The sequence below is a fragment of the Cyprinus carpio genome, chromosome A8 (assembly GCF_018340385.1).
Source record: "Cyprinus carpio isolate SPL01 chromosome A8, ASM1834038v1, whole genome shotgun sequence".
Lineage (NCBI taxonomy): Eukaryota > Metazoa > Chordata > Actinopteri > Cypriniformes > Cyprinidae > Cyprinus > Cyprinus carpio.
This window is the reverse complement of record NC_056579.1, coordinates 10278812-10405103: the sequence shown is the minus strand read 5'-3', so window position 1 is coordinate 10405103 and position 126292 is coordinate 10278812. Positions and strand designations below refer to the sequence as shown.

The 126292-nt window shown below is 35.7% G+C and overlaps 2 protein-coding genes across 5 annotated transcripts; one reads left to right on the top strand and one right to left on the bottom strand.

Moving 5' to 3' along the window:
* Nucleotides 1–6730: 6730 nt before the first annotated feature.
* Nucleotides 6731–8156, top strand: smim24 (small integral membrane protein 24; the record flags this gene model as incomplete). The annotated part of the gene is made up of 3 exons (XM_019108853.2): nucleotides 6731–6885; nucleotides 7059–7194; nucleotides 8069–8156. Coding segments are annotated over exons 1-3 (291 nt in total), but the record flags the coding sequence as incomplete, so codon positions are not given.
* Nucleotides 8157–21998: 13842 nt separating this feature from the next.
* nfic (nuclear factor I/C) lies at nucleotides 21999–112403 on the bottom strand. Of its 4 annotated transcripts, XM_042762069.1 has the most exons (12): nucleotides 105383–105538; nucleotides 85236–85767; nucleotides 45463–45534; nucleotides 44690–44764; nucleotides 43536–43538; nucleotides 42549–42669; nucleotides 40913–41037; nucleotides 37218–37341; nucleotides 35276–35450; nucleotides 30961–31120; nucleotides 29204–29289; nucleotides 21999–23566 (listed from the first exon to the last, which is right to left on the bottom strand). In XM_042762069.1, exons 1-12 carry the CDS (start codon nucleotides 105458–105460, stop codon nucleotides 23546–23548), a joined length of 1572 nt encoding a protein of 523 aa, XP_042618003.1. In that variant the 5' UTR covers nucleotides 105461–105538; the 3' UTR covers nucleotides 21999–23545. The 4 variants fall into 4 exon arrangements, with proteins under 4 accessions (XP_042618003.1, XP_042618001.1, XP_042618002.1 ...); XM_042762067.1 differs by lacking the exons at nucleotides 21999–23566; nucleotides 29204–29289; nucleotides 30961–31120; ... (4 more) ...; nucleotides 43536–43538; nucleotides 105383–105538 and adding exons at nucleotides 109246–109509; nucleotides 109639–109863 and having other exon boundaries at nucleotides 44634–44764; XM_042762068.1 differs by lacking the exons at nucleotides 21999–23566; nucleotides 29204–29289; nucleotides 30961–31120; ... (4 more) ...; nucleotides 43536–43538; nucleotides 105383–105538 and adding an exon at nucleotides 111898–112403 and having other exon boundaries at nucleotides 44634–44764.
* Between the last annotated feature and the right edge of the window lie 13889 nt (nucleotides 112404–126292).

Genomic DNA, 126292 nt, shown 5'->3' with positions numbered 1-126292 from the left:
GCTGGACCAAACTGCAGAAAAAGACTAAAAGTAACAAAGCACAGAAACGCTGTAGACGGCAGTCAGGGAAAAACTTGCAAACATGCTACACCCCTTCATGATTGGTATTATCACAATTAATACCTCCATCACCATTGCATACTGGATCTTCATTCTGACAGAAGCCTTTCACAAGAAGACAGATGATGAAGCCAAAAAAGACAACCCTGTTTAGCCAACCATGTATATAGTTACGTGTAGGGAAGGTTACAGTAGGATCTTATGTTATGCCTTATATTTTTATTTAGTTATTTAATAATATAGAAAACTTGTGGGTGGGGTGGGGGGAGATCTTTCCATTTGAATAATCTGACCTGCGCAAATATTCCAACTCTCCAGGACCTGGTTTACTTTCAGGTAACATGAAATTTTTATTATTTATTAATTTATTTTTATTATTATTATTATTATTATTATTATTATTATTTTTAATGACATTAAATCACAGTTTTGTAAAACATGTTATTGCTTCATGCTACACTTCAAAAGTTAAAGCTGGTAAGTCTCTTATGCTTATCAAGGCTGCATTTATTTATTTAAAATACAGTAAAAATAGTAATATTATGAAATATTATTAAATTTTAAAATAACTTTTCTGTGTTAAAATATTTTAAAATGCAATTTTTTTTCCTTTGATGACAAAGCTGAATCTTTAGCAGCAATTACTCCAGTCTTTAGTGTTCTTTCAGAAATCATTCTAATATCCTGATTTGGTGCCTAAGTAACATTTCTTATTATTATCAATATTATGTTATTTTCAGGATTCTAGTTAAGAAGAAAAACATTTGTAACAATAAAATGTTTTTTACTGAAAAATTTCATGGTCGCTTTTGATCAATTTAATGCATCCCTGTATTAAAAAAAAAACACTGACCCCAAACTTTTGAACGGTAGTAAATATTAGTGAATTTTTTTTACTTCAGATTATTATTATTTTAGATTATTTTAATTTTAGATTAAGTATTCCATTAAGAAAATATTTTTTTTTTTTCTCAGAATTATTGTAAATAAACCACAGGTTCCATTGTGTCTGCTATTAGGGAATTTTGTCACAAAGGTCAACACGTGTTTATTTTCCTAGACATGTTCAATAGCTTGTGTGTAGTCTAAACTGTAGTAATCAACCTACCCTGACCTGCTGGAATAAAAAGTCTTGACAAGTATCCCCTTATAACTTTCATAATGCAACGGGCACAGAGAAAGGATTATAGATCCGCAGGAGATTAATAATATAGATCCGATTTGACTCATATGATCAAATCTGTCTGAATCACTGACTCAACCACATAAAAGCTCTTCCTCTGTCAGTCATTCAGTCAGACCCTGAGAGAGTTTGTGCAGCATCAGCCTCTGGAAGAACAACAGCACAGCTGAAATTAAGACATGCATCCCATATTGATCGGCATAGTGACAGCCAACACAAGTTTAACTATTGTCTACTGGAACTTTCTTCTGTCTCAGGTTTTCTGCAAGAAGATCAGAGATGGAGAACCACCTGAGGAAATTCCCATCTGAGTAAGTATTAACGTTATGAGAGTCGTTGGATGATTACTCTTGCAAGATTATTTGCTGAATCCTGCAAACAGTTTCAGCAACAAGTCTCATTACTCTACTATTTATGTCTTAAATTTTATTTTATTAGTTACTTTGACACTAAGGAATTTTATGACTAAAATGATCGAAGGTTGTAAGTTAAGGAATTTGAGTTGAGGGGAAAGAGAAACAAAAGTCTTAATGAAGAGAACAAACACTTTCCATTTTTACAAATCTCCAAAACTGCCATTAAAATACACTACCATTCAAAACTTTGTTGTCAGTAAGTGTTTTATTTAACAAGGACACATAAAATTGAAAGTGACAGTAAAGACATGTATATATTTCTATCTATTCCATATAATTGTTATTTGAAACCTTCAATTAATCAAAGAATCCAGAATATATTTTTTTTTTTTTTTTTTTTTTTTTTTAAATAAGCACAACCATATTGAACACTGATAATGCAAAATGTTTCTTGAGCACCAAATCAGCATTTTATAATGATTTCTAAAGGATCATGTGACACTGAAGACTGGATTAATGGCTATATTAAAACTACATTTTAGAATATATAAATAGTAAATATATAAATTGTAATAATATTTCACAATATTACTGTTTTTACTGTATTCCTGATCAGGCTTTTTTGTGTATCATTCGTTCATACTCACCCTAATTTCATAAAATATTAAAAAAAAAAACAACAAACCCCTGCTTTAGCTAAGATGTTTTTTTATCAGTCCATTCTCATAAACTGGAAATAAAACCAACTGGAATAATTATGGCACAGTATACATTTTCTGTTTTAGTAGGCCTATACCCTATATTTGGTGTATGATGTCATTCAAAACCCTTTAAAAACACACCCACTCCCTCTTGAAAGTGAACAGGAGCATCTCAGACAGGATTAGGTGGATTACAGTATACTGTAGCTAACCCTTAATTAAAAGCTTTCACCTTCGTGAAAAACAGCTGCCATTACCAGCAATGGAATATCAGAGTCAGCAAAATGTCAGCCAAAGGATTAAGCCTGGGATTAAGAGAATCATATCAGGCTACTTCAGAGCACATTCACTGGCCTTTACCTGGCCTTTAGCACAGAATAATGAACTCTGGTCATATTAATTAATATATCTACATTTGAAAACATTACATTTCCTTTTACACACAGGTTGAGACCTTGGTCGTGACCCTGATGATGAAGAGAAAGAAGAAGAAACACCAAAACCCATCTTTGGGAAGGAAGTAGGGATGAGGGAGAGAAAATAAGAACGAAGGAGGAACAGACTGCCATTTGACCCAGAAGTGGACGGATAGAAATTCTGCCAGGATTTAAGTCTTCTGTATTTGACAAATCATGAGGTTAAAAAGGTGTCACTGAATAGATTAATGAACAACCCTCTCTCTCTCATCCATTAGTCCATCTCCCAAAAAAAAAAAAAAAAAAAAAAAAAAAAATTCTCTTTGTCAGTGCTGCTCGTATCCACATGTTCTAAGTTACCAAAAAATACAAAGCTTATGTATTTGAAGTCTGTAGGCAGATGATTTATTTGTAATTTCGTGTTTTTTCCCCCCACAAAATAGCTACACGGGTTTTGTGAAAATCTATGTCTTACTCTTCTACATGTGTCTCATTTCCTCAATAATAAATGAATACAACATAGAGCACTGCACTGTTTACATGGCAATTGTTATCTTGTACTCTCTGATCCGGATTAGCATGATTAGCATGCTGGCTCCTGCAGGATGTTCAGCACAGACAGAGGGTGCTGTGTGCTCAACATAGAGGACATACTTCTGTTCTCCAAAGTCAGTGAAAGCACAAACCTTATTTAAGTTACATGCAATTTGTTCAACCTGTAGTGATCCACATGGCCTTGTGTTTGGGCTTGCAGATGTGTCCAGTTGTTACATAAAGAAGATGCTGCTACATGATCTAACCATTACAAATACTTTGGTTGTAATGAATTCAGGGCATTCAGGGATTTAAAATTTAGTCTGTTTTGATTTCACAGAAAACTAGATGTTTTAGAAATTTAGGCCTGAACTGAATACCATGACAAAGTTAAAAATGAGTTTTTGTTGACGTCATTGGTTACGTTGCACTTTAAAATACGCCAACAGGAGTTGAGAGGCAGACACCTAATAGAAAAAGGCTAAATACAGGCTCAAGGCCTCTCCTTACAACACTAAACAAATGAGCTTGATTGTCTTCTGCAGTCAAAGCATCCGGTCTGAGGGAAGTCCTGTCACAGCTACTAATGAAGAAACAGTCATTCAGGGAAACCATCATTCTGTGACACACTTTCTTGTGATTCTGTGAATATGTAACAAAAAGGAAGATAACTGAAGAGCATTCAGCACCAGAAAGAGAGAGAGAGGAGGAGGGCGAGATAGAAAGCTAGAAGATGACGGGTGCCAACAAATAAAAAAAAAATCAATAAGTATTAAGTAAAAAAAAAATGACCTAATTTCCTAACATAAACATAGCTAACTTATACTGACTTTCAGATATCATGTCTCTAAACCTACCTCTAATCATTAGTTCATGTCTAATCTTAACCAACCTAAAATAATAAATAAAGACAAACATTCTATATATAGGCAAGGCAAGACAAGTTTTTTTTTTATAGCACATTTCGTACACAATGTTAATTCAAAGTGCTTTACATAAAAGAAAGTAAAATAATCATGAAGAAAAATAATAAAAAAAAAACAAGCAATTTTAAAACTTTGAAAATGATTTTTCATAAAATACAGTGAATATGTAAGATACAGTGCAATCAGTTCGGACATTGCACAGTGCTCATTCAATAAATGCACAGCTAAACAGATGAGTTTTGAGTCTAGATTTAAATGTGACTAATGTTTTAGCACATCTGATCTCTTCTGGAAGCTGATTCCAACTGCGGGCGGCATAGTAACTAAAGGCGGACTCCCCTTGTTTTGTGTGAACCCTTGGTATTTCTAACTGACTCGATCCTACTGTTCTGAGTGGTTTGTTAGGTTTATATTCAGTGAACATATCTGCAATATATTTAATAGACTATATACTGCCATTCAAAAGCAATTCAAGTCATAGTAATAAAAGTTACATTAAAGTCATCATGTGATCATGTGAGACTGAAGACTGGAGTAATGGCTGCTGAAAATTGAGCTGTACCATCACAGGAATAAATAGCATTTTAAAATATACTTAAATAAAATAATATATTTGACATTACTGTTTTACTGTATTTTTATCAAATAAAGGCAGGCCTGGTGAACATTGAAATTTCTTTTAACAACATTCAAAAAGAAATACAAAAAATATGTTGTATAAACAAATACATAATTTTCAATAAATGTTTACTTTTTGTTTTCATACTGATCAAAAGGGTGACAAGCTGTTGTGAAGTTGTTAGACTTAAAGATGCAGTGGAGTAGACAACAATACTTTTGGATTTAGACAAAAACAATAGAAGTCTTGATGAGGAATTTTTTAAGGACTACAAACCCACAGAAAATGATCCACTCAGTCTACCTAAGGATGTCATTTATCTGCTGCTAGCTGTAAACGTGACAGAAGTCACCCTTCTCACCATCATAAGACACCTCATCCAAGATCTCATCCATGATCTGGCAGGTATGTAACAAGATACCTTACAAATGTCCATGGTCTCTTTCACCTTGTACAAATCAAGTACAAATCCTCTGTGTATTATCTGGCTAGTTTTCTACTGTATGAGCTACATGATAGTGTGTTTAAAAATCTATTTTACTGGAAAACACTTGACTGCTTTGCCAAATATATAAACCTGCCAAAGATGGTTTGCTGGTTTATTTTTATTTATTTATCTTTTTGGCTGTCAGCTTTAGAGACCAACTAAGCCAGTTGAATACCAGTTTGCCAAGACTGAGACCAACTTAAGATGTTTGTGAAGCTCAAACAGTAGAGCATGGCAATAGCAACACCAAGGTCATGGGTTAGATTCCTTGGGAAGGCATTACCTTGAATGTAATGGAAGTTGCTTTGAATAAAAGCATGCATAAATTTGTATAGCTGAGCTATTTTGGAGACTTCATAATCATAATAGCTGACAACATCTAAAAAATGCAAAAACCTTTGAAGAAATCTATCAGCAAAACATCAAGCATTGTTACATTCATTAAAAAAAAGACACCAGTGCTCTGTTGTACTGTTAAGAACATTAGCATGAATGAGACTGTACAATCTTGCCTGTATTGTGTCCTGCAGATTTCCTGTTTGGAGAGCAGCCTGTGGAAGAGCCAGAAAATCTCTGGGAAAGGCGGGATAAGTTTAGGGCAGACTGGATTCCTGAGGCAATGCCTGAGCTGGAGGCCATGGTGAGAGATGAGGATATACAAGAACTCATGGAGGGCACTCAAGACTTGCCAGCCATCTGGGTTATATCGGACAAGTTTCAGCCTCGTGCTCCATCCTCCATTCAAACAGATGTTAGCGGCAGCTAGCATGAAATAAATGCAATTTTTTTCTCCTCTGAATGCTAACACTAATGCACTTAAATCTTTTTAAAACTAACACCTGGTTTGGCACTTTTCTTTCCTGTATTGAAATACTTCCTTTTGAAACAGGACGTTGGGATGTATCAAATGGAAGATGAATTGAAGACAATTTGCTTGTCAGCTGCATGTGATCATAGGGGGCAGGAAATGATCATTCCAGAGAGCATTTGATTGGACAAAAAATTAGCAAACTGAGTCATTGTTATTTTTCCTCTGTTTTGCACATAAGAGAAAAAATTTGTTTATCTGCTCAATATGAATTCTGTCAACATTTATGAGAGCAGTAGCATACATAGCACACATATAAACACACATTGTCTAAATGTTACAACAAAACTCTAATTTTGAATAAATAAAGTGTTTTATATATTTTTTTTATGATTTTTTGGACATACTGTTGCACTATAGTTCTTTAGTGAAATATCAATAGTCAATAGAGATTATTGTGTCTATGAGCCCTTACGGCAGTTTAGACTGGCATGACCTTCGGTTCTGTGCCAGCCTGGAAAGAAAATCTTTTGTCTTTACAGCATAACGGCACATGACATCTTCAGTGGGAGATTGTCTAAGAATAAACATGCACACCTACTCTCTGAGTGACACGCTGTGATCTCTGATCTCTCTAATGGATTTTGTACTTTGGACACCAAGAATCCTTCACATATTCACAGACAACTGAGAAGAACGCAGCAGTGCGTGCGGACTGTAACCTCATCATGTTTCATCTACAGAATATTGTTGCTTTCATAATACTCTTTGCCTCCATTTGTCAGGCTCAAGCTGGTGAGTGATTTGTCATTTTTGCTTTCCTTTCTCCCCCAGTATCCCCATTTTTGTACATTTCAATGTACTAGTTTTTCTAGTTTACTAAATTTGATGTCCTTGAATTGATTTGATATATAAAAGTTTTATACAGAAAAAAAAAAAAACCCTTTATGTGATACAATGTTACTCAGGTGGTCAACGGGCTTCATCAGATACAGCTAAAGTCACATTACAGCCGTGGCTGGTGGGACTGACAGCCGTTGTTGTTTTTCTCTTCATTGTCTTCGTCCTCCTCATCACGCAAAGACTCTTTTTCAAGAAAGACAAGTGAGTACTCACCTGAAATGTTTCTGGACAATATGTGCTGTGCATTACGTCATGATAATAAAATCTACATAGATCATAAAATACCTGATTCTTCTTTATTACATAACGTTTGACAGTACAATGAATTTTATTTTATTTAATGCTTGAAATGCTTGATACACATTTTAGAGGTTCGAAATAGCAGTAATACTTCTAGTTAAAGAGTGTTTGATTAGTCATGATGGTGATGATGAGTTTATGGTTCTTGAAACAATTACTGACATTTTATGACTTTACACTTCGAGATACTGTCAAGGCCACGTTCAGACACCTGACATACAAGACCTGACAAGACACACCTAAAGACATAATGAACAAATACATATCACATGTTTAAACATTAACATAACACTTTGACAATATATTTGTATATATACACTACTGTTCAAATGTTTGGGTCAGTAAGATTTCTAAGAAAATAACACAAATGCTTCTAATAATATTATTGTGTAATGTTACAAAAGATTTCTATTTCAAATAAATGCTTTTGAACGTTCTATTCATCAAATAATCTTGAAAATAGTAAATCTATTTAAAATTACAATAGAATGTTTACAACAAATACTAAATTACCTAATTCATCATTGAATAAAATAAGACACCCCCATCAAAACACACACACCTCGTAAACAACAAACTTTTGAACAGTAGTGTTTACAAAAAACATTTTCCAAACAATAAAATTTCGCCAATTTTAAAGTGCTTTCTACTTTGAACACATGATTAATTAAAAAGTGATTAAACTTAAACATATCGATTTACCACCCCATCCCATTTCTGAATTAGTACTAGTTTTATTCATATCAAACTGTCCATCTGTCTAATCCCCTTGCAGAGATGAACTAGAAGAAAAGGATGAAGTGGCTGCATTTTATGACAACAAAGCGGCTGATTTGGAGGCAAATGAGGACAAAAAACACAACATTCTAAAAATATAAAAACATAATAACACACCCCCACAACACACAAAACCCTCTCTCTCTAAATAAATCAACAAACTACCAAGCAATCATTCTCTATTATAAAACTATATATTAACTAATATAACATATCAACATATCAATTTAACTCAAAAATTTTGGTCTAAGTTTTTTTCTTAATAATCACAATTCCTCACACCAACAACCTACACCAGTAGCTTTAACCTAAACATAAAATAAAACAAAATTTAAAATAAAAAAAAAATTAAAATCTAAAAACAATTTCACTATAATGTATTTTTATTATCATTACTAAATATAAAATTTACTCACAATATAAATTTTACTACTTTGCTACTTTGTAACTGTAACTTGCCTAAGGTTTAAATATTCATTAGGGTAGTAAGAACATTGGAATAGAAGAGCACACACTCTGAGTCACATTGTGCACATAATGCACTGATTAACTGGCTTTTGATTCATATGACATGTCTGGGTTCAGTATGTATATATGCTAAATGGACATGGGTATGAGATCCATTACTCATTTTGACTGGCAGTTTGGACATGTTAAATGCTTCCAGTCAAATGATGTAACACAGTTTTGCCTTTGAAACCATTTGCTCGCCTCGAGGGATTATATGATGAAAATATCATTTGCAGAAAAAAAATGGCCAGGTGTTCAATTGTGTTAATGACCATTATATATTATAGGCTACTTGTGTTAAACTGTAGTTTAAAGTATACAGCATTTAAAGTTAAAGTGGACTTTGGTCTGGCATTGGCTAAATGAACAATCTGTGATTAGTAAAACTGTTGAGCTATTATGATGTAATAAAATAATAAAATCCCTAACCCATGCTTTTTATATTGATATGGTGCCTCTATTTGGTAATGTTAACTTAAGAACTACTGGTTTTTCATTACATTTTAATTAACATTTAACTGTGTGTAGGCCATTGTTGTCCTGGCTGTACTGCTCGAGGCTTCCCATACATGGGAAACAGTTTAGCTGAAACAGTGCTGACGAGTGACAGTAACTAAGCCTACAGTCAGCAGCAATAAGTGAAGCATGAAACCAGATAGAGAGAGAGTGAGAGAGAGTCTCCTTATTCTCATTCACCACTGCTGCCTTGAACTTTATATTTCGTTGTTTTTATTCTGGTTCCTGAGCGACGTCGTCTTTGCTTCATGCATCACTTGGGAGCTGGTGACAGAATAATTATTCGTTCTCTTCTAACGTTCATTACTGTGAAGTTAATCAAACGACAAAACCTCAGTTAAAAACATAATTAAACAAAAAAATAAAAAATAATGAAAAAAAAACCATCAAATAATCAGATCACCTCAGAAATTATCAAAATCTCAAACTTTTTCTTGAATTTTCGAATCAATAAATCTAATTTGATAAAGGCTACCGTTCAAAAGTTTAGGGGCGGTAAGATTTTTAAGACACTTATGCTCACCAAGGCTGCATTTATTTGATTCAAAATAAAGTAAAACAGCAAAAATATGTAATATTATTAGAATTTAAAATATTTTTTCTATTTTATTATGTTTTAATGTAATTTATACCTGTGATGGCAAGGATGAATTTTCAGCAGCTATTACTCCAGTCTTTAGTGTCACATGAACTGTGATCATTTTTCAGGATTATTTGATGAATATAGCTTTTTTTTTTTTTTTTTTTGCAACATTGTAAAAGTCTTTATTGACACTTTGCTATATAAAAGTCTTAATTTCTTTGAAAAAAGGAAAAATATCTTATTATTCACGGCAGTGAACTTGAAATACCATTTAAACATTTTTTTTATTATTAAAATATGCATTTAAAAAATACTATACTACATTAACTTCAACTAAAGCTAAAGTTGAGAAGCTAAAGTTAAGCTAAATGTTTAAACAAGCATGGTGCACGCAATTTGTTCGATTCCCAGAGAATGCTTTAACTGATGAAATGTACTTCATAGTGTAAATGCAATGTAAGCTTCATTGGATAAAATAATTTACCTAATGCATAAATGTAAAATGTAATATAAAATAAAAAACTCACAACATAAACTTGTACCTGTGAGAAGCATGGGTCACGTTCATAGTGCATAGGCACAAAAGTTTCTGTATAGTGGAGTGACCTGATTGTGATCTTATTGCAGAGAGAGGAGTCCTCGGGGAGTTGCAGTCCTTTGTTAAGACATCTGGAGCCCATTACTGTTGCATGCTTTCACAAGGCCTTCACATCACGTACTGTAAATCGAAATATTCAATTCATAAGCACAGCTAGAGAAAAACCGAGGAAAGAGAAATCACTTTGAACTTGCAAGTCTAAAAAGATATAATCAAAACAATCACAATTAAAACTCGAAGTGCAGAACAAAGAATAGACCACCCTCAGCCTGTACACACACACACACACACACACACACACACATATATAAATATAAAACCATTTCATGTTCTTATGATCTTCAGAGAAGGAGTGGTACACTGCCAAACTCTACTATAATATAAAAACTGACCATAATAATAAGCCACATACCATTTAACCCACTTTTTTTTTATGTTTTTTTTTTATTTTGAAATAAAAACATAGTATGAGAGAAAATAAGAGAGAAATGATTTGTTTTACAGCAAGCAGACATTTATTACTGTTTTACTGTTTGAGCTGACTGAATATTAAGTTCGAGTTATTTGAAATCATGCAAACTTTACTGTTTGAGCCCTAAAGACTTTTTTTTTTTTTTTCATAAAACTCAGTTATAAAACTGATAAAATCAGTATGGATAAGAACATTAAAATGAAGAGATTTATTTATTTTAATAGTATTTAAAAGTAACATTCTATAATTGAAAAAGACTTATTGAGTATCTATACCGAACCAATACTAACTAACACAAATACAGAAGCAACAGAACAACACAAAAGAATAAACACAGTTGATCACCATATTAAAAGAAAACATTTTGGAAAATCGTTTAGCCAATTTTATTTTTTTTTTTAAAATATGTTTTTTCTGTAATTATAATCCATATACATACCTTCTTTTCAAGTGGGCTTATAAAGAAGAGCGGCCACAAGCCTTACTTTTCCTAACAAGTCCACCTAGCTAAAAACCCACTGAACCTGATATAAAACAGCTTTAACTGAACTCATAGTGCTCAAAAGACATCCTTTCATGAACTTCACCCATTTACATCCTTTTCATTGTGGGCACTCACAAGCTTGTTTAAATTACAAAAAATATTAAGTAGAAAGAACCTGAGACAGACTGAAAAAGACACACACAGAAAAAAGATAATAAAAAAAAGGTTAAAAAAAAAAAGAGAAAAGGGAGAATTACAGAGAGGTTTAGACTTCCTTAAGGTAAGATATACATACAGTTACAGTAACTGTGATAAGATTAAACATCCAGATAAATCAATTTACAAGATTCACCTTTCTATTAACTTCATATATTTTTCCTCAAATTATCATTTTAGATGACATGATTACATGGCAAATCTGAATTGCTCTTGGATTGCCTACCTATTAACATGTTTACAATAATAGCATGTTTACAGAACAGGACAATTGTTTATCTACTATATACCATGTTTACATCTGTGACCTCGACTTACCATATGTTTAGAGGCTTTGTGTTGGTACGTATGGCAGTGCTGGTGTCCTCATCATTCAGCCAACATCAGTTCAGCCTGTAATTAAAATGCTCCTTCAGAGACTCGTGAATCGAGCTGGGTTTCCTCTTGCCTGCGAGCAGCAGTTCAGGCAGCTCCTGAGGCGAAGCTGTTTTCTTTGGAGTGGAGAACTGTAGTTTCAGACCGAGCTGGGGAAGTCTGGTCCAGGTTTTGAGGAGCTGGGGCTGTTAGCGGCTCACTCTATGACTAAAGGTCATAAAAAATAGTCACACCGGGCACCACATCAAGCTCTTTTGCTCTCTGCCTCTTGCTGACTTGTTAAACCCCAAAATAAGCTTAAATTTACATGTGTTTATATCTGTGTTGGAATAAAAATGTTGAACCATGAGGCTAATTAATTTTTGATGTGATTTCAAGTTTTCCTTTCTCTTTTGGAGTGTAAAGTTGCAAAGACTAAAGTCTCAAATCTTCATAAAATTAAAGTCTTTATAAACGTTAAGAGTCAACCATGCTTACCTAAAACCGTTCATTCCAACAAGCCCCCACATCTCTACGTCACGTTGTCGGAAGATTTGCATAACGCCCAAATGTTCAAGCAAAGAAAGAAGGCGTAACTTTTATTGTCGCTGTTGCCTCCACCGCCATGTTGTGGAGAAGCTGTGTGTCGGTGTGAGAGCGAAACTACTCTGTTTTCATATTTAAAGAATTTGCCACTGATGATTTAAATGAGTTTTGAGCAGTGTGGAGTAGCGCTTGTTGTTTGTCGTTTCTTCGATCACAAATGCAGACATGGTTTTGTGTTTATGCAGTGCAATACGCAATGCGTAAAAAGACAGTATAAGTCATTATAATCCGTAATTATGTCCCCACTGGATGCAACAAATTCCTCATTTGTAATGGGTCATATTGGTTTTGTCTCGTCGCACCGGTGTGGGACACAGCATCACAGTTTGGTAAGGGGCGTAACATTTCTGTCACACACTTGAGGAACCAATCAAAATGCACTGGATAGCTGGCCAATCAGAGCACACCTCGCTTTTCAGAATGATGAGCTTTGTAAAAATCTTCACATTTCAGAAAGGTGGGGCATAGAGGAGAAACAATAATGGACATTATGTAGAAAATAATGTGTTTTTTGAACCTTAAACCACATAAATAATTACACCAGATAAAATATTATTATTTTTAGCAACGTCATATGACCCCTTCAAGTAAAGTTGAAAAGAAGTAGCCTAGAAGTAGTAGAAGTAGTACCTACTCAGAGAATATATGATAACAGATGCATTCATTCACTCAGTTGAATTGTTTGAAAAAGCTGATTCAATAAGAACTTTTGCTTTGCTTTCGTAAATTTTCTTTGGCGAGCAAAAATAGACTAACCTTCTAAAATGTAAGTAACTCAGTATTGAGCTATTGTTTAATCAACTGTAATATAAAAGCCCATATGCCCACTGTATATATCACTTTATATAGCCATCTCTCTGTATATACACATACAAGGTGTATACAGTAATAAAATAAGGTGTTTTTCATAATTAAAACTATGATGTAATTTGTGCTAATTACATATTTTCATCCCTTGAATCAATTTTAGAACAAAATCATACAGGTTTGTCATTACTTTGCTGTCCAAAAGCTAATGTTTCATGGAAACAGTGAAACTGAACAGGTACCTCTGGTTAGTGTCTGTTATGGAATTTGACTCCCATTTTGCAGTGAGCTCATGAGGGGCTCCTGGCGAGGTTCACGCGAAGCTTTCAGCAAGTGTTATTGCGCTCGTTCACCCCTTTCGTATGTTTAAAGAAAAAGGACCTTGTGCTGGCTTGTGCTATTTTGAACCATTAAAATAAAATGAAATAAAACTTGACTTCCTTTCCAGAACTGAAATTATACTTTTCCAAAAGCGGCTCCAGCAATCTTGTATCTGGGGTAATGGATTGAGGGATGATTAGAGTCAGGTGTGTTACGCTCCTCAGCCAAGTTGAACCGAAAACAAACCTAAACCACAAGTTTTCAGTTTGATCTTTCATTCTAGTTCTTCCATTTCTCCTGTTCTATGCAGCTCATGCTCACAGAATTAAAACTGTCATTTAAAATGTTTGGCGATCCAAAGTTTGTTCTGCATAGAAATGAGTCATTCCCTTCCTTCATAACCACTATTGAGTGCCGATTACAATGACAAAATCTATTATCTAAGATTTAGCATGAAAAATACAGCTAATGTAAGCAGAGTACACTGATGTGTGTTCACTAAGTTTGTTTCTTCAGTCATGTTTGACTCAAAGTCAACCTTACATTTGCTTTAAAACACTTCCTTATAAAAAAATACCAAAACAAAAAATATTCATTGCCACAAAACACTTCAACAAAATAACAATAACAAAAAATAAAAATACTCCACAACACTATCATAATAATAATAAAATAAATACTATATCATGACACGTCCAGCAACATTCCTTTCTCTGGATCTGTAATAGTTATGGTGAAAGAGCTTGGGCTGAGCTAAAATTAACTCGTCCTCAGGCACGAGGCCTGTCTTCGCCTGAAAAGTGATTATACATCCAACACACAAAAAACAATATTACACCTCCAAAATACACCCATGACTGATAATCAAGGTCATTCTACAGAAACATTCAAGACTGTCAAGTAAATTTAGCATCTAATTGGTTGGAAAAGAAAAACACAAAGTCACCTCATTTCTGAGTTGTAGCATAGCTTTGTTTATTTTTTTCTTTTCTTTTCATTTTATTCATTTTTTTTGCATAGGGAAACATACTTCCAGTACTGCATTCATGAGCGATTTTTTTTTGCGAACAGCGATGGCTGAATACAATGTTATAATGAAATATTGTTAAAGCTGTAATTTCCCCCTCACACCAGTTCAAAAACACATGGAAAATTTAGTTTGTTGTGCATGAGAAAAACTAATTTTTTCCCCATCCGTTTCAAAACTGACATACCGACTTTTGCTTATAGATTACAATTTAGCAAGGTTCTTAAGAGAAACAGAGACAAATAATGAAAATCCGATGCTTTCCAAAAGAACATGGATGCACGTCATCATGCCAGCTGTGAATATGTCTAAACTAAAAGTCCACATGCCCTTCCTGGTGTGAAGTGTTTTTATCTGTGCAGCAAGCAAGCATTTAATGAGTAACTACTATTGTAATATTTGTAAAGAATAATGTGATTAAAAAAAGAGGAAGGAAAAACCAACAAAAACCTTGAAATTTAACACTGCATTAGAATGCTCTCTGAAAAACATTTCAACCTTCGTCCTTTCAACTCAAAGCATCCAAACATAGAGAAAACAGCATGCTTAAAAACAAACAAAACAACAAAGATAGAAATATTCATAGAAATGAAACCTTATTTCAGAATAAAAACAAACAGAATAAAACAAAACAATTGTTCTAATGGGAGAGAGGGCACCCTGAAACATTGATGCGTGACTGTTTTGGGGGTCTCAAACATTCGGGAGCAGGCGGTATGTCAGGGTGTTTTTGGCAATTCATTTGTGTGAAAGACTTATCAAAATATTGCATAAATTGCAAAGCCCATGAATGGCTTTTCTCCCCTTTGAACAGAAACACTTTCTTCACCCCGTTTGAGCCATTTTAACCTTAGGGACAGATTTAGAAAAGCCCTTAGCACATGCTAGCATTCTTAGCATTGCCAGACTGTACTAACCTCAATGTCAATATGTTGCGGCACGCCGAGGTTGTGTTATTGAGAGGCTTTGGCAAATCTGGCCCCTTGGTTGGATAATAACATACAAAAAGCATTTGATATACAAAAGTTATATCTAATACAGACTGACACTGCAGAGATGACGTCAGCGGGACGGTGGAAACCCACGTAACAGCTCACAGTTTACAGAGAACACATGGGTGAGGAAAAGAAACCAAAGCAAAGCAGTAAAATGACAGGCACTGCATGTTAAAATTGTATTTTAACCCAGTTTGGTATATCTATGTATATAACTTCAATTTGAATTGCTGGTTTGCTAAGAGTGAAAAATAATGAGCCTGTACCCCAGAACCATCCACTCTACAGTACAGTAAAATTTCATCAAAGTTCAGATTAAAACCATCCATCACCCCCACAGCTCTATCAGCAACATGATATCTGAAACAATGTTTGTAGAGCATTGAAGTTTGAATTACGTACTTTAAATGGGTATTATGTCAGTATAACCAATGACCTCACCTATGCACAAATGCACTCTGAGGAGCATATCGTTTCAGACTTGGGCAATTTTTTTAATAATGCATCAACAACATCACATAATAACTACCCAAAAAAAAGATCTCTCTAATAAATATTAATTAATGTTTAAAAAAGAAGTATCTTATGCTCGCCCAAATTTCATTTAGCTTATTGAAAATACAGTAAAAACTGTAATATTATCAAATAATATTACAATTCAAAACGGCAAAGCTGAATTTTCAGAATTTTTTAATCAGCTACTTTTTTTGTTTTGTTTTTACATTTTTCAGGATTCTTTGATGATGAAGAAACTTTATTTATTTGAAACAGAAATCTTTTGTGACATTATGAATGTCATTATAACTGTCACTTTTGATCAATTTAATGCATCACTAAACAGATACTGGGTTGATTCAACCCAACTTTGGGTGAAATATGGACTAACCCAGCTTATAAATTAATGATAGATAAACTATATTCTATTACAGATTAATTTTCTTTGTTTCTATATTTTGAAAGACCACATAGAAAACATCTCATATTGGAATCTCTACGTCCATGAACAACTACATGTTAATTCTGACCAGAAGTAAACACAGTATTCAGCTAACATTTTTACTATATTTGAGTATTATAATGGTAGGTTTAGCACAGCTTAGACGGCTCTGCACACATTGAAACAGTCCTTAATATTAGAAAGAACTTTCTGCACAAAGATTTCAGTAAAGCCTGGATTAGCTGCATAGATACTGTTCAGATTTGTACAATTTCCAGATCTTTAGTGTATTACTACAAGTTAGAATTCAAACCGAGCAGCTAGATTGAGCTGTTATTACGGGTTTCAGACCGCTGCAGAACTGCACGACATCTATTTCAGATTCATCAGTTTCTGCCAGTATCAAATATGTTCCATGTCAATTCATCAGCTGATGAAAACTACAACATACATCCTGCCAAGTGTCACAACATTGAAAATGGAAGGAAGGAAAGATTAGAAACTGCATTCCAGTGTCTCAGCCCTGAAGAGGTTGTCCAGCCCTTACTGAGAGGAGCACATGTTCACATTTCTATCTACCTCGCAAAGTTCATGGTATCGCAAGGTTTACATTACACAAACGGCAAAAGGAAACGGTACAATGTGAAACAGTCATGCATGTCTAATTCTCTCACGTATGCCTGAGTAGGGTCTCCTCGCATCCTGTTTATGTCAGTGGGTGAACAGGGAAATTGGACTTGGGAAATTTACATTCTATTCAGCATAATTACATGTGTCAATGACTAATTAAAGTGCATGGAACTCAGAACTAAACAATCTTTTCAGAGATGCACATTCCGCCAATTCTGGTAAATACAGGCATGAGTAGGCTGATCTTACAAAACCAGGGGAAGATCACGCACCGTAAACCCACATCTAACAGCTCCAGGCTGAATCCAGGAAGGCACTCAGAAGAGTGAGGTCTAAAGTCCTGCTAGTTAAGTTAATCTGTACACATACCCTCCATAAAACTATCATCGGGCTGAGGTAAGCCATGCCACTGATTGTCCAGAGGTGGTTAAAGAAACTGCACTGCAAAAAAAATCATTCTTTAATATTTACTTTTATATTTTTCACAAGTAAAAAGACATAAACATCCCTAATTCATTTGAAATATATATACTGTACACAACTGTTCAAAAGCTTGGGGTTGGGAAGATTTTTTAAAATGTTTTTTTAAAGAAGTCTTATGCTCACCAAGGTAAATTATTTGATCAAAATACAGTAATATTGTGAAATATTATTACCATTTAAAAGAACTGTTTTCTATTTGAATATATTTTAAAATGTAGTATATTCCTGTGATGGCAAATCTGTCAGTGTAGCATGATTCAGAAATTATTCTAATATGCTGATTTGCAGATCAAGAAACAATTCTTATTATTATCGGTGATACTTTTGAAACTGTGATACCTTCTCATTCTTCTCATTACAGAAAGTTCAAAAGAAAAGCAAAAAATAAAATAAAACATTATAAATGTCTTTACTGGCATTTTTGATCTACATCAACTTTCAAACAGTAATATATATAGGTAAATACATTTTGTTTCAAGGATGTTTAAATTTTTACTGGAAAAAGATAAAGTACTGATTTAGAAAATGATTGTTGCAGTGTGACTGTATACGTGTTTCTACTCTGCGGTTTGCAGTGTACAGGAACCTGGCATGATTTCAACACCTAAAAAGGGTACATTTCTCACATAAATGACAACAGGTAAATAAATGGACTCCATTCAAGCAGCTTCATCTCTCTATATTTCTTTCATTCTCATCATTAGTCTCTATTCATCATGATCATCAAGGCTGAAAAATATCCTCAGAGAAGCAAACCTTAAAAAGAAGTATTATTATTAGACAAAGTTTAAATACCAGATTATCTAGTGCAATCTTCCAAGTAGAAGTACAGGAAAAAATGTGTTTAAACAACTTGAAGCTAGAATGACAAAAGAGAAAAAATGAGTGGAGGTTTCAAATAAGTATTGGAGATTACAAAAAAAGAAAGGGTAATGGAATCTACATAAACCTCTAAAGCTCAGTGAAGCTGTTGGCTCTATTTAAAATGACAACAAGTGATGCTGAATTTACTGGAGTCCATATTTTGCGATCAAAATAGCACTTGATAACTGTGTGAAAGGTGTGTGTTAATGGTGCTGACATTTTCTTCTCAACAGCAGATCCTTTAGAAGGAGCTTTCAATTTTTTTTGTGGCTTGACCACAAGCTTATGACTACTAAATCCAAACATACAAAAAAAAAAAAAAAAAAAAAAAATTATCATACAAAAAGACATTTTATATACATGTGTCTTTTTCCTCATTCTACTGGATATATGGTAAGCATTTATACACAAGATAACTGTGTTCAAAATGTAACATTTCAACAACACGCATAAAAATGATAATAATCACCGCTCTGTAAAAAATATTAGTCAAGGTTTTCGAAATCAAACAGTAAGATAATGTTTTTTTTTACATGCATTAGCTCAAATGCATTATTCATATCATAGCAAGTTCAATCATCACATGTGGCCACTTTAAAAAGCACACATCGGGGCAACATTCTGCTCTTAAAGTGTTTCAAATTCTCAGACGCGTGTAGCCAATTTAATCATATACAAAAACAAACTAAGACGGCATGCTCACAGAGCTCACCACGGAGCCGCTGCGCTGGCGAAACTACGATCAGACCCCTGTTCTACTGAGCCCACCGTCGCACCCCGACTAGAGAGGGTTGACAGCTTTAGAAAGATGAAAATGGAGCAGTGCAAATCTTCACAGGACAGGCAGCAGGTCATGCGAGTCTGTACCGGGGAGATTCGTCATAGTTTGCCATTCCTGCTTCAAAACAATCCAACTGGGCCCCACTCCCCGAGGCAGACCCCCGTCCCGTCGCCTGTCCTGTTAAACACAAGGAAAATTGCTTGCTGAATGACGCTAGCACTTCTGCAAAGAGTTTGGATCATGGTACGGATGGAATGCCGTTCTGCTATAGCACTCCGATTCTGCCAGGGTGGACAACAGCAGGCTCAAAAATCATCCACGACCAAGATCTTACCACGGGCATCATGTAAACAAAATCTCTTGTTCTTTCTCAATCAACTTAAACTTTTAAATAGCTACCAGCAAATCGTATTAGCTACCAGCATTGCAATATCCATTGCAGAAACAATACTGTACACTGCATCACAAACTACAACATGGCCTCTCCTGACCCAGCTCCAGAAATACACAAAATCTTCTCCTCTGCAATATACTCCCCTGACACTACACGCTACGAATTATAAATTATCTCCTACCATCTAATTTGATAAAAAGAAGAAGAGGAAGAAGAAGCATTCATTTTCTAAGAAGACACAAAGTCAGCATTTCAACGGTTTCTTGCTGTTCTTGTGTCTCTACATTGAATTGGACAAATACATTTCAGCTACTCTCTATGAACGGATTCTACAGTTAATATACGGACATATACAAGGGACTCGATTAGTAAAACAACTTATTACAGTAATTAACTAATTAAAGCAATCATTTATGGTCAGACATCACAACATATTCTATTGCAGCCAGTGTTATGAGCCCTCACAAAGGGGAAAAACAAACAAACAACAAATAACAAATAAAATTTACATATAATTACAAAGAAACAGCAAATAACACATTGAATTTACATAGAAAGACTGAAATAGAATTTTCTTGTACAACATACTCCAATAATCTGTTTTATTTACAACTAAAAATATTTTTTTACAGAGTACATTTAAATTTTTAGGTGAACCATCCCTTTAACAAATGCCTAGGTTTTCCGAAATAATAAAATGTAAATTTGACCCTTTGATAAAAAGCAAAATGTAAAGACGATATAAAGTCTTGCTGATTGCAAAATAATTTGCTAAGTGCTCAGTTGTGGAATTTAAACTTGGCCAAAACTAGTTCATGTGTTTGTAGAGGATGGCCATCTAATTTTCATTACGTCCATCTCTGGCCGCTCCTCTTCACATCCATAATGGGTACAAACTCATCTAAATACATGATAACATACAATCTAAACAATTTAAGAGAAGCCTAACATGATAACGGAATCAAAACGTCAGCTCAGAGCTGATATGAAGAAGCTGGTACTGCATCTTTCACAGACTGTTACCTTCTCATTTCATGGAACAGAGGAGGGAAATAAAATGCAGGGAAGATTTCATGCCAACTACAGTGCTTTTAAAAGAGGAAGAGGGTCAAAAAAGCCTCTCTCACCCATCCAAAACTACAGCTATCAGGTAACCTACAGGCAATCAAACATGCAGCATTATTTTCCTTTGTGACACTGGTTACATCAAAAAAAGAAAAAGAACAAATTAATCGACTCCTTTAAAACTACGCATTATCATTCTTAACTAAAGGCAAGGCACATAATATGTTTTATAAAATATCGTGCAAAGTAGAAGAAGGATTGTTGGATAAAAGTCAAACCAATGTAGTACAAAGGTAAAATCCATCTGTGTCATTGGCTCTTTGCTCAAAGGGGGGTATTAAGGAGAAGTCGGGAGCATTTTGCTTCAGAGCTAATACTAAGATTATCTGCCATGCGCCCATGTCAGCGATACGGTGGTCGTTTGAGCTTAATTCTCATGATTTTTCTTTTGAAAGCACCATGCACAGTTATATATAATTCATATATAGAGATTTCCATATCAGCACCATTAAAACAAGTCATGTCGTATGTATTCTGGGCCTTACTATGGTCAACTCAATAGAATGTCTATGCAAAGCCATTATAACAGGTTAGCTAAAGCAACCAGAGTTTGTGGATATTATATCATTTTGGTGTGTGTGTGTGTGTGTTTGTGAAGGTACCTAGTAAAGCTCTGATATGTGTTGATTTTGTCATGTTCTGGCAGATTATAAGGGTGTGTATGCGTGTTTTTTGTTCAGCTGTCTGCGTTTCCTGTGGCTAAGCGTTAGCCCATGCAGCTGATGAGGGGCTTGCGAGGCCATTTAAAATATCTCTATGTAAAAAAAAACCAACAAACCAAAACCAAAAAAAAACAACAACACAAAAATACAAAAAGCAAAAGTCTCCAAAACAAAAAAAGAAATAAAAAAAAAAAAATGCAATGTGTCTCAGGCACCACTCATTCCTTATTTATTTTTGTTAGCTATCTATATAAATCAATCACTTAATTTAATTAATAAAAACAAACAAACCCAACACAGAATAAAAAACAACCCATTACTCAACCAACCAAACAATAGACATTCTGATCATAGTCGTAAACCACCAAATCAACTCTCACATCAGAAACACAACCGCTGACTTCCTTTTTTGTATTGGGCATTACAGCCCGTCTCACGTCAGACATCCAAATCATTAACATTCCTAAGGATTAAAATGTATAATCTGCTTCAAAATAAAAACAGTCATAGTTTCTTGCATTATAAACGTGGGAACAAAAAGAAAGCCTGTTTTTTTCTTCTTCTTAAACTATGGGAATCGTATAAAAGTAATCACATAAACATGGACACATTTACATAGAAAATGTTGGATTGTTCTGATCAGCTTCTTAGCTACTAGGAAACCAACCCTCATCTACCGTGAGATCAGAACATGACAAAAATAATCGACTAATCGCAGCATTCCATATGATTAGGCCGAACAGAAATTTGCAAAAGAGGAAAAATAAAAATTTAAAGTAGTGCAATGCCTGTAATTTCCAATGAATTTAAACAAATTACACATAGAGAAAAAAAAATCTATCCTCTACACCCAATACTGTCTAAGTAATGACAGAACTATATTTCAACTCCCTTTGTCGCTATGTGGAAAAATCCACGAATCTACATGAATCAAAACCCCCTAATCTGTGAACTCACAGAGATGAATAAGGGACTACCAATGTTTATGACACGCACAAACACACGGATGCACACGCACACACACTTACAGCGGGGTCCAGGAAATGAGGGGCTTTCATATTGCGTAGAGAGAAAGGTGCTGATTCACCCTTGCTATTCCCTGGCTCATCCTATGAAGGCTGTTTCACAGCTCACACACACCTCGTGTAGCCTTTAAAAGTACATGCCATTGCCTCAAGATAGGTGTGTTTCCATGTAAGTGTGTGCGCATGTGTGTATAGACGCTGACTGTGATGTATAATGTCACTGAGGTACCACTAATATTCCTCCGATGTACAAAAAACATGACAAGCTTCCACCAAAAAGTGGACTCCGTTACAAACGACGGAGAATGCAATTTAGAAAACATCACCCTCTGAACGAAACCAAGGACGCAGATACATGATTGTCAATAAAACTGGATGAAAAGTAGCCTTTTTGTTTCTTTTCTTTTTCCAAAATGTCATGTGAACGGAAGCACCGACCTTTTCGTTTCCTTTTCCACGCCGTGTTGCCTTTGCGCACTTAAAAAAGAATAAAAACAGACCGTGCTCACCTCCGAATCTGTGGCGAAATGCTAGCGGAAAAACCCTTTCGTTGGGGTTTCTCTTCCCTGTTCATTAAGAAAATAAAGGATACTTATTTTGCATATAGGAGGAAGCAGCACCTGTAGCAGAAGGAGGGGATTGAGGAAAGGCATTCCAGGAGGCAGGGAATCAGAGTGGGCCTTTTCAACACGTCCGCCAATATATTTCATAGTTCGGGCTGCCCTCCCAGAAAAACAAAAAACATCCTCCTCTTTTGTCTCCTTTTCTTCTGTTCCATCTATGGCCATTCTTTCACGCTCTTATCCGTTTCCATTGTCTTTAAAAAAAAAGTGTATTGAAGCATCTTATACTGTACGTTGTTATGCATATATAAATATGTGTGCACATACATCTATACACACATATTGTGTATATATATATGTGTGTGTGTGTGTGTGTGTGTGTATATATACAAATACTGCATATATATCTGATTTTCCCTCTTGCATCTCGTTCACAACTTTTTTTCTTGTAAATTCCACAAAAAATTGATTTTTCAGATCCATGTCTGTGCCTCGTCGGGTTCGTCTCCGTGTGTGTGATGATCAGTTCCCCAGATACCAGGACTGCAAGATAGAGAAAGAGAGAGAATCAAAATCACCAAGACATCTGTACAAACACAAGTAACACAATAGGAGGAGTTCTGTCATTTTGCCATTTTTCTCAAACCACATAAACATTTCCACCACAATGTCATTTCCATCACATCTCAGACTGTGTACTGTTACAGCATTTTGTGGTTGAAATTACATTTCTGAAATAAAAAGGCCAACTACTTTTGACTTGCTGTGACTTATTTCATAGCCAACATTAATTTCACTTTTCATGAATCCTAATGCATAATTTGACAACTTTATAATTTGATTATTTTTATAATTCTGTTCACAAGTGATATTTACATAACCATTTACATGTTTTGGGTCTGTAATATTGACTTATTTATTTATTTTTAAATAAATTAATACTTTTCTTCATCAAGGGTGCATTAAATTGATCAAAATGACAGTAAAGACTTATACTTTACATATACAAAAATTTCCAGGTTTTGCACAAAAATGTAAAGAAATGCAACTGTATTCAACATTGATAAGAAATATTTCTATCAATGTATTAGAACGATTTCTGAAGGATCATGTGACACTGTAGACTGGAGTAATGGCTCCACAGCTTGGCATCACAGGAGTAAATTGCATTTTAAAATATAAAGTTTTTTCAAATTGTAATAATATGTCACTAAGTTACTGTTACTGTATTTTTGATCAAACAAATGCAACATTTAAGTGTCAGTAGCTGAAGAAACATCCATAAACCCTGCTAGTGTGTGAGTTGTGTGTATGTGTTTAGGTTTTGAATGTGGTGGTGACAGTAAGTGGTATCTGTCCTGTCCATGAGGATCTAAATAATGCAAAAACTCCCCAAAGCAGAATCTAATGAGCTGGACATTACAACTACAATCAGTGGCTTTCTGATAATGGGAGGCAAACACATAGTCACGGGCCAGAATTGAGGAACCTATTAATACTAATACAGAGTAAAATGCTATGAGTGCCAGACAGTGAGAGAGAGCTCAGCAGGATCCCACCCAAAACCTTTTAAAAGCATAACAGGATTTTGGCTTTCATTCACAGACCACTGAAGTCTTTTTAAAATTTGACAAGGTTTAAAAACAGAAAAAAGGATTTCATGCCATAAGCCCCTGGCTCAATATTTTCCACTAAGGTTTTAAGTAATTTCACAGCAGTCCAACAGACGTCTTTAACTACACCCAAATGTATTGATTTAATAATGCTAAAAAAAGTTAAATTTGGTCCCATTCCCTGCTGAAGAGTTTGTGTATATCAGACTGATGGCTTGATTCCTGATCAACACCAAACCACAAAATAACAACTCCCCAAACCATATACCACAACAAACACCTGAGAATCATTATAACACATGAAAAACAATCAATAAAAAACTTATAACACCTCTTATCAACAAATAAGCAAGAAGGGAGGTTTCAAAATCTACAGACCACATACAGGACCAGGTATCTAAAATTACATGCCACAATACAAGCTATTTAGCTTACCATACAGTATATAAACATCTTTACTTACAGAAATCAGTCTATTTTGACTTCTGTTTGCTAGCTAGCTGAGAATGGTGTGATACTGATATGGAAACTTGAGCTAAGGTTAACCTAACACAACCCATGAAACTTCAGTATACTTTAGAAACTACTGCAGAAAGAGAAATACGTTTATAATGATACCAAACACCTCTGAAAAACAAAAAAGCTCCTCTCTCAGTATTAATTACTACAGTGTATTGGGATGCAATTTTCCCAAAATCATATTTGGTGTTGATTACTGAATCAAAATCCGAGCCCATGAGAGTGGGCAGTGTGGGGATCGTACTTGTTTTCATGCCTTGTGAATTTGACAGCACAATTACAGCCACTCCTTTGTCAGAATGCTTTCCACCCGAAACCGAAAAGCTAAAAGTTATCCTTGAATACTCGAGAGGAAAAAATGAATTTATAAATATATTCTGGAGAAACACACACTCACAGACAAATATATACTCCAGAGCTCTGGATATCATCTTGGCTTTGAGTTCAAGTGACAACTTGCCATTTTACTATATTGAAATTGTCTCTTGATGAGATAAATCTGCAATCCTCTTTCTCTAGAGAGTCAAGTTGAGATGTAATATATTATGGAAACTCAATACTTTCTTTGGTAGGAAAATGTGCTGCAACATATGCCCCTCTTCTTGGTTGTGATAGATATATTCTCTAACCTCACCTCAAACTGATGGCTTGATTAGAATTTACACTTAAATATGATCAAAACAGCTCAAGAAAATGCCACGCGTAGCGTTGTCTCCTGTTGTTTCTCTGATTTATGTGGTGAAGGCCAACAGAAACTGGCCAGAAATTGGGGAGGTATTATCAAATTCATCTATACAAATGTTGATACAAGCAAACCAATGCAAAACCACTAGTGAAGCTGACTCAATTTAAAGCAGATATTTGACATTATCTATGAAATGACATACTATTTGCTTTCTTTATGAAAGTTTTCAGTGGTCATTTATCTTGGTGAGCTGAGTCTGATTGGTGGAACAATAAACAAATGGCTTAAATGTAAAATATGTAAAAGCTTGACTTGATAAACTATGAGCACACCATATTGCCACTTCTGTTATATTTATTTTTAATAATAAAAAAATCTGTTTTTATTATTAAAATCAGTTTATAAAAGATTTATACACTATAGCCAAACTCCAGATGTGAAAATTATACAGTGTGAACGTGAAAAATATAATAATTAATTAACATATTTATCAGCCTATATTTGAGATTCATAATGGCACACAAACGTTATTTGTAATAATCTAAACTGTAAAAACAGCAAGTCCAAGGCCAGGTATTAAAATAATATTCCCAGGATAAAATCTGGAGAGTAACCATTCCATCTTTGTCTCATCACACAGGTTTCAGTCCACCGTTCCAGACTGTTCTCTTTTGCATGATATTTCCATTTTTCTTTGCACTAGGGCACATCCAAAGCTCAAACTTTCTCACTCACTCATTCTTTCCTGAGGACACAGAGACCAGTAGAGCCCAGGCTAACAGTGGTTAGGCGTTCACTCCAAACAAAATATTTAGTTCCCTATAAAAGTTGTGGGCTTTGTCTTTGTGACAGGTGGTTTAGGTTATGAAAATATAAAGCTGAGATGAGGGCGGGTTCACAGTCCAAGAGGGGGACATATTAGACCACAAGGGCCTAACAAATGACAGTCTCTCCCTTTAATTACAATGCTTCAGGAGAGCTTGGAGGTGAGGCTGAAATACAAGCTCCTCTAAAACCAAAGATCATTAGCACCGTACCCTTTTCATCAGAGAAAAGAAAACAACAGAAGTCCATTAAACTCTGAGTTTAATACAAAGACAGAAAGAGAGTGAAGAAAGAAAGAAAGAAAGAAAGAAAGAAAGAAAGATAGATAGATAGATAGATAGAAAGAAAGAAAGAAAAAACAGGTATATTAAAAATAAATTAAACAATACTGTTTAATTATAATTATTATAATAATTATTTACTTTATTTTTAAGGGTCAAATCAGGTATGACAAAAACTACACATTTTTACTTTTCACCTGTGTTATTTTAGTATTATTTAGATACTATTATGTTTGTTATTAATATTTTCAGTTACTTTACATTTAATTACGTTTAATTTATTTTTAAAACTTTAAAAACTTTAGTTTAGTATTTACTCATTTCCATTTAGTTGCCAAGGCAACATTTAAAATGTTTAAGTTTTTGATCATTTATTTATATTTTATTTCAGATTAAAATGATTTTTTTTAGTTTTAGTTGACAATAACCCTGCTTTTCACAGTGCAAACAAAATAAAAATAAAAAAGAAAGGATAAAACTATTATTTTTAATTAGCAAGTTGTAAACTTGTAAACAAAAAAAAAAAAAATATTTAATAAAAAACAAACAAGTTTTTTCTTAACAGTCGGGTTCTTTTTAAAGTGAAAGAAAGAAAAAGACAAGAGTGTTTTTCTGTCAAACTAGGTCTGGACAGTCAGTGATTCCCAGGCCAGTCCAGTGTTAGTCTCTGTTGCACGAGACAGGTTGGTCAATTTGATAGGTCGCAGCGGTCTCTTCCTTTTGCACTCCCTCAAGCACAGGTTCATCTGACAATTACATCATGTCTGGTTTCCCCAAGCAACCAGACAGCCCTGGACGTGACCAACACGGAGCAAATAAAAGAAGAGAGCCAGAAAAGTTCCAACACTCCCTAATTCGACTACTCTTTTAAAGGGACACAGACACACATTTACATGAGAGCCAGAAAAGTTTGGACTTTTCCCTAGTGCACAACTCACATGCAAAACAACAGTAAAGGAAGAACCTTAACTGCTATGTTTGGTTGTCGGGTTCAAGGTTTTCAAGAAATGGTCTCTAATACATACTAACACACAGTAGTACTCGTCGATCCCTCTTATCTGTCTCTCTCTCGCGTCACACAGCTCAGTCAAGTGCATTTACAGATTTTTATGGAGCTGAAAGCACTGCAATGCAGCAGCGCACTCGGACTCCCGAGCCATGCAGTTCAATCACCTCCACAGTTCAGATTTTACCTGAGCACTGCCGCATTCCCCAGCCAAATCTCACGTAACTGCAGCTATTACTTAAGAAAGGCCTTTCAAGTCTTTATTTATGGGACTATAGGATTAATGAAGCATCACAGAGAATGTAAGATGCTATTTTGTGCCTTTTAATCAGGTCAAGATTTTGCTGAGCATGCAAAGGTTTTGCACGTGATTCATAAATATGAAAGTTGAACACACAGGATTATATGGTGGACTGCAAAAAAAAAGAAAAAAAAGCATTTGTTTAATAATATTTTGTATATTTTTATATTTAAAATATTTTTCTAAAAATATTAAAATATAATTTTATATATCATATAAAATAATAATCAACAAAATATAATTTATTAAGATTCACAATTGTGTAAGATAATCACAAGTAAATAATCATTTTAAGCACAATTTTAATTTTGTTAATATTTTTTCTGAAGAATTTTTTTTTTGAGCACAAAGTGCAGAAATTTTTTTTTGAACGAAATGACCCAGCATGAAATTAAAAAATTTCTGAAAACAAGTCAAAATATTACATTAACTTTATATATATTTCTTAATATTACATTATTTTACTTTAATTTATCTTAAAAAAATGTTATATAGTTACTCAGACATTCTATGAATCACCCACATATTGGTTAAAGTGTTGTATCTACATTGGCTCTATATTTAATATGAAAGACTACGTTTCTTTTGGCAGCTGAGCGTCCAGCAGTAGATCCTGTATCTGCTCATTTCTGATCTATAATTGAACACAGAAGGCTTGGGTCTCTCATAGCGTCCAGACTAGTGCTGCAGTAGTGTTTCCTCAGGCACTGGGGTTCAATGGAAATTTTCAAATACTGCTTGATATTAAGATTGAATTTTTAACATTTTCATGGTGGTTAGGTTTCTGAAAGTTATCAAGAAAACTTTTCAGTAGTTAAAATGCAGTTATTCAGTTTAGTCTATAATAAGCATTAAAATTTAATTTGAGGTGTGTATGTGTGTGTTTGAGGGGGGATGATCTGCGAGTTTGTGTGTGAATAAAACGTATATGGAGGTTTGTGTAATGATACCTGTGCCTGATACAGACTGCCAGTGTCTCGAGAACCAATTCCTACGAAGGAGCGGTTGGCAGGTGGCGTCCCGGGAGCAGAGTAAGCTGAAAGAAAGAGAGAAATTGGAATGAAATGGGACCATAAAGTTGTGAGAGCATCAAAAAGATGAGAAATTCTCAACATTATGCAAATCTCTGTAATGTCAGTTTCAAAATCTGGTTCCCGATGGATTTAGCGTTTAAAACACAGTTTAATATTACTATATTCAGTACAGATCTAAAATGCAGTTTGATCGTGTATGGCGTACATCTGTTTCGCACAGACATTGAACTGAGGCTGAAACTGGGTCACAGTTTCTGTTTGTTACCGTCAGACTGTGTAAATAAATATTCTGTGTGGCGGAGGCTCATTCTGTTGTCTGCTTATGTAAATCCAGTCTGTTGTTAGTGAATGTGCGCCTTCATCTCTTAAAAGCTGTATTATCAGCAATTACAGAAGCTGATGTGCTTTCTTATGTTTCTTTGGAAATTCTCCTTGTCTTGTTGGTAAATAAGGAACACACAACATAATCTACACATCCACCTTTATCAAATTGGCCTTTTGATAAGCTGACGTGATTAAAGGACGTGATTCTAGCTGAATAATCATGCTGCGCATTGAGCATGGACTGTGTGAGATGGTGTATTGAGGCGATTGATCATCAGGGATTCTGCAGCACAGAGGATGGTGAACATATTGAGCTGTTCTCTGCATTAATAATTAAATTAGCATGATTAATGGACAGAGCAGCAAGCACTGGCCCATTAAAGCTGATCGAATTGTCATCCAAATGTATCTGTGTTATTTATATGGTTTAGTGATAGAATGACACTTGCTTTGTTTCTCTCTCACACTGAAATCAGCATTTTTTTTATAGCAGATAGTTCACTTTGAAGCTGTTTTAAAATATATATGAATGTGCTGAGTTGCAATGTTGCTTGGCAACTGTAAAAAGTCCATAGTTATGTTAATTAACTAAAAAAAAAAACATATGAAACATTGTTTATTCTGATTGTTAATATAAATAAATTAATGAATTAATTTAAAATAAATAAGTAAATATGTAAATAAATGCATTACCATTTTTGAAAGAAGTTACTTATGCTTACCAAAGCTGCATTTACTTAAAATTAAAATTGTAATAATTGTATATATATATATATATATATATATATATATATATATATATATATATATATATTATATATATATATATATATTCATTTATATATATATATATATATATATATATATATATATTTTATTTATATATAATATATATATATATATATATATATATATATATATATATATATATATATATATATATATATATATATATATATTTATATATATATTTATATTATATATATATATATATATATATATATATATATACACACACACACACACACACACACATGATAAACCACTAATTCTGAGCAACCCATTTTCATCTTTCTAACAAGATCCATACCAAAAATAATCACCCAAAAAGACATGAGCCAGACCACTAACTCTGAGCCAGCCATCTTTATTTGTTGATTAGTTTATTAGGTTTCTTGTTCATTTTGCTAATTGAATCACTCTAAAAATGTATACTTTACTAAATCCTGGCCTTTAACTCTATCCATTTATGTGTGTGTGTGCTGCTGATTGATTTTATAGCTAAAGCTATGGTCAGATGTGGGACAAAGAGGGCAAAGGAACGGACGGGTTGCAAGAGTCCCACTTACTGGGGGAGGTGGGTGAGCTGGCAGCTGCGTCTGCAGAGGTGGTGCTGGATTTGGACTCTGGGGGCAGCGTCAGACGGGGCAGGCCGGGGGGTGGCGGGGGGGCCAGCATCTGAGAGGAGATGTAGTGACTGGATACCTTCACCTGACCACTGCCATTCAGCTGCAGAGGAAGAGAGGGCAATAGTCAGCCACTGTGGGGAGGGATACCTCACTGCCTCTACACAGCTAACATCATAATACATGCATCTACTGTCTCTGTGTTTGGCTTACTCTCTCTTTATCTAGTTTTTTTCCTTCAGTGCTAAAACTCTTTAAGATCTCTGCATATTTAGGACTATCAGCTAAATATCATGGTTGACATCATGGAAGATTTAAACAATTCTTTAATATGTTAATAATTTTTGGTGAACTAATGCAGTATTCCATCAAGTTTAAAAACTGGAATTTCCAACTTCCTACTTGGAAAAGTGTAAAAGAACGCCACATAAAGATTTCAAACTTTTCAAAACTGACACTGATAAAGATGCATGACACTGAGGGCACAGTTAATTGTAAACATTCATTTATATTACATTTACGTTATAAATGGCAGACGCTTATATCCTAAGCAACTTACATTGCATTCAACATATACAAGATATTCATCAGTTCATGCATTCCCTGGAAATTAAACCAATGACCTTGGCATTGCCAGCGCCATACTCTATTGTTTGAAAGAATGATTTCAAAATTACATTCTAAATTACAGATAATAAAACCTGTTAAGTCAATATTTATAGAGACAGTTAAAAATAGAACATAACTATCTCTGTTGATATTTGCACACCTGCACAACAAATGCATTGCCATTTTGCATAATTTTTCAAGCATAAGACAAAATCTAATAGGACAACTTGTACAAAATATAGTGGGAATATCCCACGTCTGACACTGAATGGAACACAGTATTAGGAAATACATCTTATTTATTTTTTTAAAACCTCTACAGTGCTTAGCCTCTCTGCTGCCCCCACCTGCTCTGGGTACAATAAAATTCCCTGGAAAATGTTGGAGTTAAATTTCAAGAGATGCCCGGTTCTGTGATCTTAATACAGAGATAATTTTACATCATCATATAACACTTACTTAAAGCTCAATTAAAGGGTGATTCACCACTGACAAGTTGGGCTTTTAATAAAACATGGCTTTATATGGCTTTAAGTTGCTAAATGACAAAAAAAAAAAAAAGATAAAAGGGCTGTGAAATTCCTATTGGCAAAAAGGGTAGGAAACTTCAACACCCATAATGCATTGGGCTCAATCCAACTGTCCGTGAGCAGAGATGGGTGTGTGTGTAACATGGAGAAAGAATACACATTGTTCATTTACACTGCCGACTTTGTAACAATACAAAGTTTGTTGAAAATTGGCAAACATATACTTTAATAATAATAATAATGTAGTCTTTAGCAAATTTCAAAATGAATACCCATTTTTCATACTAAAAATGATATTACTGTGATGTCTTAATTCGCCTGTAACATTTAAGAGCTGCTGTGGATTGTCGAAGGATCAGATTTTTTCCAAACAAGCTGTATTTGTCTGAAGTACTTAATTTCTTTAGCTAATAAATTTTTGAAAGCGGAAAATATCACTTGGTATCTGATGAAAATTTAAAGTCCAGTCACATATCTCCCCCTCCCCCTGCCATCAGCAGTTATGTGGGAGAAACAGAGTAACGTTGTGCACACTGTTCTAGCGAACGGACCATTATGCATCGTTCTATCGTTCTACCCTGGCCACAAATCCATAAAACCCTCCATCATGTTCTCTTTGTCTCTCAGAGGGTTTGGCTCTCGTTTGCATTCTCGCGGGGTAAAAATGCACACTCACTGCCCTGCACAACAATAGCTGGTGAGTGAGTCAGCGGCACTGTGGGTCGGTGCGGCTGTTCTTTGTGACTGCATGGCTACGGTCAGACTGCAGTAGGGGGAATTTCAATGAGTCTGCAGAATCGCCAGGGCACGGCTGCCACAGGGCAAGATTCATAAATGTGTGTCTCTCTCTCTCTCTTCCCCCATTTTTGTGCCAACATCAGCAACACCCCTAGACACAGAGACCTCCTCCTTCTTGGCTGTATTTCCTGTTCTCTCACTCTCTCTGCCTGACGTGGAAATGGCACATGACTCTCCTACAGGCACCCCTGAGGATAAAGTGAGAAGCCGTTCACACTTTCAGTAAATCACTGTCAGGATGAAGCCATCCAGCCAGTGCTAATTCTTGGTCCACAGTCAGAACAAGCAGAATCATACCAGAGCTGATCACCCTGTTGAGTCAGTGATGTTACTCAGAAGACATCCCGGGTCATTATGGAACATTAAGTAATAATGAGAAGAAATAACACTCAAATAAAGTGTTTTAGTAACTGTAAAAAAATTCCATGCACTTCAACTTAAAAGCTTTGCTTATATAATCAAATTTGCTATACATGTTATTTCAACTTAAATAATATTAAACTGACTTAAAATATTCTGAATCTTGGGTAACTTGTGTAAAAATTGAGAGAAATTGGTTAAATTATTTTTTATTAATTTTTGAATTTGAGTTTAAGTAATGGAATAACATATGTTGTCATAACTTATTGATTGTATCATTTTTACAGTGTTTAGGGATGCTCTGATATATATATAAAAAATCTATAAATTTTACCTGATAAGTTGATCTTTATTTTCATGTACCAATAACCAATAATTGACCAAAAACCAATAAATGGCCAATTCTATACTGTTTGTCTAAAATTTTTTAAATTAAACACTAAATACTAAAATAAAACATTTTAAATGCCACAAGAGAATTTAGGCATATTTATATTTTTACATTTGGCAAGGTAAACATTTTATCAGTTCATTTTATGTAAACTGACACCATTCAAGGTAAATATTTCATCAGTTAATTTTATGCAAAGTGACATTGCATTCAGGTTATAAATTTTATCAGTTCATTAGTGTTTTTTTAAGATTAAGTTTAAGTTGAAATAAGCATTCGCAGTTAAACATCACTAAAAATTAAAATTAATAAGCACTTCTTAATAATTGCAGCACAAAAAACACCAACCACCTAGCAACCACGCCCCTGATAAGTTAAAAGGTGTGTTCAACTTGAAGCAGCACTGCACAGACCGATTGGTGTACGACATCAGAGTCCCACAGGAGTGATTCGAAAGCGTAAGGAGCGTCTGCTCTCTATATCGGTCATGGTACTTTGATGTCATACAATGATCGGTCTGCACAGACCTGCTTCAAGTTGAATACACCTATATACTCAGCCAAATAGGGTTTCATCTGTTGTCTGTGAGCAGTTGTGAAGGAAAAGGGGCTGATGGATGCTTGTGCTTAGACTGCAGATTGCTTTAACGGAAAGGGTGAAATCTCTTTTTGGTTCAGATTACATGGGCTATGATCCATCTAGGGCACATGATGGCATGTTTATCTGTCTCTTTTTCATTCTGTCTGTCTCTCTCTCACTTCCACACACACAAATACATAATGCAGATGCAAGAAGCAAGCAGCCAATCTCCTAATTCATCCCTTCTGGTATAATTTAAAGGGGTCATAACATGGATTTATTATTATTTAATTGTCTCCCCGAAGTCCACTAATGTTTTTTTTTTTTTCTGCCAAAAACAATCAAAATTCTGCTGTTTTACATTTACTTGGCCCGAATAATTAAATTACACTCTTTTTGCTCTGATTTTAAAGGGATAGTTCACTCAAAATGAAAATTCTGTCATTATTTACTCACCCTCAAGTCGTTCCAAATCTGTATGACTTACTGTCTTCTGATTAACATAAAAGAAGATATTTAATGAAAAATGTTGGTAACCAGACAGCTTTGGTTACCATTGACTTCCACTCTTCCACAATTTTTATTTTTGGGCGAACTGTCCCTTTAATAAATGCTCCTGTTGCATGTCAAATGAGCAGCAGTGCTTTTCATAAACCAATTCAAAACATTCATACTAACAAATCCATTCCACAAAATTAATAAACACTCATGGAAAATATAACCCCTTTACGTACAAATTCAACTCCTTTTTAATTCGGCATACTAACAAATACAGTGTTGAATATGAATAAACACGACAGGCTCTGAGCTGTGCTTGGCTCATGTAAGGGACCATATGGGGTCCTACCAAAATCATGGCTGTTGATTGGTTGAGCTGAACAAGTGATGCTGATGATATGTTTTCACGTACCCTCATATATGATTGTCAGAGCGTGAATGAAATAAATCGTCTATATAAGGTGTTTCAGCATGCTCAATGGGATGATCTTACCGGGCTGGGCTGTTGATTGGACGGGTCACAGGCCAGAGAGACAAGATCCTTGAGCGGGTCTTGAGAGCTGAGGTGTGGGGGGTACCGGATGGCCGTGTGCTGGAAGTAGGTGGAGGCAGTCTGGGGGAGAATGGGAGCGCCAGGGAAGTGCAGAGACGACAAAATAATATGAATCCTACATAAAACACAAAAACAAAACAATTATATGCCTTATTTCCTGGAAGTATCTGCTGACAGCCAATATGGCACTTCAACAACAATACAGCACTAACCATCACCAAATTATTGTATGAAAAAGAGAAGCATGTACATTTGTTAACATATCTCCTTTTATGTTCGACAGAAGAAAGAAGTCATACAAGTTTAAACGACATTAGGGTGAGTAAACAATGACAGAATTGTCATTTTCTGTGAATAATTCCTGTCAGAATCAATACCTGTGGACTTCAGCTTTGAAACAAACAATATTTGGCTTTGTATTTGAAATAACATCATCAAAGAACAGTACTGTTCAAAAGTTTGTGATCAGTGAGATTTTTAAAAAAAGAAATTAATACTTTTATTCAGCAAGGATGCATTAAATGATTGAAAGTGACAGTAAATACATTTATAATGTTGCAAAATATTTCATTTTCAAATATATGCTGTTCTTTTGAGCTTCTATTTATTAATGAATCCTGAATAATACTATTATTACAATAATATTTTCAACTTTGTACCAAATCAGCATATTTTAAAAATAATGTGACACTAAAGAGATATAGATATACCTGGAGTAATGACAAAAATAAATTCTATTTTATTGGTGAGCATACTTCACAAAATACTCTCAAAAAAAAAAAAAAAAAAATCACAAAAACCAAAAAACATTAAAATTATAGTACACCTGTATATAAATAAACTCAATAACACTCACCCCTTGCATTTTAGTGACACATTTGATAAAGCTGCATACTGTATAACCAATGTCTTAATCAAAGAGCTCTTTGTTGAGTTGTCACGTCCCTGTCAGATTTAACCATCGTAACTCTCTACAGAACACTCTGTATGCTGTAACACATTTGACAAAGCCCAGCAGAGGTAATATCGTCTTGATGTTACGGTGCAGGCAGCATATGGCTGACACGCTCCACCAATTCATCTGAACAGCAAGGCTAATTGTTAAAGCATAACTCAGCTAGCTGTGAGGCTCTGGAGACGACGATCACTGTACTTCTATAAGAGATGACCTGACAGTACTCCTGTCTCAGCCCAATTAAATTGTGAACGATTTATCTGTGCATGTTTCATATGTTTCACCAGAACCTTTCTTACGATCAGCCCTTTCTTTTTCGATAATCTGTTTCATGCAAATGTACTTTTTCTTTTTCGATAATCTGTTTCATGCAAATGTACTTCACAAAATCTGTCGCTACTTACTTTAATGCACAATCACTTTTACAATATTAAAAAAAAATGTAATAACCAAAAAACAAAAAAAAACAACCTTATAATTTTACATTACTCTGACTTAATTTGCCCTGAAACAACTTTCTTTTTCTGGTGACATCACTTAAGATTAGTGTTACCCAATAGCCAAATAACTATTTAGACAATTTACTTTTGCACGAAGAGTGGCTCCATTCTGGTATTTTATTCCCACTTTTCACCATCTAAATATTTCCTGATGGCTAAAATAAAGCCCCTGCATATTTTCTTGTTCATTTCATCCAAAAAACTTCACATTTAAGGTTTCAAAATACGTTGTGAATCGCAAATCATGCTGATTTTAAACAGGGCCTTATATAAGTAGGTTGTACATGATATGTTGATATTAGAAAAGACAGTTTGGATAACTAAACACAACAGTAGAAATTGTATATTTGTTCTCTCAGCTAGCCATTTGCTGTGTTTGTGTGTGCAGGTCTGTGATGACAGAACAGACAGATATATGCACGTGTGCGTTGTCCCCTCACCGCTGTGCACTGCAATGACAGGTCTGTGGTGCTGTGTGAAGCCGAGACGTGGAGAGCTCTCCTGAGGGGACGGACTATCCATCTCTGTCTTCTTAACTGTAGGGGAGATTCCTGTGTGAAAAAGAGAGAAAAGTAGAGAGAGATGGAGGAGGGGGAGGAGAACACGCGCTTCGCTTATACGAAATACTGCAAATTCAGCTCCATTGTTCTATACAAGGACAAACTTTTCTGAGTCTAAAGGAAAGCTTAGTCAGCTAATTAATGAGCACTGCATGGTCACTCTCGATGCTTCCGTCAGGTCACAGCAAATGCTTCTAGTTACCACAACTGACCACAAGGTGGTGCAGTGTGACGAAAGAACTGGAGTTTTGACAGCGCTGCAGTGCAATGCAGAAAGATCAAACTCCAAATCAAACAAAAACACTCCAAATATATGAAAAAAAGACATCAACTTATAACCTCCCAAATATTTAATTAATTCAAAATAAAAGAAACATACTCCATAAGTTTCTAGAAACTGCTTATTTAGAACCTTCCCGATAGCTTTTGCTAATAAGTTTCCAGAAACGGCCTTGTTTTCAAAGGAGGATTTGTGGAGATCTTCTACATTCTTTCATATTGTCATTTAAAGAGATAGTTCCCCCCAAAATTAAAATTCTGTCATCATTTACTCACCCTCATGTCACTTTTAACCAGTTTGACTCATTTTCTTCTGTGGAACACAAAAGCAGATTTGTATATTTCTTCCGAACATTAAAAGTCAATGGGTTCCCACGTTCTTCAAAGTTTCTTTTATGTTCCGCAGAGGTAAAAAGTCAAACAGGTTTGAAATGACATGAGGGTGAGTAAATGATGACAGGATTTCCATTTTTGAGTGAGACATTCCTTGAGGGACACAAATCATTAATGGAAACAGTTCCGCATTTTATCTTCTGATCTTAATCCATAGGTGCATAGGGGTTCAACTGTGAGTACAGTGATGGCATTTGCCCTAGAGGCTGATATGAGACCAGTGCTGATACTTCATACAGAGTGATGGATTTCAGATTCAAGCTGGTTATGGATCAGTGGGGAGGGGTGAAGCAAGGTCTCCTGAGATCTTAAGCAACAGTTTTGCCTTCAGGGTTAATGGATATTCACAAGGGTGTGACAAAAGTCAGATATTATGCAAGATCTGACACGGCAACTCAGCAACTTTCTAACCTCACAATAAACTCTGAAGGTTTTAGACTGATCTGGAGCTACAAAATTGAAATCTTTTTGGTCATGAATAAATATTACATTGTATGACTTAATGCATGCAAATTAATTAATTTTTTTTTTTAATATATATATATTTAAGGCATTTTAGCTCTGTTTCAAAACAAGCTGCCTTGCCTCCTAGGTCTACTTCCTACACAAAACAGAATCTTAACTGTCTTAAAACCCTCATTTTCGTTAGCATGTTGCTAAGCTAATGGCACAATACTCTTAATAAACAAAAATAATGGGTAAAATAATCATTGGGTAAAATCATTTGAATTGTATTAAACTGTTTTAATATATATCTTTCAACATTGAAAAAAATGTTATATTTTATATATACAATAACATTTGACTAACACAGAATGTGCTAAAAATTCAGCTTTACCTTTACAAGAATAAATTATATTTATAAAGATGTTTTAATAGAAAACAGAAATTTTAAATGGTAAAAAAAAATTCCCAACATTTACTGTATTTTTGATTAAATAACTACAGCCTTAGAGAGCATTAGAGACATCTTTCAAACATAAAACATAAAAAAATCTTACCAACCTCAAACTTTTAAATGGTTATGTAATAATCATGTATCGCACATGATTATAATTACACAACCGTTCAAAAATTTGGGTAAGATTTTGTAATGTTTTAAAATAAGTCTCTTGCATTTATTTGTGCTCAGAGCTTGTCACAATGCATTTTGGGATTACATACAGATCACTCAACATCAAATATGTTTCAGTACAAACAATGAACTAACACCAAAACTGCATTTGCACCTACGAACCACACATCCTATATTTGCTCCCACAAACTGAACTTTCCCTACATAGATTGCTCATTGAAACTTCCCCTAATAACAAGAGAGGTGGATTACAGCATGGTTTCTATATCTACTGCTTGCCCTACTTGATCTGAAATTAGTAGAGCTGCTTCATCATAAAAATAGCTGTCTAAAATGGATTTTTAAGATCTTTATGGTGGGTTGATGGCTGTCCAAACCCCTCAGCTATTCATAACTTTAAATACAATCAAAATTCATAACTATATCAACCACAACACTTCATCTATAATCAAAATGCATAAAAACCAATAAACCATCAAACCTAATTTAATCCCAATGTATTTCTGCCATATAACTACATAATTGCAACGCCTCCAACACAGAACCACAAATTTGCATTATGAGCACAGCAGTAAACCAGCCAACCCAGTTATTCTAGTTGTAATTCATTTACTTAGAAATGCTTCATGAAGATCTGAAGATGATGGAAAATTATCTTTGCAGAGGAGTAGACAACTGAAAGGTCAAAGGTTAAAGACTAGACTATAACCATGCAAATAGGTCTCTGTCAGTATAAAAATACAGCAAATACTGCTCCAAGGTGCAATGCAGCTTTCTGTGTGATTTTAGACTCGCTAATTAAAATAAATCCAAACCCTAAGTAAAATCCAAACCCGAGACCATACAAATCATTTGATTGTGATTTCAGACTTCGTCCACTGCAGTTGAAAACCTGATATGTTTGTCGTTCACTATCTGAAAGTGCTACAAAAATGAACTCCATGCACAATAGGCACCCACTAGTCGACAAATGGATTAGTTCTACCACTATTCACTGCTTTGGATCTGTGTCGACTAGAACATGTCACTTCAGTTCCATCTGTACACATACTGACAGCAGGAAGAAGATTCTATTACTACTACAAATTATATGCATTTCTGTGTCATTATGTTTGTATGGCAATCTGTAAAGGCCATCATATTTTAGAATATTTGGGAATAGAAATGTACCACACCATGATTGTTAGCAAAAACTCTACAACTATTAAAACTACTGAAAATCTTTAATCTATTATCTATAAAACTATTAAACAGCTTTAAACTATACAAATCGTTAATTAAAACAAAGCTGAAATAAAATGGAATATGAATATTAGATGAAAAACTTAAAATATTTTTTTATTAAATATATAAAATGAGCATAATAGAAAAATTATTAAATATTAATATTTAAGAACTAACCTTACTTTATTAAGTTACACATAATAAAGTAATTTTAAGAGTTAGATCACTTAAAAATTACTCCACACTTTTTAGAGCGTAGTTTGACTAGATGACTACAGTAGTGTCAAAATGAGTAGCTCTTCGAGCCCTCATGCACAAGAAGAACGTCATTATGGGTGGCATAGTGAGGGATCAAGGAAACTGGAAGATTGCTGGTACAATCAATATAAGTCACCATTGTGCTTTAATCCAGGTTGCTCCAGACCTATCGTAAAAATAACAACTCAATATCCCAATTCTAAATTTATATCTTGTAAGGTTCATGGAATAAACCTTTAATAAAATCAAAGCAAATGGAACTTTTTATTTCCATTTGCAACTCTGTATTTCTGTGTTAAAATGTTGTATTGTAAGATCAAACATAAGGCTCACCTCCTTCCATCTCCTCTGTCCAGTTGCGTGAACTGCTGGCAGGGGAGTTGGGAGAGGTGTAGTACTCGCCCCCTGGGCTGGTGTCTATATCATCCTCCATGGATCCAGACTTGTGTCTCTTACTTCTGTGTGAGTAAAAAATAAGGAGAAAGAGAGGAAAAAAAAGAGTGATGGAGAAAAGCATTGTTTAGTCAAACCTTATTTCTTACACAGACAAACAAATGCTCTCCCAAACTGTCTGGACATGCCTTATGGATGTTCCTTTGGACCTGCTTTTCACAGGCACTCAGCTACGACGAGCAATTTGCCAACATTCACCTTTTGTTTTAGCTTTGCAGTGCGTTTAATGGAAAATAAACGCATTAATCAGGACTGAGGCTTTGGCTAACCACAAAAGCAGATAAATCAAATAAACTGCCCTCAGCAGACCAGAGTGAGGGGCCGTATTCTTTCACACTCACCCATCTTTCCCAGGTGCATGTAAGGATTTAGTTTTGAAATTTTTTTATTCAGCTTTGTGCATTGTCTGGGGTGGTTTTTGCCATGACACACACATGACAAATGTTACTGTCACCAAGGTGTACTGGTGTCTTGAGCTCAAAATGCCTCGGGCTCCCTCTGTCTAATTCACCCAATGTAGAAATAGTTAACAGCCAACATTTATCATGGAGAGATGCTGACAGGTACATTTAAAACTCTCAAAGCCTTGTCTAACCACCCTGAAATCTCACATGCGCCACAGTTTCAGCCTGGTTCGGATAGATAGGCCAAACAAATTCAGGTTTGAACCAATCAGCAACTGCTGCAGGATGTTGCATTCATGGCAACACAAAGGACCACCAAACTCAAAATCAACAGCTGGCATACAAACATCTACAATGTATTCGCTGTTGCTTCTGATCTTGAGGTAATTGGGTTGGATGTCACTATAGCTTTTGTTGGAGCAGAAATGAAAATTAAATCAAAGTTAACTCTCTGATACATAAATAATGAAATAAAAATGTACTTAACAACTAATCCGTACACTAGTGGACCCCAAGCGTTTAGGATTGTGATGTAATTTATCATATACACACACACACACACACACACATATATATATATATACACATACACACACACACACACACACACACACATAACATATATATATATATAGAGTATATATATATATATACATACACATACGTCAACAATCTGAAAGTACAAATTACATAAAACTTTAAATATCAATAAACAAAGTTTATATAGTGGACAGATATATTTTCAGTTACAGAAAATAAACTGAAGAGAATATTTTCAGTTTGACAACAAACTACATAAAACATATGGTAATAATAACTGGTTTAAAAGTGTTCTTATAACATATTTTGATACCGGGGGGACTGAAAAAAGGATGTTCCTTACTTCAAAAAAGCTGGACATGGATGGAAACCTTATTTTAAAAGGTCATTGCGATAATACATACACATGCACAAACACAGCCTACTGCTTTTTTTTGATTCTTTACTGTACATACACATGCACAAACACAGGTTAGATCTCATCACCAGTCAAAAGTAGCTTAAGGACACAGTGCCTTTGACAAGAGGAGGTGGGCCTGCTGCAAGCAGATGGTGGAGACGTGTGTACTGACCCGCTAGAGGAGGTGCTGGGAAGGGTTCTCCTCATTCCCACCCCTGAAGGGTTCAGATCATAGGCAAGATGACCCTGCAGCTCTCCGACACACAAACACACCCCAATACAAGCAAACACCCCTTTATGAAAAGCATACAAAAGATAACACACACAAAAAAAAAACATGAAAAAAAAATAGACAATAAACAAAATAAATATATAAACTTAGAAAAACAATTCAAAATATAACAATTTAAAATATATAACTCACAATAGCTAAAATTTTGGAGTTGATAATATTTGCTCATCAAGGCTGCATTTGTTTGATCAAAAACAAAGTAAAAACAATATTGTGAAATATTATTACATTTAATTTTTTTTTCTATTTTAATATATTTTAAGATGCAGTTTATTCCTGTGATGCCAAAGCTGCATTTTCAGCATCATTACTCAATCCATCATTAAACATCACAATACTCTCAAAAACTAATAAATAATTCCTAATCTCTCATCTGGCGCTCAAGAAACATTTCTTATTAATCTTGAAAACAGTTCTGCTGCTTTGATATTTCTGCTGCTTGAACATTTTTTGATTTTTTATTTAATGAACATAAAATTCAAACAACAGCATTAAAATTAAAGAAAAAACTCTTAATAAAAACATAATTTAGTAGTATTAGTATTTATTTTAGTAGTATTTATTTTCTTCAAAATAAATTTATCTTACTGACCCAAAAGTCCAATTTAAGTAAATTAACAATACAAACCCAAAACCTTTAAAATGTATCATATCAATACAAAAAATAACTTTGTAACAACAATTTTTTTTGGATATAGTATCAATACTATGAATATTTGAATATACTTTAATATAAAACAATAAAACACAGAGATATATCAAAATACAAATCCATAGAATTTGAAATGTATCATGTAAATACGGTGGTAAATGAAAATAGTAATCATTCAGCGCCATAATATATATCAAAATACCATGGCAGAGAACTAGCTTTTGATACCTTCATTGTACCAAACAAATTCCTAAAAACTAAATTAAACATACAGAAAAAACTATAGTACACATTCTGATAAATCCCTTAGCACCTTCACACAGAGGAATATTTGGAGTTGAGCTGTGTCTTAGTCTCTTTACTCACATGGTTAACATTGGTGACTGCAATACATTTTAAATAAAACCATAATTTAGCTGCAAGACTTGTTAAATACTTGCATCATGTGGGTGTAATCTCACACATTCATGTTTAAGCCCACGCGAGGCTTATGAATCTGTGCCACTGCATGTCTACTCTTACCTGAGCTGACCTCTTTCCTAATATCATTCCATTACTCTGTGTGTGTGTGTGTGTTGGAATGCACAGTAATTGCTCGAGCTTAATGGCTAGGCTGTATTGTGTGTGTTCAGTTAGGTCTGAATTTGTTGTATGTATATACAAAGTGGGAACAATGGGCTTGTTGTTCCAGGATGTACTGTATGACTGTGACCTACAGTATATGAACAGGTATATCAAATATTGTGTAGGAGTAAAAAAAGACCTGGTTTGAGCATGTTGGTTAATGCTGATAAAACTGCATAATGCACAATAAGACATTTAATTAATCGCTAGATTTAGCATCCATTCGCGATCTATCAGTTTGTCTGTAACTTGTAAAACACTGTGATTGCACACAGGTGTGAGGAGTGATATACAGCGGTCTCGCTCATTTGACTCACTTATAAGCCAACTGGGAAAAAGAAACAAAAATAAAATAAACACAAAAAAACAATCAACTACGTACAAAATACTGGCATTACTCCTTTCCTTCTAATGAGGAACTGTCAAACCTGACATAAAACGGCTGTGAAATTGACGCTTGCGCCTGCTATGTGGACTATGTGGGAGGTGGGAAGGGACAGATGAGATGTGAAGACAAGAAAAAGAGACTAAAAACTCGAACAAAATGATTCACTAAAATGCATCAGTCTCCCAGAGACACTTTAAAAAAAAAATCTAAAACAAAAATACAAAAAACTGTCGTTATTTACTCGTCCTCATGCCATTCTAAACCTGTTTAACAGTAAATGATGATAATTTAACCCAGATTTAATTTTGAGTGAACTATCCTTTTAAGTATATTATATAAAATATAAAAGCATCTCACTTCTTGATACTTGCACCAGTTCTGTTACGCTGAAGACGCCTGAAGTTACAAAGCTCTCTTGAAACTCTGGAGCATCTGTTAAACAAAATAAAACATGGAATAAATGATGGAACTTTCCAACACAAGGATATCACCAGCATCTCACGCACAAAGAAATTCAATTTAGTTTTCATTTCTAAGACACTCTGGATAAAAACATCTACTAAACGAATGCATGTAGAAGTTTTACATAAGCTTAGGCTGTTCAGCCAGTACACACGGCTTGGAGTGAATTATATCAGTATGCAATATTATATATATATATATTTGACAAACATATTTTAAACAGTTGCCAATGGACACAGTAAAGTACATCGGCCATCCCACCAGTCCCATAATAATACCACGGCATTATGAGCAGGACTGAATATGTGAATAAAGCCAGTGTCCTGATCGCACCTGTCTTGCGTTTTTCCAAACTGAGCTAGACTTTTATCCACACGTAATGCATAATAAAGTGCTGGCCTTTCAGACTATCTCTGTTGAAACAGGGGAATGTGGGTAGGAGTGTGACATGAACTGGGCAGAGATAGAGAGAGAGATTCAGTGTGTGGGTATGGGTTTGAAGCCATGCATGTAGGTTGACTTGTGTAAACAGGATGTTTGTATAGAGCAGGATAGGACGCTTACAGGACTGCACCGCACTGTACGCTGCAGCACACAGTATATGCATGTGCACTGCAAGTATTCCTGTACATGTGGTCGTGTGAATGTGTGTACATGTGCTCTCTTACCCATGGTGGCTGCTCGACTGTCCTCTTGATCTGAACCAATACCTGTCCGAGGACTACTGCTCTGTTCAGCCTCTGAGAAAGAAAAAGAGAGACAGACAGAGAGAGACATTAGTCCTCAACTCAGCAGATTCTCTTAACAGATATATAAAGACGAAGGGGCTTGGAGAATTGAGGTCAATACTCTGATTTTGCACGATAATTTTCACACTATGGTGGATCAGACCTTAAATGTTGCATGAATTTACCTTGATTTTACGCTTTGCAATCTTAAACATTTGGTTTTCTATGAAGCACTGAACACTTACAGTGAATGAGGGGGCCTAATTTATATTTTAAAAAAATATTAATAATATTGCATATATTTCTTAAATAACATGACAGGATGCAAAGGCTGTTGACCTTAAGGTAAATGTTGATATGTTGTACATGTCAGGCCCGGACTGGGCATCGGGAGCAGCAGGAGAATTTGCAGTGGCCTGGCAGCTGATTTGGCTTGATTGATTTGGTGATAATTTCTGATTTTGTAATTCGATAATAAATCATGAATCAGTGAATAGATTTTTTATGTTCCGGCTCAAGCATTTTTAATAAAGAAAAATATGAATATTAAAAAAACATATATAAACATGATAAAAACAATGGAAAATGTAAATAAAATAAATATACATACATACAACAAAACTATAAATATAAACAGTGGTGTTGTGCGGTGTTTACTGCATATTCCCACTTCTTTATCAGTCAGCATTGTCTATACCCACGTCTAAATCACCTCTAATGCGCATCATTCAGTAGTGTCCTGCATTAGCCAAAATCATGACAGTGCAGCATGTGAGTAGCTAACCCAGTCGCACATGAATAAATGCAAATATTCCCTAAAAACACCCAGTAAAGAAGTGATGCGGTCAGGACAGTGGTGTAAACACTAAACACTCTCATGCAGTGTGTTTCATTCATATGGGAAGCAAGAGGGCGCTCTCGTGCATAAAGTCCAAAACTGACTCCTAGAAGTAATAACTTATGACATGCCAGGAAATCCCTTATATGGAAAAAGGCATCCAGGTATTGTAGCCAAAGCAATCTATGCTGTAGCTATGCTGAATAAAAAGAAACATTTCAACTGATGAAACATGAAGACAATAAACACACGATTGCGTCTCCAGGTAATAAAAAAAATCTGAAAAATAATGCGATGCTAATTGACAATAATTTATTACAGCTGGCTATAGAAACTATAAAATATATCTTCTGCCTTATTCTGTGATAAAACTATGATAGACTATACCCAATTCAATGGAAAAAAAGATAGACTTATACTTTTTAATTCTTATTATTGGTTATTGTCCAACAGTACTACATTTCTCAGCCAATTAAAAGAGATAGGACAATAAAACATATACAGAATTTAACATAAATTTGTGCTGACAAATAAATTACAAAATTCACGGATCTTTTTACAGAGCTATGTGAAAATCTGTATTACTAGAACAAAATTCACGGATCTTTTTACAGAGCTATGTGAAAATCTGTATTACTAGAACAATTACACCAGCAGAATATGAATATAAAACATACAAATAATAAGCATTTGAATGATTACTCTGATTCTATATGTGGTACATTTCTATAAATAACAATCATGAGCAAATTGCAGCAGCATTAAGGTTATGATAAATGGGGCAAATTTTTAAACAATGTTGCTGGGCAATGTTGCTGTCAACAGGCAACCAGGTGAGACACAGAAACAAAGAACAAACTAAAAAACCAAAATATAAATATATAACCCATTCTCCCAAAACTCCCCAAAAAAACACCCAACAAAAAATGCTCAAAAAAGTATCATCACCTTTAAAACTCGAGTCCAAGATTCTGAGTCTTTCCCAAATACAAGTGTATGTTCAATGAACAGAAACCTCTAACATGTTAGCGCGTGGTTGATCATGTCAGCGATAGCTTTGCTAATCCGACATAAGAACACGTTTCTGTATAAACAACAGAGAAAGCGAAAACTCTGTTTGTTTTAAACAAATCACTCACAGGTTACTGATACAGCCATGCGTTCTGATACCCTGACGAGTTGAGGCTCAGCCAAATGGCTCATAAGCCTTGTAAATGAGAAACACACCGTATCAAAGTGCTGCAAAATATTCTCTTTCTTTTCAACTTGTTTGGCAAGACCAAACATAATCTTGTTGAACCCTCTTCACTGGCAGAGCACAGGGACTGTATTGCCAACGTGTAAACTCATTGATACAACAACACTGCCAAAACAACCTAATCCAACCATAAAACCTTCCCATTTGTGTGCGTTCCAGCTCTTTGCCACACGGATGTGAGGGAAAACGCAGATAAACACATAAAACGAATTCGAGTCAAGAAGCGGCAGAGGATTTTCTGAATAGGGAATGAAAGAATAGAAGGGTTACCACAAGGACTCTGGCAAACGTTCAAAGAAAAGCCAGTAAAAAAGCTCAAGCTGAATAAATAAATAAGAGAGCTCCCTATCAGATGGGCTGCATGCCACTGCCAGTTCAAAGCTGAGGAGAGTCCGACCGGCTGCACACGTCTGAATGCAACGCTTCATTACGACTCTAACACTCTTTGTGGCCTGCAGGACTCAGAGGCCGACCGCAAACTACTGCTCAAGAAACACATGAAAACACACAAGCAGCAGCAACACACTTGCGATGGGAGTGCAACTTTCTTATATCTATTTTTTAATAGTTAATACAATAAAAGTATTTGCCTTTGTGATGTAACCAGAAAGCAAAGTCATTTCATAATAATTAAAGATCACACAGTATTCTTAAAAAATCAAAACAAAAACTAATTAAAACAAAAAAAAAAAAGCAATCAGCAATGTACAAAAAAAAAAAAAAAATATGGCCAATTTGGATTTTATGTTGACTTAAACATCACAACTAGTCTTGCAATCCGCCCACTTGGATAATGATGCCAAAATAATTTTTCCCTGCCACAAAATATGAAATGTTTTCTGAAAATATATGTGCAAAGTGCAGCCTAATTATGTTGTTGTAAGTAAAATACACATGGTCTGGGGAAAAAAAAGAAAGAATTATAAACCCTACAAATCTTCAAAAGTTCAATGACATTCCAAAGGAAGCGTTTGGACCCGGGCCATGATACTCAATGTTTTGATTATGAAAAATTGGAGAGGCCTTAAACAGTAGGAGACAGATGGATGCTGAGAAGTCTGAAGTCTGTTCCAGAGAAGACGAGCAATGCTTAAAAGTGCGGCAAATTAAAAATAAAAAAATAACCCAACACAAAACATAAACAAACATGTCTGTCATTGCTGCGATTCTTCGCAGGCCAGGATGATTAGTGCTGCCAGCTACACAGAGGGACATGCTCCAGTTCTCTCTCTCCCTCAGCTTGTCTCCTCCAAAACTGTATTCAGAGTCCTGTACACTCCTGCCAAAATCTGCACCGGTTTCTAGGCAGGCAGCCCTCAGACCAAATCTCTGGCAATAAGAATCGGAGGGAAGGAAAAATAAAAGTGTCAGTTTGAGGGAGTAATTGGCACAGAGCGCCTCTGACACATCTCAGTGTCCAAAAGGACTAGTGAAGCTGAAGACACCAAAACATAAAACATAAATAAGAGAGGAATTGCTTCAACCGAGAGCTCCTCATTTAGTTTCCGACACAAGTCCAAGAAAAAAAGTAGAAATGCAGATGGAAAATATGACGCAATACTGTGTACTTGAATGGCGGCCATTTTCTTTGTGGTGCATGGAGTAAATGTTTGCCATTTTGTAAGGCAATTTCTCAAAAAGTGACACAATAATGAAAAAACTAAATCTAATCCAATCATAAAACAATTTTTTTCCACACAAATCTAAGGGAAAATGCAGGTAACGTTCACAATTTAAATAAAAGAAGAATTGCTTCTGCAAACAAAGAAGTAGAAATGCAGACGGAAAATATGATGCAATAAAGTGTGCTTGTACAACGTCCATTTTCTCTCAAGTGCGCCATTTTGTAAAGCGCTCCAACTCTGAAACGCTTTGGTAGCATTCCTTAGTCGGACTACAATCCGATGTGTGATCTGGACACGTAAGTCTAGTCGATTAGTAACCCGAGAAATATTCTCTGACCTATTAAGAGGACTGCTTCCTTCTCCCTCAACAGAACCATCATTTTTGCTTCGTGTAATATCTTTAGCATCTTGATGATTTAACGCCCCCGCGCTTAAGAACTTTTTGTCCTTGTATGTGTTTTCCCCACTATAACTATCACTGCGGTAAAAGTGAGGTTGCTTCCAGTGAAAGTTGTTTCTATTTCTTTTCATGCAAGCTACATTTCAAGCCAGGAATCAGTCATCAACACAGCCATTTAAGTTTTTTTTTTCTTTTTGGCAGACATTTCATGAGCAGAGAGGAGGTTTGCTGTTGGCAGCCATTTTAGATCGCTCTTTCTGCTTTCTCTCCCTCTCTCTATCTCTCACACTCACTCTATCCCTCCCTCTTTTTCTCAAGCAAGAACAAAGTATAAGTAACCATACTGAAGAGTGCCAGCTTGCCCGTGTGCCAACTCGCTCTGTTCAGGGCAGAAGAGAGAGTGAGAGAGAGACAGACAGAGAGGCAAATGGCCGCTGCTAAATGGTTGGCAGTGACTCTGAAGATTTAGAAAGTTGGAGTGGGCAGAGAACGAAAGTCAGAGAGAAAGTTTGAGCTGTGGAAGTGACCTTAAGTGAAAGACATTCCTGTACACTGCCTCAGCCATTAGAGTGACTAACAGCTAAATAACAACATGAGGTATTACACACTTAGTCATGGCAGGAAGAGTGAGCGAACTTTCACTCTCGCAGACCCAAAAGAAAATAAACATATAGTTAACACATCACATCAAAACAAACAACCACAAAACCTCCAAAACGACCCAAACAAACTAAAAACAATCAAAATCATCAAAACACATCATAAACTAATTTGTGATCTCATACAAACTGCAAATTATTGTAATCTCAAACTAATTTTTTGAAAAAATAAAAACAAACTTTTTATTGTCCCTTCTACTTTAAAATGTGTCAAGTCAAATTAAAATATAATGAAATAGTGTACACTTCCATTCAAAAGTGTGTGTGTGTGTATATATATATAAAATGGATCAATTTATCAAACGGTATCAAAAGTATCAAAATGGAGAAATGTTTCTTGAGCAGCAAATCAGCATATTAGAACGATTTTTGAAAGGATCATGTGAGCCTGAAGACTGGAGTAATGATGCTAAAAATTCAGCTTACCATCACAGAATTAAATTACATTTTAAAAATATTCAAATAGAAACCAGCTCTTTTAAATTGTCATGCTATTTTACAATATCTGTTTTAATCAAATATATGTAACCTTTGCGAGCACAAAAGGCAAAATAAGTATAAATATCTGTACATCAATAATTATTTTAATGGCTTGAAATGAAAGCAGCATGAAGTTATTATTTGTAGACATAAAAAGCAACTGGTTCATCTCGTGCTTGAAATTTGAAGACCCCTTGAAAATATGAATTACTTAAAAACACAAAAAAGGACAGAAGAACAAACAAAGACATAATCAAGTATATCAGAGATAAGAGAGATATCAACACTTCGAGGGATACATCTTTTGATACATCTGCTACAAAATGTTACTATGCCTTCATGTCACACTGTATTGAGCTCTCTCCTAAACCGTCTGTCTCCTCTCTCAAGTAGTGTTTTGAAATTTAACTAAAAAAAAAAAATAATCAGTGTGAAGAAAAAGTTAAACTGATTCCTCTGTTGGTTTAATGCTGCCGCTTTAATTGGGATCATTATCGTTTGTCAGGCAGATAAACATTGCACTGATTGCAAAATAAATAAATAACTTTAATGTTTTTTCTCATTAACATGTTGTGTTGGCTAACTACTTTTTCAAAAGGACAGCTTGACTGTATTTTTACCACGTTAAATTAACCATAGCACGTCCCAGTGTTTATACGAGTGCTAAAGTGTGTGGATTCAGCCTGTAATGTTTTATTTCCAGCAGTATCTGAGCTGATCGAAGGAGACAACCTTAGTCATACCACACCCCAGCGTTCTCCATCACTGAGAGGAAGAGGTGCTATTTCCCTCAGCGCAGAGCCAATGAGACTGATGGATCGAGGGGCATTGAGTCTGCCGAAATACTGAAACAATTAAGAGCTGTGCCTTTACACTGCAACTTTGGAATTCAGTATAACAGAGAGTCATTCAGCCACAATCAGCCCTTATGGATCTTGTATAAACCGCACACCATCCTGGAACACTTTCATGGTAGCACTTGATAAGGCGAGCAAAGTATTGAACTTATTGGTGAGAGATATGCTAGAACTGCATCTAAAGTGATCAAACGGCAAAAAAAATCCCCTGGATATATAGGAGGAAATTGAGCCATATATACAGGAACGAAATAGAAAGAACCTGGTCATGGGATTTTTTTAGCTCTGGGCCTATAAGGAATCATTTAGAAGACCTTAGCAACCAACCATAGCACCCTAGCAACCTGCTAAAAACACTCAGAACACCTTAGTGTTAGACAATTTTCTTAAAACAAAAAAGGCAAAGTTTTGTTCTGTATTTTAACTATTTAAACTGTGGATAACCAAAATGTAGCCATGCTGCAAATTCTGGGCTCTAAAACTTAATGAAATCAATGAACAACCCAATGGCAAAAATACTGAACTGATTAGAGTCCTCAGACCAAATGGAGTTTAGACTCACTCCAGGCTTTTGTAAACCATAACACAACACATCATAACAACAATACAGTACAAAACAATCTAACGCATAACAACACAACAAGGATGCAATGATTTTAAAATTCTTTCCACTACAGATAAGTTAATCATTATTTTCATGTTGGTTGACAGTTGGTTCAGTACTATTTTGTACTGAAAATAGAAACAAACACACACACTTGCACACACACACACACACACACACACACATACAGTAATCAATCACAAGCGTATATAGGCATTACAACATTTTAAAGTACAGTATAAAAAATGTATATTCATTCTGAGATTTGCAAAAGATTATATTTTACAGTTTTATCAAAGTAGTAATTCACCACTGCCAAGATTTGCATTTAATAAAATTTGGCTGTCTATGCAGTAGGCTTTTTTTTTTTTTTTTAAATAGGTGCTACGAGACTAGAGAAAACAGAAAAAAAGGACTGTGGCATTTCCTTTTATGCACTGGGCTCAACTGAACTGTTTGTGAACAGAGATACAAAAATATTTCATGTCATCATATAAACAAATACTTTTATGTTGTCTGGTGAACTTTTGATGACAAATAAACAGGGATATTTTGGTGTTGGTACCGCGGAGAAAGAATGCACATCGTTCATTTACATATCCAATATTTTTAAAAACACTAATATGGTACAGATATATTATGCATCCTAAAACATAATGCAATACAGCACAGCATAATGCAACATAATGTAACACAGCGCAATCGATAGGTGTGTGTCTCAGACATCATGGCCTGTTATTCTGATCATATCTCTCCCCATGTTTAATCCTGTGTATCATTCTCTGTCACTCTCTTCAGCACTACTGATCAGTATCACAGCTCTAATTTCATTGCTGATCTGTTTTCTGCTGATGAACAAACACAGTAAATGCAAATCTCTATAAAACTCTCTCTTTCCTGTTCTGTCTGCATCTCTTTCTGTCTCCGGTGAGTGTGAGAGCTGTCGGGGTAAGAGTTATTGATCCTGACCACGGCCATCAGAGCCAGTCAATAAGTCTTTTACATTTAGAGAAGAACGGAATGAGAATGTCAGACTGAAAAAGTGTGTGTGTGTGTGTGTGAAAGAGAGAGACTGATAGGGAGGGGTCTCTTGAAGCATTTAGCAGTCTGGCGGACCGCACTGGCCCCCAGGCCTGCATGGATATGAATCCACTGGGAAACATTTAATAGGATATCTTAATATCTTAGGAATATCAGTGTTCATCTAAATTCATAACAGACCCTCTAGATGGACGAGCGCCAAGGTAAAACAGAGAAGAAATGCAACAGCGGGTTTTGTTTTTCATAACCGCCAGGTGTCAACAAGTGAAAATTTCGGCAACCGTTTTGCATCGGGAGCTGAGAGGAAATGTTGGAAAAACATTAAGCCATGGTGGACAAATTTTCAATTATTTTTATTTAATCAAATTTAATTTAATTAATTTAATTTAGGTTTCACCATTGAGGTACAAGTCGTATTAGATATTTTATTTAGAAGTGCTTTCTTTGACTCTATTATTGCAGTGAGGGTTTGACTAGCATTGTTACAATTCAGTTTAAATGTTGCAGTTTCTAATCAAGTTATCGGCCAACTGGAGAGTAATTAAATTTAATTTACTCGCCAAAGCACATTTAAACTCGGTGTTTGGTGCTTGGCAAGTGTCAATTTTGGACCCTGCATACAGCACTCTGAGAAAGACAGTATAAGAGTGAAAGATAAAAAGAAGAGAAGAGAGAGGGAATGTCTACTCTTAAATCTTTCTCTGAAGTTGCTGAGGTAAGGAGAAAAGGGTAGATGCCGCAAAAGCTGACGTTTAATGAAGGAAGTCTGCGCTTTTATGTGGTCCAACAAACTGGTGTCCTATATATATATAGAGGGAAAGAGAGACGAAAAGAGAGGATGGAAGGATGAGTAAAGTCCCATTTGTGAAAATAACGTCACTTAAATATAAATAAAATTAATGCTATAAACTGCCTCTATTAACAGGTAAATTAACTTACCTGTTTAAATTACTGTTCACATAAATTCTCAGCTTTTTAAAGCCATTCATTTAAATGTGAAAAAAATTTAAAAGCAATTTTAGTTTGTTGGACATAGATAAAAGAAAGGTCAACAAAAATGTATGACCATGGCTACAAATTATAATAATAATAATAATAACACTTTATTACAAATTTGATGTTAAAACACAATCAACTTTATAATTATTAATATGAATTACATTTATATTATGCTGCATTGTTGTTATTATTATTATTTAATATTATTATATGGTAAATATAATGTGCATTATGAATATTAAACACTACTTCTACTAATAATCATGATTGTTAATGTATTTTGTGTCAAAAATCAAAGACTAAACATAATATATATATCAATGTGTTAAAAAATCATATTGAAAAAATACAAATAATGAAAAGAAAAGAAAAAAAACAATAGCCAAACAGGCAATAAATAAATAAAAATGAGAATGGAAAATGAGCATTCAAAAACAATATTCAATGAGGACAAACCCTCACAAATATGCAATGGAGGAGGAGGGGACGATGTCCAACAGCTGCAAAATCCAAATGACAGTCTTTAACTTCTCGTCTCAACTACCGGGGGGCCTGTGAGGAAGGAGTGGGCGAAGGACGCTCAGAGGGACTCAGTAAAGGGGAAAATGGTAGGCGGAGGTAATTGGTCCAGCTGACCTTTTCTGCAAGATTGCAGCTTCCTGTGGCAGAGGGGTATTATGGGATTGCCCAAGTCTGACAGTAATAACACACTGCAGCTATTTGCTCAATCTGAACCTATGGACAAAACACTGCCAGCTGGAGGAAGACAGGCAGGGCTATACAAGATTCACACTGCAGGTGCAGAGACACACACACACACACACACACAGACACACACACTGCACATGTTGCATCCTAACAATGATACCTCAGAAGCATATCTGCCCTCTCACTAACCTAAATTGTGAAAGACACATGTAAAATTAAAGCTTATTCATTAAAGGAACCAAAAACAGCTAATCGGCTCTTTTAATTGAAAGTATGCATTACTTTTCCTAAATTGCACTTGTATTTCTGATTTCTCATCACTATTATGCTGTATTGTTATTATTATACCGTAAATGTAATGTGCATTATTTATATTTAATACTACTACGATGATGACTAATAATGATTTTTTTATTGTATTATTGTGCCAAAAATACCACAAACAATCATTTCTGAATACTGAATGCTAAATACAACATATATCAGCATCATCATGGTCAACCTGCAATAATCTAAAATAATGAAAATTTGGTCTGACCACACAACAACAAGAGTCAAACTGGAAAAATATTCTCCATGAGAAACTAAAAATAAGCTTTCAAAAACAATATTCAGTGAGGATAACTGCCTCAGTGAGGAAAAATTGCATTTTATGATTTCTGCCATCAATTTTTCAACAGGTGGATCATTGCCTCTTGCCACTGAAGCTCTAGTTCTAAGATAAATTCATAGTTGGCCACCAGAATGATCTTTAAGCCTCATCAATCTCATTCAGAGGTAAAATAGTGTCATGTTCTGCCTTTGAAAGAGAAATAAACTAGTAGTACTAGTTCAGTGCCAAACCAGCATTACTCATTAAACAAGTTGAAGAGGGCACTCTGAGGCTTCACTCGCATTGTAAGTAAAGAATTATAAAGCTCCTGTTTTTTCTGCTTTTCCGCAAGCCACAATATAAAAACCAGATGTGAACAGCATATTCCTTTCAAGTTATTTTTGGATGAGTTTCATAGACATATTAAAATATATATTTATATAAAATGTCTTAAACCACCCACCATAGCCTTTGGATCAGCTATAAAGCGCTCTCTCTGCAATTTGAGCATAGCATGTCATTTGTGAGGACCAATGCAGAGCGCACAAACGCAGGCACATGAAATTATGTTAAATGATTATTACGCACACACAGAATTTATACAATTTATGCGCACATGCAAATGCATCTGTGTACATGCATAGAAGTGTACATGCAACGCTAACACACAACAATCAGTAAGGTAAAAGTTCCAGCATCACATGTGTTTGGGAAAACCTTTAGCGGCTACCAATTCGTGCCTCCGCTATCCACTGTTTCCATAATTATGGAGATGAAATTGACAAAAAGACTTAATTTAGGTTTCCATCAAAACATTCACCAAAACCAACAATAGACCGTAAGATACAACAGAGAGAGCGGAGGCTACAGTAGGTCATGGCAGACGGACAGATCTCGCAGAGCACACTTCCCAGCTCTCCCTCCATCGCCCATTCCGGGACTGGAAGCAGGGCAGGGCTGTCTGGGTGGGCGCTGGCAGGGTGTTTGGTTTGGAGAGGGCTCCAAGGCCAGAGTCGCGCCAGGACCCTCAACACAGAGGCCTCACCCTCCCTGTCTCTTCTCGGCACAGGATTCTTTTCAAATTGTGGTTTCTTAGGGCCCAGCAATGCGGTTGGAGATCCATAATAAATAGGAATTTTCCTCCACTGAGGTCGGAGAGGCTACAATCCCCTCTGATCTGACACCCGGGTTCCCGCTCTGCTATTACGGACTTTACCGGAATGGACCGGACACAGAGCCAATCGCAAACAATACAACAGAAACCACAACAGTATTGGCTGATAACCTGCTTTTTACCTATATAAACATTTCACAAATCATCCACCAACCACCAACCCTTACCAAAACTAAAAAACTTAAATACTTTCATTCAACATAAAAACATAAAGTAGATATTTTAAATTGTTTTTGTCCATAAAAAGGAAGTCAACTCCATTCACTTTCACTGTATGGACACACACACAAACAAAAAACCTACTTCTTCAAAATGTATTTTGTGTTTCGTAGAAGACAGAACAACATCAGGGTGAGTAAATGATGGTGTGATTTAAATTTTTGAAAAAACAACCCAAACAACTTATACCACTAAAAAAACAATCATCAACACAATAAAAGACCATAAAGACACATATAAATTTGGGAGGTTATTATTATCATTATCATTGTCACATTGGTAGTTTATATGGGTGTATGTAAAAGGTCAGTGTCACCAGTAGGGGGCAGCGTTGCTGGAGCCAGTGTCATATTGACACATTGTGAAACTGCCTATAAATGTGGCAATTTCCAGGACTAATATTTTCACTTCTACAGGTTGTTTGATATTTGCAATTTGTATACAGTTTGGTAAACTGTAATGCATTATTTAACTAAAAATAAAATATGTCTACTCAATCATTTTATTCTCATTATACATGCACAACAATACCAACTATTTAACACACTAAGAGACTTGTTATTTATAAACCATTTAAGCTCATAAACAGCCTCATTAAGACATCACACAATGTTCCCACTACACTGTGTCAGCAGTTTGTCATGCGTGTGCCACATGTCACCTCATGTTTGTTCCTCATGTGAATTGGGGGAACCATAAAATCAGGCCGGGTGTCTGAGTGTGGTAACCACCCCAGGTGGTTTGCATTGTGGTGGAAAAGTGGTTCGAAACACAGATACACACTAGCCTTGTCTCCTTCTCTCTCAGTCTCGGGGAACTTGGATCCTTCAGTCCTCACGTGGCAGCCTCCACCGCTTCAGTGTGGCTTGGCCACATGCAACAAGCTCCTCATCCAGCACTGATGAGGGCTTTCCTCATTCAGAAACTTGGAAAACCTTAACCGACGGCCATGCAGGCCAAGCCCTGAGATCTCAAAATGAATCTTCATTGTTTAGTCTATTCAAAGCACAGATTTTAAGTTAAAACCGAAAAGTTTGTATTAAAGCGATTATATTTAATTTTGTGAAAGGAAATTTAACTACAGACATATAGAACTCATGCAAGTACTGCCCTGTGGGCCTCAAACAGCTTAGTGATTCTTCCAAAAAGACTTTTCATTAATCCATACAAACCTGTTAGAGTAACAGCTTTGTGCCAGGTCCTCAGAAATGTAACTAGCTAAACTAACAACAGAAAAATTTGCTATACCAAACTGAAAAAGCTAGCTAGAAAGTAGTAGCATTGTTTATTTATTTATTTTTTAATTATCACTTTTTGGTAGCACTTTACAATAAGGTCTCAGTTGTTTGCATTAGTTAATATATGAACTTGAACTTACAAAGAACAATATTTCTAAGCAATTTAACATTAATAAAGATTAATAAATGCCATAAAAATATTGTTTTTGTTAGTTTCTATTATCTAATGTAATGCATTAACTAATGTTAAGAGATAGTTCATCCGAAAAATGAAAAATGATAAAAAATAATCTACTCACACTCATGTCATTCCAAACCCATAATACATTGGTTAATCTTCGAAACACAAATATATATATATTTTTTTAATGAAACCCAGGGCTCTCGAAATCGCTAGCCCGACGTCCCAGAGCTTACGTTTTTGTGTTTTCCAGTCGGGCTACCAAAATGTATCACTATCTTGTGACAGTGACAAAATTGCTTCAGATTCATGTTGTACTCACTTGTAGGAGTGAAACGGATCATAGTTGATCATTCACGTGTCTTGCTGATTTAAACACTCAAGCGTTTAAACCATTCAAGCACATGAAGAGGTGAAAGAGAACTCAATTTGGTACTCTCTGTTATCGCACACAGAGAGCCGCGTTTCAGCAAACACTGATCTGATTCCTCTTTGACATATCCTTGTGTCTGAATGGACACATACACACAAAATTATCTTAAAATAACTGCCTCGGCAAGTATTCTCGTAAACACAGTCAGGTATGTCTTAAGTGGATGTAAACAGTAGAGAAAGAAATCTCATGTGCATCATTAAATTGGATCCCTGCATTCAGTCTTAAAGGGGCAGCAGCCTAAAAATCCCTGCTGTTCCATAAGCGCCACCTGCTGTCAGAGTGTGACATTTGCATCTCATTCAGCCCGTATGCAGTTTTTGTTTTGTTTAGATGTTTTATATAGTATAGTTTCATAAAGCTAAAGTCAGACCATTCTGTTTTTTTCTTCAAATTTAGAAATTATACAGTCTAATTACAATCTAAATAACATTTATTTAGCATCTTTGTTTGGATCCTAATTTAAACGCAGTGGTTGCCTCTAGTTTAAATAGAAAGAGCACTGGCAAAGCCTTTGTTTATATGAAGAGATTTCTTTTATTTGTATTATTTATTTGATTTGGGATTTGTTTTAAAATTTCAAGTTAGTTTTATTATTTGACAAATTTCACAAAAAAATATGTGGCATTTTCTCTGAGAAATCATAAAAGAACACATTTTCATTTGTAAGTTGTCTTAAATCTCATTTTGTTAAAAAGTAGTGAGAAAATGATATTGTGAAATCAGTATCATGATTCATATTGCATTGAGAGTCGAATGAATCATTACATTCCTATGCTAGTTTTTTCTGTGGTATCGAAGCGTTCTTTAAATAATATGTGCTATTTTAATAATAAAGAACCTTTTTTTCTTGATATTATTATTATTATTATTATTATTCAATTATAGAATCTGTCACTCTGTCACTCAAAATCCATAATATGATTCAAGCCGTGACTTTTGTGATCTGTTGCACACCTACTCTCTTGACTCAATATTTGAAGAAAAATACAATTAAAAGCTACACTGAAGTTTTTGATTATGCTCATTTGTCCGCAGTGAAGTTCAGCCAATGTCGTTTTTTTAATTTGGGCTGGTTAAATTCATTTAAATTATCTTCATTTGTGTTTCAAATATTAACCATGATCTTATGGTTTTAGAACATTGGTTACATTTAAGGGCGTTACAGAGCCATTCATTCGATTCAATGAAAAGATTCAAAAGATTCAGGCAATGCCATCTGGAACTTAATTCCTAACATATTGTAAGGTAAAATGCTCAAGAATCGGCTCAAATACATAAAAACTATCGACACTACCACCCAACTACTGAGAAATGTTGCCTCAGTGTTCTATCTATGCTCCTGCTCAACAGTCACGTATCTAAAAGATGTCAGTTATAGCTTTCCTCCTTTTTCCTCCTCTCACCCTCTCTGGGTTACGACTAGCATGTCACATCTGTGCAGGTCGCAGGGCGGGTCGAATATCAGCCCAGACAGTGATCTGCTCCAGGACTCTGCTCTCTCTCTGATTACACTGGCTGCACATTGCAACCGACATTCTATCTGATTTAGTAGAAACAGCCCCCCTCTGACCCCCCCTCTCCGTTCTGTGTATAAACAACCGTATAAACCGTAATCAACATATAACAGCAATGCACCTCAAAATAAAGGAAAAGTTGTGCATGGCTTTATGATGTGGAGAACACTTGACTCAAACCTCCAGTCAATGTCTGCTGTAATGTCATATATACAACAACAAAATATGAAATGCAATATAAAATCAAATAATACAGTATGCGGGAACAATATGTCTATTATTTGTATATTGAATATGATACTGTCCCATTTAACTGGAGACAGAGAAAAGTGTGTAAGACAGGAAGAGCACGCTGCACAGAGATTACAACAGTGACGTAGCGCAGCTGTCCTCACATGCCCTCTCTTCAGTAGAGGCGCCTCTGCCCCTCCTTTAACAATCTCACTTTCCCTTGCTCTCCCTCCCATCGATTTTACCTCACTCCCTTTCTCGTTTTTTTATGATATGCTTTCTGCTACAATACTGCAATGTGGCAAACATTAACATTAACCTCAAGCCATCTGGACTACTCATTATAAAAGAGCAATATCTGCTTTTCACCCCCTCCCTCACTCTTTTTCCCTCAAAGCCACATTAACCCACTTCAGCAGTTTCCTGAATTTTGTCTAAGTGAATTCTGCAGTTGATGAAAAGAATTATATATCATATAATGCTTTAGAGCTAAATCCCATCAATTCGTGAAGGTTACCAAAATGTACACATTTTTACACAAGTTTTTTTTAAATCTTTACACATTATAACTTTTAGCTAACTAATAATTTAGCTATCCTAAAAGTGGCTTATTTACACTACCGAAATTAATACTTTTATTGAGCAAGGATGCATCAAATTGATCAATAGTGACAGTATACACTTAATGTTACAATATATATCAAATAAATCTTGTTTTTATATAAACATTTGATTCCTTAAACAATTGTGAAAAAAATAATTTAAAGTTTCTACAAAATTATTAAGCGGTACAACTGATAATAATAACAACATTGCTTATGATAATAAATGTTTACTAAGCAGCAAATCCGCATATTAGAATGATTTCTGAAGGATCATGTGACTCTGAAGACCGGAGTAATGATGCTGAAAATTCAGCTTTGGCATTCAGGAATAAATTACACTTTAAAATAGATTTAAAGAGAAAACATACATTTTAACTGTATTTTTTATAAAATAAATGCAGCCTTGAATGAGCCTATAAATCAAATAAACTAAACCGTGATGAGAATTCTTTTAAAAAACATTAAAAAATAAATCTTACCAACCCCAAATGTTTGAAAGGCAGTGTATATCTCTGAATATTAAGCTTTAATAGGACAAAGTCTTTTTAACACTGAAGAAATTACATGCTTTAAAACTGTCTACATAAGCACTAGTGCACAATCTACAGTTTACATACAATAAAACAATTTTTTCTCTGTAAAAGCCACTGTCAAGCCATGATTGGGTCACAACTAACACCTTAACCAGATTGTGATTTAAAGCAAGCCACAAATGTCACCATTAACTGCGGCTTTAAGTAAATCAAGCCAGTTTTTGTCTGTGGAACATTTCATCCAAATTTCCATTCATCAGTGTGGCCTCCATCAATCGTAAAGTAACACGCAGTGGAGACAGACATGAGAGCAGAGCCCCTACAGGGCAGAGGAGCCGGACCTACAGAGCGCTGCAGGGACCCAGGACCTAGGCGGCTGAGTTATAAATAGCATGGAAAACCCTGATCAATATTAGAGAGACAGACAGAAAGAGTCAGCCAAGAAACTCAATCTCCAGCCTAACACAAGCAAGCGTCTGGCCCTGAGTTTCTGAAGGTAGTCTTGGCTATGGCAAATACATACAATTGTAAAAACAACTGCCTTCAAATACACACAGAAATTCGGTTGAGATCTGCATCGGCCTGTTAGTTTCGGCCTAGCAGAGCTTCATTGTGGCTTCCGTAACGTACATATCACATATCACCATACGTATCACCAAAGTCCCTTTCAAGGAAAGTCTGTTCACTCTGTGGCCATATTTGCAACACCTCCAGGCAGCTCAAACAAGACCAAGTCCTATCTAAATGAATGGGGGAATACTGAAATCTCAAAAACTGCCCTATGAACTCATAATTAAATAACATATTTCAGATCATTAATCATCAGCATTATCTGAAATTAACTGCATCATGAATGTTGTTTCTTATCCTCAAATAGCGCTTAAAAAAATGTATTTTTCAGGCTAGACCAGCCAATGTGCATGCGCAGTTATAACGCACTGATTACTGCACATGTGCATTGGCTGGTATAGCCTCAGGTTTCTATGGGAACCAGAGCTTCTAAAAGTTGCAGCAGTGACGCAATAACTGATCCAGCATGCAGTTTCAGAGTAATTTATGGGGCAGAAATACCCAGAACAGGCTGAGAGGCTGAACGAAGCTTTGCGGGTGGGGAGTGGGGGGATGTCACAGAGGAGCGCAGCTGTGTAACTCAAACCTCCGAAACAGCTGGTGCCAGCATTTTCTCTCTCAATCTAATCCCTCAGCATGCCCATTTTATTCCAAATAAACAGCCGTAGAAAATGTTCCATATTTTCAGGGTGGGCTTAAGCATCCAAGCATAGTTAGGCATAGTTTTTCCTGCCCTCAATCACTTTAATAAGGAATGAGACTAAGACTGAAAGTGAAAGAGAGAGGAAGAGGAAGAGTGGAAAGAGTGACCCTCTCTTTCCAGGCCAACTGTTTTGGGTCTCTTGGCTGATCCCTATAAAATGTGATCTGGATTATATAAAGAAACGTTAAATTGCTCCCCCGAATCACTGTGTAAACGGGACCCTCGCGGTAGAAACAACCCCCACAATTAAGGCAAATTTTACCTCAGGAATGCTATAAAATGCAGGAGAGTTGAAATATGTATTTGTGCCTTTAAATTCAAGACAATATTTTTCCCTGATTCTTTAAATATCACTGACTGTGCCAATGTCAACAAAGAGCTTTTTATATTCTCCCCTAATAAAAAAATCATCTTCAAAATTTAGAAAACACAAAACCACACACACATTTAAATAATCTCAAAAATCTAAATTAAAAAACCAAACAAAAAAAAACAGCTGATTTCTTTTTTCTAATGTGAGAAATGATAGAGAGAATGAGAGAGAGAGAGAGAGAGAGAGAGAAACAAACAGAAAGAAAGAAAGCCAGACAGACAGAGACAGACAGACAGACAAACAGACAGATAAATAGATAGATTGACAGACGGACTGACGGATGTATGGATATAAAGTTAAGTAGATCGTTATGTAGACAGACAGATGGACGGACGGACGGACAGACAGATAGATATGTAGAGCGTTAAGTAGGCAGACAGACAGACAGATAGATATGTAGATTGCAATGCAGACAGATAGACAGACAGACAGACAGATGGATGGACGGACAGACAGACAGAAAGATATCTAGACTGTTATGTATACAGACAGACAGACAGACAGACGTACAGAGACAGATGGACAGAGACAGATGGACAGACAGATAAAGTAGATCGTTATGCAGACAGACAGACAGACAGACAGATAGATATGTAGATCATTATGTAGACAGACAGACAGACAGATATGTAGATTGTTATGTAGACCGATCGACGGATGGACAGAGACAGACAGACAGACAGACAGACAGACAGACAGACAGATATGTAGATTGTTATGTAGAGACAGACAGACAGACAGACGGACAGACAGACAGATAAAGTAAATTGTAATGCAGACAGACAGACAGACAGACAGACAGACAGACAGACAGACAGACAGACAGACAGACAGACAGACAGACAGATAGATAGATAGATAGATAGATAGATAGTCCTGGATGACAGGGAAGATAGATAGATAGATAGATAGATAGATAGATAGATAGATAGATAGATAGATAGATAGATAGATAACTGCAAAACTTCTAACAAAAATAACAAACTGTGATAATCCAATTGCTTGGCTTTCGATCCTAGTTTATTTTAATGTTGTGATTATCTACACTCTGTGGGACAGATTTCCATTAGGACCTTGCATCTATTTGTGATGGTTCAGTTCAGTGGTCCTGTACAATACGGTTGTTTTGGTCCATAGTGTCCCACACAAAACCTCCATTCACAAGCACAGAACGACTGGGGGTTTCCCTCTCTGCTCGTAAATATAGATGCAATTAAAGCTGACAAAGACGTAGACTGTAGAGTGGGGCAGATATAGAGCAGTGTGAATGAACAGCAGGATGAAAGCCCGAGCGCGCTCGCGAGCGTATGGCACACCAGCCTGCGTGCTTGTAATTGTTCTTCGAATTCAGACAGCTGCATCTCTCTCTCTTTACGACAGCTGTAGCCAAGCTGAGTGGAGGTTTTAATCAAAACATAATGAATTAGCCAAGTGTGACATGGTGAGACAGTTGAGTAAACCTAAACAACCATATAATTTCCACTATTTCATCCTCCGGGCCACATGCCTATCATGCCATCAGTGCCGCTGTCATTGTTCAGTGCCACCAGTGATGCTGCCTGCTGATGCCAGGACTGGCAGTGCCCTATGCAGCCCGCGGGCAGCTGTCTGAAGGGAGCAGAAGGGAAGGGAGGGGATGGTGCGAGGTGATAACTCAAGACACAAAGAGACTCTTTTGAACATAACCAGCTGATCAGTTTAACTAAATTAACACATTAACTGGACAGTTCAAAGAAAAAGGAGATCAAGATAATATCAATAATATATTAAATAATGCAGTGAGTACGTCAACATAATTGCATTCTGTAAATCTACAAACTTCCTGGCGCCAACAATGCTGAAAGTGTGTTGCTAGTGGGCACCTGCTAGCATTAGTCCCTCGCTATGGCCCAGAGCAGATGGACTGCCAACAGCACTTCTGTCCCATGTATAGAGTGTCTGAAACTAGGGCTCTGACCTCCTTAAGACAGCCTGTTTATGTGTGTGTGTATAGAATAACAGCATGCAGAACATCTGCTGAGCAGCGCAGCTCTTATGACGTGATTTGTAAAGGGTTAAAAGAGAAAAACAAAAGACTCATGTGAGCGAGTGTATTCAATTACAAACGCGCAGGGAAACTATTAAACAACACATGCCTCTCTCTTTGTATGCATGTTTTTGAAGATCTACTTGCCTCTGGGGCAGCATCAATCTGTCTTATTTAGGTTCATTTGTAATGTACTCTATCAAGAAACCTGCTGGATGGGCTCATGCAAACACACACATACACGCAAATGAGTCAGGACACAGTTCTATGCCCTAAGAGCTATTCTGAACTTGCTCCCTATCGTAACATGATAGACTAGCACACCTAAAGCTGATCTTTCTGCATTGTCTATGTTGTGTGAGGGAGTGTACTAATCTAAAACCTAGTAAGCCATGTAAAAAAGCAGTATTTTAAGGCAACATAGGAGCTGGAAGATTTTGGAAAATGTGCAATATTTTTGTACCTTTTTATCTGTATTGAATGTGCAGACTAGCAATAGTCATTTATTCATTAACAAAAAAGCACCAATTGCTTGTGGATGTAAAATAAGAACGTTTTCTGCGCAACAAAATATTATTTATTATATATTATAATAATTATTATTTGTTATAATAGATAAATTGTTTTAAACATTAAAAAAATGAAGTCAATAAGTAAACTGTCAATTCCTCAATGTGTAATGATTAACTTAAGCTGTTTTATTTACATTATGTTAATTTTTGTTGCCATTGTGTCAATATTCAAGTTAATAATTAAATGGTTAATAAAGAAGTAAATACAAGTTATAAACTAAATAGACTTTTTTGGGGAAAAATGTCAGAAAAAAAAATTTCATTTTCAATAATGAAATTGTCAATAAATAGTTAAAAATACAAAAGAATGATTTAAAAAAAAAAGTTATTATAGATTATTAAATGTATACTCTTAATTATAGACTATTACATTTAAAATGTGCATGGAGTCTCTGTTTGTTGAGTGTTGTTGAGTTGAGCATTTTTGAATGTTTGCTATAATGTATTAGGAGTTGTTGCCTATGTAGAGACTTCCAAATCAACCCCTTATGAGGGTCCATGATTGTTAGATGCTCGCTTAGAAGCCAGCTGCCTCTGTATCTAACTCACTAGGTTTTGGCACAGAGCTCAAGTGTGCTTAAGTGTTAGTGTGTGACTTTCTCTAGATGGGGTGATTACTGAGATTAATGACTTTAACCACAGCCTTCAATCTCCCCTCCTATTTCAGCTACACCAATCACCTCCTGACAGACATCTAGAAGGCAGAGCCCCAGGATTCAAGGGCACTTCAGGACCTGTCTTCTAGCCACGCCCCATCAACACAGTTTACCCGGCATGCACTCTGGAGTCACGCCAACTGCCGGCAGTTCCATCCCACAAACAACTCTCCATCATTAGAACCCCGAGGATGGCCGCGGCGACCGCAGGCACTATTAGCAGGAAGGGCAGTTCAGGTTCTAGTATCAGGGTTAGCATTTAAGCTGCGGGAAGCAGATTGTTTCCAGCGCATGTCATTCCTTTAAAACGCGTTCCAAATTCTACAATAAAGAGCTACAATATGGGAGCATGTTTAAACACCCACACACAGTGCTTGGCTTTGAGTTTTAATGGAGAGCACGATCTTAATGAGGCTTTTCAACATAAATACGACACGCTTGAGTGATAGTAGAAATAACGGACCTTGGCGTGACCGCAATGGCTCAGCAACAATATTTTGCCACGTTTACTGTTATTGTTATGTTTGACTCCAGCTCTTTGTATTTATTGCCTCATTTAAAAATCAATATTGACAATGTATTGCCTGGTAGCCCCAAAAACAATGTATAAAAAAGGGTCTTTTGAAAAAACTCATTAGTACAACCGTGTATCTTTGCAAAAAAATAAAATACAAATAAAAAAATAAAAAAAACAGGCTGAGGGGAAAAGAACAGAGAGACGGATGCATAACAAAGGGGGGAAGAAAAAACAAATTAGAAGACAGAAAATGAAACAAGGAATCAAAAATAAGAAAAAAAAAACACACAAGGATGGAAGTTAACATTGATAGAAACCAAAATAACACAACGAGGGCAAAGGAAAATATGATCAAAACCCTCCATTACCCTCGATGTGACCTTATGTTTCTCACACTGGGCGAATGAGCTGCCCATGATCTGACCTCAGCACTGCTTTGACAAGAGTGGCAGCTCCCTATTGAGAGATGTTAGAATCTCTCAACAGACCAATCATCACATGAGAGCGAGACAGATACTGTAGGTGGAGTGAGATGTCGTCAATTAAAAAGCTTTCTGAAAGAACACACAGGGTCAGACGCACATAGTGCAGTCATTTCCCCCTTTAAAGTGAAATAAACTAGAGTACCTAATAGACTGGCACATATAAAATAAAGCGTTTAAAAAATAATAATATTTATATATTTTTAATAAAAAAAATTTAATGTTTCACATACTGTATAGCAAATTAAAAACTTAAAAAAAAGTAACAATGTAAAAGTATTTACTGTAATGTCTGATGAATTTAATGGATCCTTACCAAAAAATAATAAATAAATAAAAAATACTGAACCCAGTCTTATGAACGGTAGTGTCATTGGCTCTCAAGTCGATTGGTTCTTAAAAGCCACTTTACAGTGCACCAAAAGAACAGACACTTTCGTTGAGTTTTGTCTGACCAGTGTGTTACCTCTGTCTGTGTCTGTTGGCATTGGTCAGTGCTTGTTTTTCACTGACTGAACACGTTGAACTGGCATTTGTCAGGTCTTGGAACCTCTTAGAAGTGACGTACTGTACTTGGTCTGCTGTGGCGTTGATCTGTGTCTGTGTAGCGTGGTGTGGTGCAAATTGGCCTTAAGTCCATAACTGATTTGACATCAGCAGTGTAGGGAAAGAATATGGATGGAAATGGCTTTGATTTTGGTCTGTTAACATTCTTTTTTTAGTGAACTGTTTAGTGAACTGTCCCTTAATGGGATTGTTTACCCAAAAACAAAAATTCTGTCATCATTTACTCCCCCTCCACTTGTTCCAGACCTGTATGAATTTCTTTCTTCTGTTGAGCACAAAAGAAGATATTTTGAGGAATGAAAGTAACCAAACAGTTGATGGTAGCCATTGACTTCCATAGTATTTTCCCACTACTTTGGAAGTCAATGGCTACTGTTTGGTTTCCAACAGAAGATGAAATGATGAAAATAAAAACTATGCTAAAATAATAATGCTATTAAAGAGATTTTCATCTGAATCAAACACAGTCTGATCTGTATATTTTACATTGTGGATTCCTGAGAAGAGATCAGAATAGTTTACTGATGTCAGATGGGAGTTTCACTTTGTGAAAGTTATGGTGAAAATCTTAGCATTGGTGCAGAGCGAGGGACAGTAAATTAAAGCGACAGTTGTGATACGTCATGCCGGCAAACCAAATCACTCTTGCCCCAGCCAACAGTGAGAAAAAGTGCATCTCGATCAAGCCATATGTGACAAAATGAGCAAAGAACATGGATTAAGACCTCACAGGATGCTTGCCAAGCATTAGAGGGTGAGGAGGTGGAGCGTATGCTAGAGCAATTGGATTTAAAGTCCGCAAAGGACGCTAATTAAGTTTGACTTTCTTTAACATATAATGTGGTTTGAACCATGAATCAGGCTACATAGACAGCATGGACTGGAAAATGGAAGCTGATTTTACCGATAAGGTAATGCTAATCAGCAAAGCACGAATAAAAGGGAGAGCCCTTTTAATATCTGGTTTCAAGGATCTGCAAGAACCTGTTGTAAACATTGCCATTGCAAATGATGTCTAAACTGGAAAACGTGAACGAGACATTGTAGAAGCAGCCCTCATACAGAACATCTGGTCAAAATTCAGGATCAACTCGCATTATCATACAAAATGACTGATAATGGAAATGGCAGAAGGGATGAGTTGTGGTGAATATCAAGAATGGGAAGACAAGCAAGGTTGAAGGAGGAGTGATGGTTCCCATCTGTGCAGTGCAGTGAAGTTTGCCATAAAGAACCCTGCACACGTTAATCAGAGGCTGACAGCAGTGTTTCAGAGGACATATTCAGAACTTCTCCATGTAGAGCAGCAGTTTGCAACTGGTTTTGATTTAGGACTCAGATTGCGAGTGACCCTACATAGTACCAAAATTGTTTATTGAAAACCTTACTTCAAAAGTAAACCTTAAAATAAAATAAAAAATTATAAATAATAATAATAACAATAATCATTTATTTGTATTACCATGTAGCGTACAGGTCAAACAAAAAAAGGATCACCCCCTTGTATCAGTATTTTGTTGAACCACCTTTTGCTTTAAATACAGCCTTTAGTCTGTGGGAATACTGTATGTCTCTGTCTCTACTAACTTTGCACATCTGGACTTTGCCATATTTGCCCACTCTTCTTTGCAGAACTGCTCAAGTTCAGTTAAATTTGATGGTGAATGTTTGTGGACTGCAGTCTTCAAGTCATTCCACAGATTTTCAATAGGGTTTTAAGTCTGGGCTCTGACTAGGTCATGCAAGGTCATTCACCTTTTCTCCTTCAACCACTGTGTGCTCAGTTTTGCTGTGTGTTTTAGGTCATTGTCATGTTTGAAGGTAAAATATTTAAATATAAAGTTGGCAACACCAAAGCTCCAAAAGTCTCAAAAAAATTATTATTAAAAAACTATCGCATAGCGTATGTTTTGACGTTTCGAGCACGCAGGCTCTTCATCAGACAAATTAACAACACTGATGTACCAATCTTTATAGGCCTACCTCCAAGTGATCAAAGGTCACATGACCGTACAATATTATCATGATCACAACAATGACATATTAACCAGAAAAACAAAGAAAAAAATAAATGAAACAAAACATATAAAGTGTTTGTGTTTTAAAGAAATGGATGAATATCAAAGTCCTTATTTAATCCTCTAGGGGACAATGTGTCAAGTGTATAAATCCAAAAGACCTCACGCTGTAAAAGCAATTTGTTAATATCACCTCCGCAACACGGATACTTAACTACCTCAATGCCGATGTACCAATTTTAGCCTCATCTGCCTCAGTCTCTTCAAGGTGCATTTTGGCAAAGCTCGGTTGACTGCATGTGGCCTTTCTTGAGGAGTGGCTTTTTTTCTTGCAACCCATAATGGATAGTCATTGCATGTATCAGAATTAGGCTACCTTATTCAGACGGAGTCTCTTCCGCAGCTTGGTACGCTTTCAACTCGTTTTTTAGTCTCGAGCAAGACTGTACAACATTCACATTACATGATTTAACTGATTTTTACATAGAAAGGGCAACAGTGCACCGCATTAAAAGAAATGATCATTCATGTTTTCATAACTGCTGGCCAAATTCAAAAACGAAACTAAAATGAATTCATCTTTGAGAGCAAGGGGGTCCCCTGGTGTTTCGGGGGCCCTACACAGCTTGCTTATTTAGTGTATAGGGAGGATCGGCTCTGATGACCATTCTTTGTCATAAATTCCTGCAACTGCTGAGTTGCTGTAGGCCTCTTGGTCGCCTCTCTGACCAGTTTCCTCCTGACTCTTTCATCCAGTTTGGAGTGACGTCCTGATCCAGGGAGGCTCTGTGTTTAACCAAATACCTTCCTCTTCCTTAACAGACTTCACTGTGCTTCTAGGCATTGACAAAGCCTTTGAAATCATTTGTATCCAACCCCTGACTTGTGCCTGTCCACAACTTTATCCCAGAGATCTTGATAGGACCTTGCCAACCATAGTTGATTGTTTGCTTCAGTTGCACTACCAAGGACTCAAATGCTCCAAGAAAGCTTTTTTCATGCTGAGCTAAACAAAATGACCACATCTGATCACAGTTGAAAGTCAAATGGCTTTGTTTGCCATTGAGAAGGTAATTAGCTACACCTGATTGAGTTACCAGTCATTTTTAGTAGGAGGGCGATCCTTTTTCCAATTTAGTGATTCAGGTTTTGAATTTTTTTTTTTTTCTGACATGTTGGTGTTATATCTTTCACTTGGATGTTATAAGTTGCACTGAGTAAATACATCTGGATAAAACAAAAACTGTGGCCATCTTCATTTCAGGCTGCAAAGCAACAAAATGTGCTTATTTTAAAGGGGGGTGATTATTTTCTATTCCCACATATACATACATATATTCTTTTATAGTAAAAGTAAACAAAAAATATTTATTTTTTATATGATAATATAAAAATTCATAATAATGAATACTTTGTCTATGTATGTGTGTATGTGTACATAAATGTTACGTATGGAATACATATTTATTTTGCTTTCCTTATGATGCATGACTACACAGTTGCATTTTATTATTTGCATTTAAGCGGACAATGTCTGGATGGGGCAATGAAACTAAGTTCAGTAAAAACCGTATTGCACAAATCCTTATTTCACCATTAAATATAGACTAAAGGAAAACACTTAAAAAACAATACCAAACTAAAACCAAAACACAATTAAAAGAGAATCAATACCCAATTCAAGTTTGATATGCACAGTCATTGCTTCACGCTTGACTCTTCACACACACTTCACTTCAAACGGAGTTGGCTGAAGTTCACAGTCTGACCCACTCAAGAAAGTCTGGACATGCGATTTCAAATGGGGCTCCCACTCCAAAACAACCACTTATGCATCATTTGGCCGTCAAAGGACTGGGCAATCTCCTTCTCTAACTGTGGGGATTAAAGGCAGCCTCTTAATTGCTTCCTTTGAGGGCAGGGAGGATTAGATCAGAGGCAGTGGAGAGGTGATGAGGACCCCGGCGCCTAAACTGGGCCAAGACTACAGTTCTCCCAGGATTCCCCAGTGCAAATCACTGCGCACGAAGCAATCATTAGCATGAGACCCAAAAAGGACTTCTGGGAAAGGATTTCAAAGACTTATGAGGCATCAATGCTGTCACAGAGCTATTTAAAGAGGCTAAACTTTGAGAGTTATGTGTTGAGCGACAGTTAGGGGAATCAGGTGTTGCACAGTCCATCTACATATTTAAAATATTTTCTACCAACACTTGCACCAAGAAATGCATCTAGTGGATCCTAGTTACACAGGCCTTACCTAAGATCATATGGCCTTCCAACAACCAGCTGAATAGTTGATTATGAATATGTCAAATATAAGTTTACTAAAAGTCTACTAGTTGATGCAAGCAAGCTAAATGGCAAGTTAGTAATAAGTACAATTCACTTCGGCTTATGACAGATGCAAAACCCCACACATCCTAAACATTTCTAAACGGTGAAGAAATGAGTAGAAATGAATACTTGTGTGTGCGGTTTCGGTTGGGGGTGGGCAAACAAGCTGTTGTCTCTGCTGCTGCGAAGCAAGGCAGACAAGACATTATAAAACCACAACCCACTACACAGACACCATGTGTGCTGAGACAAATACACAGGCATCAGATGTGACACAACAGCAACACATATACCATTCATATACTCAAACAACAACTAAATTCGACCTTTCTCTTTCAGTTGGCTCCAGGTAAAGACATTTTATAAATCCCCCTAAAATGAAGTAAGTGCAAATATATGACGTAAGAGTCAATATCTGACAAATACTGTGAACTGATGTGGGTCATGCCTGTTATGCAGTATTTTAAACTAGTGTTAATTTTGTCAGCTATTTTTAATTAAGTTTTAGTCCTGTGCCAAATGGAACTTTTAGTTTTTATCATATTTAGTCAACTTGTCCTGTTTTAGACTAAAGTTTTAGTCAACTAAATGTCTAAGAAATTTTGTCTAGTTTTAGTATGTGGAAACTTACACATTTTCGTCATATTTTCATCTTACTGTATAATGGTTAAAATTATGAAAAATATATATATATATTTTGCTCAATTTTAATTGCAATGATTGTTGTCATTTTGGAAATGTATTTTTACAATTCATCATTAGTTGCTCTTTCACCAATAAGCACAAATCAATAGAATATCGATAAATATGCATGGTTTATTTGACCTCATCTAATGTTAGTGTTCAGATTTATAACAGGATATCAATTAGAGGCTAAATAAACACCAAAGACTTCATATATACACTCGCCCTGTTGAAAACTTGTGTAACAAAAACCTACTCTCAAATATTATAACAGAGAAAATCCTAATAGTAATTCCAATAATTCCAAATAAAACAAAAGCAAAAATACTAAAACAAATACAAAAATACCTAAATCAACACAAAGGTTGCGTAAATAATCAAACAATCCTCAACCACTATCGCAAACAATACAGTTAACATCCATGTCAGAATACAGACTGGCTGAATGACACTTTCATTTAAGCAGAATACCTCAAATGGAGATTGCTGAACTCCAGCTTACTTGTACAGTACTGTATGTCAGTGTTTTCAGATCACGGCGCCTCTGCAGCGAGAGCGTGTGTGAATGGTTGCCAGATTGCATAAAGCAAAATGCCGGGCAGCGTATGTATCCGTTTAACAGAAAAGCTCTGATTGGGGGATTTGAGGTCTTGATATCTGGCAACCGCAAACAAGATTGCTCACATAATAGAGTCTTGTACAGCAGTCTGAAATGTTAAAACAAAACTTTTTTCAACAAAAATACATTGTAAAGTTTTAGTCTTTCATTAATATAACTACACAACAATCTTGTCTTTTTTCGTCAATGATATTGCATGTTCATTTTGTCTCAGTTATCGTTTAATGACCTTATTATCATGTTGTTTTCGTCAGGTGAAAAAACTTTGTTGATGAAAATTTTTCAACATAGTTTTTAACGAAATTAACAGTATTTTGAACTTACCTTTTGAAAGTCTGAAAATAAATGTGTGCTTTGTCATTTAAGGAAGTATTTCTATAAATAAGTTCAGACATACAGAAATGTACTCTGACCAAGCTGCGAAACTTTAATTAATTTTTACATTAATTATTGGAAACAAAATAAAGATAGGCCTAAGGGATAAAAATAAATTGTTAATATTTAATACTTTTTTAAATGATGCTATCTTAATGATTTAAACAATTCCATTAAACAGAATGGATTCTTTTAAAGTAAAACAAAATAATTAATACCAAAAACATCATAAAATACATAAACTCCATTACTAATACCGACATTGGCATGTTATCACCAAAAATTATATTTTAAAGGAAACTGACTGGTGTTATTGCAAATGATAAATAAGATGGCAAGCTAACAAAACTGAAAAGTTTTGTTTTAAACCTCATTTAAAGAAATAAAAAAGATTAAATATATAAAATATTTCTTAATAAAATACATTAACAATAATTATGTTAATAATTAAAAATGTAAAAATACTAAATTACTCTGATTATAAATGACTAATTAAAAAAATCCCTCATGCTTAAATTATTCAACAATAATTCAATGATTCAGTTATTTAAATAAACCACTATGTTCATTCACTCTACTAATATGATTTGCGCTTTTAAAATGTAAAATATCATCCAGTAGATTGAAATATGTGTGATTGGGCCATTAAAATGTAATGCATAGTAGAAATGCCCCATGTGTATATTCATTTGCATGTATCGTGGCTTTATGTGTGTATAATTATTTGTCTGTGAAAGTGTGAGTGTCCTATCTTGGGCACTGAAATGAGGATAGCATGTGATGCCAAGCGAGGATGTCAGTCTCTGACCTGGGAGGTTCTGGTCTCCCTTCTCGTCTCTGTCTTTCATCTGTCACTTCTCTCTTTCAACACTTTGATCTGTTGCTCCCTGTCAAACATCCCTCAGCCTTAAGATCTCAAGCCTCCATGGAGCAATACCAAAGCGACTTCAAAGTCAGACAGCGAGAGAAAGACAACTACAATACTCAGTTTCTTTCATCACCTTCCCCTAGCAGAGTAACTGTAAAATGTACAGCATAATTCAGCCAGCACAGCTAGCTATAGCCATCGCAGAATTGTGTGATATACCAAAGTACAACAAAAAACAAAAATATAAAAAATAAAATAACGCAAACAGATCAAAACGCTATGCTATGCAACACAGTTCGAATAGTACAGAGTGACACAAAACATATAAGTTTCATATGTTCACGTTTTTAATTTGACTTCATCAAATTCCTTTCTTTCTGTAATTTATCTATAAATCAAATCCAGATGGGATGTAAAGTCATTTGCATATATATAATAATATACATATATATAATACAAACTAGTCACTTTGAATTAATTAATCAACAAACAGACAAACATATATTAAATCAAACACTGCCCCATGCAAGTAGTCACTTTGAATTATTGAATCCGCTGACAGCCATAGTTTTATTCCATCAGAGGCTGCGGCATGCAGCGGCCGTGCAAATCTCCAAAACAGCAACAGTGAATGACTTCCAAAACCTCAGAGACGTCAGGGGGAAATCAGAAGAAGCCCCTCAAAGGGTAAATGACAATCCGAATCGCCTGACTCATCAATTCAACTAAAACATGTTAGCCAGAGAGGGAATTTTTCAGGCTGAATAACATGTCTGCAATTGTCTTGTCACAACACACCACATTAAAGCAGAATGCTGCTGTCACAAAGAAAAGCTTCTTGTAAAGTTAAGACACTTGCGTCAGTGTGTGTCGAAGTGCGCATTTTTCAAGTTTCATCAAATGCAAAGAATTTCAATTAACATCAAATAAAAACTGCTTCCGAAAAAAAATGAGATTGTCACTTCCTGTTCAGGGGGAACGGCTTCCGTTGTCGTCATTTCAGACATCCTTCTGAGTCAAGATGGAAAATGATACCAATTTAATTTCCCATTTGTGGTCACAAAAGCATTAGTTTAGACATGTATTGAGAGTAAACTAAATCAAGGGGATTCCAGCCAAACTTGAAAAGGCTTTCAAATCTGTGCGAAAGATGACACTTTGATGTACCTGGTTTCAGTCGAAAATCTCAGTTTCAGTCCCCAAACATTTTTAGGGTAGCATCTTGCAATGACTTGCAACATGAGTAAATTTTTCCATTTTTATTAAAAAATTCCAAATGATTAAAGTTTTATACATAATAAAACAAATGATAGTTTCCATCATGGATACTAATACTGTTGCATGTGGTATTTTGGCATAAAGAAGTGCACCTTATTCACTGTTGTTCAAGTTTTGCATAAAATGAGTCTTTAGTATTTAAACTAAAATAACAGTTCACTTTATTTTAAAAAGTATGTCTGTGTGGTTTTCTACAGACAATGAAATCAAAGAACTCCAGCATTGTTTTGGACCCCATTCCATAGTTTTTTCTTTTTTCTTTTTTATTGGTCAACATGGCAAATTTGTGAAAAACTTAAACCGTTTGCAAAATCTGTGTGAGAAAATCCCTTACGCAAAATTTTGATCGCATGGATTCCTATTGAAATGACTGGGCTCATCTGTGAAAATTAGCTGAACAGTGGTAAATGTGATCACACCTTAACATTGTATGATAAGGTTTGATTAGTTAATAATTTCTCAAATGTATATTTAATTCATTAGGTATCGTGAGCTAACAATGAACAAAAATAAATAAATCACATAATTTATTAATGTTTTGTTAATTTATAAATATACAATTCTTCATTGTTAATTTATACTTTGAAAAAATCAGTGTACATATTAAATTAAATGTGAACTTTTGTAGTAAAAAGACTGAAATGGTATTTTCTTGTAAAATGTACTCCAACAATCTTCATTTAGTACTAATTTTTGCAGTGTATATCTTGAGATTAGAAAAATGCCATACACAGTATATATAAAAATTAACATTAACCTAAATTGAACCTAAAAATGCTGTGAAGTTCATGATCTAATGCATTAACAATTTGTTTTCTAACTTTGTCACAAAAGCAAGTTATTTTGGACCCCACTGTCTTTCATTATATGTAGGGAAACATTCTTCAGAATATCTACTTTTGTTGCTCTGCAAAAGAAATACAAGTTTGAAATGCCGTGTGTGAGTAAATAACAGAATTTTCAATTTTGGGTGAACTTTCTCTTTAAAACTCACATTTAGAGCATATAGCCACACTGCAATAACAGTGAATAAAGATGCACTTTTACAATAAAATACCACGTGCAAAAATGCCGCAACTGTTTATCAAACTCCCCCTCAGTGCAAGTCCTATCAAATACACAAAGTGTTAACTCTCAGCAGCTCTCAATCTGAAAAATAAAAGCTGACACTCATTCACACACAGCCTGGCAGAGCAAAGACAGGGTGGGTTACGTCTGTGGAGTTGTCTATCTGCACTGTAACAGCTGGGGCATCGGCATTTCAGAGGAAAAATTTTTATAGGGCTCGAGGACACCATCAGCCTCTCACGCACAAACCTACTCGCTCCACACAATCTCCCGGAAGGTTCAAACAGATTCACTGCACTTCTTTGTCCGCTCCCTCCACCTATTCTCTGATATAAAGAGCCAGTAATCCAACACTCCCGGCGAGGCCGACCCCCCTAGAACCTCAAACACTTTCTCTCATTCTCTCACACACATACTCCAATTAGTAGTGGTCTAGCAGTATCTGACCAGCAGACAGGGAGTCGCAAACAGTGAGTATCATGTAAACGCTTTCCTTTCATTATAAAGCAAGCTAAAATGTGTGACCGCCAGTCACAAACACAAAAAAAACCAAACTACAATAAACACACAATCCAACTAAAATCAAAAAACACGTACATTCATGAATTAATACAGTGAGAGACGAAAATTTGGAATTTAAAATCCTTGAACATTCACATAAATATTCACATAAATTATAAATGCTTGCTACTGGATTAGAAAAAGAATTAAAAAAATCTTATACTGAGAATTTTACAATAGATATAAGGCAAACAATTTTATAAATAAAAATATATTTTATTATTATTTATTTTATTTTTTTACAATTTGAATACATTTATAAAGCATTAAAGATTGGTACTGTAATTTTCTGTTGGTCAATGAGGCAAATTCATGAAAAACCTAAGCCTGTTTTGAAATCAGTGCAGGGAAATCTTTCGTCCTCATGCAATATTCCCAAATGCATGGATTTCTAGTGAAAAGAATGCATTATGCCCAGTAAATGTGACTGCACTTAAAACTGTACAATAAGGTTCAAATTGTTAATAATTTAACCAATTTAAACTTCATTTATTAGACATTATATACTAAAAATAAACAAAATTATAGCATTTACTATTTTAATGTTATTTCATAAATAAACCATTGCTCACTATTAATTAATGCACTAAAAAAAGAGTTGGTGCAGAAGCAATTTTCACTCAGAAACAAAGACTGAAAACATTTTTAATTAATACAATTAAAATTCTGAAGTACAATTATAAATATTTACAACTTTATACAATTTTTTTTTCAGTGCACAACTTGAAATGTGAAACATACCTTAGTATACATAAAAATTAACATTAACCTAGAATAATAAATGCTGTGACGTTAATGTCTATATATATTTACGTATTAACTTAAGTAACTGAACTTCATCATAAAGGGTTTCCTAAAGATGTCCTAAAATCTGCCTAAAAGCAGAGTTTCACGTGCACTCAAGGTTATGTGAACACAAACAGCTGGTGAATTAGGCCTCCGTGGCTCAGATAGTTCAGGTGGCCTCTATTAAATTTCCACTAAACAAAAATGCGAAGAGTTCCAGATGGCGGAACGAGGGTGACCTGTAACAGCGGTTTGAGATGCAGTAATGCATAAGGGGTTTATCAGGGAGTCACTGTTTAATCAGCAAGGAGCCGTGTCTGGTTATCACCTGCACTCTTCAGGAGGTTATGTAAGGTCATGAGGAGTATGTGCACACGCTACTGATCGACTGATGTTAACCATCACATGTTGTTTAATATGGATGCATTGCACAGCTATGCGTATCATAGAAGACACTGTTCTGTTCTATCGCCTGACGCTAATATTTAGATAGTACAGAGTTACAATATTTTAGTAGACCATTCTCAAAGGATACAACCATGTGAGGCCCAATTAAGCAACAAACTGATGAAGAGTTGAAAACAAAGTCCAAAAATAACATGCAAATCTGCTTGTCCAAGCAAATTACTGTAAATAAATTATCTGGTTCCTACAGTTATCGCAATTCCTGAAACAGTAGCCTAAATTTTATTTATGCACCAAAAACAAAGAGTTCTCATATTTCCTCTTGGTGAGTGTTAATTTCAGGCTCTGATTGAAAAATACTACTTAGTGGATGTGTAGTTTTCTGGATGGCCTGTCCCACTGCGGTCTCAGGGGCAGTCAGTGCATCTCACGTGGAGCAGAGCCGAGAGCGTATTGTGAACAGTCAGCACTATCAGTTGTATTTTGCCTAGCTGCCCCACACATTGATCTGACAGATTGATTACCATAGAGCTGCAATGCTTCTGACTTTCATCTGTGACCTCCCTCTGCACGCATCTCTCTCTCTCTCACCATATACTCGACAAGTATATATATCAATCTTATGAATTTATACATTCTTTGATTTAATCTCATACTGTTTTATTTTTTTCTGTGTGTCTTTTGCTCAACTACAGTGACACCAATATTTCTGTCTTGCCTTTGTCTAATTGCTATATTCACGTACAGTTTTCATAAGTTTACAAACCCCTGGCACAATGTGCACATTTTTCCAAAATTGTAAAAACTTTATTTATTGTTTTATACAGTTATAACTTGAAGCTATCTGAAATATAATATTTAAAACATATAAATATAGAAATGTTTTTACTTTAAGAATTTATCTCTCTTTAAAAAATGCTTGACGTCGCAAGACATATGCAGGAGGTTTGAGAAAAAACTTACAAAAGCTGTTATTTTTTCAAAAGGATCACCCTTTCACCCTAAAGGGTCTATATTGGTACTTTAAAGGTACATACTACCCAAAGTGTACATATTAGTACCTAAAAGGTAAAAAAAGTGTACCTTTTGAAAAGGTACCACCCCAATGACAGCTTTTGTACCTTTTTATCTGAGAGTGAATGTAAACTAATGACTGTACACAACTGAACCATGAACTGTAAACTGTACTGTAAAGAACACCATTCCATCATGATTTATAAACGGCATATTGCTTTAAATGAGCTACAATGACATCAAATAGGAGCTTCATGCATCAGAGCAAGTGTTTAGCTTTGCAAAGATAACACTGTCAAAAGCTGATGTGACAGAACTAATAGAGGAATCAAAGCTCCATTATGTTACTGGATATCGACATATTCCAACTCCAAGGATTTCTCCCTTCAGACAGAGAGGCTGCATGTCAGACTCTTTTCAGAAGAGTGTTCTCTTTCAGGAAGCACTGCTCAGAAAGCAGCCAGAGGATTGGGCTAACAGTTATTTACTGTAAATAGCAGGTCTTTCACCGAAACACCTAAAAAAACAGTAAAGTGTGAAAAGAAAGTTCTGTGGGCTTGGAACACTTTGATATTTCTTCATGAGATCCGCAAGCTTCAGCCACAAGCGAGCAAGTCTTGTTTCGTGTCAGGAAATGGCACCTTTGACAGTCAGTCTTAATGTATAATGATATCTCTGCTTTACGTAGCAATCCAAAAGTCTGAGAGCACTAGTGGAAATGCTCCTTACTCCATGTTAATTTTCTAAATAAACATTTTCAGGAGAAAATATGAAAAAATCAGAATGTATTAGCATTTGGTTTGTACTTCTTTTGCTTTACTGACAGCAGCACAAGAGCTGCATGAACTCCAGAAGTTAAAAACTGCATGACCATCTCTACAAAGAGAATTCACTTGACCAATGTCATATATTTACTTATTTGATTAGTAACCTACAAATAGTGCAAAATATTTTATTAATTTTGCAAAATACATTTTTTTTTTGTTAAAAAGATTTAATCAAAATGCTAAACATATCCCAGATATTCAACTGTATATCTAACAGTAATGTAACTTACAACAATAATTATTACTGACATACCTGTAGACTACAAGATATATTACCACAATAGTATTGCAACCATCCCATATATATATATATATATATATATATATATATATATATATATATATATATATATATATATATATATATATATATATATATATATATATATATAAAATATTTTGTATATAAAAAGTAATTTTCTTGAATAAAAATCTTATAACAGAGCATGTGCTGCTTTGCTTAATACCCAACCCTCCCAAAAAGATAAGCACGCCGAACACCTCCCCCTGTTGGAGGCGACAGCACTGTGAACTTGACCTGAGCTGACCCTCTTTCTCCCACCCCTCCCAAATTTCCGTTGCCACATCTTCCTGCTCGCCTCACCTTCATTCCATTCTCACACGCAAAACAAACTCCTGCATCTTCCTGCTCGGCTGACTTGCAGTGCATTCTCACACGTGAAATGAATGGAAAGAGAGCCGATGTGTTCTAGTGCCACTTCAGATGACAGGACACCAAGGCTTGATATCTGGCACAGACGCCTCCAGTGCCACCAAACCCGCTGTGTGCTCCAGTTCGGACAAAACCACCATCCTGTTTGTTTTGACAAGCGTAATATTTATTGTCCCAGTAAAAGCTTCAGAGACTGAGAGTTATAAAAAAAGATCAGAGGAGGACTGGGGCACGAGACAGGTCATGTGACCCCCACTGGAAACCGATACGGCCCGAAACAAAAAGCTACATTAGATAAATCGTATAGCTCTCTAATGAGGCTCGTAGCCTAATCTTTCAAAAATGTAATTAATTTGATCATCCTTCGAGGGAGCCGTTTCACCCCGAGAGACTTGCGATTGAAACGCTTGCAAAGCGAAAAGCCTGTTGAATGAGAGAAGAAGGGCAGTAAGAGTAATGGCCACTGTTTCTCGATCTGGCCACCATGCAGGACCCCCGCCCCACCCTGCTCTTCGCTCCATTAGCAAAGATACCAAAACAGAGCTGAAAGTTTCAGTGCACACACACTAACACACAGCTGCTGCAGCAGAAACACAGCCAGTCCTGTTCAACTTCACTGAGATGAAGAGAATTTGAGCATGCCTTGCAAGTGAAAGAAGGCCCTGTGCCTTTAAGGGCAAATGCTGACTGTATGCCTCTTTCACTCTCGCTTTTCTCTTGGCCACTCCTTCTTTTCCTTTCCTTGCGCTCCCTCTCTTTATCTCTCTGCAGTGCTGCCGTAAGTAGGAGTGAGGGAGAATGGACACAGTTCCTTATCGGACTGTTTAAAGCAAGGAGTTCGTAGGCTATTAGACAGGTCAGGTGACATGCGGGCTGCATGTCTGACCCAGACAACTAAGGGTGAAGGTCGCCTGAGGGGGCGTAGAAACAAAAGGGGCGGAAATAAGAAAGAACAATCGAGTAAGGCAGCAAAAGACAAAGAGAAAAAGGCAGGCTTCAGCTGTGGACTAAAATAATTTTCAAATGCTTGGCAAGCATTTATTTCCTTCTACAGCACTTCTGCTCATGTGATATTGTTTTAATACACCAGACGAATTAACAAATAAAAGTTGACGAATAAAACATGAATTAGGCCAAAGAAATACATTTTGTGGAACAAGATCTGTGAGTGGAATGGTTCCATTTCCTCCTTCCAGGTCAGAGGTGAGAGAAACCTTGCACAAACGCTACTGTTCAAAAGTTGTAGTAGACTAGAATTTTTTTGAAAGAAATTAATACTTTTATTCAGCAAGGATGCATTAAATTTAAAAAAAAGTCAAAAAAACCACAAAAAAACTGTATCAAAGCAACAAAACATCAAACAAAATCAACAAAAAAAAATGAAACATACTAAATAATCACAGCACAACTGATTGATAATAACAAGAAATGTTTCATATTAAATCAGCATATTATGATTTCTTAATTATCATCAGAAACTTAAGAATAAATTAATTCCCACAAAAAAAAAAATTTAGCTAAACAGAAATAAATTACATTTTAAAAAAAATACATTAAAATAGAAAACAGTTGTTTTAAATTGTAATAATATTTCATAATATCTCTGTTTTACTGTATTTTTGATCAATAAATCCAGCCTTGGTGAACATGAGAGATTTCTTCTAAAACATTTAAAAAAATCTTACTGACTACAAACTTTTGAGCAGTAGTTTACTCTGGTTTGGTACATTGCAAACACAGATGGAGTGACACAAATAGTAAAAAGACTGTTTATTAACACTGCTCAGCCAGTCAGATTTGAGGACTGAACTAACTACTGTTTGAAGAGTTTCAATTTACATGCCTGATTGGTGCATATATTTAAGGTGCACATAAGACTCTTCTGTATATGAGGAGATGTACAGTAGAGTGCAGTAAAAAAAAAAAAAAAAAGAGAATAAACAATTCCTACTACACTGAGATTGGGATTTAATTGAATAAAAGGTTTGGGACACTTAATGTAGCGCAGCAGGGATTTAAGAGCGATGCTGTAGCACTATTCACGCATACTCAGTACGCTGAGTAAACCTAACCCTAACCGAACACACGAGCACACACCCATACACTTCTTCACCCTGTCACATTGACCACTCAACTGAACTTATAAGCAATGCACATCCTTAATATACACACACCATGCTCTCACCGAGACTGAGCATCTTAAACTTCTACAGAGTCATATCTGAATTACTGTGAACGAGTAAACGGTATTACAAAGTTATATTTACATCTTCTGTAGCATAAAACAAACTAAAAAAGAAAATAAAGTAATACTTAAACAATACTTTGGAAAAAAAAAAAAGTCAAACCTAAAATTCAATTATAATAAAACCAATACAAAGGAAACTCAGGGAGAGCATGTGACACCTGTAGTTACGTTTAAGATATCTTCAGTAAAAATGTCTGTTGTTTAGGTTACTAAATTGTCTAAATCATCTGAATCATCATTCAGAGATCTGACAATTTTTCTATGTGGATGAACCTATGGTTACGGTTTATTAGACATAATGTTAAGTTCTGTGAGTAAAGTTTAATTTATGAATAATTACATCACATTCTTTCCATGCTGATTACTGGTAACCTCACGCTAGAAATGCATGTTTTAGATATTTATTCAGGCATCAACCATAAGCATATAAGTGCAAATGCATTTTAGGTAGTTTTTACAAACTAAAAGATTATTCAAAATTATGTTCTCTGCTAATCCACAGTATGCCAAGTTGTAGTCTAAACTTAAATTTATAAGAAAAAAAATTAATTGAACACAGACACACACACACACACACACATACACACACATATAAGAATAATTCTAATATGCTGATTCAGTGTTGTTTTTTTGTGGAAACCAACATACAGTTTTTTTCAGGATTCTTTGATGAAGAGTTAATTAATAAAGTTAATTAATTTGTGTTTTTCAAATACCTGCAAAAATTTGTTCACAAATGACAAATGCAGGGTTAAATGGTATATCAGACCGAATGTATCCCAACAGCCTTCATAGCTCTATTTATACAACAAACATCCAGTAAATTGACACAAATCTACCCGCCTGTCAGAGCAGACCCACTTATTTTAAATAATTTACAGTGTTGGCTCTGCTTATGTCTTATACTCCCTTTCTTCCTGTCTCTCTGGTTAAAACCAACTAAATGTCGGTAATTCTGACAGTGCGGCTCTGGTTTGAAAAAGCGTGGTGCTTCACGCTGCATTCTGAGGCCTTGCAAGCAAAAGCTGCACACAAAATTTGGCACCCCTGGTATCAACAGCACAGGATGATGAGTCAACAGCTTTCTCAGAAGAATGAGCCAGAGCATCTTTCTGTGATATACTCCACACGCCAAACTGCCACTCCACAAGCATGTGTTTCTATGAACCTTTGCACAACACGACTTCCCAGCACTGCCATTACAGTTCAGCAACAGCGTAGTTCCGAGAATCATCTGCTACCTCCGTACTGAATGCGCAAAAGCTATGTCAGCGTAGCAGCTGTGCAAACTCACCTCTCTCCTGCACAAAGTAGGCGAGGTAGAGGTCCAGCTCTTTGACGGACACACTGATGTGATGAGGCTGGACGCAGAGGATGGGATTGGAGCACTGACCGCCTTTGACCAGCCGCTCCCCATCTGTGCTCTCAAGCGGGATGCCCTTGAACAGAATCACCATCACCAGGTCCAGACGCCAGACTTTATCCGCCTGCCGCAGACAATCAATACGCCTCATCTTCCCCTTCTGGTCCGGGTTCGAGAGGACGCAACATGGAGGCTTCTTCCCCGTGATTGACAGCACAAAGTCCTCCCGACACTCAGGCCGGATATCTTTGCGGAGCTTGGCAAGGAGGCGCGAAGCCCACTTCTGTTTGACCTCGGGCTTTTCGCCCAAGAGCTCATCCTTGACGGCGCGCTCTTCGTCCTTGGTCATCCGCTTCTCGTGCTTTTTGAAATACTTGCGCTTACGGGCCTGCAGGTTGAACCAGGTGTAGGCGAAGGCACGCACATGCGGCAGCAGCGCCTCGATGAAAGGATGGAATTCATCCTGGGAAAGAAGAGAAAAAAAAACAAGTTATTCATGTGTTTACTCAAAATCTTTTTTTGACAAGCAAAAGCCACGTCTGCAGTTCAATTCGAGTACAAAGCGGAAATGAATCATCCTGGCTCTTTTCTCTATTGACGCATTTATTGAAAAGCATTTTTTCCCCATTCGTTGTTGTTTACCAAAAGAGAAACCGTAAATTCCATATTAAATTTTTTATAAAAAAATAAAAATAAACTCTCAGTGATATCGAACAGATTTCACAGTTATTTGTGTACAGGATTTTCTATTGCACCTACAATCCTCCATTGTTTCCATCTTTCACCGAAGCCCCATGTGCAGTCATCATTTATCCAATTATGTTTTGTTGACTATTTTCACTTTCAGTGGTAAGTTTTCAACAACAACAACACACACAGATGTACCTCCCAGGCACGCTGCGAACCGCAGTCCCTTAACCGTTTAGTGCGGCATTCATTTGGTCTGACTAATTACTTCCATATTCGACCATTTCTAAAAGCCTAAACTAGCACCAGACCGTGCTATAAATGTTACTAAAACCCCAACCGAACATTAAACATGCGCATCTATCAATTATCATTAACAAGACTCAAAGCTCTACGCGCAGCACTGTGGCCATTTATGCGTGTGTGCATAAAACAGTCATAATGAGAGCGCTGCTTTAAAGTTCTGTGATAATCATCAGCCAAAAAAAAAATCCCCATATGCGAATGAACTTATGTTCAATAGAAGGGTTTTGTGCTTATGGCAAAGTAATGAAACTCAGGCTCAAGCTGAATGATGTCAGCTGTGGCATCAATATAGCATGACATAGTTACCGGCGTGTCACTTTTTCTTAGGCATAATGCAACCACAGAGAGAGAAAGAGGAAGAAATGGCCAAGGGCTGCTTGGCTGCAGTAATTCAAACAGAGAGAAATAAAGAAAAAAAAAATTAAACAGCACTCCCCGGTCTGGTTGTGCTGCGAGCTGTGAGCAGGTTTTAAAGGAACATAATGAGACGTGACTTCGGCACGCTGTGGATCTCATGCGATAAGCCAGTTCTGCAGCTCACAGAAAAAAAATCTCCTAAAACACCACAGCTGCTCAGCTCCACTGAAACCATATCCTGAAACACCAGAACATTTACTGCTAGACTGCTTAAACACCTTCCTCAAAACACCACAAGACTTCAACTGACGGGTCAAGAGCCAAAATTGAGCCTAATGCATTTTCTAAAGAAAAAAAATATAATAAATGCAAACAACAAATGCAACTAATCATATAATTGTGCTGTTAGGATAGAAATGCAAAATACATGGTATTTTGGCCACAAATCCATCTGAAAACCACAAACAACTCTACGCAAGCTAAAAGAAAACACAAACCAGACTATGTTAAAGGGGTCATATGATGTGATTTAAATTTTTCTATTTTCTTTGGAGTGTTGCAAGCTCTTGGTGCATAAAGAAGATCTTTAAAGTTGCAAAGACTAAAGTCTCAAAACCTGCCAACTGTGTGACTAAAGTCTCAAATTAGTGCCTTACACTCCCTCTGATGTGAAATAAACCAATATCCCAAGTTATTCCGTTACTCCTAACAGTACATTGACTGAACTGCTAAAAGAGAACCAATGATGGGATGTGCACGAGCAGAGCAGCTGGACTGAGTCTCGTGCTGCTGGCCTAGGAGACGGCATAGTATGTTAAAGAGCGTAACATTTCCGTCAAACGCTTGAGGCCAATCACAATGCACTGGGTAGCTGGCCAATCAGAGCACACCTCACTTTTCAGACCGATGAGCTTTGTAAAAATCAACACGTTTTAGAAGGCGGGGCATAGAGGAGAAACAATAATGTACATTATATGGAAAATAATGTTTTTTAACCTTAAACTGCATAAACACATTGCATTACAACAAATACACAAAATAGTGTTCTTTTTAGCAACATCATATGACCCCTTTAAATACAGGTTCACTTGCATCAAGTATAAATCTGAAGAATCTATTATAATTATTAGTAATAAAAATAAAGTATTATAATTTATATTTTTAGTTAATATTATATTAAGAATTTAGGGACATTTCTGTTTACTACATTTATTTTGCCAGTGCATGTTGGTGTTGAAGAAAAGAACGGAAATCAAAAGGAAGAAAAAAAAAAGCCCCAAACCTACTTGAATCCAAGAACAAATTATGTTTTGAGCAGAATTCAGTGGCTTTAGTGCAATATTTTGATAGCACAGCTTTTCTTAAGTTTTAAAGTGCAGAAACCATATTTGTGTATGCACTTTTTCCGATGTGGGAAACACAAAAACTGACTGACTGCCCTGTCCTTGTGCTGCTTCAGAGCTTTATTGAAAATATTATAAAACCTCCTCTAAGAGTGAAAGTTCTCGCTGAAATGTCCTGAAAAAGAAAACCAGATTCAACTTCTTTCTTTTTTACCCAATAGCAACAGTAGAGCATAATATGTTTTTATTTCCAGTAATTTAAACGTTTGTACCGGAAGAAGCTGAACGCAAACAGAGATCAGTAATTGGGAGGTTGAGAGGCCTACTCACTGTACACACTCACATCTGTAATCAGTCGACTCAAACGGAACTGATACAGTTACTGAGTAAACTTTCCAAAGATTTACCAAAAAAAAAAAAAAGAAAGAAAAAAAAGAATGAATATGAAAAATCGAGGCTGACAAAAACCAGAAAACCAAGCTGCACAAACAAACACAAGATATGATGTCCAAAAAAACTGCTAAACCCTCATCAGGTTCAACTGCATGTGTTTAGAAAACGGTAAGGTTGTTTTATTTAGCTATGGTAATGTCCAAAATAGCTTGCCCCTAAAATAGTTTCTCAACTAAATTTGAGTCCATTGAATAAATATTCAAACAGACATTCTGACTTAAGACGAGTCTGGACACAATTTTCACCCACTGACAGCACAAATTTCCAGGAAGGAAACGCCAGGAGGAAATAGTGATTTCAGGAATAGAGGGGGATTAGAGACGGGCCTGTTTCCCTGCCGACATGTGTGGATGTATTTTCTTCTCTCTACAGCTCCTTTCACACTCCTCTAGCTTCAGCACTAGCAAATACACCAACCACTCGTGCAAAAATAAACATTTGTTGGGCATTTTCTCCTTTCCGCGGCCTTGGAAAAAGCTCAGAGGCAGATCAAATGAGGCCCAAACCAGGCAAAGACACTCAAAACTGGGCAACTGTGAAATTTCTGCATCACTAGTGGTACAGATTTCTTAAACTGGTTTCCTGAACATAATCATAATCCCATTATGAGTTGGTAGAATCATGCATGAGTCATGGATATGGAGAACTCTGCAATGTAATTTAACACAGTGCAATAAAATGCAATGCAATGAAATGAAAGTGGTAAATCAATAAATAAATAAAACGTGCACCAAAACTGCAGAAATTGAAGAGACACACTAAAAGATATCGTTAAGTGTATGATCAGTACAAAAACATCTTTGCATTGTAACAAACAAATTTAAAAACAATTTTAAAAATGTTAAAACTAAATTCTGATTGAATTGGTCACAAAGTCACTGTAAAATAGACAACACATCAACATCTTTCAACATATTTTTATTAATGTGACAAGTTTAATAGTTCTATAAATATATTTTTGTAAGTTTTAAATGTAAATAATTGTAATAATAATTTTCAAATAACAAGCCACAACACAGCAACCTCTTAATAACAATTTGTTCCTTGACTTTTTTGGGACACCTATTAATTTTTTTAAATTCAAATGGTCCTGCCTATAAACACATATACTGGAATATAAACACTAGAACAAAAATTCTCCTGGCTGACACACATTGCAGAATATATACACCGTCATACCTCCAAGCCCTATATGACAATGAACAGAAAAGGAAAACTTAGCACCCACATTAGCACCCCAACTCAACGTGTCAGATGGCACTAGGCCACAACTCCAACTTAGCAAAATATATTTTTTAACCCTGTGCTTTACTGTTACAGTATTTACAACACCAACATCAAGACGATCAGTGGAGAACCGAGAAGCATATTGCACTTCTCTCTTTCCATCTTTCTCTTTCTCTCCTGCCTACTCGGACTTTTTCCATATTAGGCCTGGACGTGCTCCAACGGAATGCTCTGTTTTTACAACAATCAGTCTGAGAAGAGCGCTTTGACTGCATTTCGTGTGCACATTAAGGATGAGAATGTTATTGATAAACATGGCTGATGAATGGCTTTATTATGGCAGATGAACGGAGCATCTTTGATCTGACAGAGGCTGATGGCAGGGCGGCTGTGATAGCATGAGGGAAACGGTGACCACTGGAGTGTCCTGAAAAGCCAGGCCTACCAGCTCTGCTGCTCTCACCCTGTCAGCCACACACACACACACACACACACACACACACACACACACAGCTGTATTTATGCAGTAATTGAATCATTTTGTTATTGCGGAGCTCAGGGAAATGTGTTTTTATTCCTGTCCGTTGCTCGGATACCATCTTTATTATGTCTTAAACAGAGAATGTGACTTTTTTTCATTTGCACAAATCTTTTTCCAAGTAGAGACTGAGAGAGAGAAAGAGAGCGGGAATGAAGGAGGGAGGGAGCAGTCCAAAAGATGACAAAATAGGGGTGTTGCGGTCACACACACCCACACAAAGTGTTTCTATGGTCACCCCGCGTGTAACAAGCATGTGTCCTGGGGCTAAGCTTTTCCCAGACAGTCTTCCCAAAATTACGTGGTCAGAAAAATTGAAGATTGATTCCGATGCTGAAGAATTAGAAGATTTTCCAAGACTCATCATTAGCAATAAAAATAACTGCTGGATTTTAAAACTACTATTTTAGTAAAACCATATGGAGTGATCAAATAATTACCCCGCTGTTTTCATACTTTGCTATGATTCACCTTTTACCTTTTGTAGAACGCAGTGTGCCAAGGGAAAGAAAATGTCAGTGAGCCTTGAATTTTTGTAACACTGCAATTTACCCAGAATGCCCTCTGAGCATTAATAGCAAACACCCCCACCCCCACCCTTCCTGCTGTTGCCAAAAGCACTTTCTTACTCTTTCTACTGACTGGTTGAGAAGTGGATTGTCTAGGATCTGGGTAATGGATTCAAATTCGACATTCTTTCAGAGTCAAGGTACCAAAACAGAAGAGTAGGCATGCTTTGGGACACGGTACTCTCGTGAAAGCGTCAAAGACTGACACAGAAGAGAAGAAATCATTGAATAAAATTACAGTTGTAACACTGATGTCACAAGGACTATTTTAATAATGTCCTTCCTTACTATCTTTCTGGGCCTTGAACGTCAAAGTTGTGTTGCTGTCTATGGAGGGTCAGAAAGCTCTCGGATTTCATCAAAATATCTTAATTTGTGTTCCAAAGATGAACAAACGTCTTGAGGGTTTGGAACGATGCGAGGGTGATTAATTAATTACAGAATTTTCATTTCTGGGTGAACTATCCCTTTATTAAAGGTAAAAGTAATTGCATGTATAATGATATAAAAATATAAAATGTTTCACATTAAAAAAGAAACATTTCAAATAGTTTCCCACTAAAACTGCTTAACATTTCATGCCCACTACCCAAATTTATTTTTAGGACTGTATTAGTCCGCACTGTCAACATAGAGCTAAAAAATATAAACAAAGCACCATGTGCTTTAAAGAATTTGCAATTTAACCAAGACAACAAGATACATCTCAATAGTCCTTTGTGTGTCTTCCTTTCTAAACACTATTGGATACATCTGAGAGCTTAACAAAGACAGAACACTGCAGTAGGTTATTCCTCGGTGCCCAGTGGGCTGATGGGAGATGAGGTTCTGAATGCTGAGTGGATCAAAGTGGATGTTCTGTGACTCACACTGCATCTTTCTTTTCCTCCATTGCTTTCTCTTCTGCACAAGCGCTGAGTCAGCCCTCAGCCATGCAGCATCATAATGGAGAGAGGGGGATGCTGGGTAACCAACCTCTCTCAAGAGGAAAGGTAGTGTGGACGATGTGCTGCAGTGGTATTTGGGTTACGCTGTTTGCGCTTTCTACTTAATGTGACATTTTAATTTCTATTAAGGCTAATAATTTAGAGCAATTAATTAAAAATGTGACATAGCAAGATGCTAAAAACAGCAACACATGATGCAATGGCAAGAGATTCCATTCTGCATGTGACAACATTAAAAATAAAAGTTCAAATGAAATTTAAGAACATGTCCTGCATGAACGACCAAGAAGTCGACATATAGTATCATACACCAATTAGACATACAGTATTAATATAATCAACTTCATATCTAAATATACTTTCCTTATACATTCAGATAAAATGTCATTTAAAATCTTGTTGTCAAAGTAATATAACAAAATAAAACCCAACCAAACAAAACACTTCAATTTCAATTACAAATATCAAGAACTAAACAACTGAAAACAAAAGATCTTTTGATAACATGGGGCAAAAATTTCATTTAATAAGCACAAAGGACAAAGAGGAAAAACAAGAATGTCTTCATACGCTAAAACATACTCTAAAAGATGCATGTGACTATCTATGATTGAATGAAGTCACAGGGTTCATGTTCCCATGACCGCTAAAAGCACCTGTTCAATTAGCATCTGAAATGCCATGAAACTCTCATTGATGATACAAGGAGAGGGTTTGTTTCCTTTAGGATTTGAAACAAAGACGGAAGAAGATAATTATGCAAGATTCAATCTATGCAACAATTAGTGCCTCACAACCACTAGATCTTTATGTCTTTGTGATTCCCATGGCCGGTTCCTCATGTGTCTGCTAGAACTAAGAGGAGTGGGGGAAGGAAGAATGTGGGTCTGCAATCAAAATCATTGCTTAAAACATGGGAAAATGTAATTTTTAATAGTAAAAGTGCCTAGTGATGTCTTTTCTATCCAGTAAGCAAACTGACAAACTTCAAAGAACCTCCATTGCCCCGATTTTAGCAGAGATTGGGGCTCACGAAACACGAAAGTATAACTGTGCGTGCAAAGAATTCAGTCGAATGGTATTTTCCACTCGGCAGTTACTTGGTTCATTTGCAGAAGGGGTTGCCAGTTGTAAAAATGTCCCCAAGTTTCCTGGTTTCTAAATGACTGAGGACAACGAAAATGAACAAAGCAATGAAGCTCTGGGAGGTGTAAGACACCTTGCAACTTACCCACGCAAACAAACTACAAACTGCGCAAAAGGTCAACTATTTTCTCTGAAATTATTGAGAAATCTCTCTGTAGTTTTCCTTTTTTGGCCTTATTTATAATACATGAGCAGAATGAACTTCTATGTAGGCTAAATCATTCATAAAACCATTCTTATGTAAATTGCTTCAGTTGATTTATGTAAGAAAGATTTTACTAATTATTTACACAGTTCAGCTTGTGTTGCATGCATGAGGCCAAATGTATTTTCAACCTATTTTTCTCTTATTCAGTTAACATAAAATCAAAACTGACCCTGTGCACATTCTTATCACATGAACAATTCATCTGTGCATGTTATAAAAAAAAAATAAAAATTCAAAAACTAACTACTTTCTCCAACTGTACAACTTTCTTACATTAAATCACACAAATTACTAGTTGATAAAATACCAAAAGACTAATAGCTATACACATACCATTCCACCCCATTAAATAACATCCAACAAACTCAAATTGGATAAAATCGAGTTCTGCTCTACATTTCTACTCGTTGAATATCCTGTCTCAGAAATGCATGTCACATTACAAAATGGATTGCAAATGACAAATAACAAAACACAGGCAGATTGTTTGTTCAAACTCTACTTTTATGGTTTATTTTCTTTGAATACATATGTTTCAAGTTTTTACTGAGATAAACATATTCCAATTTCACAATCTGTTGCTTGGCAAAGAAGCATGTGGCTAGTCTTTCCTTGTTGAAATATTGCATAAAACGTTATCTGCAACCCATTTACAATCAAAAAATAAAAATAAACCTAATACAAAGTAAAACAAAACATAAAGTACAATACTTAATTCAGTATAATCTAGGATGTGATTTGACTGGATCATGAAAAGTGGCTATGATATTATTAGCTACAATTTTTCACCACTCATACAGCCATGATTATTGCAATCTGTAAAACTCATTTCAGAGGCAGAGAAAAATGATTATGAATATTATAAAAACAAATGCCTTTTTTCTTTAGAATAACATGAAGTGATGAATTATGCACAATTAGGCACAATTAGAGTGAATAGGGTAAATCTCAGATCAATGACTTGGTCATCAATCACCATTGTTGAAACGTTGTTAAATATCCCCTTCAAACAAATATGCCAGCTGTTATTAATAATCTACTTTGTCTTCCTGTCCACTGCAGTTTGGTGAAAACACTTTATTTCCTCGCTCCACCCATTCACACTTTTAGAGGAAAGGACAGCTGCAGCTTCATCGTCTTAGCATACATACTGACCACAGAACCGCAAATACAAACAGCCCAGTGACTCCAAGTGCAAAAACTCCCAAACAAACACACAGGCCACAGTCTGTTCTTACGCTGTTTGATCATTAGGGACCGCTAGAAAAGGCTATGGCATAACCGTGCTCCTGGGAAACAGCTGTGCTTTCACAGAATTGATTTGTGCAGTGAATCACAAAGCCACACAAATCTTACCCCCAATAATCAATCAACACATCTAACACTAAAACACTCACACTCACCTCCTCGTTCTCTTTTTGTCTGATCAGTTTTCCAGCCAAGTTTTATTTTGAACTGCTGTCAATATAACATTTTTTACAACTCATTTTACTTTTGGCTAACAAAACATTAAAAAAGTAAAAAAGTACCTCATTTCATCCAATTAACCAATGAATAAACCATTAAAACATCAAAACCATCTCAATGTATCACAACGGCTTTGAAACTATTGTCATTTGGTTCATCAAGTAACAAACAAACCAAAAAAACTAAAAAAACCCCCCCTCAACAAATATTAAAATTTAAAAAAAAAAAATAATCCACAATCAAGAAAAAAATGAAAAACAAAAAAACTTTCACCGGAGATTCGAAGCCAAAATTCATGAGGGTAAAAATTAATTTATAGAAAAATGGCAGCATCATGTAATATTTCGAAAAAATACTTGAGGGTTTAAATTAATTTATTTAAATGAAAAATTTTGTGAGCAGCATAAAATTTTTCCGACTTTAGCAATATTTTTCAAAAATATAATTAAATGGCAACAGTTAAAAAACAAAAATATTGCATTTTTCATAATTTGAAATGAAAATGAAAAACAGACTACGATGAAAAAGCACTTTTCTCCCTAAAGTCTGCATGCCTGTAACTCAAGAATTATAAAAGAAGACATTTTACATTTCATAATTTGAAATGAAAATTAAAAACAGACTACGATAACAGCTGTAGTATATTTAACCCACAGTCTGCTTGACCATCAGTCGAAAGGGAGAGTTTTTTTGTGAACAACTAAAAAAAAAACAAAAATAAATAACTGTATTTCACACTTACTTTATTAAATATGTTTTACAGCATAGCTCTCCGGGAGTCCCATTACATAACTGTATTTCACACTGACTTTAAGGTCTGGTGGTTTATTAAATATGTTTTACAGCATAGCTCTCCGGGAGTCCCATTAGCCAAGTGTCTCAGACAGTTTGAGCAGCGATTCCAGCATCAAGAGTTTTCCAGACTCGTAGGGTAAATTAGAGCAGCAAGCTGTCTGGAAAATGCAATGCACCCATTCCACTTGAGCTATGACCTTTGCATGCCAGAACAATAGGCATCCATTGTAGAGGATTAGAGAGGATCACTGGGTCACCCAAACTACAAACCCAATCTTTGCATGAATCTGAATGTCTCTCGCTCTTTTTCTCTCTCCCACAGCAGACAGGCCCCAGCTGACCACTGAGACAAGCTTAAGCTTGGCTCATGCCTTCATTGTTCATTCACTCTCAATAGCCAGTTTACAAAGGTCATGACCACAGGATTCTCTAGTCAGACATATATGAAAGCATCACCCATGCATTAGCTTGACAAATCTACTACCAACATCTATCTTGTGTTTTAGATGAAACGGATTAGATTGCTAAGAAATAATCATAGTCCAGTTTTCTGGGTTTAGCTTAACTAAAGAATCTATTGTGTCTGCTAATAAATCATCTCATTAAAAAACTCCAAAACTTCGTTTATCAACTCACCACTTATACACAAAAACATTAATCAAAACCAGGTAACGACGCTAAAATCTCTAGCATTGCTGCACCACTGTGATCAATATACCTGAATCAGCTATTTTAAATGCCACAAACCATCTGGATAAATGCCCAGTTATAACACTCTGCTCCCTCAGTTGATCATCATTTGATGAATAACTGCTGCCATGATCAATAGAAACATATCTTTAAAGTGAAATGTTTCTGTTTTTTCACATGAGGCAATAGAAAGAAACTGAATGCATTATTTACATATTTATCATTTACATACAATTACAGTTACATATGTTTTTGGTTGACAATTTTAACCAAAGTGACACACCTTCAAGGTATACATTTTATGGTTTGTATGTTCACTGGGAATCAAACTCAGGGCCTTGGCATTGCAAGTGGCAAATTGCCACTTGCATTGGAATTTGAATTTAAAGTAGCAGAATCAAACTAAAATAAAATAAATAAACAATTCACCTAAAAATGTGTCTTTAGCTAAATTTGAACTGAATATATACTTCTCTATGCTTCATAAATGTATAAAGTGGAGTGAAAAAAAATCAATTTCCCAGAATTCATAAAAATCCACTTCCTTTAATTCCAATAATAATTCCAATTCAACTTTCAAATTTCAACTTGCGAATTAAAAAGAGACCTATTAATAAATTCTGATTTTTGCCCATCCTTTGCAGTTAAATGGGATTGTGAATGATTAGTGAAATAGATGCAGGTTTTAACACTGAAATGCTGCATACAAAGAGAAAATAGAGATGTAGTGAAATAAAATGAAAGACAGAGTTTTTACCAGGGGTGTTTCTAAAAAACATGGGGCCTGGGACAAACAATTTTATGGGTGATCCCCTTGCCTTCAAGACCAAATGCATAGAGAACCTCAGACAACCTGGACTCCAAATGTAACTGATCCCGGGACAATGCCCATAGCTGAACCATGAAAAACGGCTGTGGATCCTATCATGTGACGTCTGCAAACAATGACACAGTTACCTCAGGCAACCTCAGATTATTACCCATCCTTCCCTCACATGCAAGCATATACACAGTGCACTAGGCCTCTATATCTCTACAAACAGCCAAGCCACACCTCTCAGTTCAAGTGCATTACTACTAAACTGGACTCACACCTGGTAAACCAACTGTTACAGTTCAGTACAGCCAATCACAGAGCTTCAGTCTGAATTATTATACGTTTTCAATCAGGTTGATAGCAGTGATCTTGTAAAGCCTAGTCAGATATGGCACTCAGTGACTGTCATGCAACCTTAATCCCACAGTTTAAATACAAAAGAGAATGAGTGTATTTGGAAACTATAATCCAGCTGTTTTGCTCATTCGATCATCACACACATTCATTTAAATGCAGAAAGCTTTCTTTTCTTCTGTACTATTGAAAATGATGGCCAGTGGGTGTGTATAAAAAAAAAACAGGGATGCACAATATATCTGTACCATACTGGCTATATACCAAATATTAACTTGAGCATATTCATTTCTGCCTATTTTTACAGATTACCTGTGTCGTTATTAAAATTCAATTAATCTTTAAAAACAGAACAAAATGGCTTAAAATGCAAATATCGGCATCGGTGATATTAGCAGCAGCAGCAGCAGCCTCCCCCCGGGTCCTAATGCCCGTCCTGTAAGACTTTTTATTTACTTAGGGGGCGCTGTTGGCCTAATTGTAATAAAATGAAAGAAAAATGCACAAATATCATTAAGATTGTGTTTCTGATTAAATAAAGCAGTAATTGATGTCACAAAATCACGAGTATGGTTTGATTTAAAGGTCAGATGATACAGCTTACATGAATAAAAATCACAAACAAGTTGTAAATTAAATAATTTATTTACAGATTTATTCATTAATGTGTAATACATTTTTTATGAAAACTGAAACACAAGGAGCTATAAAAGTTTTTCAGAATTTATATAACTCTTTTGCTTTAGACCATTTACAAATTTTAAATATTCAAATAAAATGTTATGTAAATCAGTTATTTTCAAAGCTTTTAATGTACTCTCATTATAAAAGAACTTCATATTTAATTGAATTATCAAAAGTAATTTTTGTTAAAAACTAAAAACCAAATGAAAAATAATTTGTTTACAATCTCTGTACAGGAGAGGCTTGGTGTCATTTCCAAACAAAAGGAAATATATCGGTATTGGCCAAAATTAGTTGAAAATTATCGGGATATCAGATATCGGCAAAAATCCAATATTGTGCATCCCTAATAGCTTTCATAATGTTAAAGGTATCAGTTTTACATTTGAGTTTCCATTCTACAAGACCTCATGTGGATTCAAAAAAAAATAAAAAATACAAAAATAGCACAGTATTTCAGTTCAGTGAAAAATATGTTTGCGGTCAAGATGATTTTATTATTTTCCATACTAATATTGCTACTCAAGGAGAGTTATTCTGAAAAAGATTAGACAACATCTACAGCATGTACAATGCAACCCTCAAATAAGATCAAACATTCACCTTTCAAATAACAGCCAGATCTATAGACAAACATGCTGATTTTACATTTTCCAACCATAAAACAACAGAACAGTAGAAAAACAAAAGCTCAGCATATACAAGCATATTAATTATGGATGAGTGTAAGACAACCAAATATGATCACATGTAGATCAGAGAAACTCAAAAGCTTCAGAGCAGGACCATGTGCAGCAATACAAAAGCCTTTCAAACGTAAAACAAAAGATTTGGAAAAAAAAAAAAGTATATGTTTGTTTGCCAATTTACCCATTAACCATTTGCTATGCCCCTGTTATCACATATCAAGCAAGCTTTTGCTTTTTTCTAAAATAAGTCAATGAAAGTTGAGTGTGTTTAGATTACCTTCAAGAAAATAACTGACCTACAAAGATAGAAAAGCAGGGCACTTATTAGTGACATATGGCACCCAGAGTGGACGTGATATTTTTTTGCCCTTTTCCAAAACTTTAAATAAACATTGAGAAGTGCACACAATGGATAAATCTGTGTCTGCTCTCATTACCAAATGAACATGCAAAACATCAGTAATACACTTTTGCAGTCTCCACAGTTTTTTAATCACGTCATTGTGTATTAAATAAATAATTTAACAACACTGCCACTTTGCACTGCCACACATACTTTCATTTGTCCATGTAAGTATAATATATCTTACATTCTTTACCACTTTATGAGTACATTTTACTCAATAAATCATTGTTACAGGACATTCTGTCAAAGCTTGCCTAAACGAACAACAGAAACTAAAAGAGGCGGGGCTTAGTGGAGATTCAACTGCCCAAATGGGATACACCTCAATATATAGTCACTAATGCAATGCAAACAGCCACTAAAGTAAAGGGAAACAGGTGATTTGACTTTACTAAATCAGAGTAATTAATTAGGAATTGATGGCAGAGATGGGGTAGGCTGTAATGAGGCCTTCGGTCAGTCTGCAGGGTCTTGGACGCTGGCTGAACAAAACAGAGCAGTACTCGTTGTCTATCTCTCTGTGGGTTTAATTACATTAGCCCTGTAATTGAATTTAGCTGAGGCTTCGGCTCACTCTTTGACAGCATGGTTCTAATCCTGGAGAATCCTGGGAAAATGAACTGGGTCTTCCCTCACCCTATGAATCTAGAAATCTTCTGGTCTCCGTGTGTCATGGGAGCACATCAGATTTGCATATCCCAAATTAAATTAAATCTACTTCCAAGCATTATGAATAATTGATCGACTGAAAAAGGGGCAGTTACAGATCATTTCAATTATTTAAAAGTGAGAACTGAATTTCAGGCTATAGTTAACTCTGATCAAGCCTAGGAAGAAAATCCAGTAAATAATAAAACTTTAAACGTCTGATATACAACACCATCAAACAACAAATCAAACACACTAAAAACTTGATTTGTCTGATAGACAACAGGCACATCTCAAACAGGCTGTCAGTCAGACTCTAAGACCATTAATTGTTCTTGTATCGACTACCTCTTCCAATTAATCCAGATTCCCTAATACCAACATCTAATATCCATCTTCCTTCTTGCATAACACCCCTAAATAATAACCCAAAAGCATCACTGAAAATAGCCGCTTTCACTCACAGAGAAATTTGACAGTTTCAACTCTCCAGTTTGCATATAGTGCCATTAGCAAGTACGGCAGTTACACCAAATAAAAAATCCCTTTCATAAAGGCTCTATTCATTAAATTTCACCTTAAGTTCAAAATGATATTTGACAGAAACCGGTACTATGCAGATGAATTCTGAAAGAGATGAACTCTGAAAGAGATGAGAATGTGTCTCTCAAAAGCAAGGCGAGAATCATTTCTGAGACACGTAGAAACTCTTTGACCTGGGCTGTGAGAGTGCATGAACTCTTGAAGTCAGTGTTTCCCCCCAGCAACAAGAAGTGAGAGGAACCAAAACCTGCCTGACCCTTTTCTGACCTTGCACTACCCAAAAAAAAAAAAAAAAAAAAACAACAAAACAAAACAAAAAGGTGGGTTCAAGGTAAAGTGCTTTCTTTCCCCTACTCTCAGTACATCTCTCTTGCTCATGCTTGCTTTCTTTCTTTCTCGCGCTCCTCGCGGTTACATTCAATTACATAACCAGCTAGCCTGTTAATCTCCATAATCCGAGTCATACCACAACAGGGCCCCATACAGAGCTCAAGAACAAAGCCTGCACTAAAAACTCTCTCATCTTCCTCCATGAGAGGCGAGGAGTGGTGAACAATGCTTTTTAGAAGCTGTACTAAATGTCATTTCCACACTCAGACCTGGCAAATGTGACTGTCTACTTTCACAGATGATGTGTGTCTTAAAAGAGGCCCTTTCTAATTTCCCCTTAATTTTGTCAAGGTCTCACAGTTTAAAGATCCCATGAAATCAAAATTTTAATTTGTGGATTTAAATCCATGTTTACTTTTGTTTGAGATGCTCTCTAAAATAAGAATGTCTTTCCAAATTATACTCGCAACCAATTAACAAATCATGTTCATGGCTGTGTCATAACAAATTATACTATATTTAATAAAATGTTAATAATGTATTTAATAAAATAATATTAATTTAAATAATTAGGTTTATTTAAATAATTCTGTTTAATGCAAGCATAAATAATTACATTTATTAAAAAAAAAGTCCCTGCTCAAACTTCCTGTTTCATTAGGAAATACTTTGTCAAAACAGGAAAGATAACTGCACTAGTCAAGCTCGAAATGCATGAAAGGCTTAAACTTGCATAATTTTCAAAAAGGTCTGATGAATCATTCACTTTTTCATTCATAAATTCTTTCCCCAACCACTGCCATGCCAAAAGCACTAAACCTAGCACTACTGTGAATACTGTTGGCTCTGTATCAATTTGCTAACTTTCCTCTTTTGTACATCACTTTGGATTGAAGTGGCTACTAAATACATAAATGTAAATGGAATGTAAATTTCACACATGCATCTCTCTAAGAAATTCGGCTACAACTGACAACAAAAGGATCTGCACATAACCCATTATTAAAAGCAAATGAATAATAAAACAAAGAATCATTATGCATTATCACTGAACAAGCGCGTTGCTCAGAGCACGAGCTGCCTAGAAAAGTGACTGCCCCACTTTCACCATGTAGCAAGCCAGAGTTATATTAGGTCATAGCCAAGTGTTGACGTGTCCTTTTGCTTTCCCAGCACTGCTCTGTTTGGCTCCAATCCTAATTCATAGAGATATCTGTCTAGGCCTGTAGTGTGCAAACACACACACCCACACACATATATATCTAAGGCCTATAGCTTGTCTCCGCTCTAAGCTTTGACACCTTTGATTCTTTTTTATCTGTGATATGTGTAAGGCAGGAATAAAATGCACATGCACAGAGACACTTTAAACCAGAGAAAAAGAAGCCAAAGTGCATGTCAGGATGGACTTCAACATCTGCCACGAGACAAAGCAGAGATGAACGGATGTACTATGATCTCTATCTCTCACAGAGGCGGCAAGTTTAAATAACAACGATCAAAATGATAAAGTTGGAACAGAAAGTATTATCAGATTTGACTGAAAAAACACATTTCCCCAATCAATGTGCAATGTACATAATAGGACAACATACTGAATATTCACAAAAAAAAATTTGGGAGAAATAATATTTTTAAGTCAAATGTGTCATTTCTGAGCCATTAGCAGAACCCCCCCCCACCCCTTTTTTTTAAATGGTAAAAATCATGAAATTATTAAAACGACACGCCAATGGATCAGGAAATGTTGCTTTTTGGGAGGAAATCAGGTCAACAAAGGGCTTGCTGGTAAAGGAGAAAATAAATGTATTTTTCTATTTTATATATGTATCATTTGGATATATCAAATATCAAAAATATTGAGACTTTTTTAAGCTATACCATCAAGCCTTAACTGTCAGTCAGAACTTCCCAATTCTCCTGCACCCCACTAATACAAAAGCTTTCTTTCTCTTTTGTCCTTCCTCGAAATGATCCCATGCAGCAACATTCTTTTCTCCAACGCAGCCCTCAGACTGTGATGAAGTGTTGCTCTGGTGCGTTTTAAAGCAGCTCCTGCCCTTTATCAAAATAACAAATTGATGGCACTGCATCCCAAAGTGCAAGAGCGGGAAATAATTTACCTATGATTTGACTTTAATATTTCTTTGTTGGAGAAGCACAAGGATTTTAACTCATATCTGGGCTGCGTGCCTAGAACATGATTTTGATTCCAGAGAGAGTGATAGAGAGACAGAAATTCCAATCTTGCCAATGCCACAAAGTCCAGTGGGCTATTCTAACAGATTTACCTATCTATCCATCTCTCTTTGTCATGTTTCTGGACACCAGGAGATTTTCTCAGTGATGACAGCTATTTATGAATTTATACAACTCAATTCACACAAAACACATAAAAAAAAAAAAAATTTCTATTCACCAAACACAAAAAAAAAACAAATCTAATCTCATGTCACCTAAACTAAACTTAAAACGAAATCTCAATAAAACAAAACAGAAATGAACAGATTTAGGAGCTTTCAGTGCTGAGATAAGGCGATGGTGGTTTAACACTATAGTGTAATTGAGAATGCAAGAATGCCACAAGTTTCTTTCTATTTCAAGTTCCTGCAAAACAAAATTAAATTCATTGCCACAGGTCATTATTCAATCGCATGTCAGCGAAACAATGAACAATGCATCAGAACCCCAGCGGCATACCTTACATGTTCTGTTTGCACTGCTTTCTTGTTATATCAAGATCTAGATCGTCCTTTTTCCCGAAGAAGGTGTTTTAACCTGCAGCTCGGGGTGAGTGGGCTGACGCATGAATCAGAGCTGTCAATAAAGAGACTGAACATACATACACGTGCAGTGATAAACATTCTCATCATTGCCTTGCCTGAGAACTTGAAAGCCCATCAGGCAGGATACATCAACTCCCTGTAAAATAACATAACAGATTCTGTCATCTCCCACCCCCTCAACCCACCACAGACACATATTAATTAACGACAGCTCAATCTATGAAGATAGCATTCCTCTATCAGAACAAAACTTTCTGATTTTAGACATCTCAGAGCTGGGAAAAAACGTGATCTAAAAGCCCAGCTCTACTCCAGGCCACAGGGATCTTGGTCTTTGCATTCAATGCACAAAAAAAATAAAAACACAACAAAAAGTTGTTTATCTTGCAGTATTGGAGAGTCTCCATTACACCACAAGAACTGTGGCATCTTCCTCTAGCTGCGGTCCAGACACACACACTTATATGGGGTGAAAGCTTGCTCAACGACCCTTTCAAATCATTTGTAACACAGAAGATCCTCTTGATGGATTATGGTAATGTGTACAGTGACATGCATCTTTGTGCTTCCATTTAACATGCGGGTAAAGTTGTGAAACATGAGTCACAGAGAAATTATATTCAGTAATATTTACTCCCATTTCTCAAGACTTTAAAATACAAATTGAGTAAATGTGGGAAAATGAAAGAAAAACATTTCTTTAAGGACACTTAAGTTAATGATGCTCAATAAGTCTGTTTCATACCATTAAATGTTTGTCTGGGTATATGTCTGCAAATATTTCTGTACCAGAAAATGCAGACAAAACATGCATTTGTCCTACAATAACCCAATGCAATGTCATGTCACCTATAGGGAATCTGAACCAAAGGCACAGAGCTCTCTGTGACATTCAATCAAAAAGAGAACGTCTATCCATTCACAATTTCTTTGCCTGCATCTTCACAAAAGAGGGAATCGTATCACGCAGTGTTCCAACAGCGGCTCTGGAGAGCAGTGGAGAGGTGTAAATCAGGCACAGCGAGCTGCCTGCAGAACTCATGCAAGCAGGCAAGGAAGAGAAGGCCAAAAAAATATCCCCCACATCTGTTCAGACTCAAACACAGAATACGTTAAAGCACCAAAAAATGCAGATAATTGCAGTTAATGCACAACAGAATTGTTGATGAACTACATAGAGCTATTTTGGATTGCTATCTATCAATCTATCTATATTTCAAAAACATATTTTTTATTTACTATAAAAAAAAAATACTATTTACACAAAACAATTAAAAATACTCATAATAACATATGAATATAAACTACAAATAATCAAAGAATGTAATCAAGTGTCAGGCTTGAGGCATAACCAAAGAATGTAATCAAGTGTCAGGCTTGTGGCAAAAATCGAATCCGACTAACAAATGTATAACTGGAAAAGCACCGCCACAGTAGTGGAGGAGCAGAGGTAGATTTAGAGATCTCTTAAATAAAAAACCCTCCTCACACAACCAAAACATAAAAACTATTCTTCACCCACCAAAAATTGGAAACATTTCTTAAAGCCTTCCCAGCAGAGCCGACTCTGCCAAGAGCGGAGGTTCTTCTGAAAATGACCTACTACTGTGACTCCAAACCCTGGGGCAGAAGACGAAAACTCTCTCCCTGCTGGAGAGAAAGCAGCAGCTTTGCCAGCATCTAAGCCCGTAACATACAGAAAAATAAAAAATACAGATTTAAACATCTGCAAATGTAAAAAAAAAAAAAGCTTTCTTGTCAGGTAACAGCATTCTGAATGAAGTGAACTATGATTTACACAATCTCTTCAAACGCAGAGGAAATTCCGGAGCAGAATCAAACGTATTTTGTCTTTGCATGGTTGATTAGTCTATTCCAGAGATTTGAGCAGTTTTTCTGTAAGGCTCATTTAAAAAACGAGACTCCAGAGGGTGATTCAGGCACTCGTTGGATCACATCTCATCTAGAAAACAACAAAAATAAACTTCTTTTCTGCTGTAATAAACTGGCATGAATGAGAGAGCGAATCTGCCGGCTCAGGTGGAATCCAAACACATCTTCATAAAGTAAATATTTAGGGTTGCTCACCATTCTCCCCGCAGAGGAACCTGGGTGTGATATGAAATGCAGCCAACCTTCCACAGACATCTCCAACCCTGGCCACATGAAGTCCTCTACTCATGCCAAGGGCTCAGGCCTTTATAACTGAGGCTACTCTTTGTGCCCGACTCCCCTCCTCTCCTCTCCCCTCCCATAAAAATCTCCTCGATGTCCTCTAATGAATATCAGCCACTAGGATCAACACATGAAAGCTAATGCTCCACTTAAGATTCTGACCCTTTTTTCCAAAATGCTCCGACACGAATAAGCAGCTGAATGTTTAAAAAAAAGTGTGATAAATGCAGGATGGATGGCAAGCGAGGAAGCGCGGGTGATCAAAACAGCTTAATTAATCTGTTGAACGGGCACATTGGAAGCCGCCGCATTGGGATGCGACCATGACTGTGCCACTCAGTGCTGTCAGATGAAAGTGGGGCATGCATTTCTGAGCCGAGCGAAAGAGCACACTCTCTCTCTTGACAAAAAATAAATAAAAATACCCTCAGGCAGGCAGGCACACACGCATACACACACACGCAGACTGAGAGAGGACCGGTGGATTTACACTGCGGGGGTGTTCTGGGCCGTTTGAAAGCTCAGTAGCGGCACTTCAAACACAAAGTGCCCGACCATGGAGAAGGGTGGAGAATATTTCAGGACTCATTACATCAGGACCTAGTTAGACTGGCTTGCCATGCACATGTAACTAGTAAAGATAAGCAAAACTTACATACTGAAATGAATCGTGAAAATAAATATCAGACTATGCATACATTCATTTAGAGAACAAAAAATTTATATAACAAAATCATTTCAAGCCCAACTGAGAGAAAAAGGCTCTCAGTTCTGGAATGTTTTGCACGGAAATATGAAAACTAAAACGCTCTCATAAAAAAAAAGCCAATGCAGAGCAGGTCTCATTATCAGCACAATTTCAGATGTTATAGTATTTTGTCGGTCAGCGCAGTCGAGTTAGTGTGTCTCAGAAAGACTCGATGCTTGGATCGGCCGTCCTCTCCTTTCCCAGGGGGGACTAATTGCGGCTCTAACGGAATGAATCAATGAGGAATGGGGGCAGGACAGCATGTTGCCAGCTCAGGGGAATACAGCCTCTCAGATCTCCCACTGATACTACTCTACACTGTTGGCAAACACACATCAGACTGGGTCTGTACTAAATACATTTGATCAGTGAATATCTGGATTACAAAAAAATAAATTAATAAAAGTATTTTTTTTTTTTTTTTTAGAGATAATAGGCCCAGCACTATATGACTTTGGTACAGTTCCAGTAAAACAATTAGCAATTGCTTTGTGCACTGAAATAGTTGTGCACTGCTTTTCATTATATATATATATATATATATATTTGGGCACACATTATATATAGAATCAAGAATCAGAAAATTAAAACAAACTAAAAAATACCAAACGTCAAAAGTACATGTAAAAAAAAAAATATATATATATATATATATTTTCCACCAGTTCTAAAGTTTGAGGAGGTTGCTGCTCACTGCAGACAGAATTGTTATAATGACAGCATACGGAACAGGCTCTGAGCTTAAAAGCTGTTTTGTGAAGCGCCTGTGTGCAGCGAAGCTCCAAGCGAAAGGCCCCTCCGGCTGCCAGCAGGACTGCGGTGGAGTCTGGCACATGCCTCATCTGTCCCTCTCACTCTCTCTCTCAGCCCAACACACTCACTCAGACTACGGCCAGAACCTCTGTGCATGCTGCGCGCTCTCCCTCGAACGCTGCAGGCTGCTACATTACATTATCCTATCAGCAACAACAGTGAGCCCAAAGAGGCAGTGGACATGCCGAGCGGTTACAGAGAAAACCAAAGGCCTCCACACTGCTGGCTCACAGTACAGCTTACACAACCCAGTTCTGTACTGCAGCGGAGATTATTCCATTTCTAAATATTTATCGCAACCTGTAGATCAAATCTGGTTTATAAATGTCCAGGTGGAACACACTATTTTCAACAAGTTTTAAGATTTTACATTTTTCAGCAAAGCATGATAGTTTAAACTTTACCTTCATAACTCACTAAAACTACATTTGCTAAAGTTACACAACTCCAAAACTGGACTATGGTTACTTCATGTTTACACAGTATTTAATGAGTTTACTAATCAAAAGACTGAAACAAGTGTCTGTTATAAAGAACCAAAAAACACAACGAACACTGAAACATAGCCCTGTAATTTATTTACTAATAAATTCAAGCGCTGGAGGGTGAGGCGTGTATTTGTACTGTTGCCTGTTTGAACACATTCACCAAGAGCTGAAAAGTACAATACATATTTGTGGAACTTAAAATCCCAAATGCCAAAGGTTTTCCAGGCAGTTATTCAAATAAAGTTTGATATGAACAACAAACTGAATTATACCACAAGATAAAACTGCCAGCAAAAAGTTTGACCTTTATAAAAATAGCTGTTATTTACATATTTTCTGTGTCAAATTGACAGGTATAATGGATTGTCATTACGTCTGTCAGTAATATGGGCTTTTTTCCGAATCAAGCATATGGAACAACTTTCTTACCGAGCAGAGAACAAAAACTTTTTCCCCTCGCAAAATCTTCTTTATTATCTACAATTGCTAACTTGCAACAATTTTAAGTTGTAGTTTTATATTTGAATTATTATTATATTATTATGCAAGTTTATAAGATAAAAAGTGGACATTGGTTAATCAGGGGAGTGGCCTTACTAAAACGATCTTAAATTTAAAACAAACCAAAGCAAAATTATTTACTTTCACGTCAGCTTTCTCATCAAAGCCAAGGTCAAAGCAATCAACAACCATCTAAAATCCTAGTGACTCATGTCAATATACAGCAAGGCAATTTGTAAAGTGACCTTAAAAACCCTCTGTGCCTGCCTCAATTCAGACTGCTGACAAAAATACTTTTAAAACACTATCACATTTACTTAAAGCCTAGGCACTATCACAGGGCATAAAATCCTAAAATATTTTCTTACTGATTCAGCTATCATAATAAAAATGGGATTCAAATAAATTGTGATAAATTACAGGCAAAATGCACATAATGCTTTTTATCACTTTCTAAGTGACTGGGTGTTTAAAAATGAAACAGACTAAAAAAATATTTCAATAGCCAACCTTACTAAAAAATATAAATTCAAATAAAAACCTAAAAACCACACCCTATCAATTGAAAACACAAAAAGAGAAAAAAAAAAAATAAAACAAAACACAAATAAAATCCCGTTTTTAAAAGATAACACCAAAAATCTCTCAAAAAACACTAAAAGTAGAAAATATTTAACAAACAAAAAACGTCAAAATTTTTAAAAAAAGAATATAAACATTACTAATGCATTTTTGTGACGCTACGCATGAACTGAACTAGTTCTGGTATATATGTGGCACAGGCTAAACTTATACAGTTTCAATCCACTCCAGATAAATAATTAAAAAAACACAAAAATGAAGTCTATAATATAAAATAATAAAAGTTGTACTTAACTATGAACATGTAACTTTCTTCTCTAGTTTAATGATTAAAACTGAAACAGATGACTATGCACTCAAATATCTACTGCACACAAACTCCATCTTAAATACAACGGTAAACAACGACTCAAATTACCTCGTCAAATTGATTTTCGACTTTGTGTTTACATTGTAAAAGGTCAATAATATAAATCGATAACAATCCAATAAACTAATATTCACTTGAGGACACGGCGTGGTGTTGTATGAATGGATGTTAAATAGGCAAAGAGAAGCAGAGCTCTCAGCCCGCCCTTTATGAACTGAAATCTCGTCGCGGACCAGTAGCAATTCGTTCGGAAAGACACAAACAAGCACTTTACCTGAGTTAGACAGAGAGGAGAATACATCATGTTGGAAGGGGAGCGCGTGACTTGAAATGTGGCAAAACACCGACAAGTTAGTGGATCATTTTTCACAGTTAATCATGGTAAGCCTCATCATGATTAACACTTCCACCGCCGCCACTTCTGACTTCCACTTCGAGTCCGTTAAATCAAGAGACGCCCGGCAAAAGAGAACGCGCAAACTGTGTACACGTTTGAAACCAAACTTTGCAGGCAGGAAAACGCGCGGGGTGCTGCAATCTGTTCCATTTAGGAAATGGTGGGAGAAAGAATCAAAGAAAGAGAGAATGAAAAAGAGGGAGGAATGAAATGACGTTATGAAAATAGCCCATCCCAAAGAAAGTACTTGAAGGAGCAAGAGAGGCTAACCCTGGTTTCCACTGTCCAGGGGCATCCGTTAAGTCCGTGAAATAAAAAAATAAATAAAAATGGGTTATGTGCCTCGGTTTCTGAAACTCTTACGGTGCGAAACAAAGTGGTAAACAACTTTCTCCTCTGTTCGCAAGTGCGCACGCACCGCTCTTCCCTCTCACTCTGATACAGTTCGGACGCAGAAACGTTCTGCGCGCTTCACCCGCGCGCGTATTCCAAACAATTTTACTGCAACACGCACCGCTAAAGTAACTATTAGAGACAGGCTCGCGCGGACATTGCGCAAAAGAAAGCGCCCATTCATGACAAAATTCACTACAAACACATACCCATCAAAAAATAAAACATGTGAAAACAAAAAAAAACTAAAAAAAAAAAAAAACCAATCAACCCTCATAAAATAACACATACAATATGATACGGCTTATAAACCACAACAACTGTAGATACATATAAATATGTTTTTAGTAAACGAGTGAATTAAATTACCCAAAACCCAATTAAATAACAACAAACGCATCAAAATTTCATAAGTACATATGAAAAGTTCAATGCATAGTAGTGAACGCATTACTGTTAAGTGAGGCTATTTTGCCTTCTATTGCATTTTTTTGATGACCAGAAGCTTTTATAAAGTCACTGCAAGAAAATAACGCGCCTCGGTAACCATAATCACTAACTGTCAGCTGATGGTCAGTGGTAGCTTCCCAAAAACTAATCTTATGGAATTTATTTTATTTATTTTTTTGACCTAACCCCTTGTAGAAATCAAGTTGTACTCTGTTGGAGTGATCACACGGAGATCAAATAAACTAGGGTCAATTGACTTAAATTAAAGTGTAAAACCAGGCAGGCTATTAAAACCAACAGTGTAAACAACACCTGTTATTTCTCTTGAATATGCACTGAAGGCACTGTGGTGTGAACTATGGCCGGGGAGAGAGCTGCCTATCACTGCTGCAACACCGACAAAATGTCATCATTTTGCCAATAATTAAAGAAACAGTCATATCCATAATCACAAATATTTTTTTTGCAAAATTAGCATTCTTAAAAAGAGAAATATTTTCTGAAACTGCCACGTTAGCATATTACAGTAAAATATAGAAAAAGAAATAAAGAGTTTGAAGTAAGTTGTAGATACAAAAGTACACAAGAGGACAGTTCTTAGATAAAGTAGGCCTAAACTGAAAATAAAACATACGAACTTGACGTAAGCGCAAATTAATATTTTACGAACTTGACGTAAGCGCAAATTAATTGGCAAAATCACTTACCAAAAAAGCCATAAAACCCTTTTCTTAACCTCAAAAAAAGAAATGTCACACGATCAACACATAATCCCACAATAAAAAATATCATATCTACTGTATCATACTTTATCAGATGCCATATCATGGTATTTTTATGCATAACATAATGCTGAAATCCATGCAGCATCGTATTTATATTATATTCGGCCATTCAAAATAAAATCAAGAAAGAATGCTAATATAAACATATATATAGTTATAGTAAGTTACATAGTATATATATTATTTATATATATATATTGCAAGTTAATCAAACTTAGGCTAAAAGTTACTACATCCAAAAAAAGCCAAACCAATTCAAACAAATTCTCGTCAATCCCTCTTTAATCCTTTTTACTTAGTCCTTCATATTCAGATTCATACAGCCTATCCACACACATGCGCACATGACAGTTTGTAGCACTTTTTGAAACAATGCCGAACTCCCGGTTGTGACTACAACACACGATCTGAGACCTTCTGCCGAGGGAGGGAGCGCCTCTGTCGGTGTAGATGTCAAATTCATGCCGGCGAGCCTGCGGCCATTTTCTGCTGAGCAAACTCTACTGCTGGGCATCTGCTGGCTTTAAACTTAAACTTGGCCTTCAGAGTCCCGTGGTTAACACACGCACACACCTTTTTTCCTTCGGCTGTCACAGAACTAATAACTTTCATTACGGGAGAAAAGCCAAATCGCTTGGTAGCAATCTTAATCATTCCGCGTCTCAATAGCGAGAATAACACGCCAGCATTTGTAAGCCTTTCCCACAAAACCTTACGTTTGGCCGAAAACCAACGAGAAAAGGAGTAACCGGCTGGTAAGAGAGGAAGCAGGGGGGAAACCCAAACACGGCGCCTGTGTGTTGATGATGATCTCATTTGACTTTAAGAGTGCACAACTCGTGATCTCCCTCGTCTTTTGGAGCAACGACACAATAAAGATGAAACTGATTTGTTAACGTACCATTTCGAAGCGAAACTGCCAACCTCCCCCCCAAAAAGTTACAGCTTAGAGGCTTTTGTAGTTCTGCAGTTCAACGCTTGGTCATCTCGTCGGCTGCTTTTATAACTCCGTATCCACTTATCTTCGCAAAGAAGTAATCCGTGCTCTTCCGATGGGAGGAATATTCCCGGACACTGACCAAATACAAAACGTCCCACGCGAAGTCTTCGAGCCTCGTCTAATCCGAAATCCTCGTCACAAGGTACAGAAGGACATCATAAAGATTTTACAGTAATGCACGGCTTGCTGCAGAGAGTGCACTGGCTAGAGGTGCTGGCTGTTGTTTTGGTCGTGTATCTTTAATTTACAGTGCTGAATCGTCGGTCTCATAGCTTTGCAGCATTGCACATGCAGCGCGCATAGATGTCCTTGTGTACAGAGAGGAATCAATGCCTCGTCTGTTCTTTTGTTTCTTACAACACGAATAGCAACACAGACGGTGTTCTGAGCTCCATACACACATCTAATTCATCAAATACAAGGAATTCATGAAATACTTTGTGTGTGTGAACCTGAGCCACTCTTTTAGCGTGCGTGCGTGCAGTGTAGCCACTCGTTTAAAGGACCTGCACTTGATGGCGTAGTGTATACAGTTTATACAGTGTGTGTGTGTATAGCCTATATATATACATATAGGCTATATATACTTTATATATGGGTCAATGACGTAACGCTCATTTTTGTCCTAATCAATAAAGTTATTAAGAAACGCAATTCATACAAAATGACTTTAATGCATCCATCAGTGCATAGGCCTAGGCCTATATGAAGATCATGTCTTTCATTTTTTGCTCGGGTCAAATGAAGTAATCCTAAAAATACTTGCCGAGATGCATGAAAATGATGACCCCAAAAAAAAAATAAAAAGAAAAAGAGAAAGATCTATTGTTTGAATAAAAAAAAAAAGACATTCAATATTAAACAAAATTCAATAAAACAGTATACTACAGTATGACTACATTAGACCACATTATCCCACTTTAAAATAAACAAAAAGAAATTGGTATAAAATTGTATGAAATCAACATGTGAACTTATTACACGTCTTAAACTTTAAAATATTTTTTATATCCCCAGAGATCCTTATTTGTCATTGGCGCATATAGTGATTCAAGGCTAATAATGTTAAACCGGTTATGACAAAAACAAACACCAAACCTCCAACCAAAATTAAAAATCTATAAAAAAAATCTTCTAGATTAAATCCTTTTGTGTGAATATCACTTTGGCCATAATTCTACAATTGAGTTTTTGTGTGCGAATAAAGCTTGGTGGCCTAGTTGAATTCAAATTGAAAATAAATAAAAATAAAAAAAAAAAATTACATCCTTTGAAAAAATCAAATTTAACCATTAACACTTAAACTTGCGTGAGCTCGTGTTGCCAGTATCACTTGAATTTGCGTTTAATCTTTTTTAAGTCATTAGTGCTTAGTCAATTGCAGTGTCCTTACGCGACACCTTCTACTCTCATTTTAAAGGGTCATAAGACGCCTTGGGCATTTAAAAACATAAATAAACTGACAGGTCAAGTAGGCCCATAGAAAAACGAGTTTTTTATGGGCTAGGGTAACTTACAATTTATGCATGCCTGCAAAAATAAGATTCTTTTGAAATGCCGTAACAAGGAATAACGTTTCAGAATGGCTAATTTACAGAAATTGTACTTCTGCTGGCACAGAGGTTTATTGAACTTAGGGGTTTACGCATCTATGTTTTTTCATAAACGTACACAAAGTGCGGCCTACTTGTGCAGTGCTCAAAGAGTAAACTTGATTGAATAGGTGTTTTTTTTTTAAAGTGGTCGAAGCTTGGGTCTTGCTTTTCTTCTTCCTCGATAAAGCTGCAACAGCTCCCTGAACTCTAAAGCCAAATGTTTAACCTTTCGAGTTCCTCATCAGACATATTTGGTCAGAGCCAAGAATGATAATAGCTTTTACTATCAGTAGACTGGCGGTTGATAACTCTTAAATTTAAATCTGATTAAACATTGTAGTTTAAGACTTGCTTATTCTTTCCATCACATGTCACTAATCTATTTACAGTCAAATAACAACAATTTTTTTTAAAATAAAAATCGCATGGGTCAGTGTAGTAAATAGAAATAAAATAAAAACGAATAACCCATTAAATAGAACCAGAACAAAAAAATGAAATAATCATTATATTTATAAATAATAAATATTAAAAAATGAATATAAAGATTTTAATTAAAAAATAAAACTAGAGCCTATAAATGAAATTGGTTTATTTGTTATATTTTTAAAAGTGTTTTAAAAATGTTTTTGGGCTATTATTTGCCCTTATTAATTTGCCGGTTTCTGAATCATAATTTATGACAGTGAAAAATGTCCTATAGGCGCGAACTTTAAATCTCAGTTGAGATATGAGGTATGATTTTTTTTAAAATATGATATATCTGTAAATATGAGATTATAGTTTTAGCTTCAATAATTGTTAACACATAATAGTTTTCCTAAATAAATATAAATAAAATACACTTTATTTTACTTTATTCATTAATTGAAATAATAAATCCTCATCCTAAAACTAAAAATAAAAATAAATAAAAAACAAAAACCCAAAAAAAAAAAAAATATACATACTACCAATGTAAAATAATCTAAATTAAACTCTATTAAACAAAAATTTAAAAAGTGCAGTCGCGTTTTACCCTTTTCCAACAAGACTTCTACAAAATGCAAACTTCAAATTCAATCCAAATGCACCTTCAAATGCAGTCGCGTATTTTGGATCTTTATTACCACTCTATTCAAAATTCTCCATGCAAACGCTCTTTTTGTTTCTCCCCACAAAATAGCTTCTGAGTCAAAAATACCGACTCCTGCTCAACTCTCTAAAAACAAGCAGATTTTGTCCTAAATATTTTCACTCTATTTAAATTTCTAAAAATTACATTTTGGCTTATTTTAAAATAAAAGCTACTGAAAGACATTTCGGTGCTGATGTTCCGGTGATTACATAAATTACAATTTATTCTTATTTTATGGATGCATGAAATGATGACAGTATTGGAATATATTGTTATGACTAAGAGCACATAAAACTGAATTTCTAACTGTATAAAGCATGATCAGAAAACACACAAGGCACAAGTACAGGCTTTCACAGAGACAAACACACACATCCCACGCATAAACTAAAGTTTCAAAAACTGGCACACAAATGTACGGTACTATCCATGTATTTATTTTTCACTGTCAAACCTGAAAGCACCTGAAAGAAGAGGCATTTAATCCAGAGAGAGTGGAACTGTGGATAAAAGACTTGGCCACAGCAGGGCAGATACAATATAAGGCACCTGCTCACAGGAAACTGCAGGTTTGACTGCCCTGATGTGCAAAATCATCTCTTCAGAGTGAATCATGTTTTAGGAAACAATACATGACAGTGTAGCCTAGTTGCAATGATTTTACTTACAGCAAAAAAAATACAATGAAATTCTAAATCTATTCAAGAGTGCAACTCTATTATTTTAAAATTAAGTCTAACTGTATAAAAATACAGTAATATATGCCAGATGCCTATGTAATTTTTATTGAGATAAATTGCAGATTCCATTTATAATGGAAATTATGTGTTATTTGCATTCTCCTTTAGTTGAGTGATTCTATCTAAAATAACCAGTCTAAAAATAATAATAAAATAACTTGAGCTAAAAAATACACCCATGTATAACATGTGAACTGCAAATGTTGTGGTGTGTTGTTATACCGGAAAGGTAAAATCTCTGTACAAATTAAAAGAACTACATTAAACAGTTGATTAAAGAAAGAATTAGTCATGAATTTATGACTCAACTTCCCCTTCTCTTCCCTCTTTTTCTGTTTGTATCAGGAGAAATCAGAAAGTAAACATTCAGAAATTCCACAGCTAAATGAACTGCACAGGTTTATTTTGTTGATACGTGAGAGCTGATAGATCATACAGTATGTCATCTAAACCTAACTCATCAAATGTTTGGGGGAAACACGTTTGGTCTGTTTTTAACCTTTTAACTCACCCAAGCACGTAAGTACATAATCTCTGAAAAAACAACCTGCGGGTAAATAATCCATCCTAAACATAAAAGATGTCATACTCAAGAAGAAAAAGCAAAAAAGTCCATACAGCTGTGTGGAAAACAACCAAAAACTCAATAACAGGTTTACCAAAAAATTATATGACCTGATTCTTATTATTGTGATTAATCCTGATTCTGTATGGGGAGATTTATGGTATCTAAAACCATGTAAGCCATATATTATTTATTTGAGATATACCTAATAAATGATGAATGGCACCCTTTTAATTTTAAAGGAAACATGAACTATGTGAGTATAGCCTACTGATTAAGCTATATTGTAGGGCTGGAACAGTCGGTTCAGTCAATATAACAGATAAGGTATCAAGTGTAAAAAAAGACCATACAGAGAGTACTGGGTATCAATTACTGGCCCTATCAAGTGTTCTCTCCGTATTACAGTGTCATACTCCTACTAGTGGTGAGATGGAAATACTGCAGAATAAAGTGTGGATTAATCTAACAAAAAAAAACCATCCTAAAAAAAAAACTAACAACTTATCAATGTAATACCAGTCTAATTTACCATCTAATGTCTGGATTAAATTTTTTATTTAATTGCTTTTTAAGTGCAAGTGCTTTGCAGATTTAGCATGTCAAATATACTTTTATTCTCTTCCCCCCTCAAATTGCATCATTGGATTTGCAGTAAAGACTCTTAGCACATGTGGACTTTGCCTTTTTGTGGCTGTTTCCATGTAATGAATTCACATGTAGATGTAATGCATGATTGGCCGGCTCCACAGAGACACATATATATATTTCCCAAGATAAATCCCAGTCTCCAATACAACTTCACTTTTCCAAACTACTGCAATATGAGAGGAGGAGGGGGAAACGTCTGGAAACTCTCTCTCTCTCAAGACACAGATCCAAGGCATGCAGTCCAATGCCAAGACCCTGCTCCTTGTTCTCAAGAGGACCAACTTTTCTTTCACTGCTCATGCCATCTGAATGCTAACTAAGGGCAAATTGTGCATAATCTTCCAATTTTGGATCATTTGTGGCACATTACAGTCACCTTCAGGGTAAGCCAAGCAATTCCATCAAAAACAAGTTGTTCAAATCAAGTAAGTCTCACTCTAAGTGCACATTTTATTAAATAAAAAATTACATGTCTCAAAAGAATAAAATTTTATGTTTTATTTTTTTAGTTACATTTAAACAAAATATTCAAATGTATTAAACAAAAATTTGATACGGTGTGTCTTATAAGTATGTATGTCTTTAACCCCCGTGAAAGTCATTTAAATATTTGCACACTGTACAGTTTGTATGTTTTTATCTATTTGTATTTTGTTTGACAAATTCTGTATTAGCTAGATTTTATAGAGCTCTATTGTCAAGATGAAATGTGTTTTAATTGCAAAGCCAAACATGCAAAATGCACACCAAATGTAATCAGTCATGTACTTTAATCTTAGCAATACCCTCATTGACAGAGCAAACACATGGATCCATAATACAGTAGATGCTACAATGATGACATGATTCATTGAGCAGCCATGAACAAGACAGTCTGATAGTGAAAAGAGTCTCACTCAGCATCAAATATCCACCATTTGCATAATGTTAGAAATTAATCACCAAATCCTCTGCGGGACCTCACTAATGGCTATTAGAAAATGATTACACCACAGTAATTTGCCAGTGATTATGCTGTGATAAGGCAATGACCCGGCACCCTGCAGCAGAGTCCAAGAACTCTAATTACATGCAGAATAGTTAGCACATGTCAATACCTCAGCACAAGTGCACATATTCTATCCTAAAGCAGCTACCTCTAATGATCTCTCCATTAACTGAATGATATATATCACATTTAGAAGGTATTAGCTGCTGATGATAGTTGAGTCATGAAAATAGCTAAGCCTATGAGTCAGAGCAAAATCGACAATTATAGGAATTAAAATCAACCTTTCAAGTTTTCTTTTTCAGCGCTAAAGGCCCCATACTATATAAAGAGACAAAGCAGCAACTTCCTGCTTCATATCATATAAAACTGAGTGTTGCATTACTTTGTTAAGATGCTTCAAATGCAAAGCCATTTAAAATAACATTATTGGTGTGCAAAATCATTTACTTGTTCATTATACTTTCATTCATTTTTAATAAGAGGCTACATTTTAATAATACATTATATTATGGGATGCCAAAATGAAGCTTTTTTTGGAAAGGGATAGTTCACTTAAAATAAAAAGCCATAATTTACTCACCCTAGATAAACCTGTATGACATTCTTGAAGAACGTTTCGAATGTTTTGCCATTGCGGTCCAATGTTGTTTTCATTGTTTTATTTTCACTGTTAAAAGAAATAAATTTTACAAAATTAAATTTATTTTTTGTAGTCAGGTTTGTAGCAACATAAGTGTAAGTAAATTGTGATATTGTAAATATTGTTTTAAGCACTTTTTACCTTTAATTTTTTTTCACAAGATCACACAAAACCTGATGTTGTGATGGCATCACACAAGCTAAAAAAAAGCTAACTATATTGTGAAATGAGCAATTTGACTTTACTCAGTTCTAATAAAATGTAAATACTTTTTATGACCTAACAGCTTTACGTCACAATCGAAAGTCTGTTCAACTGTGGTTAAGGTTCAATCATGAGAAACAAAAAAGATGTTTGACCCTTTACAGATGTTTGTCTGTGGTGTTGTGCTTTATCCTACTATGTGAATCATTTTCATGTGCTTTGTATTTCAGTTTTGGACACACCTCAAAGCTTAAATCCATTTTCCAACACAGATAAACAATGTTACATGCAGCATGTTTACAGAACTATAAAGATGATGCATGAGGTTTGGCTTTAAGCTGCAGTGTTTGGGGCTGGGACGCTGTCCAGTTACTGGGTGCCTTGAATAGAGTAGACTGGTTGAATTCGTCCTGAATAAAATGAAAATATAATGTGTGGCAAGCCGAAATAAAAAAAAATTATGTAAAGCACCTGTAGTGAAATCAAAAGTATTAAAGTGACTCAGAATAAAATAAAAAAATATTGGTGAAAAGTGAAGCACAGGTAAAAATCAAATAACAAAATAATGATTTTTCTCAATTTAACCTATTAATTATTTATCTTAAGTCTAGTTATTAAAGTAAATCTGCTATTATACATCATATTTTCTGAATAATTATCATATCAACACCAGATGAACGAAAAAGCAATGTGTTGTCTCCCCCTTGTGGTGACATATACTTTTTCAACCTAAAAATAATTTTATATTTACCTATTGACAAAAAAAAAAATTAAGATCTACTCTTAAATATGCTGAAGATTATACTGATGTAACATATGAGTCAATCAGATAAATGTGTTGTATTTAGGAACCCTACAGTTGCTTAGGGCTGTAACCACCATAAATAGGCTACTTAGTCTGACATACAGTATACGCCCTAGTTTTCATATTAATGGTGTGGGTTATATATAGGACCTGTATGGTTTTTTTAGTGGTTGATTCACAACCCTCATATGCTGTAGTACCAACATGTTATGAACTGCACATCAAATCAAGCAGTCTGAATATCCACTCCAGCAAAGCACTGAATGGCATGACTAAATGAGTAGACACAACATCGCATGCAGCTGTCTGAAGATCCTCTCTCACAGATAAATAAAATATTATACCTTACTAATGTCATACAAAATCCAAAACCAAAAAAATTCCCCCTTTTTAAGGTCATTGACTAACCTCTCCAATACATTAACCTTCCAAAGCACTAAAGCTTCAACATCCACTTGGCATGAATGGAAATGTTTAATTGTGAGGCATTAAGACTTCATTTAGTTGCCCTACAGTTGCAGCTACAGTTCTGCACATAAGTTTACATGCCTCCTGCAGAATATGTATTAAACTAAGGGACATGGTTAACGTTTTTGAATTGGATGATCAGGGCAAAATGTACTTATTTTGTCTTCTGGTAAACATGCAAATATCTTTTGTAGATTCTGAAGTGCAGTACTAAATGAAAAAAAAAATATGATATTCAAATTTACACCCCCGGTTCTTAGTGCATCAGTGAATGTTTGAACCTTTTGCAGTTGTTTGTGTGTGAGTCTCTCAGTTGTACTCAGTGTCAAAGATGTCTTAAAAATCATTTTTGGAAATAGTTTAAATATGCAAAGAAGCTAGAAAATGGACCTGGTGGACTTTTCTGAAGTGGACAGTTGAACTGCTCAGGACAAACAAGGGACTCCTGAAAAACTATCAAAAAACATTAAAAGCACACAGTATTAAGGCTCAAGGGTGTTTAAATTTTTAATCTGGTTCTTTTGTGTGAATTCAAATCAATTATTTTTGTATCAGTTGGACTATATGTAAACGTCTGTTATGTAAAACAGCTTATTCAGGACAGTACTATTTTTTTATACAATTTTTATGATCTCTCTTATTGCCTATTCTGCAAGGGGTACGCAAATTTATGAGCAGAACTGGATGTCAAAATGAGCTGTATTAATGGAATAGTCCAAAAAATAAAATTCTGTTTTCATTTACTCACCATCATTTCATTCTAAACCTACTGTATATGACTTGCATACACATTAATATAAACATATTTAAATCATTCACGTGAAATTTAAGAGCTACATTGGTGGGGAAGATTATCCATGAATAATTACTTAAATTTGAATGTTTTTGCACACAAGAGCCTATAAATATATAGCATAAAGTATAAGTCATATGGATTATATTGTTGACATTTTTAGAGCTTGGCAGCCCCTTTGATTTTTATTGTTTAAAACAAAGCAGCATGGTTATTATGAATATTACTATATTTAACAGAAGTCAGTCAGTCATATGGGTTTGGAACAACATGAGGGTGAGAAACTGATGTCAAATTAAATTTGGGTGAACTTTTTCTGTAATTGTAATAAAAAAAGGATGTGACATTTATTCCCATTGTTAGATGCAACATTACCTGCAGTACTAGCAGTCAATAATAGTAATAAAAGAAAATTAATAACATTATATACAATTAAACAGATGTAGTACTATAGAAAAACAATAAAATTCTATAAAAAATTTTGAAATACCAAAAAATGGCATATGCATATTGTAATCATTCAGCACTATGGTATATATTGAAGTACCATGGTATTACCATCATTATACCATTGTATAGCCATACTAAAGCTACTAACAGCAATATACTGTAGTTGCATAAACACCTGTACACAAAGTCACAGATCACATGATCCCAAATCCAGTAAATGGCTAAAGAAACGTGTAAATGCCCGGGGGTTACACCCTTCCACCTCAGGCCGGGCCTGCTCAGCCGGTACTGACTGGCTGCATCTGTGAGGGCTGTTAGTATGTCTCCTCAATGACCATTCTCTCTAATTTTAGCCTCTCTGCTCTCTCTACTGCTGGGAATGATTCATGTCAGTTTCCAGACGTCTGAAGTCACGGGCTGGAACCACAACCCCCGTGCAGTCCCACTCTCATGCTGTAGAAAATCACTACGGGGGAAAGATTCATGGGCTCTGGTACAAATTTTGCCATCCTTTCTGTTTTGAGTTACCATCAAACTCTGCCTTTTAATGGGGTTTGGCGGTACAACCCCGATGTGTGCTTCACTGCTTCCTGTTAAGTCTAAAGTGTTACGCATGCTGGCATTCGCAATTCATGCCATGCTGATGGAAGCCTGACCAAGTGTGTCACCACACCGTCACAGCGGCAGACGTCAAGTATGACAACAAAAAAACATTCTACTTATCTTGAAATTATACAGCCTTGAAAAAAAACAAACAACAAAAAAATCTAATAACAGATATAAAAAGTTTTATCTTTTCTACAGCTCCACAGGTAAACAACAAAGCGAGCCAGTAATTAACAAAATTTTTGTGATTCTTTAAGGGAAAGTTCACCCAAACATTTTACTCACTTACTCACCCTCATGTTGTTCCAAACCTATATGCATTTCTTCATCTGTTGAACACAAAAGATAATATTTCGAAAATGTTTGTTCGTAGAATGAAAGTCAATGGGTTCCGATGTTATTTTGAAAAAAAAAAAAAGACAATTTTAACAAATATTATTTTGTGTTACACAGACAGGTTTAAAATAACAAAACGTTAAGAAAGCGATAGGAGAATATTTGGGTGAATATTTAAGTTCAGAGACCAAAATGGTATAAAGTGCCCTGTCCAAAAAAAAAAAAAAAAAAAGACACTGTTCTATTTGAGAATTGCACATGATCTGTAAAACCCAAAATTTAAAGTCAAAACCCATTTACCCTGCGCTTTAGCTGAAGTGTAATTCTGCAAAAGTTGAGCTAAGTTGTAACCATGTTTCTATTTAATCCAAAAAACCCATTAGACAAACCTAATCACCTTCCTACTTAAGGAAATCCTAAATTCTGAGGAGATTAAGTTTTTTTTTTTCTACACCCTCTTATTTCATCAGCAGAACGGCAATCTGATTTGACTGTATCCAACCCATAAAAACACACACACCCTAACATACAATAAACCAAAAAAAATAAATGTCCCAAACATCAAACATAAATCTACAAACACACACGCATTAAGCAACCCACAGGTTTACATGTCACACATATGGCACGTAAATCTACAAAAAGGTTTCATATCAATCTATCTATTTAACTATAATGGCATATAAATCTATAAAAAGATTTCATATATATATATATCTATATATATATATATATATATATATATATATATAAATATATCACTCCATTTCCCTTGTTTACAAGAAGACCTCCAGCACTAAATGTAGTATGAAAAGACATACAAAAGAACAAAAAAACCATAAAAAAATCAACCAACAACAAAAAAAAAGAAAAAAAGAAAAAAAAAGATGAATTGCAATCACTTTGAAAACATTTGTGCTTCTCTCTGTTGTAAGTTGATTTTCATTTTCCGCTTGTCAGATGTGATTTCAAAAGGTTGTGGCTACAACAGCACAACATGTGTAACCCACCCACACGCCCTGACTGAGCTGGGCACTTTGAGTCAAAAAGCATCATAAAAGTTGCGTGTGTATTAAACAATCTACATTCAGATGCATTACACCTGATAAAGTCTTATCAAGCAACCCAATAATGCACTGGAGATGTATTTTAACATAGGAGAAAATAAAAGAGTTTTCTAGAATAGTCTTTATACAAGCCATACTATATAAAGCTGAGAACAACAAATACTTTAGGAAAATGAAATTATGAAACATCTTTTACAGAGAAACTTTTGGGGTACGTATGGAACAGAAACAGTGCCGATTACAAGAAGGATAAAAGCATGAAGAGAAGAAGAGATTGAGGGAGTGAGTGAATGAGTGAGAACATGTGTGAAACACCAGCTCAGAGAGCAAAGTCATTTCTCAAACTGGGCTTGACAAACAATCAAAGCCCTTCATTTGTGATTAGTTATTAGTAAAGGCTCATAGCAAATGTTAATTGCCAAGTTAATTTAAACAAAAGTGTGGGTGGCTAACACAGTAAAAAGAGAAAATGAGGGAGGACAGAGAGGAAGAAAGCAAGCGAGAGAAGGATAAAGGGTGGGCAATCACTTTTGTTATAACAGAGACGAAACAGGGAACAGAATCAATCCATTATCGATGAATAAATAAGCAAAACTGAAGACTTGAACACTGAGCAAACAAAGAGAATTCCAACAGAAACTGGCTGAGAGAAGAAAAGAGCTCTCCAGCTATGAAGAACAAAATATAAGCTAAAAAAAAGCATGTGAAATAAAACACGTGAACGGAATGGAGTTTAAACAACTTCAAGTGCTAATAACATGTGAGGAAAACAAAATCAGCACATGTAGAACAGAAGCAGGCTCAGACTGTACATATTTTGTCATATTTTAAAATTATATTTAACAGCTTGATAAAAATATCATATAACAAACAAAAAAAAAAAGCACTATAGACAGTAATATCAGGTATGCATTATGTCAAAACTAAGTAAATACAAATTCAATAAAAAAAAATTTTATAACAATAAAATAAAAAATTATTTTTATTGATATTTTATTTATTGAAATGTAAAAAATGAAGTGAAAATGTTTTTTTTAAAAAATATTATATGATTGAATTTTGAATTATATATATATATATATATATATATATATATAGTCATATATATATTTTATATTATTATTGATATATTTATATATTATATATAATATTATAAAAATTCTAAAAGCATATATGCATACTATTGTTTTCATTTTATTTTATTTATTCATAAGTAAAATTGGCACTAAAAATTTAAGTCAGTAAACTTGCTACAATGTCAAAGAATTTTAGTAAAACAATAACAACTGACATGCAATTTCATAAAACATGCTAAGGCAAAATAAAAATTCCCAGAAACCATGTCTAAGCTTCATCCCAACAACAGCGCTCAAAGTCATCTGAGGTCACCTGCTCACCACACTACAAATAACACGTCAGACCCCTCAAACAATTACTCTGCAGCCAATTACGTCATGACGGCAATTCAAAAAAAAATTTAAACATAGCATAAAAAAGATTAACAAAAACCAGCACAAAGTTTTGAAGTTTCCTTAAAGTAGGTTAAATAATGCCACTCACCATCCACCAGGTCTTAGCTGTCATATCATAACATAGCTGCCATTTCACAGCATTCTCCGCCGTGTTGCCACTCGTGTGTGTGATGCTGGGGAGCTCCATAAAGAGAGACGGATACAGGAAGCGAGAGAGAGAGAGAAAAGGAGATGTGGATGTTTTCAAACCGGTCCCAAACTCAGCCAAACAGGAGAAACAAGAGGAACAGAAGTGCAAATCCTCCTCAGCTGCCTCTTTCTTGCTCTCATCTTTACCTCCCTGTGTGGCACAGAGAGAGACTGGACAGTTTAGAGGGACAGAGAGAGAGAGAGAGTGAGGGTGAGACCTAAAGGAATAAGATTTCGACAACAGTTCCCACTCAAGAGTCCACACTCTCTGAGCAGACCATCTGAGAGACACTCAGACCACACCACCACCACCACCACCACGGGCTGCTAGACAGACCAGCTAATGCCAGCTGTGTTAACAGTCACACATACCCACATAAGCGCACTCACACAAAACCACACTGCTTTGGTTTTATAAAGCACATGTATGAAGAATAAGGAGTTGATGCCAAAAATCCTATGAGAATATAACACAACATACGTAGTGTGCAGCGTTCAAACATGCTATTTTCTTACAAGCACAGCAGGGAGCTCACAAACCCACTTCTCAATCCTACGTCGAGAACTGACCACGATGATGTCATCCAGCATCAAACATTTTTTTTCTTTTGACCTCATTAAATCACGAGTTTCTTATCTATACAGCTGTATATTGAGGAGTTGAAGATGCACCATATTAAAAAATTATTAAGTCTCCTTCATCAATACCAAACAACAGGCAACCAGAGAATAAATGAATTCTTTCCTCTTAAACAACTTAGAAACAAACAGAGCAGAATAGAAAACATTAATGCTGGTAGAAGAAATATAATTTTTTTTCTGAAGGAATGTGGAAATTAAAATGCACACCCCCGCCCCCCCACTCCCACCTCCATCAACCACATGGCAATGAGAAGTCCGGCCCTTGCTTGGCCACAGGAGTGCTGAGTGAGTGTGGGGGATATGTGGGCAGTGTTTGTTTGGTTTACTTGCTTTTTCTTTTCATTTTACTCATTTTGGAATTTTTTGTTTTTATCATGCATCAAAGGAGTGTCAAAAGTCCCCTCACAGCTCCCCACACTTTACATCACAAATCCAAAACACTGTTAAGAGTAAAAATATTGCTATCAGCAAATTTAGTACTAAAAAAAAAATCTTTTTTTTTTTTTTTTTTTAGTAGGCTGTAAGTGAAAATGCAGAGCAGGGATTGGTTAAATTCAAATTAAAAGATGTTTATAAGTCGAGACAAAATACAACAAACTTGAGGCACAAAATAAAAAATTAAACACATTTGCAAGTAAATGTTCAAAAAACTGTCTACACCAGTCTAATCAAAACCAAACCAAACAAAAGAAACACCTCTCATTTTTGAAATAACACAAACTGTTTTTCAGAAGCTCAAATGTGTGTAGAAGGGGTTACGTCAGAAATAGAACCGGTCCGGACATCCGTTTATTGTCGACGCCTGGGCGACAAGCATCCAATGTATCCACCATAAGAACGGGCGAGGCCATTTGTAACTTTTTTAATCAATACAAGACATAACACGATAATAAAAAATAACAATATAATAAACATGCACAAAACAAAATACCGTGAATAATTATTTATTATTTAGTTTTTTTCAA

Bases quoted from the DNA above. Each gene is read 5' to 3' on its own strand.
- nfic (XM_042762069.1), bottom strand. From the start codon at position 105,460: ATGTGGCCAGGGTTGGAGATGTCTGTGGAAGGTTGGCTGCATTTCATA. The intron at 85,768-105,382 runs GTGAGCAACCCT...CTTCTTTCCCAG, and splicing joins GTTCCTCTGCGGGGAGAATG to GATGAATTCCATCCTTTCAT. The intron at 37,342-40,912 runs GTGAGCCTTATG...TTTTTCACACAG, and splicing joins GACAGAGGAGATGGAAGGAG to GAATCTCCCCTACAGTTAAG.